Consider the following 125689-nt stretch of genomic DNA (forward strand, 5'->3'; position numbering starts at 1 on the left):
TAAGCAATCACTACGCATGGCTCCAAACTTGAAGGTGGAGGACACATGAACGAAAACGCAATTCATGGGGCTCCGAAAAAGGGTTGAGAATGGAGAATTGCACTAAGCAATCACTACGCATGGCTCCAAACTCGAAGGTGGAGGACACATGAACGAAAACGCAATTCATGGGGCTCCGAAAAAGGGTTGAGAATGGAGAATTGCACTAATCAATCACTACGCATGGCTCCAAACTCGACGGTGGAGGACACATGAACGAAAATGCAATTCATGGGGCTCCGAAAAGATTGAGAATGGAGAATTGCACTAAGCAATCACTACGCATGGCTCCAAACTCGAAGGTGGAGGACACTTGAACGAAAACGCAATTCATGGGGCTCCGAAAAAGGGTTGAGAATGGAGAATTGCACTAAGCAATCACTACGCATGGCTCCAAACTTGAAGGTGGAGGACACATGAACGAAAACGCAATTCATGGGGCTCCGAAAAAGGGTTGAGAATGGAGAATTGCACTAAGCAATCACTACGCATGGCTCCAAACTCGAAGGCGGAGGACACATGAACGAAAATGCAATTCATGGGGCTCCGAAAAGATTGAGAATGGAGAATTGCACTAAGCAATCACTACGCATGGCTCCAAACTCGAAGGTGGAGGACACATGAACGAAAACGCAATTCATTGGGCTCCGAAAAGATTGAGAATGGAGAATTGCACTAAGCAGTCACTACGCATGGCTCCATACTCGAAGGTGGAGGACACATGAATTAAAACGCAATTCATTGGGCTCCGAAAAGATTGAGAATGGAAAATTGCACTAAGCAATCACTACGCATGGCTCCAAACTCGAAGGTGGAGGACACATGAACGAAAACGCAATTCATGGGGCTCCCAAAAGACTGAGAATGGAGAATTGCACTAAGCAATCACTACGCATGGCTCCAAACTCGAAGGTGGAGGACACATGAACGAAAACACACTTCATGGGGCTACGAAAAAGGGTTGAGAATGGAGAATTGCACTAAGCAATCACTACGCATGGCTCCAAACTCGTAGGTGGAGGACACATCAACGAAAACGCTATTCGTGGGGCTCCGAAAAGATTGAGAATGGAGAATTGCACTAAGCAATCACTACGCATGGCTCCAAACTCGAAGGTGGAGGACACATGAACGAAAACGCAATTCATGGGGCTCCGAAAAAGGGTTGAGAATGGAGAATTGCACTAAGCAATCACTACGCATGGCTCCAAACTCGAAGATGGAGGACGCATGAACGAAAACGCAATTCACGGGGCTCCGAAATGATTGAGAATGGAAAATTGCACTAAGCAATCACTACGCATGGCTCCAAACTCAAAGATGGAGGAGACATGAACGAAAACGCAATTCATGGGGCTCCGAAAAAGGGTTGAGAATGGAGAATTGCACTAAGCAATCACTACGCATGGCACCAAACTTGAAGGTGGAGGACACATGAACGAAAACACAATTCATGGGGCTCCGAAAAAGGGTTGAGAATGGAGAATTGCACTAAGCAATCACTACGCATGGCTCCAAACTCGAAGGTGGAGGACACATGAACGAAAACGCAATTCATGGGGCTCCGAAAAGATTCAGAATGGAGAATTGCACTAAGCAATCACTACGCATGGCTCCAAACTCGAAGGTGGAGGACACATGAACAAAAACGCAATTCATGGGGCTCCGAAAAAGGGTTGAGAATGGAGAATTGCACTAAGCAATCACTACGCATGGCTCCAAACTCAAAGGGGGAGGACACATGAACGAAAACGCAATTCATGGGGCTCCGAAAAAGGGTTGAGAATGGAGAATTGCATAAGCAATCACTACGCATGGTTCCAAACTTGAAGGTGGAGGACACATGAACGAAAACGCAATTCATGGGGCTCCGAAAAAGGGTTGAGAATGGAGAATTGCACTAAGCAATCGCTACGCATGGCTCCAAACTCGAAGGCGGAGGCCACATGAACGAAAATGCAATTCATGGGGCTCTGAAAAGATTGAGAATGGAGAATTGCACTAAGCAATCACTACGTATGGCTCTAAACTCAAAGGTGGAGGACACATGAACGAAAACGCAATTCATGGGGCTCCGAAAAGATTCAGAATGGAGAAATCCCTAAGCAATCACTACGCATGGCTCCAAACTCGAAGGTGGAGGACACATGAACAAAAACGCAATTCATGGGGCTCCGAGAAAGGGTTGAGAATGGAGAATTTCACTAAGCAATCACTACGCATGGCACCAAACTCGAAGGTGGAGGACGCATGAACGAAAACGCAATTCACGGGGCTCCGAAAAGATTGAAAACGGAGAATTGCACTAAGCAATCACTACGCATGACTCCAAACTCGAAGGTGGAGGACACATGAACGATAACGCAATTCATGGGGCTCCGAAAATGGGTTGAGAATGGAGAATTGCACTAAGCAATCACTATGCATGGCACCAAACTCGAAGGTGGAAGACACATGCACGAAAACGCAATTCATTGGGCTCCGAAAAAGGGTTGAGAATGGAGAATTGCACTAAGCAATCACTACGCATGGCTCCAAACTCGAAGGTGGAGGACACATGAACGAAAATGCAATTCATGGGGCTCCGAAAAGATTGAGAATGGAGAATTGCACTAAGCAATCACTACGCATGGCTCCAAACTCGAAGGTGGAGGACACATGAACGAAAACGCAATTCATGGGGCTCCGAAAAGATTCAGAATGGAGAATTGCCCTAAGCAATCACTACGCATGGCTCCAAACTCGAAGGTGGAGGACACATGAACAAAAACGCAATTCATGGGGCTCCGAAAAAGGGTTGAGAATGGAGAATTGCACTAAGCAATCACTACGCATGGCTCCAAACTCGAAGGTGGAGGACACTTGATTGAAAACGCTATTCATGGGGCTCCGAAAAGATTCAGAATGGAGAATTGCACTAAGCAATCACTACGCATGGCTCCATACTCGAAGGTGGAGGACACATGAACGAAAACACAATTCGTGGGGCTCCGAAAAAGGGTTGAGAATGAAGAATTGCACTAAGCAATCACTACGCATGGCACCAAACTCGAAGGTGGAGGACACATGAAGGAAAACACAATTCATGGGGCTCCGAAAAAGGGTTGAGAATGGAGAATTGCACTAAGCAATCACTACGCATGGCTCCAAACTCAAAGGTGGAGGACACCTGATTGAAAACGCTATTCATGGGGCTCCGAAAAGATTCAGAATGGAGATGTGCACTAAGCAATCACTACGCATGGCTCCAAACTCGAAGGTGGAGGACACATGAACGAAAACACAATTCGTGGGGCTCCGAAAAAGGGTTGAGAATGGAGAATTGCACTAAGCAATCACTACGCTTGGCTCCAAACTCGAAGGTGGAGGACACATGAACGAAAACACAATTCATGGGGCTCAGAAAAAGGGTTGAGAATGGAGAATTGCACTAAGCAATCACTATGCATGGCTCCGAACTCGAAGGTGGAGGACACATGAACGAAAACGCAATTCATGGGGCTCCGAAAAAGGGTTGAGAATGGAGAATTGCACTAAGCAATCACTACGCATGGCACCAAACTCGAAGGTGGAGGACACATGAACGAAAACACAATTCATGGGGCTCCGAAAAAGGGTTGAGAATGGAGAATTGCACTAAGCAATCACTACGCATGGCTCCAAACTCGAAGGTGGAGGACACATGAACGAAAACGCAATTCATGGGGCTCCGAAAAGATTCACAATGGACAATTGCCCTAAGCAATCACTATGCATGGCTCCAAACTCGAAGGTGGAGGACACATGAACAAAAACGCAATTCATGGGGCTCCGAAAAAGGGTTGAGAATGGAGAATTGCACTAAGCAATCACTACGCATGGCTCCAAACTCAAAGGTGGAGGACACATGCACGAAAACGCAATTCATGGGGCTCCGAAAAAGGGTTGAGAATGGAGAATTGCACTAAGCAATCACTACGCATGTCTCCAAACTCGAAGGTTGAGGACACATGAACGAAAACGCAATTCATGGGGCTCCGAAAAGATTGAGAATGGAGAATTGCACTAAGCAATCACTACGCATGGCTCCAAACTCGAAGGTGGAGGACACATGAACGGAAACACAATTTATGGGGCTCCGAAAAAGGGTTGAGAATGGGGAATTGCACTAAGCAATCACTACGCATGGCTCCAAAGTCGAAGGTGGAGGACACATTAACGAAAACACAATTCATGGGGTTCCGAAAAAGGGTTGAGAATGGAGAATTGCACTAAGCAATCACAACACATGGCTCCAAACTTGAAGGTGGAGGACACATGAACGAAAACGCAATTCATGGGGCTCCGAAAAAGGGTTGAGAAGGGAGAATTGCACTAAGCAATCACTATGCATGGCTCCAAACTCGAAGGAGGAGGACACATGAACGAAAAAACAATTCATGGGGCTCCGAAAATGGGTTGAGAATGGAGAATTGCACTAAGCAATCACTACGCATGGCTCCAAACTCGAAGGTGGAGGACACATGAACGAAAACGCAATTCATGGGGTTCCGAAAAAGGGTTGAGAATGGAGAATTGCACTAAGCAATCACTACGCACGGCTCCAAACTCGAAGGTGGAGGACACATGAACGAAAACGAAATTCATGGGGCTCCAAAAAAGGGTTGAGAATGGAGAATTGCACTAAGCAATCACTACGCATGGCTCCAAACTCGAAGCTGGAGGACACATGAACGAAAACGCAATTCCTGGGGCTCCAAAAAAGGGTTGAGAATGGAGAATTGCACTAAGCAATCACTATGCATGGCACCAAACTCGAAGGTGGAGGACACATGAACGAAAACGCAATTCATGGGGCTCCGAAAAAGGGTTGAGAATGGAGAATTGCACTAAGCAATCACTACGCATGGCTCCAAACTCGAAAGTGGAGGACACATGAACGAAAACGCAATTCATGGGGTTCCGAAAAAGGGTTGAGAATGAAGAATTGCACTAAACAATCACTACGCATGGCTCCAAACTCGAAGGTGGAGGACACATGAACGAAAACGCAATTCGTGGGGCTCCGAAAAAGGGTTGAGAATGGAGAATTGCACTAAGCAATCACTACGCATGTCTCCAAACTCGAAGGTTGAGGACACATGAACGAAAACGCAATTCATGGGGCTCCGAAAAGATTGAGAATGGAGAATTGCACTAAGCAATCACTACGCATGGCTCCAATCGAAGGTGGAGGACACATGAACGGAAACACAATTTATGGGGCTCCGAAAAAGGGTTGAGAATGGGGAATTGCACTAAGCAATCACTATGCATGGCTCCAAACTCGAAGGAGGAGGACACATGAACGAAAACACAATTCATGGGGCTCCGAAAATGGGTTGATAATGGAGAATTGCACTAAGCAATCACTACGCATGGCTCCAAACTCGAAGGTGGAGGACACATGAACGAAAACGCAATTCATGGGGCTCCGAAAAAGGGTTGAGAATGGAGAATTGCACTAAGCAATCACTACGCATGGCTCCAAACTCGAAGGTGGAGGACACATGAACGAAAACGAAATTCATGGGACTCCCAAAAAGGGTTGAGAATGGAGAATTGCACTAAGCAATCACTACGCATGTCTCCAAACTCGAAGGTTGAGGACACATGAACGAAAACGCAATTCATGGGGCTCCGAAAAGATTGAGAATGGAGAATTGCACTAAGCAATCACTACGCATGGCTCCAAACTCGAAGGTGGAGGACACATGAACGGAAACACAATTTATGGGGCTCCGAAAAAGGGTTGAGAATGGGGAATTGCACTAAGCAATCACTACGCATGGCTCCAAACTCGAAGGTGGAGGACACATTAACGAAAACACAATTCATGGGGCTCCGAAAAAGGGTTGAGAATGGAGAATTGCACTAAGCAATCACAACACATGGCTCCAAACTCGAAGGTGGAGGACACATGAACGAAAACGCAATTCATGGGGTTCCGAAAAAGTGTTGAGAATGGAGAATTGCACTAAACAATCACTACGCATGGCTCCAAACTCGAAGGTGGAGGACACATGAACGAAAACGCAATTCGTGGGGCTCCGAAAAAGGGTTGAGAATGGAGAATTGCACTAAGCAATCACTACGCATGGCTCCAAACTCGAAGGTGGAGGACACATGAACGAAAACACAATTCATGGGGCTCCGAAAAAGGGTTGAGAATGGAGAATTGCACTAAGCAATCACAACACATGGCTCCAAACTCGAAGGTGGAGGACACATGAACGAAAACGCAATTCATGGGGCTCCGAAAAAGGGTTGAGAAGGGAGAATTGCACTAAGCAATCACTATGCATGGCTCCAAACTCGAAGGAGGAGGACACATGAACGAAAAAACAATTCATGGGGCTCCGAAAATGGGTTGAGAATGGAGAATTGCACTAAGCAATCACTACGCATGGCTCCAAACTCGAAGGTGGAGGACACATGAACGAAAACGCAATTCATGGGGCTCCGAAAAAGGGTTGAGAATGGAGAATTGCACTAAGCAATCACTACGCATGGCTCCAAACTCGAAGGTGGAGGACACATGAACGAAAACGCAATTCATGGGGTTCCGAAAAAGGGTTGAGAATGAAGAATTGCACTAAACAATCACTACGCATGGCTCCAAACTCGAAGGTGGAGGACACATGAACGAAAACGCAATTCGTGGGGCTCCGAAAAAGGGTTGAGAATGGAGAATTGCACTAAGCAATCACTACGCATGTCTCCAAACTCGAAGGTTGAGGACACATGAACGAAAACGCAATTCATGGGGCTCCGAAAAGATTGAGAATGGAGAATTGCACTAAGCAATCACTACGCATGGCTCCAAACTCGAAGGTGGAGGACACATGAACGGAAACACAATTTATGGTGCTCCGAAAAAGGGTTGAGAATGGGGAATTGCACTAAGCAATCACTACGCATGGCTCCAAACTCGAAGGTGGAGGACACATTAACGAAAACACAATTCATGGGGCTCCGAAAAAGGGTTGAGAATGGAGAATTGCACTAAGCAATCACAACACATGGCTCCAAACTCGAAGGTGGAGGACACATGAACGAAAACGCAATTCATGGGGCTCCGAAAAAGGGTTGAGAATGGAGAATTGCACTAAGCAATCACTATGCATGGCTCCAAACTCGAAGGAGGAGGACACATGAACGAAAAAACAATTCATGGGGCTCCGAAAATGGGTTGAGAATGGAGAATTGCACTAAGCAATCACTACGCATGGCTCCAAACTCGAAGGTGGAGGACACATGAACGAAAACGCAATTCATGGGGCTCCGAAAAAGGGTTGAGAATGGAGAATTGCACTAAGCAATCACTACGCATGGCTCCAAACTCGAAGGTGGAGGACACATGAACGAAAACGAAATTCATGGGGCTCCAAAAAAGGGTTGAGAATGGAGAATTGCACTAAGCAATCACTACGCATGGCTCCAAACTCGAAGGTGGAGGAGATATGAACGAAAACGCAATTCATGGGGCTCCGAAAAAGGGTTGAGAATGGAGAATTGCACTAAGCAATCACTACGCATGGCTCCAAACTCGAAGGTGGAGGACACATGAACGAAAACGCAATTCATGGGGTTCCGAAAAAGGGTTGAGAATGGAGAATTGCACTAAGCAATCACTACGCATGTCTCCAAACTCGAAGGTTGAGGACACATGAACGAAAACGCAATTCATGGGTCTCCGAAAAGATTGAGAATGGAGAATTGCACTAAGCAATCACCACGCATGGCTCCAAACTCGAAGGTGGAGGACACATGAACGGAAACACAATTTATGGGGCTCCGAAAAAGGGTTGAGAATGGGGAATTGCACTAAGCAATCACTACGCATGGCACCAAACTCGAAGGTGGAGGACACATGAACGAAAACGCAATTCATGGGGCTCCGAAAAAGGGTTGAGAATGGAGAATTGCACTAAGCAATCACTACGCATGGCTCCAAACTCGAAGGTGGAGGACACATGAACGAAAACGCAATTCATGGGGCTCCAAAAAAGGGTTGAGAATGGAGAATTGCACTAAGCAATCACTATGCATGGCACCAAACTCGAAGGTGGAGGACACATGAACGAAAACGCAATTCATGGGGCTCCGAAAAAGGGTTGAGAATGGAGAATTGCACTAAGCAATCACTACGCATGGCTCCAAACTCGTAGGTGGAGGACACATGAACGGAAACGCAATTCATGGGGCTCCGAAAAAGGGTTGAGAATGGGGAATTGCACTAAGCAATCACTACGCATGGCTCCAAACTCGAAGGTGGAGGACACATTAACGAAAACACAATTCATGGGTCTCCGAAAAAGGGTTGAGAATGGAGAATTGCACTAAGCAATCACAACGCATGGCTCCAAACTCGAAGGTGGAGGACACATGAACGAAAACGCAATTCATGGGGCTCTGAAAAAGGGTTGAGAATTGAGAATTGCACTAAGCAATCACTATGCATGGCTCCAAACTCGAAGGTGGAGGACACATGAACGAAAACGCAATTCATGGGGCTCCGAAATAGTGTTGAGAATGGAGAATTGCACTAAGCAATCACTACACATGGCTCCAAACTCGAAGGTGGAGGAGACATGAACGAAAACGCAATTCATGGGGCTCCAAAAAAGGGTTGAGAATGGAGAATTGCACTAAGCAATCACTACGCATGTCTCCAAACTCGAAGGTGGAGGACACATGAACGAAAACGGAATTCATGGGGCTCCAAAAAAGGGTTGAGAATGGAGAATTGCACTAAGCAATCACTACGCATGGCTCCAAACTCGAAGGTGGAGGAGACATGAACGAAAACGCAATTCATGGGGCTCCGAAAAAGGGTTGAGAATGGAGAATTGCACTAAGCAATCACTACGCATGGCTCCAAACTCGAAGGTGGAGGACACATGAACGAAAACGCAATTCATTGGGCTCCGGAAAAGGGTTGAGAATGAAGAATTGCACTAAGCAATCACAACACATGGCTCCAAACTCGAAGGTGGAGGTCACATGAACGGAAACACAATTTATGGGGCTCCGAAAAAGGGTTCAGAATGGGGAATTGCACTAAGCAATCACTACGCATGGCTCCAAACTCGAAGGTGGAGGACACATTAACGAAAACACAATTCATGGGGCTCCGGAAAAGGGTTGAGAATGGAGAATTGCACTAAGCAATCACAACACATGGCTCCAAACTCGAAGGTGGAGGACACATGAACGAAAACGCAATTCATGGGGCTCCCAAAAAGGGTTGAGAATGGAGAATTGCACTAAGCAATCACTATGCATGGCTCCAAACTCGAAGGAGGAGGACACATGAACGAAAACACAATTCATGGGGCTCCGAAAAAGGGTTGAGAATGGAGAATTGCACTAAGCAATCACTACGCATGGCTCCAAACTCGAAGGTGGAGGACACATGAACGGAAACGCAATTCATGGGGCTCCGAAAAAGGGTTGAGAATGGGGAATTGCACTAAGCAATCACTACGCATGGCTCCAAACTCGAAGGTGGATGACACATTAACGAAAACACAATTCATGGGGCTCCAAAAAAGGGTTGAGAATGGAGAATTGCACTAAGGAATCACAACGAATGGCTCCAAACTCGAAGGTGGAGGACACATGAACGAAAACACAATTCATGGGGCTCCGAAAAGATTGAGAATAGAGAATTGCACTAAGCAATCACTACGCATGGCTCCAAATTGAAGGTGGAGGAGACATGAACGAAAACGAAATTCATGGTGTTCCGAAAAAGGGTTGAGAATGGAGAATTGCACTAAGCAATCACTAAGCATGGCTCCAAACTCGAAGGTGGAGGACACATGAACGAAAACGCAATTTGTGGGGCTCCGAAAAAGGGTTGAGAATGGAGAATTGCACTAAGCAATCACTACGCATGGCTCCAAACTCGAAGGTGGAGGACACATGAACGAAAACGCAATTCATGGGGCTCCGGAAAAGGGTTGAGAATGGAGAATTGCACTAAGCAATCACAACACATGGCTCCAAACTCGAAGGTGGAGGACACATGAACGGAAACACAATTTATGGGGCTCTGAAAAAGGGTTGAGAATGGGGAATTGCACTAAGCAATCACTACGCATGGCTCCAAACTCGAAGGTGGAGGACACATGAACGGAAACGCAATTCATGGGGCTCCGAAAAAGGGTTGAGAATGGGGAATTGCACTAAGCAATCACTACGCATGGCTCCAAACTCGAAGGTGGATGACACATTAACGAAAACACAATTCATGGGGCTCCAAAAAAGGGTTGAGAATGGAGAATTGCACTAAGCAATCACTACGCATGGCTCCAAACTCGAAGGTGGAGGACACATGAACGAAAACGCAATTCATGGGGCTCCCAAAAAGGGTTGAGAATGGAGAATTGCACTAAGCAATCACTATGCATGGCTCCAAACTCGAAGGAGGAGGACACATGAACGAAAACACAATTCATGGGGCTCCGAAAAAGGGTTGAGAATGGAGAATTGCACTAAGCAATCACTACGCATGGCTCCAAACTCGAAGGTGGAGGACACATGAACGGAAACGCAATTCATGGGGCTCCGAAAAAGGGTTGAGAATGGGGAATTGCACTAAGCAATCACTACGCATGGCTCCAAACTCGAAGGTGGAGGACACATTAACGAAAACACAATTCATGGGTCTCCGAAAAAGGGTTGATAATGGAGAATTGCACTAAGCAATCACAACGCATGGCTCCAAACTCGAAGGTGGAGGACACATGAACGAAAACGCAATTCATGGGGCTCTGAAAAAGGGTTGAGAATTGAGAATTGCACTAAGCAATCACTATGCATGGCTCCAAACTCGAAGGTGGAGGACACATGAACGAAAACGCAATTCATGGGGCTCCGAAATAGTGTTGAGAATGGAGAATTGCACTAAGCAATCACTACGCATGGCTCTAAACTCGAAGGTGGAGGACACATGAACGAAAACACAATTCATGGGGCTCCGAAAAGATTCACAATGGACAATTGCCCTAAGCAATCACTACGCATGGCTCCAAACTCGAAGGTGGAGGACACATGAACGAAAACGCAATTCATGGGGCTCCGAAAAAGGGTTGAGAATGGAGAATTGCACTAAGCAATCACTACGCATGGCTCCAAACTCGAAGGTGGAGGACACATGAACGGAAACGCAATTCATGGGGCTCCGAAAAAGGGTTGAGAATGGGGAATTGCACTAAGCAATCACTACGCATGGCTCCAAACTCGAAGGTGGAGGACACATTAACGAAAACACAATTCATGGGGCTCCGAAAAAGGGTTGAGAATGGAGAATTGCACTAAGCAATCACTACGCATGGCTCCAAACTCGAAGGTGGAGGACACATGAACGAAAACGCAATTCATGGGGCTCCGGAAAAGGGTTGAGAATGGAGAATTGCACTAAGCAATCACAACACATGGCTCCAAACTCGAAGGTGGAGGACACATGAACGGAAACACAATTTATGGGGCTCCGAAAAAGGGTTGAGAATGGGGAATTGCACTAAGCAATCACTACGCATGGCTCCAAACTCGAAGGTGGAGGACACATGAACGGAAACGCAATTCATGGGGCTCCGAAAAAGGGTTGAGAATGGGGAATTGCACTAAGCAATCACTACGCATGGCTCCAAACTCGAAGGTGGATGACACATTAACGAAAACACAATTCATGGGGCTCCAAAAAAGGGTTGAGAATGGAGAATTGCACTAAGCAATCACTACGCATGGCTCCAAACTCGAAGGTGGAGGACACATGAACGAAAACGCAATTCATGGGGCTCCCAAAAAGGGTTGAGAATGGAGAATTGCACTAAGCAATCACTATGCATGGCTCCAAACTCGAAGGAGGAGGACACATGAACGAAAACACAATTCATGGGGCTCCGAAAAAGGGTTGAGAATGGAGAATTGCACTAAGCAATCACTACGCATGGCTCCAAACTCGAAGGTGGAGGACACATGAACGGAAACGCAATTCATGGGGCTCCGAAAAAGGGTTGAGAATGGGGAATTGCACTAAGCAATCACTACGCATGGCTCCAAACTCGAAGGTGGAGGACACATTAACGAAAACACAATTCATGGGTCTCCGAAAAAGGGTTGAGAATGGAGAATTGCACTAAGCAATCACAACGCATGGCTCCAAACTCGAAGGTGGAGGACACATGAACGAAAACGCAATTCATGGGGCTCTGAAAAAGGGTTGAGAATTGAGAATTGCACTAAGCAATCACTATGCATGGCTCCAAACTCGAAGGTGGAGGACACATGAACGAAAACGCAATTCATGGGGCTCCGAAATAGTGTTGAGAATGGAGAATTGCACTAAGCAATCACTACGCATGGCTCTAAACTCGAAGGTGGAGGACACATGAACGAAAACACAATTCATGGGGCTCCGAAAAGATTGAGAATGGAGAATTGCACTAAGCAATCACTACGCATGGCTCCAAACTCGAAGGTGGAGGACACATGAATGAAAACGCAATTCATGGGGCTTTGAAAAAGAGTTGAGAATGGAGAATTGCACTAAGCAATCACTACGCATGGCTCCAAACTCGAAGGTGGAGGACACATGAACGAAAATGCAATTCATGGGTCTCCGAAAAAGGGTTGGCAGGACCGAACGATCCACCGGGTCTTTCCACCTACAAAAGCAAACATGCTTTTTGCAAAGAAAAATACATCACTCGCGAGAGCACCATATCTTAGAGAAACAATATACTTGTGCTAAGGGTAATCTTCCTTGTAATAGAGAATGAAGGGTAGGATGTCAACTTTTAGCTTTTAAATGAACATGCAGAGGAAACATCGGGCTAAACTGAAAATAAATCACTCATAGTGTATAAAACTCACAAGGCAAGTGTTTTATCCTATTCCCAAACCATAACTGCAACATGACTCTATTTTGCACACGATTTCCTATCGAATCAAAGATTAAACGTATGATCACGAACCAATAGGATTTTCTCGAGGATAGTGTTTTTGGAGAGGAAGCTGGGTGTTTCGGTCTTTTCCTCTTTGTTTATGTGGGGTGGGATATTGCCAGTCGTGAATGATTTCGAGTGGCAATCTGGCTTGAAGAATTTCTGTCCTCTTTCTTTCATTTTCACTTCCCTTCGACCTTCGACTGGGAATCTTTCCTCTTCTTTTTTGTTCTTTTCTTTATTTTCATCTTTTTTTTTCTTTTTCTTTCTTTCCATTTCTTCCTTTTCTTTCTCTTCACTTCTCCTTTCCCGTCCCTTTCTTTGGGAAATCGGGTTTTAGCATTCTATTCGCTCTCCCTTGAGGAGATTCCACTGCCCTTTGCTTCGGGGAAGGAATGAGGATTCTTTTTTATAGGCCAAGATTCAAAAAGTCTAAGGTTGTGTTTCAATGGGGTCTTTTATCATGGGAACCCAATCTTGATATCTGGGGCAAAACAAATTTGGGTGTCAAGGTGTCGGTCTCGGGCCGAACTTCCATATTGTTCCATAAAGGCACGCGTGACAATGATGATTTGAAAACAACGTGCAAAATTAGTCATGGCTACAGCCAGGTGGGCACTCAAGCATCCTGCTTATGGCATTGTGATACTACGGTTGGGAATTTACCCAGACAGACCCAACGTTTCCAAGTTATGTTCTTTCATCAGTTCAATGAATTCATCCATCCTTATCTCGGTTCATTCCGGAAAATAAACTCTTAGCATCAGTCCCTTGTTTCCAAAAGATACGTTTGCTCTTTACGAATGATTTATACTTCCTAACTATAACATGTCGACCTTCGCGGTCTTTCTTTCTTTTTCCTTTTTGTTTCATTTTTATATATTCACAAAATTATACACCTATGGTCCTTTATGAGGAAAACCTTTCTTTGTACATCTATATTTTCATACATGACAAACTTTTTCTGTACACGCATTGGAACTCTCTCCCTTTACGTCACACGGTCAAACCCTATTTATATTCAAAGATCTTTTTCGTTTTTCTCCAACACACACCTATGGTTTATACAAAAGTTTCTTTATATACACTCGTTGTTCACACACACAAGAATTTCTCTACACGTATTTTTTTTATACAAAAAAAAAACTTTTATACACACCTTCTTTTTACACATATGTATAAATAAAAACCTTTTTCATTTCTTTATGAACATGACTTTTATTCACAATGCTTCTTTCTTTTTATTAGGATTTTTGGTTCATTTTACTTTTAGGACAACGTTCCTAAATGAAAATTCTACGCGATTCCGGAATTTCAACAGACACTATTGACAACAACGAAATAAATACTAACATAACAATTCAAACGACATGTATGCACAAAACAAAAGTCAATCAAAACGAAACAAACGTTAGTCCCTTAGTCAAACAAAAATAAGGTGATATATACCAAGAAAAATGGAAACAAAAAGAAATATGGACCAAGGAATCTCCCAATCATGTGGCCCTGCTTCCTCCTAAGAAATCAAGTAAATCGGCCATCTCCTCGTCCTCGCGGGCCTCATCTGCCTCGTCGGGAGCCTCTGCTGGTGCCTCTGCAGGTGCCTCTCCTGCCCGGGCCTCAGGCCAATCTCCAGGCCATGCGACCTCTGCCCTGAACTGGTCCAGAGTAGGGCACGGAAAAGAAGTAAAGCCCTGGCTCTGTAGGCCGAGGCTCATCTGATAAAGACAATCATGGGTCTGTTCATGTGCCCGGTGGTTGGCCGCCTGCTGGCAAACCAAATGCCGCAAATACTGCTCTGTATCAAACGATCCGGCTGGACCGGCCTGATGAGGTGGCGGTGCGTCTGCGGCCTGCGGAGCATCCCCCTGGGCTTGTCTTTGTGTGCAATACTTCTCAATAAAAGCTCGGGTGATGGGTGGCCGAATCACCTTGCTAGGTGCGACGGGGACGCCGAACGACTGGCAGAGTCCTGTGATCAAGGCAGGAAATCCCAGGGCCCCGTTGGACTTATCCGGGTCCAGAGGGTGCCTGGTAGGCGCCATACCTGCAAATATATAGATGGCATCAGCGATTAACTAAGCCACGTGAATGTTCATCCGCGTCAGGATGGCGTACACCAGCTGACACTTCGGCAGGGGGAGGTCGGAATTATGGTCGCTGGGCTGGATGTTGCTGAGCAGCAAAGTCATCAAGATCTGAGTCAGGGTGGTCATGTTGGTGCGCATGATCCGCACCGGTCTCCCGGCAGCAGTCCAGGCAAAATCTTGCCCCGGTATACATACCAACTGGGCGATGGCCTCCTCATCGAACCCATCGGACCAGTTCCTCCTCTGGCCATACTCGCACTCCTGACCCTCTTCCAGCACTAAAGGATATCCCAGGAGCTGGCCGATAGCATCTGCATCAAACGGGATCCATTGACCCCTTACCCAAGACCTCATATCTCGCACACCTTCCTCCGTAGGCCAAGCATTGGCATAAAATTCGAGGACTATGTCTGGATCAAACTTGGCCATGGGGGTAACCAGTGATGCCCACCGCCGGCGAACTATCTCCTCCTGGAAATTGGTATACTCATCATCCCTGAGCTAGACGCGTCACTCCCGAAGAAATGACCATCCCTTGATGGCCTCGAAGCGCTGCTGGTGTTCAGCGCTCCTAAAGCGGTGACTATCATACTCGGGAGCGTAACTAGTTCCTTCGGCCGCTTTATCCTTCCTGGATCTCTTTGAGGCAAGTTTCCTCGGGGCCATTTCCTGCGAGAACAAACATTTAGAAGTTAGTTTTACAAGATAACGCTTATCTTAACGCAAAAAGGTCGTGCTAATCCCTCTGATTTAGACCAAACTCATGTAATCCATTTATGCACACGTGTATGTGTAGAAAATATCCTATTACTCATGTCAACATGCAAGAACATCCAACATATTCTAACTACCATACACCTATATACATTTTGAAAAAGAAAACACACTTTCATGCTCAAAGTGTTGCGTCAAACTTTACGCCTAATTTATATCCTAAACATTTGCTATTTACAAACTACTTACATACATTTGAAGTACACCATACAAATTTTTACTGTTTCACTCATATTTATTTATATGCATATTGGAAAGCTAATTACATCCTGCACATATTTGCATTCAAAAAGGCATTCCACACTATCATACATTCATTTAGGAAGACAATCATTCACACTTTGGTAGGAATTTCATGCTCCTTATATTTACCTATGTATACACACTATTGCAAGGTGTTTTCCACACTACCTCTATATCAAACATGGGGCAGCCCAAATTCGAGCAAAAACTCTCACAAGCAAATCCTAATTTTCATGTTTTTTCTAATTCTAAAACAAAATTTTGGATTCCTAGCCACAAACATGTTTCCTTGCATTGAAGCTACAAGTTTGGGTTCCTAAGCTTGGAATTGCATTTGGGCACCTATTTTGAATCTCCTATGCTGTACCTACATATAAGAAACAGTCCCACTCTCCCAATTTTACAAAATCATATTCATACATCATTGGGGCATTTCACCGAGCACTTGGTGAGCGCATGTTTGGACATAAATTGCAAGAGGATGGGGACAATGTGGCATGCCCCATTGCTTTAGAATACAACATAGGCCTAAGGCCTTCTCATTCAAATCCTCAATTCAAGAAAACAAACATAAAAACAAACATAAAAACAAACCAAAACTGCCCCACAAATACAAGCACATTCTCACAAATTAGAGCACCAAAGGATGAAGAAAATATACCAATGGGAAGCTAAAAACATCAAGGATTGGATACTTACTTGTTGGAGTGAACAATAACACCAAAAATGAAAGCAAAAGGCAACCAAAAGTGGCTTGAGGGAGCATGAACCGCAAGCCTTCGTAAGTCCTCTCTTTTGAATGAGGGGGGGAAGTTTTTGGATGCAAAAACGTTCCCCTCCCTCGTTTTTATATTTTGAATGCAGGGGTTGCTCGCCCAAGCGAGCTAACCTGCCATTTTTTTTAGGGGAACATTAACCATGTCCCCTCCTTCCTCATGGGTTAGCGTTTTCCCACTTGAACCTACTTAAATTAGAATTAGGTGTCGATTATTTATTTAAAACAAACAATAGTAAAAGAAACTGCGAATGCAAAGGATACTGGGCTGCCTTGCAGCGACGTTCTCTGCTTGTTTAGCGCCGGGAAGGGGTGGCGCTTGGTCGGTCGCGATCCTATCCTCCATTCGCTTCCATCCCTAAGTACCTGCAAGTAAGAACCAAATGATATGCGACCAATCGTGACCAGTCATCGTCTTACCTTGGTCGATTTCTGCCATTGACTTGCCTTGACTTCTGACCGTGGCCTGAGACGATTCTGCTCCTTGCTATCACAAGATATGCATGTGCATGTGCATGTATGAATGTTTCTAATGCGATGATTTTATTTTAGTGAAGGCTGGTTAGATTCAATTTTAAATAAGCGTTTGGGGCACCCCATACACCGAGCGAAGAGGGCTCAAGCTATAACAAATCTAAAACACAAAGTTTGAAACCAAAGGGAGGACTAAAACCTCGCCTATCTTTTCTTCTTTTAAAGGAACAAGACAAATACAGAGGAAGGGAAACCCTGGAGGAAACCAAGAAGAACAAAAACTCAGAATTAAAAGAACATGCAACGGTCCTCTTGATCGCCCGAGACTTCAAGCGTAATATCATTTAACTACATCGGAGTTCACGGGCGAGGGCAACTCCTCGCCATCCATGTGGGTGAGTATCAGAGCACCCCCAGAAAAAGCTCTTTTCACCACGAAAGGTCCTTCATAATTCGGGGCCCACTTGCCTCGATTATCTTTAACAGCGTGGGACATCTTCTTCAGCACGAGGTCCCCCTCGTTGAACTTGCGCGGGCGTACCTCCTTGTCGAATGCGTTCTTTATCCTTCGTTGATACAAACGCCCATGGCTCATGGCGGCCAAACGCTTACCTTCAATAAGGTTAAGTTGGTTGTAGCGTGCTTGAGCCCATTCTGACTCTTCTAGGCCTGACTCCGCCATTATCCTCTGAGAAGGAACCTCTACCTCAAATGGGAGTACTGCCTCCATCCCATAAACCAAGGAATACGGCGTTGCCCCAGTAGAAGTTCGCACCGAGGTTCTATATCCGTGTAGGGCGAAAGGCAACATCTCATGCCAATCTTTGTATGACACTGTCATCTTTTGAACAATCTTCTTAATATTCTTATTCGCAGCCTCTACAACCCCATTCATCTTTGGCCGATAAGGGGTAGAGTTATGATGCTGGATCTTGAAGTCTTCACAAATCTCCTGCATCATCTTATTGTTCAGATTGGTGCCATTGTCAGTAATGATCTTCCTGGGGAGTCCGTATCGACAAATCAACTCCTTCTTTATGAATCTAACTACCACATTCCTTGTGACATTAGTATAAGAAGCTGCTTCGACCCATTTGGTGAAGTAATCTATTTCCACAAGAATGAAGCAGTGACCATTCGACGCTTTGGGTTCGATGGCCCCAATGACATCTATTCCCCACATAGAAAAAGGCCAAGGGGCAGACATAACATTCAGAGGATGTGGCGGAACATTGACATTGTCCGCGTATGCTTGACATTTATGACATTTCCTGACATGAGCGCAGCAACCGCCTTCCATGGTGAGCCAATAATAACCGGCCCTAAGGATTTTTCTGGCCATAGCATGCCCATTGGCATGTGTCCCAAAGGAACCCTCGTGGATCTCCTCAATCATGAAGTTCGCCTCTTTGGCATCTACGCATCGTAGGAGAGTCATGTCGTGGTTTCGTTTGTACAGGATGGTACCACTTACAAAGAAACCAGTAGCCAATCTCCTCAACGTCCTTTTGTCATTGTCAGAAATCCCTGGTGGGTATTTTTTGTTCTCGACATACCGTTTGATGTCGAAATACCACGGTTTCCTATCCCACTCTTCCTCTATTTCATAACAATATGTCGGCCTGCCTTGAGATTTGAATTCGATGTACGGCAGATCCCCGTGTGGGGCAAGTTGAAACATGGACGCCAGGGTGGCTAATGCATCAGCCATTTGATTCTCTTCCCGAGGTATGTGGAGGGGTTGCTGGGCCAAATAATCTGCTAAGGCACTTCTCTTTACCGCTTTTTGGGTGACGTAAACGATATCGAATTCAGATAATAGTACCTGCCACCTAGCGATTCGTCCCGTGAGGGCCGGTTTTTCAAAGATGTATTTCACGGGATCCATTTTGGAAATAAGCCACGTGGTATGGCTGAGCATGTACTGCCTAAGCCGATGTGATGCCCATACCAGAGCACAACACGTCCTTTCCAGCATTGAGTAATTCATCTCACACGTGGTAAACTTCTTGCTCAGATAGTAGATGGCTTGCTCCTTTTTCCCAGAATCATCATGCTGACCCAACACGCACCCCATAGACTCGTCCATCACGGTCATGTACAGGAAAAGAGGTCTTCCTGTTACAGGAGGCATGAGCACCGGGGGATTTGCGAGACTCTGTTTGATCTTCTCGAAGGCCTCTTGGCAGTCACTGTTCCACAAGACCGCCTGGTTCTTACGTAATAGCTTAAAAATGGGCTCACAGGTAGGGGTGAGTTGCGAGATAAATCTCGCGATATAATTCAACCTGCCCAAAAACCCCCGACCTGCTTCTCCGTGCGTGGTTCCGGCATTTCAAGGATGACCTTCACTTTCTCGGGATCTATCTCTATCCCTTTCTGACTTACGATAAATCCTAGCAACTTCCCCGAATTTACCCCGAAGGTGCATTTGGTTGGGTTTAGTTTTAATTGATATTTCCGTAACCTTCCAAACAGCTTACGCAGATTGACAAGGTGTTCGTCCTCAGTCCGAGACTTGGCAATCATGTCATCTACATAGACCTCTATTTCCTTATGCATCATATCGTGGAACAACGCCACCATGGCACGCTGATAGGTTGCCCCAGCATTTTTCAGCCCGAAGGCCATCACTTTATAGCAGAACGTCCCCCACAGGGTGACGAAAGTGGTCTTCTCTATATCTTCGGGTGCCATCTTTATTTGATTATACCCTGAGAAACCATCCATAAAAGAGAAAAGGGCGAATTTGGCTGTATTATCTACCAATATATCAATGTGTGGCAGGGGAAAATTGTCTTTAGGACTGACTCGGTTCAAGTCCCGGTAGTCTACACACATTCGAACCTTGCCGTCCTTTATCGGGACTGGGACAATGTTGGCCACCCACTCCGGGCACCACGCCACAGCTAAGAAACCTGCATCAAACTGCTTCCTTACTTCTTCTTTAATTTTTAAGGACATCTCGGGTTTCATTCTTCGTAACTTTTGCTTAACCGGGGAACACCCAGGATTCAAAGGCAACTTATGCTGCACAATGTCGGAATCCAGACCGGGCATGTCTTGATATGACCACGCAAAGACATCTTGATACTCTTGAAGAAGGGTTATCAAGCCTTGACGGATAGGCGCGGTCATACCGGTTCCTACCTTTACTTCTTTCTTTTCCTCCGTGGTCCCCAAGTTTACCAATTCGGTTTCTTCTTGGTGAGGCTTCATTTCACGTTCTTCCTGAGCGACCAATCTCTCCAACTCTGGTGACGGGACGTCCTCTTCCTCTTCCTCATTTATCGTTTGGCTTATATCTCGATCGAAATCGATTGTCAAACCCTCGTTGTTAGGATCCTCAAAGAATCGACCCTCATATCTATACCAAACAATACAAAAGAAACAAAAACATGCAAAATGATATGAGAAAAGGTGGTACTGCAAGAACAGATGAAATCTTGATGGCACGTTCCTCCTCCCCGACATACCGGGTTCATACCCTAATCCATATTTGTATGGATTTCCCTTGATATCGACCAAGTCGGCATTCCCGAGGCAGTCCTTGCCTAGACCCATTCTGGGCTCAAATCCGTTCCTGAGCATAACACGTGCCACCATTATGGCCGCGTTGGAGAGAGAAGGTAGTGACAGACTTGGTTCCATAGAGGCGCAGCTCACCACCTCAAAGGATTGGAAAGCCGTTTCCAATGATTCTTCCGCCGCTTCTACGTATGGTGCGGAGGAGGGGCAGCTCACTAACATATCCTCTTCACCCGACACTATCACTAAAAGTCCACCTACTGCGAACTTCAATTTCTGGTGAAGCGTTGAAGGGACCACTCCCAGGGCATGAATCCACGGTCTTCCCAAGAGGCAGCTATAGGCGGGATTTATATCCATTACTTGAAACACCACGTTGCAAGTGTGGGGGCCTATCTGAATGGGAATGTCGATTTCCCCCATCACTTCCCGCCGAGTACCATCAAAGGCTCACACCACCATCGAGCTCGGTTTTAAACGTGATGCACTAAAAGGAAGCTTTTCCAAAGTGGTCTTCGGCATTACATTCAAACTCGATCCATTGTCGATAAGTACCTTTGCGACAACGTGGTCCATACATCTCATCGACACATGAGAGCCTTGTTGTGTCCTCTTCCCTCAACGGGAATCTCTTCTTCCGCAAACGCGATATAATTGTTGGTGGTTATATGATTAACGATGCCTTCGAACCCCTCCACTGAGATATCATGTGCTACATGGGCATCGTTAAGGACCTTCATCAACAGCGCACGATGAGGCTCGGAGTTTATGAGTAGTTCAAGCAAAGAGATCCTTGCTGGAGTTTTATTCAGTTGCTCGACTACCTTAAACTCGCTTTGTTGGATGAGGCGGAGGAACTCATGGGCCTCTTCCAAAGTCACTGTTTTTCCTTGAAGTCCTTCTTTCTTTTTGGCCCCTCTTACCACTGGAGGATCGGCTTCTTTCGAGGGGGTGGCTATATCTGTGGGCTCTTGGACCATGGGCGCTTTCCCTTTAGAGGGCAATTCCACCGGGTGAGGGGAAGCGAACACCCGACCACTGCGGGTTACGCTACTGAGGCCGGTGATGTTGGTTACCTTAGCTGATAGGGAGTCAACTTCGGTTGTAATTCTTTCGCTGGACACGGGAGAGGTATACTTCCACGGAACGACCTTATTACTTTGATATGCAAATGGTGTTGGCTTGGGTGCTGTTCAGGGGTATATGGGTGTGGAGCCGGTCCCCTTCCTAGTAAAACATATCACTAGGGCCTTGGGGGTTAGAGGAACCTTCTTCTCTTCCGACTGCATGCAAATTTGTGGTTCTTCCCTCCCTCCTATGGACACTTCAAGCTGCCCGCAATCCATGAGCCGCTGAAGCAATTCTTCCACCACGGGACAGGTTTCCATGTCATGCGACTCCCCGAGGTGAAACAAACATTCATCCCTTTCATCTCCACCTAGGGAGACCATGCACGCCGCTTGCAGTGATTGATAGATGAAGCGTCTTGAAGTAGCCACCTCTCCTAACCTCTTTGTCCGTGATGGCCTGTCCTCTTCGACGGCGTTCACGCTAGCCCCTCCATGACTAGCTAGCGGGTTGGTTTTAACATTTGGGCCTTCCTCCTGAAACGCTAGCCAGCCGGCACTAATCAGGTGCTGCACTTTATACTTGAACGGGATGCAGGAGTCAATATTGTGTCCGGGAGCTCCACTATGGTACACATACTTGGCACCCGGGTCATACCACTTGGGGTAGGGTGGCTGGAAGACCTTCCCGGGTATGGCCACCACCAAGTGAATCTCCAATAATGAAGGCCATAACTCGGAGTATGCCATGGGAATAGGAGAGAAGTTATCTTTCGGGGGCGGGTGCTGTGCATATTTATAGCTCGCGCCCGGGGCTGTATTATTAACTGGCCGGGGAGCAGCTGGAGCTGTGCGTTGGGCCGGCGCTCTTTCTGCTGCGGGTGGTCCTTTTACTTGAGTCGGGAGGGAATTCCCGGCTCGGATTAAAAAATTTGGGGGATTGAGCTGGTGTGAGCTTTGGATATTTTGGGGTGCTTTCATCCACGTCGGGGCGGTGGTGACTGCGTGGGCGTCTCCTTCCTTTTTCCTCGTGCCCACTACTGGGGCTCTTCTGTTGTTGGGGGCCACATTGGAAGCATATTCAAACTTGCCTTTCCGTAGTCCAGATTCAATCCTTTCTCCGGTGAAGACGAGATCCGCAAAGTTAGCTGGCATGTAGCCTATCAGCTTTTCATAGTAGAACGTGGGTAACGTATCTACCATAATTGTGATCATCTCCCTTTCCGTCATGGGCGATATGACTTAAGCCGCGAGATCTCTCCATCTTTGGGCATATTCCTTAATGGACTCATGCTCTCGCTTAGTCATACTCTGAAGCTGGTTCCGATCGGGAGCCATGTCCGTATTGTATTGGTACTGCCTAATGAAGGCAGTTGCCAAGTCCTTCCATGATCGGATCTGGGAAGCTTCCAGATTGGTATACCATGCTATAGCTGCCCCGGCCAAGCTGTCTTGAAAGAAATGGACCAACAATTTTTCGTCCGCAGAATACGCCCCCATCTTTCGGCAATACATCAGAAGATGCCCCTTCGGACATGTCGTCCCTTTGTACTTATCAAAGTCCGGTACTTTGAACTTGGGAGGAATGACGATATTGGGCACGAGACATAAATCCGCTAAGTCCGAGAATGGGTAATTGCCAAGGCCCTCGACTGCTCTTAACCTCTCTTCAAGCGCCTCAATCTTTCCCTTATCTTCCGCGAAGGGAACAGATTCTTTTACGGGTATGGGTGAGGCCGGGATATGGCGGACTATGTTCGGTTGGGGTAGTTCATGTGGGGACGGATCTTTGAGGTGGAGCAGGGGGCCAAGATGGGTATCTCCTTCCTCATCGTCTTGCCCGGGATAGTCGTCATAAGGCGGGAGTTGCCCCTCAAAAGTAGGGGCTTGGCTTAAATCTTCCGGGGTGGCACGGGGAGTGAAGTCCGTGGCAAGCCATAAGGATAAGCTTGCGGACTATACCTTCGACCAAACACGGCCGTGTTTCTGTCTCGGCCCGGATTTAAAGCAGGTTGCAGCACCGGCTTCGCTTCCCTAACCGTACTGGAGACGGTTGTTGTGGCTTTGTCCTCTATGGTTTTCTGGAGTTTTAACATGACTTACGAGATGGAAGCCATTTGATCTTTTAAGGCCGATAGATTGGCCTTCATCTGTTCCTGCACACCCTCTTCATTATCCATTTTTCTGGATCGAGTGTTATAGGGGTGCCTTGGTGTTTTCTTAGTTATGATGAAATTCCTAAAGAAATAAACAACGGTGAGTATGCCACCAAAACATGAGTATGCAAATGGATGATTGGAGCACTTGGATCCACCCCAAGGTTTTTAGATAACGTAATGAGTCCAGAACTTCTCATTTTATAAAAAGAACAAAGCTTTCATCTAGCCAAGATTATACAAAAGGTGTTACAAGAGAACCTAACGATTCCTAATTATATGGGCCATCAAATCTATCATGTGTTGACAGTAATTGATTAGCCCATGTATCTCCTTGGGGGCCGTACACACTTCGGCCATGGCTTTCTCTTTGGCTAATAGACGCGGGAGGTCTTGACTTCCATTCAAGGTCAAGGCGAACCTATCCATCCACATAGTCGCTTCTTGATGCAATGCATCAATCACCCTCCCTCTTGCTTCTTTTTCGGCGTATACTTGTGCAAAATCTTCCACTAGCTTTTGTTCATGGGCCACAGACTGGTTCAACTCTTCCTTGTATTGCCCTATGATAGCTAACATGCTTTGCTCCGTAGCTTCCAAGTGTTGAGCCAAACTCCTTTTGGACCTCGCGCAAGCAACTAACTCTTCCTTTAAGATCAAGCCATGCACCCGTGACCGATCTCTCTCCTCTCTTCGGAGCTTGAGCTCATTGTTACTACCCCACAATGCTCCTCGGAATTTCTCTCGGCCATATTCCTCCTTGCGGGCCCTTTTGGTTTCTTGTTCAAGGGCTTTTGCAGTGGCCGCGTTTTCCTCTTGTAACTCGGTGCACTCCTTCCGGATGTGTGTAGCAGCTGATTTGAACTTCTCCTTGGCGAGTCTTGCCTTCCCTAGCTCTAATTTTAGAGCTTGGACTTCTTCATCTTCCTCCGGAGCTTCGAAGTTCTCCTCATCGATAACTTTCAATTTGGAGAGCCAATCTAACCCTTGCGCATGAATTCTTAGCCATCCATGATACCCTCCGATGACGCCATTTCGGATGCCCCTAAGCTCCTTGTCTTTCTTCAACGGACTCCTCCACGCCTTGTGGATTCTTTGTATAACCTTGGGACCTTGCGCGCCTAGATCCCTCACAAGGAAAGGCGAAAGACTTTCTTCGGTTGGCGCTCCCCTCATGAGATACCCTAGCTGTCTTATGGCGAGTACGGGATTATAATTAATACAACCCCCTAGTCCCTATCAGTGGAACATTAGGGTAGTCCCCACACGAGAAAATAACTCCTTCCTTGCCTTCCTTCCAACGAGGAAACCAATTGATCGCGCTGCCCCTTATCCCAGCCAAATGTTGGTCCCAATCGACTCCTCCTTTTTCGGTGCATGAGCGATAGCTTTGAAGCGGACACGGGTGTCTCGTGTCTTGTCGGAATAGGTGTGAAATCAACCACACACAGAGAGCAGGTAAACAACAGACAATCCGTGCACTGTTTTTCTCACACCTCCGGTCAAAGGTGTCAAACAAATCTACCAAGATAGCCACCACTGGACTTTCCTTGCTATGGTGATATGCGAGGAAAGCATCAATGGCGGCTAAGTCTACCAAACCGTCAACGTTTGGAAAGAGGACAACCCCAAAAATCAGCAAAGCTAAAATATCCGCAAACGGGCCCCACTTCTCTTGACTCGCCATATCCCTTGCTTTGCCTTCCAAGTATCTCCGTGGCAGGCCCACTATTCCATTGCGAGTTTGTTTCATGCGATCCAACTCTTTTGCTGAATCTCCAATCACAGCTGCAATCTTGCTCAAGGAAGGAAGAAAGCCGGAGAAAAGATACGGTTTTCTCCCCCCAAGAGGGCATCCTAGAGGGCATCCTAATATCTCCTCAAACTCTTCAATAGTTGGTACCATTTGGAAGTCCCCAAACGTGAAACACCTCAACGGCTGGTCATAGTATTGGGCGAGAGATACGACAGCTTCCGTAAATACCTCCGCTGTGGCCAAATCTAGAATCTTCCCGTACACTTTGCGGAAGGCTTGCCTTTGGAGAGGTCCCATCAATCGTCCCAATTCCTTGAGGCTAGTGACATCTAGACTTTTAACCTTGACTTGATAAAACCTTTTGCCGTTTTGATTTGTCCCCATCATTTACCTAAAAAAGGGGTGGATCAAGACTCCGACATGAATGATGCGATGCGTATGCATGAAACGGAAAGAAAACAACAAAAAGGGGTAATTCATACATACGAGACCGCAGAGACCCAATTTTAATGCTACGTTTTGGGCATGATGGTGCCTCAACGTAGCATTAAAAAGGTTACGTATTACTCTAAAGAAACCAAACATCACTAGCAAAAAACTATAAACTAGTGCTGTTTACCAAAAAATGCATGAGAACGAATGGGACGGAGCGTGTTTGCTCTTTGCCCCTATTTGGGAACCTATAGGACAATATCTAGGGGTCTCTAATAACTACTCCCCAACAATTCATAACTCACACGGCTGTTTTCTAGAGGTATCATCACTCAAGATAATAATATTGTGGTGGTATGGAATACCAGCGACAACACATTATAAAGAGAGAAAGCTCTAGACGAGGTTTCACTATTATCAAGCAAGTCAGAGACCTAGCATGATGATAGATTCACCTCCACTCCTTAAATTCCCATGAACCCGGGTATAGGGCCCCTTTTTTACTTAAACACGTGGGTGCTTAGAATGCAGTGTAAAGAATGCGAAATAGACAACAATTATTTACATTTTACACAGTTCAACAAATGCACACACGAAGTTTCACAAATCCACAATTCCTTAAAATAGGCCTAACTCACAAAAATGATCCCCAGTGGAGTCGCCAACTGTCGCAACGTGCCCTTTGCGGGCGAGCGAGGGCGAGGCTCACGGGTGCGCTTTCCAAAGGAGGAAAGGTGCGCGGAGTCGCCACCAACGTTTATTTGTGGAAAACGTCGGAAAAACCGAAGGAAACCGGTCAAAATGAAAATTCTAAGTTCGGGAGTTGTATTTACGTTTGAGGAAGGTATTAGCACCTCTCACGTTTGTCTCAAAGGACAACAACCTATTTTTTAGAATTGTGGAATTGTGTTATCTTAACTTTTATTTCTTTTTATTTTTTGAGGTCGACAAAAGCGGGGCTTTTGCTCCTACGTACCCTCCTTTGGAGAGGAAATCAGACCTACGTAGTTCTTTTTTATGCGTGAATCAAGTGATTGATTTTTTTACTTGAGGGGTGATCATTTTAAGGCGTTGGACCTTAAAAACGATCCTTTTTACTTAGTAAGAAACTGAAATGATAAACTTTCTAAAAACCTATTTTTGTGGACGAGCTTGACTAGGCGAGTTTGATTTTAGCCTTAGTTTCACTTTAGTTATTAGTCAATTCAATTAAGAATGAGAAATCTCAAAGAGAAAACGTCCGATTGATTCTTTCGCTTTACTTAACTAAAAGGTATTTTTTAATTATTATATTATTATTTTACCTCTTTTTTTATTTCCAACGTGGTTACGGCACGACCGAACGGTCGGAATTCATTTTAACCGAAATTAACGGATGATACAATTCAAACGATCGGTGGAAATTTATTTTATTTTTAGATTTAGCGAGAAATGACTTAAATAAATGGCTTAAGCACGTCAAAAGAGGGTATAAAAAGCAAATGAAAACGAGAATAAAAATACATGAAACACCATGTGGACCACCACGGGTACATAGAATGAATTGAAAAGCTCGGTTTGAGGTACTTACCCGTTGAAGACTGAAGAAAACGAAGAACGAACGATGAATCTTGAAGAACGGTCGAGAATCTTCGCGTAATTACTCACGGAAACGTCACGGAAACGTTACGGAAGCGCCTCGGCTGGGATTTTCTTCACGGAAACAATTTTCCTCAGCAATTTCGAGAGAGGGAGAAGTGCCAAGAAGGCTGAACCTTTTTCTTCTTCACTCCTTCCCCTATTTATAGCAAAATAGGGGAGGAGCTTGCCACCCAGCTCGCCCAGACGAGCAAGGTTGCTTCCTCCAGAAGCAACAGCCTTCTGGAGGAAGGATCTGGAAGGCCCAAGTGGGCCAGATTGCTATTTGTACCCCTTTTTTACTAAATGCACCCCCTTCTATTTTTTTGGTAATTCTTTTTTCGTAACGTTACGAAACTTTACGAATTTCGTAACGATACTTATTTTCCTTCCGCAAGGTTACGAATCCTTACGGAATATATACTTACTCTTTTTTACCTTTCGAAGAAGTTACGGAAACTCACAGATTACGCAAAAACACCTCTTTTCGATTTCCGCCACATCACGGAATTTCACGGATTGCGCTAGCCTGCTTCCTTTTGATTTCTGACACCTCTCGGGACTTCATTTATTGTGCAACAAAGGACGCCAAGTATCTCAAAGTGGCTAACCAAAGGTTGCATGTCAACAATTAATAATCCCCGGACGAAATTGTATCATCCGTTAATAGTACCCTTACCATTAACACTAAGATGAATGATGACTCATGTTGGTTCCTAAGCTGTGGTTTTTTCTTGTTGGGGGTTTGTAAAAGGTAAAATCTAGAGTTCAAAAGAACTCGAGATAAGTGTGATAAGTAAGAAGAAAGTATTATGTAATTGCAAGATAAACTAGGCATGACTAGTAAAGAAAATAAGCTATAAGAGTAAGCAAGAAATTAAAGAGAAAGAAATGTAAACTAGGGGGATCCTAAGAGTGTTTGGATGACCACATTTAAGGTTCCCAACAAAACACTCACTATCCTAAGGGAAAATTGCCTAAAATTATTACACATAAATGGAAGTTTGGTAACCTGTTGGAGGCTCCCAACACACTTCCAATGAAAGACTTTTTTGTTACAAAACTTGAAAGCAATGAAGGTAAGTAAATTGCCAATTACAAAATTACAAAATGGTCCTCAATTTTGGTGGTTGTTCACTCTTTGGTGATTGAATCAATTTGGAGTGCTTCTTATTCCAATAGCTCTTAAGGTGGTTGGCCCCTTGCTTCTTGACTCAAATTCTTCAAGGAATGACACCAATCCTCCTTTCCAATTCCCTATATGACAACTCACAAACAAAGAATCAAAGAGACAAGCAATAACCAAAGACCAAAAAAATGAAATGAAAGCTAAACCAATAGAGTTTTAACAAGAAAAATTTTTAAGGATCATTCAACAATTAAAGCAATGAAAAACACATAAAAGCAAACTAGGACTCAAAGAGAAACCTAGAATGGCTCTAGAGTAAAGTAGAAAAACTAAAAAAAACTCATGAAACCACTAGTTTTATAGCTAAGATTGGTATAAAATAGGCACCAATTATTGAACAAATTTTGAGCCAAACAACAAGCACACTTCCCTTTCACTTTTTTTTTCTGGACACTGATTTTCCTGCCAACGTGTATGATTTTTATTATTTTTCCATGTAAACAAATCACTTGGTTCTTTATTTTAAATTTTTTTCCAGATGTCGAGAAAATTCAGTAAAACTTTCAGCTCAAAATTAGTAGTTACCAATTCCTAGTAATGTTTACAAATTTGTATGTTCAAGTTGCCAGCACTAGCGATTCAACCTAGAAATGAAGAGAAGTGTTTATGTTGCTTAAGGCTTGGATAGTTACAATTTGTGTTTGCTTATGCTCAATTGTCTTGAATAAAAAAATTTTAGAGAGCTTAAGACTTATTTTGATTCATAAATCCAGCCACAACTGAGCACCACAACTCAACTACTTCATAGGCATCATGTAGGAAACTTAGAAAACAAAAAAATTTCAACAACAAGACTACTACTAGGAATTGATTTAAAACATGTTATGAACTAAATAACATGCATGAATTAGACTCAAAATTCAAAAGATAGGCTAAGAATGACAAGAATACATGAACAAATGTATCTAGAATTCAATCAACAAAATCAACATTCAACATAAACTTAGAACATAATATGACAATTATTATGACTAAACATGACTCTAAGACAACATGGATTAAGTGATTTACACTTAGATTTTTTTGTTTTTTTTTTCTAATCAATGTTTTGGTAGAAAATTTAGATCTAATGGTTCAGCAGAAGAAGATTATGACTGAAAAATGATAGAACCTAAAATCAACACAAAAACATGATTCAAGAGTAGATCTATAAAATTTGAACCACAGAAATGCAAAAACAAGTGTATCGGTTTATTTTTTCTAATCTACTCTAAACAACACCAAACCACAATACAATGGAGGATATACATGGAGATGAAGATGAAGAACAAGGAATTGAAGTGAATTGACCAAACAAAAAGATAGAGGAAGCAAAAGAACATCACCTAGATAAAGATGCTCTTGATACCACATGTTGTAGCTCCATGTGGAGCTTGTAGGCCTTGGATCTTCTTCGTCAATGGAGTCCTTTGCTTCTTGAAGATCAATGGCAGCGGAATGGAGAAGGAAGAAAGATGATTAGAGATGCCACTTCAAGGAGAAGATGAGTCAAGAACAAGCTCACCATCATAGGAAGCCATGGATAAGAGCTTGAAGGTAGGAAAAGATGAGTGGAGGGAGAAGGAGAGAAAGAGCACGAAATTTTATGCCTCAGATGAAGTCTGAAATTTGAAGTGTAATTCTTAAATGATCAAAGTTAAACAAAATGCACACACATGGCCTCTATTTATAGCCTAAGTGTCACAAAAAATTGGAAGGAAATTTGAATTTCTATTCAGATTTCACTTGAATTTGAAATTGAATTTGTGGAGCCAAAATTTCACTAATTATGATTAGTGCTAATTATGATTAGTGAATTTTAGCTATGGTTCAGCCCATTAATCCAAGATCAAGTCCAAGATTCTCCACTAAGTGTGCTTAGGTGTCATGAGGCATGAAAAGTATGAGGACATGCACAAAGTGTGACTATATGATGTGGCAATTGGGTGTAGCAAGCAAATGCTCACCTCCCCCTCTAAAATTTAATTGGATTGGGCCTCTACCAATTCAATTAAATTTATTTCCCAACACACACATCAAATTACAAAAACTAGTCTAGGTGCTCTAAAATACAAGGGCTGAAAAATCATACATTTCTAGGGTACTGTTAGTTGGTGAATACGACTAACTTTTGTATATAAAACATGTGTAAATTATATCAAACTCTTCTAATTTATGGTTATTTTGTAGTTTTATAAGTATTTTCTGTTTAGTATAGGTAATAAATACTTAGTACTTCCAGTTTGTGTGTTTAATAATCATTTTCTCTCAATTTCAGGTTAATTAGGCAAGCATTGAAAAGTGTTATTTTTCACCTTCTCACTAAGCCAATGGGTTGGCTTAGCGAGCATCCGCTAAGCGCACCACTCATGGGCTAAGCACGAGGAAGACTCTGGAAGAAGATGAGTTGTACAGGTTCGCTAAGCGCATCGCTTCATCTCACTAAGCACACCGCTTCAGTTTATCCGCTAAGAGAGAAAGGCACGCGCTAAGCCAAAATTCACTAATGTGAGCTAAGCGATCCATAATTGCGCTAAGCGCATGAGCACGAACAAGGCCACCTATTTGAGCCTGAAATCAGATTTTAGAGAGGGAGTTTGGACTGGGATTCAGAGCTTTGCATGTCTAGAGTGTCTAGAGAGAGAAAGGTCCAAGTTCTAGAGAGTTTTGAGAGATTTTGTTGTGTGAAGATCTGCAAAGACCAGAGCTTGAAGCAGGAGCTGGTTTGAGAGCTTGAGATGAGTTTGTGAGTGATTGTGAGATCCTAGAGGTGAAGGAGACATCCTCACCACTTGTATTTTTTTAATCTTTCATCTTGTTCTTCTCTTTGTTGTAAAGAAGGCTTCCTGGTATGGAAAGCTAAATCCTCTGTTGGATCTTCCCTGTAGGTACCTGATATAAATATATTTTTATCTATTTAATGATGTTTTGTGTGTTCTCCGTGCTATCTGCTTTTCATTCGAGTATGTCTTTACCTTGATCACGTAGATGCATGCTTTGTTAGGGTCATTCAACAATGGAAACTGGTCTAAATCTAAAGTCCTTGATAGTACAGGGCTAAGTAGTCATGATATCATGAGGAATCGGGGTTCAATAAGTTAGTTGTGTATGTGTGTCTCAATGCGGTCCTGGTTGAGTTTAGCCTTACAAAAGGAATCTACGGACGATGCTTGATCAGAATTAGGCTAAACAATCATGAGGAATCAGGGTTTAGTATCTCAGGAGACACCATAAGAACACATGAGCATTGTTAGATAGAGAATATCTTTTCAGCATCAGGCACCTATTAGGAAGACCAACGTGTTTCTACTTGTTTTTACACATCATTTCTCTCGCGTGATTTTCTTTCTTTTTGCACAGAAAGTTTATACACCTGTTCATATTCACACTTATCTTTATACACTAAACACTTATTTGCTGAAATAGCTTACCAAATAACACAAGTTCCTCGAGAGTTCGATACTCGATTCTTACCGTTTTATACTACTTGTGCAATCCAGTGCACTTGCTGGAAGCCGAACAAGTTTTTGGCACCGTTGCTGGGGAACTTGTTTTTATTTGGGAAGTTAGTTCATCTTTAGGTGTCTATTCTTTATTTGTTATTCTTTGATTATTTTTGTGAATATTTATTCTTAATTCCTATTTGTCTTTTCTTGTTAATCTGGATAACCATTGTTCTGTTAGTATTGTATATGCATAGATCTCCCACTGGCAATTTAGTTCCTCTGGACTTAGAAATTGAGACTACATTGCAAAGGAACAAAGTCGAGAGGAAAAGGAAACTTCTGCAAGACAGAACAGTTGCATCCATTCATGAGGAGGAGACTCATTTCTCTGACTTATTATCACCTGATTCACCATCATCAAGGGAATCCGCCACTCAATTACCTAAAGTCATTACCATGGTAGAAGAGAATGACCAGAGGATTACCCTTGAGGATTACTCAAGTAGTTCAGTACCACAATTGTTCACCAGCATTGCATGTCCTGAAGTGCAAGATAACAACATCAACTACCCACATTCCTTAATTCATTTAATACAGGGGAACTTATTCCAAGGATTACCTAATGAAGACCCCTATGCACAGTTGGCAACATTCATTGAAATATGCAACACTGTTAAGATTGCCGGTGTACCAAACGAAGCCATTAGCCTCAACCTTTTCTCATTATCATTGGCAGGAGAAGCCAAGAGGTGGCTCCACTTATTCAAGGGTAACAATCTGAAAACCTGGGAAGAAGTTGTTGAAAAGTTCCTAAAGAAATACTTCCCAGAGTCCAAGACTGTGGAAGGGAAAGTTGCAATCTCTTCATTTCATCAGTTTCCTGATGAATCTCTGAGTGAAGCATTGGAGAGGTTCAAAGGCTTGTTGAGAAGAAATCCCACTCATGGGTTTTCTGAGCCAATCCAATTGAATATGTTTATAGATGGGCTAAGACCACAAACCAAGCAACTCTTAGATGCTTCTGCAGGGGGAAAGATAAAACTGAAGACCCCAGAAGAAGCAACTGAGCTAATTGAGAAGATGTTAGCTAGTGATCATGCCATTCTACGAGATAGAACCCATCAACCCACGAAGAAAAGCTTGATAGAGCTATCATCACATGACACTTTATTGGCACAGAACAAGTTGCTTTCTAAGCAACTTGAGATTCTAACAGAAACACTCGGTAAGCTACCAACTAAGTTGCCTATGGGTCAACCTACGCATTCTTCTGTTTTGTAGGTTACAGGTTGTACCATCTGTGGTAAGGCTCATGAAACAGGCCAATGTATTCCCACTGAAGAAAACACTCAAGAAATTCATTATATGGGAAATCAACAGTGACATGGGTATACTCAAGGAGGATTTTCAAGCTTCCTACAAGGTCCCTATAATCAACAAGGACAGTGGAGGACACACCCTGGTAACCAGTTCAACAAAGACAAGAGTAGGCCTTCAAACAGGCCAATCCAACAAGGACCTAACATATTCCAGAGGACTACTAAGCTAGAGGATACCTTGACTCAGTTTATGCAGGTAGCAATGTCAAACCATAAAAGCACTGAGTCAGCACTGAAGAACCTTGAGGTCCAGGTGGGACAACTGGCCAAGCAGATAGCTGACAAGTCATCCAACAATTTTGTGGCAAATACATAACAGAATCCCAAGGAGGAATGCAAAGTTGTGATGACAAGTAAAAGGTTTGTGGAGGCTGAGGATGAGGATAGTGTTGTACATAAGAAGAAAACTGCTGACAAGAAAGGTACTGATTGCAAGAAAAATAAGGTGAGAGGTGAAAGTAATCAAGAAAAATAGGAACAAATAATGGTCAAGAATAAAGAATTGAAGGACCAAGAAAAAGAAAAAGAAGTAGAAAAAGAAATAGAAAATGAAAAAAATAAAAAAATAATAAGAATGCAAAGAAGAGTAGAAGTGAAAAAGCTGTGGATGAAGGTGTGGAAGTACCATATCCTGTGGTACCTTCCAAGAAGGAAAAAGATCGTCATCTGGCGAGATTTTTAGACATTTTCAGGAAACTGGAAATAACCATGCCCTTCGGTGAAGCTTTGCAGCATATGCCACTCTACTCTAAATTCTTGAAAGATATGTTAACAAGGAAGCATAAATATATTCATCAGAAAAACATCATAGTGGAAGGAAACTGCAGTGTTGTGATCCAAAAGATCCTTCCACCCAAGCATAAAGATCCTGGGAGTGTAACTATTCCTTGTTCAATTGGAGAAGTCAATGTGGGAAAAGCTCTTATTGACCTAGGAGCCAGTATCAATTTGATTCCACTCTTCATGTGCAGAAGATTGGGAGAGTTGGAAATAATGCCCACCTAAATGACTTTATAATTAGTTGACCGCTCCATTACCAGGCCATATGGAGTAATTGAAAATGTGTTGGTTAGAGTAAAACATTTTATCTTCCCGGCAGACTTTATGGTAATGGATATCTCTAAAGATACTGACATCCCTGTAATATTGGGAAGGCCATTCATGTTGACCGCAAGTTGCATAGTTGATATGGGAAAGAGAAAGCTGGAGCTAGGTTTTGAAGATCATAAGATTGATTTTGATTTGTTTGTTGAAGACAACCCTGCTCTAGAACACAATGTGTGCTTACAGGTAATGGAAGGAGGTCAAGAGGTTTTGAAAGTAAGAACCAAAACATAAGATCACCCAGTGAGGTAAAAGCGTCAAGCTAATGACGTTAAAGAAGAGCTTCCTGGGAGGCAACCCAGTTTTAATTTCTGCTATTTTTGTTTTTCATGCATATATCTTGTGGAACTTGTTTTTTAATTTGTACATAGGAGTATATCATCCTATCTTTGAATGTTTAAGATAAGGGTTTCAATTTGTTGAGAAAAGGACTAAAATATAACTTAGAAAACATTTTTCTGAAAAAAAGTCCTTTCGCTAAGCGCGAGCCTCACGCTATGCACATCTTTGGTCATGCGCTAAGTCGCGAGTCTCAAGCCCTTAACGCCCAACCCTTGCATCTGAGGTTGATTTTGTCCGCTAAGCTGGCCAAGGATGAGCTAAGCCAACTTCAATTTGATCTGAATTCGTCTAAGCTTCAACCTGATCACTAAGAGACAACTTATCCTTGGCTAAGCGTGACCTAATGTCGCCAAGCTAAATTCCTTACGGCCATAACTGAGGTCCATGAAGCTAAGTGCCAGTCATGGCAGCTAAGTTGAATTCGTTGCGGCAATGTGAGCGCTAAGTGAGTCCTTATCAACTAAGCACATGCTCCTCTGTACTTAAGATGCATCATTTTAGCTAAGCCAGCCAGAGCCTGGCTTAGAGAGAGTTGCAGCTTTTCAGATCTGCAAACCTCACTAAGCGGTCTTATCCTCGTGCTAAGCCAAGCCTTTGTGAAAAAAAAAAACTGATTTTGAATTTGAAACGTCAGCTAAGCGTGCGGGTCTGCTAAGCGAGCCTTATTGAGAAACGAAACGTCTCCCTGGCTCGCTTAGCGCAGCGTTCCGCTAAGCGAAAGTGTCGAAAACTGCTTAAGTGAGTGTAACAGCAGTTACACTCACACTTGCCAGATTTCGGAAACTCCTTCTCTACACTCTCTCTCCAAAAAATTTATGCATTTTGCATTTGTGCTTTCTCTTTGTGTTGTCTACTTCCAATCCTAAAGCATTAACAATCCAAGTAAGTTCCTTGATTCTTTTTCTCTTTTTCTTGTCTAAACTTTAGGGTAGAAGACTTCAACTGTAGTTTTAGATTTTTAGGGTTTTTATGTTTTGTTAAAATTAATTTAAGATTAGGACTATATACGCTTGTATACTGTATTGAGTATGATGCACACATTGCATGTCTGATATGCCTTTTAGAGGCTTGAAAAGTGCAAGAAAACGAACTGCGTTTTTTGCGTTTTCTGGAAAACGCGATGAACTCGCTATGCGAGCATGCTGCGCTAAGCGAGTTCATCAGTAATCATTGTGTATATAGGCGTTCTCTGAAGAACTAGCTAAGCGTGCCTACCGTGCTAAGCGAGTTCAAGTTTTGAGGATGAACATTCATCCTCTTGCTGAGATGCTTGTGGCTAAACGAGGCTGAATCGCTAAGCCCAGGTAACTTAGACAATTTTTTTTGTTGATAGCCACGTGCTAAGCCGAGCTTTCCTGGGCCAAGCGCGATTTGTTGCGGCATCCGCTGAGCTTAGCGATACTTAGTGGAATTTTTGAAGGGTTGATGTCGCTAAGCACAACCTTTAAGGAGATTAGCGCATATCCTTGCGGCAGATGTTCAGCTTAGCGGGCACTGTCCAACTAAGCCAATTCTGTAGAAGCTAAATTTCTACAACTTCCACTAAGTGGCTCCACATGTCGCTAAGCGGTAGTTTTTTTTTTTGCAAAGGCCAGCTAAGCAAACCATGGATCGCTAAGCGGCCAGTGTCTTTTTTAATTGTATTTTTCAGTTTTTGAAATTTGAATAACTTGAGTCATGATCAACTGTTTGATTCCTTTGTCTGCAGATGGCTTCCAGAAAGAGAAAGAGTATTGGTACAAGGCCCACAACTCAGTATGACAACAACATAGATCTAACTTTGGTGAAAGAGTTTTATGCTAACCTTTACAACTCCAAAGGACCTTCACCAAAGCAAGTCAGGGTCAAAGGCCACGTGGTGAAGATTAATGCAGACAACCTCAACACCTTTCTGGAGACACCTGTGGTACTTGCTGAGGTTGAAACCTTACCTGCATATTCCAGATACTGCAGGTTGCCCACTGATATTAGAGAAATTGAGGCTGCCTTATGTATCCCAGGTCGGGGGTTTGTTTTGAATGCTGAAGGCCACCCTGGGAAGATTCTCAGGAAAAATTTAACAACTCTTGTTCAGGTGTGGAGTGTTCTCTCGTACTCCAACCTGGCCCCTACTTCCCACACCTCGGACCTGACAGTAGATCAAGCTAAGCTGATCTTTGGCCTAGTCTCTCAAATGGACATGAATGTGGGAGCCCTCATCTCTGGTCAAATTACATCTATGGCTCAGTCAAACTCTTCTAGACTTGGGTTCCCTGCTCTTATCACCACTTTATGTAAGTCTAGAGGGGTTGCTTATAGCAGTCTGGTCTTCAAACGCCTGAGCTTGGTTATTAACTTGGCCTATATCAGGAAAATCAGTTGGAACCCTGATGATCTAATAGTTACTATCAGAGGGGCCAAGAGAGCGAGGACAAGGCCAGTTGAGGCCCCTTCCACAGCTCCTCCTCCAACACATACCCTAGCAGCTCCTCTGCCCCAGCTCCTGCAGATTTTTAGCGTCTTGAAGCCATGCTTCAAAGCATCCATCAGGGGCAAATTATTTTATTACAAAGTTTACAAATGGTGGCGCCTCCAAACTCTATTCCTTCAATAGAGCAGTTTAATGAGATGGTAGCCTGGCCCGGGACCTAACCTTCTCTTCATAGGGAAGATGAAGGTCCCACAGCCCAGGTACCTCAGCATATGGAGGATGAGTCATCTGAGACTACCACTCCAGAGCCCTTGGTCAGAAGGAAGAAGGCAAATCAAACACAAGAAGTTGCAACCACTTCTGAGCCTTCAGAACCAGTGGCAGATACAGCTTCACTTCAGCAGGCAGCAGACTCTTACACTCCTGAGGATCAGACTATGTCAGTCCTGTCTCTGAACACCTCTCCTACAGCTACCCCTGTGCTTCACTTAACAGACGAGGAGGATGTTCAGACACAGGATACTCAGGACTGATCACAGGATTTTTAAATTCCTGATGATAATTTTTTGTGCCATTTAGATTATTTTTATGATAATTATGGTTTTAGTACAATATTTCTTTTATGATTACATACACTGCTAGTTTTATTTATAGATAGTTGATTTGCTTATTCTGAAGCATTTTGAACGGTTGACTTGATTTTTATGACATGGCAGTGAAACACTTTTGTCTTTTTGTGAAAAATGGGTGTATGTCTTTATATTGAATTGAATGCATGATTGTGATGGAGTTTGTGTTCTTTTTCATAAGTTTGAGCAAGTGTGTATGTTAGACAAAGAAAGAACAAGAATGTGAACTTGCAATTAGAATTGTTAATCAGGAGACAAATTGATCAAGAAAGAAAAGCTTGAACCAAAACCGGTGAGAGTGTGAATTTAAACTGTGAGTGAACGACTAGCTGTGAGTAATAATCTTTGCATGAATCTCTGAATTTTGGAATGAAATATATAAATGAGAACATGATGAAGGCCATGATTTGTGTATACACAAGCCTTTTGACCAAACAGCTTACCTTGCAAAATAACTGTATCCTTTGCTCCTTTTATAAGTTGAATGATTTTGTCATAAATTGAACTCATGACTTAAATAATTATCTCCTGATACCTTGCTTAGATTCTAGGAGAGCATATGGTTCAAGAAAAAATTTACCCCAAATTTGGGGGAGTAAAGTCAATTAGAATGCAAAGAAAAAGGAAAAGCATCAGCACACACAACAAATAAGTTGTATGTTAAAAAAAAAAAGTGTGTTGATGTAACAAGGTCAAAAGCAAATGAAAGTGAAAAGCTAGTGAGCAAGCCAATTGTATTGAAAAGATCATTGGGATAAGTCTAGGATTTGTGATCTCTTAGAATCTAAACCTTTGAATCCTAGAAAAACCAATGAATTTTTGTAGCCAAGCCTCACTACAAGCCTGAGAAAGTCCTTCTAATTCTGTTTATACATTTCTGACTTTATGGCATGAGATGAAATTCAAAGATTGGACCTCTTGCTAGTTGTTATTAATGAATAGCTTAAACACTTGTGCTTGAGTGAAACAATAGCCGTGAGACTGTGGTTTAAGCTACTTTCCTTAATATTTGTCTTATGATTAGCTCCATCTAATTGTTCAGGTTACATTTTATTCTTCTCTTTGGATAACTGCATACCTTGTGAGAGACAAGTGATGAAGGCATTTTACTCCATTCTCTTATCATGCAATCAGTAACTTTTGTTGTATACACCTTTGTACATAGTCACTGCATGTTTTTGTCACTTGAGGACAAGTGAATTGTTCTCTTTTTGCTTGAGGACAAGCAAAACTGTAAATTTGGGGGAGTTGTTAATCGGTGAATACGACTAACTTTTATGTATAAAACTTGTGTAAATTGTATCAAACTCTTCCAATTTATGGTTATTTTGTAGTGTTATAAGTATTTTCTATTTAGTATAGGTAATAAATACTTAGTACTTCCAGTTTATGTGTTTAATAATCTTTTTCTCTCAATTTCAGGTTAATAAGGCAAGCTTTGAAAAGTGTTGTTTTTCACCTTCTCGCTAAGCCAACACATTGGCTTAGCAAGCATCCGCTAAGCGCACCACTCATGGGCTAAGCGCGAGGAAGACTCTGGAAGAAGATGAGTTGTATAGGTTCACTAAGCGCACCGCTTCATCTCACTAAGCGCGCCGCTTCAGTTCATCCGCTAAGCGAGAAAGGCACGCGCTAAGCCAAAATTCACTAATGTGCGTTACGCGGTCCATAATTGCGCTAAGCGCACGAGCACGAACAAGGCCACCTATTTAAGCCTGAAATCAGATTTTAGAGAGGGAGTTTGGACTGGGATTCAGAGCATTGCATGTCTAGAGTTTCTAGAGAGAGAAAGGTCCAAGTTCTAGAGTGTTTTGAGAGATTTTGCTGTGTGAAAATCTGCAGAGACCAGAGCTTGAAGCAGGAGCCGGTTTGAGAGCTTGAGATGAGTTTGTGAGTGATTGTGAGATCCTAGAGGTGAAGGAGACATCCTCACCACTTATATTTTTTCAATCTTTCATCTTGTTCTTCTCTTTGTTGTAAGGAAGGCTTCCTGGTATGGAAAGCTAAATCCTCTGTTGGATCTTCCCTGTAGGTATCTGATGTAAATATATTTTTTATCTATTTAATGATGTTTTGTGTGTTCTCCGTGCTATCTACTTTTCATTCCAGTATGTCTTTACCTTGATCACGTAGATGCATGCTTTGTTAAGGTCATTCAACAATGGAAACTGGTCTGACTCTAAAGTCCTTGATAGTACAGGGCTAAGTTGTCGTGCTATCACGAGGAATCGGGGTGCAATAAGTTAGTTGTGTATGTGTGTCTCAATGCGGTCCTAGTTAAGTTTTGTCTTACAAAAGAAATCTACGGACGATGCTTGATCAGAATTATGCTAAACAATCATGAGGAATCAGGGTTTAGTATCTCAGGAGACACCATAAGAACACATGAGCATTGTTAGATAGAGAATATCTTTTCAGCATCAGGCACCTATTAGGAAAACCAACGTGTTTCTACTTGTTTTTACACATCATTTCTGACGCATGATTTTCTTTCTTTTTGCACAGACATTTTATACACTTGTTGATATTCACACTTATCTTTACACACCAGACACTTATTTTCTGAAATAGCTTACCAAATAACACAAGTTCCCCTAGAGTTCGATACTCGGTTCTTACCGTTTTATACTACTTGTGCAATCCGGTGCACTTGCCGGAAGCCGAACAGGTACCCTACCTACATGATGGAGCCCTAAATACAATGTCCAAAAATAATGAAACCTTATTCTAATATGTACAAAGATAAGTGACCTCATACTTAGCTCATGGGCCCGAAATCTACCCTAAGGCTCATGAGAACCCTAGGGCCTTCTCTTGCATCTCTGGCCCAATCTTCTTGGAGTTTTCTATCTAATGCCCTTGGGGGGTAGGATTGCATCAGGCCTTCTCTTGCATCCCTGGCCCAATCTTCCTGGAGTCTCCTAGCCATGACTTAGGTGATAGGTCCCCTCCTTGGGAAGATTGCATCAGTGGTGGTGGTTGTGCTGGTGATCTTGACTTAAATTAAATCTTTTAGAGATTTTATTGTTAACTAAAATTGTAATTTGAATTGAAAATGTTTTAATCTTAACGTTTCATTTTAATCTAATGGTTGAGATTGACCATTCTCATTCTGATAAGATGATCATTCTTAATTGTTCTTATTTCAGAATATGATTGGGGATCCTTTAAGTAATTAAGCAAAATTCTCAATACAACTTTCCATTGCCTAGGAGAGTAAACCGTAATCTTCCTACAGTGGTACCTTTCTTATTTGGGATACCATACCCATTCACATTGCTTCCATACAAATTGAGATGGGATCTGAGCATATAAAAGATTTCTAGCTTTAAGATAAAATTTATTTGTCTCCATCCATGCCAAAAACTTAGAGGTGTTGTTTTTTGGCTTTTGAATAACATCTTCAATAGGAGCATCCTCACCATATATAACATATTGTTCATTTGGTAAATGAAAGGATAACCTTTCAATAGTAGGTTCTTTGTGATGAATGTCAAAACAAAAAATTATTCATGCTGCCTCACAGGATGACAAATACCTACAATTGTAATACATTTTGACCTCATCAACACATGTAGACTGTTGTGTACCCGCACTTTCATAAAATGTGACAGTTGTTCGATCATGCTTTTTGTTCACGTACTTGAACCATTCAACATTCAACATTTATATGGACATCTATTATATATATATATATATATATGGTCTTACTTCTACCATCTTCATTTTCCCACCCAAATTTGGAGTACAATTGTAAATTAATTATAAACTCTTGCTTTTCTATTTCTTATCGATAGTGAATGAGTAATTAGAATCTTAAACTCTTTTTAATCTTCCGTAAATGTGGAACTCTTCATTCTCATTTTTCATTAATTATAAATTGAAGATGGAAATATCAAGAGGCATTATTTTCCTATTTAAAGACAGAGGAGCTTTTGCTCTTTCATTATTACATTATTTGTCATTTCTTCGTATCAAGAAATAATCTTCAAGTTTATTGTTTTGTGATAATGATCAGATGTCCTTTCTAGTCTTAAGAGATGCATTTTGTGTCTTGAGGAATGGAAAAATGATAGCATAACAACTTATAAAATAAGCATCGGGCAACCTTATTTGCTATCCTGGTGGATGAAATATAGCATGAGGTATAAATTTATATTTCATCATATGGCTCTCGAGCCTAATGAAGTTGTTGTCATTGCTAAGGCACACACACATATGAAACTGATGATGTGTGTCATTATTTTTTATCTTTCAAGGAAACTATCATGCCAAGGAAGGCAAGATTGGATATTCTTTGGGTGCTTCCTCTAATGGAATGTTACAAGTTTAGCGCATGAAACTGCAAGGAATTTGGTAAGTAGAAAATTACCTCAAAATAAAAAGAGAAAAAAGTAATTGTATAGAAAAATCAATGCTTACTTAATTTTCTTTGTAATTTTTACTTTTTTTTTATAAATTTTCCTTTTATATTTAATTTTTCTCTGTTTGTGTTGATGTATGTATAATATTTGTCTTGAATTGAAAAACATCATGTGTGTTTTGTATAAAAATATTTGTATTCATTTAGTTCTCAAAAAAGTAACGTGTTGATTATTTTTCTTTAGTGAATTCTTGAATTTGTAGTTGGTGTCTACAATTGAAGGTTTTAAATACCTAACATAAATAATATTAAAGGTTTTAATACACTTTTTTATAGAAAAATTTACACTGTTAACGTTGCTTTCCTTTATAGTTTGTATTCATATAATAATTAGAGTCGTAAGGCTCATACTTTTTTATTGAATATAATGCTTTAAATTTCTATTTTATTTTAAAAAAATTACTAACTATCTGTATTAACAATGATTAGGATAAAAATTAATAAAACTGAGAATGTTTTTAATTAACTTTTTTTTCATATCCAGATTAAATTCGAGGATAATAATATTTCTAAGTAATAATATTTAATATTATCTCCCATAACCTTTGTTTTTGCTCTTAAAATTTCTAGGCTACTATGCAAGTCTTTAAAATGTTTTTTAATAAAATATTTTTTTATGTATAAAAGTTCATTCGTTTTACAAATGGCCAATTGTTTTTGTTAGACCAAAGCATCATGGTAACACCTAAAATTGTTAACCCATTTTGAAGACCAAATAACATTGATGATGACCTTCAATAACACACTATTATAGGAAATGAGAAATGAAATTATCAAAAAGAAGTGTTTCTTTATTAACTTCTTAAATTTATAATTGTTATTTTTTAAAGAATATAATTGCTATTTTTATATCCCAATCAAATTGTAATTTTCTGCCATTGCTTCTTACAAATTGGTTGATTCAAAAGTTTTTATTCTCATAGTAGGACTTTCTTCCTTTTACGATACAAGTAATGAGGAGAAGCTATTGTTTTATTAACCTTTCATTCATCTTCTTTTTATATTATTTAACCAGGTTTATTTTTAACTGGGGTTAAAGGCGGTCAAATTGCTTATTGATGATAGGTATGTATTAACTAGAAAAATTTAACGTTAAATAATTAAACTAAAATTTAGTAGGTTTAATTTTTTGCTAAAATATATTTTTTGCACTCATAAAATTACAAATGTTCAGATTTTGTCCTGTAAAAATTTTGGTTACAAAATTAAAATATGTTAAATTTTGACTTGAAACTAAGTTTAGATATGCATTTTTCAATTTGAGCCGGTTGAATTTTTTGAGGTTAATAACTGTCATTTGATATGTAACAATAAAAAACAAGTAACTAATGAAATTTACAATAATTTGCACCTTACACCTTGTTCAACCAACTTGATTATATTCTTTTTAAATTAAGTTTAACTAACTAAAAATTATTATAAATGTTTCCTTAAATTTTATTATTTTTTATAAACATCACTTCTTTAATATTAGGTTTGATTTTTTTTAGCTATTTTAAAAAAAAAATCGCTGTTTTTATTTTACTTTGAGTTAATATTTAATTTCTATATGTTAAGGTGTTTTATACGGTAACAAAGTAAATCTATTGAATAAATGAATCCATTTATGAATTCAAATAGCTTTTTAGAATAAATTTTTTGGGTTGTTTAACTGTTTAGAATAAATAGATATGATTATTAGTGATCAAGTGTAATGTTGTTTAATCTTATCCATCTATCTTAACTTAATTGAACACAACAAATTTTTAGTTCCAAAAAAGTATCATAAAATTTTTAATTTACAAAAATAATTATGGCTACAATTGGTTCCTTAATTATATTGTAAGGTTCAATTTGGTCACTCAATTATTAAAAGATTATTTGATCCCTCAATTCGAGTACTTTGTGTCGCGAGTCATCTTTCCTTCATGTGGGGTTTGGGTAGGTACTCGGTGCCCTAGCTGAATACCTATCTAGTATACTGGCCCCTAAGCCCTTTTTGGTCTAAGGAGACCCAGAAAGGTTTTACTTGTTAACATCTTTTGCACTACGGAGGTATCTATGATGACCATTTGTCTTATGAACAGTTATGCTTTCTCGAGGTCATTATGTAATGGCTATATCGTGGTCTACACCATGTCTCTTCAACTGCCAGCTTTGGTAACTGAAATGCGTTTTTCTTCTTCGTTATTGATCTAATTCAATCTGATGGTCGGGATTTAATTTTGAATTAAGCCCATTTGAGGCCCAACCCTATAAAAAAAAGGATCGTTGAATCATCATTGACCTTACACCTTTTCTAATATTCTTCTTTCTCGGCCGAGTAATGCCTTCAGTTTTATTCTTTTAGATATGTGTTGTACATTAGGAATAATGGCTTCGACAATGGGGTTGGTTGAGGATGTGTATGAGGTCCGCAACTTTGACAAGGATATATTGATGGTATCTACCAATTCCTCATCGTTGGGGTCAGCATATTTGGTCTTAGCTAGTGGCTTGTCTTCTGACGGGGGAGGATCCAACGGCTTTTTGGCATTTTTGGACTAGCTTCCTATGAAGGTTAGTGATACCATTGATGAAACGACGACGACTAATACTACTCTTCCGGTGGAGGTACCACAGCCTGGTCTTGCCCCTGCAAGAATTGGGTCAATCTCTTTAGAACCGATGGTTGAGTTGGTTTAGCCCAAGAAGAGACCCGTGTTGAAGGAGAAGATTCCCCTTCCTCCTATTACCCTTCTGGGCTATATGTTGGTGGAAGAGGAGGTAGGTGCCTTCTTCTCTTGTTACATCCATGAATCGGATATGACTAACCGTCTTAGCTGGTTGCCGATAAGTAATATCCCGAAACCAAAGCATTGTCTAGTTACCCTCAGTACTGTTTGGTTGGATGTCACCCCTCCTCCATAGTTCATTTTTATGAATAGGGAATGGATGAACAGGGATATCTTCTACATGTATGATTGGTTGTTTCACGATCTACATGTGAAGGACCCTTTTGATGACTTCACCATAGGCGTCCTCTAAATTTTGAACGTGGCACCTACCTAACTGATGCAATTAAACCCCCCAAGGACAGTGGATAAAAGACTCCAAGAAGATTGGGCCAGAGATGCAAGAGAAGGTCCTAGGGTTCTCATGAGCCTTAGGGTAGATTTCGGGTCCATGGGCTAAGTATGAGTCCACTTATCTTTGTACATATTAGATTAAGGTTTCATTATTTTTGGGCCTTGTATTTAGGGCTCCATATTGTAGGTAGGGTACCCTAGAAATGTAGGATTTTTCAACCCTTGTATTTTAGGGAACCTAGACTAGTTTTTGTATTATGGGTAATTTTGTAATTTCACATGCATTAAGTGAATATTTCATGTTTGTATTGGAAAATAAATTTAATTGAATTGGGAGAAGCCCAATCTAATTAAATTTTAGAGGGGAAGGTGAGCATTTGCTTGCTACACCCCATTGTCACATCATATAGTCACACTTTGTGCATGTCCTTCATGCTTTACAAGCCTCATGACACCTAAGCACACTTAGTGGAGAATCTTGGAGTTGACCTTGGATTTTTGGGCTCAACCATAGCTAAAATTCACTAATAAAAATTAGTGAAATTTTGGCTCCACAAATTCAATTTCAAATTCAAGTGAAATTTGAATAGAAATTCTAATTTCCCTCCAATTTTGTGTGACACTTAGGCTATAAATAGAAGCCATGTGTGTGCATTTTTTCAACTTTGATCATTTGAGAATTACAATTCAAAGTTTAGACCTCATTTGAGGCACAAAATTTCGTGCTCCTTCTCTCCCTCTCCCTCAACTCATCTTCTCCTACCTTCAAGCTCTTATCCATGGCTTCCTATGGTGGTGAGCTTCTTCTTGACTCATCTTCTCCTTGAAGTGTCATCTCCAATCATCTTTCTTCCTTCTCCATGCCACTGTCATTGATCTTCAAGTAGCAAAGGACTCCATTGATGAAGAAGATCCAAGGCCTACAAGCTCCACATGGTGCTACATCATGTGGTATCAGAGCATCTTCATATAGGTGATGTTCTTTTGCTTCCTCTATCTTTTTGTTCGGTCAATTCACTTTAATTTCTTGTTCTTCATCTTATTCTCCATGTATATCCTCCATTGTCTTGTGGTTTGGCTTTGTTTAGAGTAGATTCAAAAATATAAACCGATTAAATCTTAGATCTACACTTGTTTTTGCATTTTTATGGTTCAAATTTTATAGATCTACTCTTGAATCACGTTTTTGTGCTGATTTTAGGTTCTATCATTTTTCAGTCATAATATTCTTGTGTTGAACCTCTAGATCTAAATTTTCTTCCAAAATATTGATTAGAAAAAAGAACACAAAAATGTAAGTGTAGATCACTTAATCCCTGTTGTCTTAAAGTCATGTTTAGTCATAATAATTGTCACATTATATTCTAAGTTTGTGTTGAATTTTGATTTTGTTGATTGAATTCTAGATACATTTGTTCATGTATTGTTGTCATTCTTAGCCTATCTTTTGAATTTTGAGTCTAAGTCATGCATGTTATTTAGTTCATAACATGTTCTAAATCAATTCCTAGAAGTAGTCTTGTTGAACTTTGTTTTGTTTTCTAAGTTTCCTATATGATGCTGATGTGGACATCAAAGCCCAATCCCATGTGGAAGCAATACCTTCCAAGATTATTTTGATGATGCCAAAGAATCACGAGTTAAGCAAGTTCCAAAGAATCAGGAGTCAAAAAGCTTCAAGAATCAAGTTTCAAAGAATCAAGATTCAAGAATAATCAAGTTTCTAGATTCAATCAAGTTTCAAGAATCAAGATTCAAGAACAATCAAGATCAAGATTCAAGAATCAAGAGAAGACTCAATCAAGATAAGTACTAAAAAAGTTTTTCAAAACATTGAGTAGCACAAGAATTTTTCACAAAATCTTTTACCAAAGAGTTTTACTCTCTGGTAATCGATTACCAGAAGGTAGTAATCGATTACCAATATAGCCAACATTGTTTTCAAAAATGATTTACAAAGTTGTAATCAATTACCAATGTTTTAAAATGTTAGATTTCAAATTTCAAGAGTCACAACTAGTCATAAAATATTTTCAAATCATTTTACACTTGTGTAATCGATTACACAATACTTGTAATCGATTACCAGAGTTTCTAAACATTTTGATTTTCAAATTTAAACATGAAGAGTCCCATCTTTTGATGTGTAATCGATTGGTAATCGATTACCAGTGACTAATTTCGAAAAATAAATTACCAAAAGTCACAATTCTTAAAGTGACTTGTTTCTGAAGAGTTTTTCAAAAGTCACAACCTTTAAGTGACTAGTTTTCAAAAGAGTCATAACTTTTAAAGTGACTAGTTTTCAAAAAGAGTCACAACTTTTAAAAGGTGACTAGTTTTAAAGAAATTGCCAAGAGTCACAAACTTTAACTTGAGTCATCAAATGATTATAAATATGTGACCATGGCACGAATTTCAAAAACTGAAAAGACTGATTCCTTTCATGATTAACAGATTTCTTTCATAGAGTTTTTGTTCAATACTTTCTCTTCCAAGAAAAGTTCATTGTTAAAAAACTTGTGCTACTCTTCTTTTTCATTCACTTCTTTCTCTTGCCAAAAGATTCAAAGGACTAACCGCCTGAGAATTCTTTTGTTTCTTTCCTTCTTCCTCCTGACAAAAGATTTCAAAGGACAAACCACCTGAGATATCTTCTGTTTCTTACAAAAGATTTCAAAGGACTAACCGCCTGAGATATATTTTTCCCTTTCCCTTTATACAAAATATTTCAAAGGACTAACTGCCTGAGATATCTTTTGCATCTCCCTCACAGATAATTCAAGGGACTAACCGCCTAAGAATTCTTTGTCCTAACACATTGGAGGATACATCCTTTGTGGTACAAGTAGAGGGTACATCTACTTGGGTTGTTATACTAAGAACAAGAGAGGGTACATCTCTTGTGGATCAGTTCAAGTGGAGGGTACATCCACTTGGTTGTTCAAAGTGAACAAGGGAGGGTACATCCCTTGTGGATCTGTGGCTTGTAAAGGATTTTACAAGGTTGGAAGAAATCTCAAGATCCGTTGGTTGCTTGGGGACTAGATGTAGGCACGGGTTGTTGTCGAACTAGTATAAATCTTGTGTTTGTCTTTTTCTTCCCTACACTCTTTAATTTCCATTGTGTACTTTTAATTGTCGCTTTTACTTTTAGTTAAGTTATTGTTTCTGTTCTTTACTTTTTTAACTTAGTAGTAAAAGCCTAGTTGAATCTAGTAACATTAAGAAGGATAATTTTTAATTAGTCAAGACACATTAATAATTAATTCAACCCTCCCCCCTTCTTAATTATTTTGAGGTCACTTGATCCAACAGCCCATGACAACCACCAGATCCAGGCCCAAGACCAAATGGAAGCTCAGGACCCAATACAAGACATAGGAGGACCCATGACAGGAGCAAGAGCTAAAAAGGCCCAAAAAGTTGTGGAACATATGGTGACTATTCTGAGGGCAGTTCAAATGCAGGGAGAGGCCCAACACTTGGAGGCCCACAAGAGAGAGTTGCTAGTCTTATGTGTTGAATGCTTGGAATGAAAGCCCAATTTCATACTTTGGGATTTTACATTTCTCTTAATTTACATTTCCCTTATTTTTTTGAGAACTAATTTGTATAAAAGCTTTTGAAACTGAATGAAGAGGACAGTTGTTGTTTTGCCAAAAGTGTAAGCTATGTGTTTGCTAGGGTTCTCCCTTGAACCAACTGATCTTATCAGGAATTCACCCAATTCTTCTGGCGATCCTCTAGGCTTATCAAACCTCATTGTTTGTGGCGCCTTTTTGATTTTCTATCTTCCACGTTTTTGTTCGTGTTTGCACTTTTGGCATTCTTAAGTTTGCGCCTTCAGTTAGAATTTTATCAGGTTCGTTCTGCATGTATTATGAGTCTATTTTTAGTGTTTCTTGACCCTAAATTGCAGTTTAGAGTGTCATCTTTCTTCTCGTTTTGGAATCACTCAAATTCGAGTTCTGTAGATCGAGATTCGAACGAAATTAAAAACTCGTATGGGTTGTTGCTCCTGGTGCACGAATTCCATCCTAAAAGATCCGTTTTGAACCAAGAACGTGCTATTCCCATCATTTTGTACCAGAGCTCAGTTCTAGGGTTGGAATTGAGTTACCTTTTTCTCCATTCTCTTAATCAATTCTGGTCACACCTTAGGCCTGACACAACCCTAATTTATGTTTGCTAAAATTCGGATTGTGCAATTTGGTTGCTTGCTATCTTCAATTTCTTGTTCTATTCATACTCTGCTGCATACTTGTTCTTGGTGTTGATTTCTGTTGAGTGTTAAACATGAGCTTGTCTTGTGGGGAATGATAATCTAGGACTCAGTGGCTGCAACTTAAAAGTTTGATTGCAAGGTTACAAATTACATTACTAGAAGCAGTTTGTGTTATAAAAAAAAATTGCATAACTTGTGGTTGTTGTTTATTAAATTCAGTACAAAGAGTACAACAGCTGTAGTCATTAAATTTCCTTGCACCCCACTTGTTTGATAAAATTCCTAAGTGTCAAGTGTCTTCTCTAATCCTTGTTTTTCCATATATTTTGTTATTGTTTGTTGGTAGTGAAATTGTTCTTTGCTACTTCCCTTTCATTGGTGTTCAAAATTTTGTGTCAAGCCTTGTGATTGTTACTCTTGAAAGTGATTCTTGATCATAGATTGTTGATTCTTGTAAGAACCTTAAGTTAGAGAACCAGTGGAAAAAGGCTAGAGAGTACATTTGTTGAAAAGCCTAATTGTGTGAAACACTTTGGTGAGGTCTTCTTACTTCATATTCTGTTCATGGCTGAGAGAGAGGGACCTTCATCCCCTACTAGAGATCATAGGATGTTGTTAGATGCCTTAACTCAAAGGATGAACCAATTTTTGAGGGAGCATACAGAGGAAATTTATGAGAGGCTTGAGAGTTTAGAAAACCAAAATCTGAATAGGGAGAATGACCAACATGGAGATAGGGATAGACATGAAAGGCATGAAGGGAGAAGAAGGAGAGGGAATGAGGAAGAACTAAGAGGAAACTGAGAGGAGGGAGGAAGAGTTACCATTCCACCATTTAGGGGTAAAAGTGATCTTGAAGCCTATATTGAGTGGGAGTTGAAGGTAGAACAAATTTTCTCTTGTCACACCCTAACTGAAGAGAGGAAGATCAAGCTAGCTACCTTGGAATTCACTGACTATGCCTTCGTTTGGTGGGATCAATTCCAAATGGAGAGAAGGAGGTATATAGAGCCTATGTTGGAGACTTGGGAGGAGTTGAAAAGAGTGTTGAGAAGGAGGTATGTTCCATCTCACTACCATAGAGAGTTTCCCAATAAGATTCAAAGAATGACCCAAGGGAGTAAGAGTGTATATGAGTTCTACAAAGACCTTGAAATAGCCCTGATTCAAGCCAATGTTGAGGAGGATAGGGAGGAAATAATGGGCTGAATGGAGATATAAGGGATGTGGTGGAGCTGCAAAATTATGTAGAGATAGAGGATACAGTCCATCATGCTATGAAAATGGAGCAGCAATTAAAGAGAAAAAGTGTGAGGAAGAGTTCATCTAATTTTGATAACTTTAGGTGGAAGGAGGGGTTTAAGAAAGAGGGAACTTCATCTAATAGGACCCTAAGGGCTACACCACAGTCCACCCAAAATCGGGGAAAGGAAGTGGCCAACAATTCTCGGTCTAGAGACATAAAGTGCTTTAAGTGTTTAGGTAGAGGACACATAGCTTCTGAATGTCCCACTAAGAAAGTTATGATATTAAAAGATGATGGGGAAATCACAAGTGAGAGTTCTCCTTCTGAACCATCAAGTGAAGAAGAGAGAGCGTTAGAAGAGGAGATCCCTGAAGGAGACTTGTTCATTGTGAGGAGGATTTTAGGAGGGATAGCCAAGAAGAGTGAGGAAAGCCAAAGAGAAAACATATTCCATACTACGTGTCTTATCCAAGGGAGGGTGTGCTCTTTGATCATAGATGGAGGGAGTTGCACAAATGTGGTTAGTGCTAGGTTGGTGAAGAAAATGAACTTAGAGACTAAACCCCATCCTAGACCTTATAAGCTACAATGGCTTAGTGAGGAAGGTGAATTGAGGGTGGATAAGCAAGTGGAGATTCAGTTTTCTATTGGGAAGTATAAGGACAAAACTCTGTGTGATGTGGTTCCTATGGAAGCTAGCCATGTGCTTCTTGGGAGACCATGGCAGTTTGATCGGAAAGCTCACCATGATGGTCACAAAAATAAATACATTTTTTATCATGACAACCGCAAGGTTACCTTGGTTTCATTATCTCTAAAAGAGGTTTCTGATAATCAGAGTATCATGAGAGAGAAAAGAGAGCAAGAGAGAAAAGAAAATGAAAAAGAGAAAAAAGAAAGAAAGAAAGAGACCCATAAGATAAAGAAAAAGAGAAAAGAGAAAAAAGAAAAAGTGGAGAAAAGAAAGTGAGAAAGAATGGATTATTTGTGAAAAGTAGAGAGGTGAGAAGAGCTTTAATGGCAAGGAAGTCTATGTATATACTTTATAATAAGGAGATTGTTGTCCTTGATTCTGACCTCGAACCTCCTAGTGTTGTTAAATCTATTTTGCAGGAATTTCAGGATGTGTTTCCAGAGGAGATACCACAAGGACACCCACCATTAAGGGGTATTGAACACCAAATTCATTTGGTTGCAGGAGCTGTGTTGCCTAATAGGCCAGCATATAGGAGTAATCCTCAGGAGACCCAGGAGATCCAAAAGCAAGTCACTAATTTGATGACTAAAGTTTGGGTAGAGGAAAGCTTGAGCCCATGTGTTGTTCCTATCATATTGGTGCTGAAGAAGGAAGGAAGTTGGAGGATGTGCTCAGAATGTAGAGTTGTCAACAACATCACCATTAAGTATAGGCATCCCATTCCCAGGTTAGATGATCTTCTTGATGAATTGTATGGATCATGCTACTTCTCTAAGATAGATTTGAAAAGTGCATATAATCATATTAGGATTAGAGAAGGTGATGAATGGAAAACAGCTTTTAAAACCAAGTATGGCTTATATGAGTGGAAGGTAATGCCATTTGGTCTAACAAATGCCCCTAGTACTCTCATGAGGTTAATGAATCATGTTTTGAGAGAGTTCTTAGGAAAATTTGTGGTTGTGTACTTTGATGAAATTCTTGTGTATAGCAAAAATTTGGATGAGCATTTACAACATTTGAAATATGTTTTGCTTGTGCTTCAAAAACAAAGGTTGTATGCTAATTTGGAAAAGTGCACTTTTATAAAGATCATGATGTGTTCTTAGGATTTGTGGTTAACTCTAGGGGAGTGCATGTAGATAAAGAGAAAATAAAAGCAATCCAAGAGTGGCCAATTCCTAAGAATGTGAGTGAAGTGAGAAGTTTCCATGGCTTAGCTAGTTTCTATAGGAGGCTTGTGAAGGACTTTAGTACTATTGTTGCACCTCTTAATTAGCTAGTTAAGAAACATGCGGGATTTAAATGGGGAGAGGAACAAGAGAAAGCATTTTCTGTCCTGAAAGAGAAATTAACACATGCACCCATACTTGCTTTGCCTAACTTTGCTAAATCCTTTGAACTTGAATGCGATGCATCTGGGGTGGGAATAAGAGTTGTCTTAATGCAAGAGGGGCACCCAATTGCTTATTTTAGTGAGAAACTAAATGGGGCTGCCCTTAACTACCCCACATATGACAAGGAGTTGTATGCATTAGTTAGAGCTTTGCAAACATGGCAACATTATCTTCTGCCTAAAGAATTTGTAATTCATAGTGACCATGAATCTTTAAAGTATTTGAAAGGGCAGGGTAAGTTGAACAAGAGACATGCCAAGTGGGTGGAGTTTCTTGAGCAATTTTCGTATATGATCAAGCACAAGAGAGGTAAGTCCAATGTGGTTGTTGATGCTTTGTCATGCAGGTATGCTTTACTATCTACTCTTGAAGCTAAGTTTCTAGGTTTTGAGTGCCTTGAGGAATTATATGAACATGATGCTGATTTTTCACATATTTACCAAACATGTTCTCCTAATGCATCTAATGGGTTTTTAAACATTATGGTTATTTGGTTAAGGATAAAAGACTTTGTGTGCCTAAGAGTTCCATCAGGGAAGTTCTTGTTAAAGAAGCTCATGAGGGGGGGTTAATGGGGCATTTTGGAGTGCAAAAGACAAATGATACCTTGCATGAGCATTTTTACTGGCCTCACATGAAATCTGATGTGCATTCATTGTGTGATAAGTGTCTTGTTTGCAAAAAGGCTAAATCTAAAGTCAAGCCACATGGTTTGTATACTCCATTACCTATTCCTGAACATCCTTGGATTGATATTTCTATGGACTTTGTTTTAGGTTTGCCTCGGTCCAAGGGAGGAAAAGACTCAATTTTTGTGGTAGTTGATAGGTTTTCTAAGATGGCCCATTTTATACCTTGCAAGAAGGTGGATGATGCTTGCCATTTTGCTGATTTATTTTTCAAGGAAGTAGTAAGATTCATGGGTTACCCCGGAGCATTGTACGTGACTGTGACTCTAAATTTCTTAGCCATTTTTGGAGGACTTTGTGGGGGAAAATAAGTACTAAGCTATTGTTTTCAACTACATGCCATCCTCAAACTGATGGACAAATCAAGGTGGTCAACATAACTCTTTCTACTCTTCTTAGGGCTGTTATTAAGAAAAATATTAAGACTTGGGAAAAGTGTTTACCACAAGTGGAATTTGCTTATAATAGGGTTGTGCATAGTACTACTCAATTGTCACCTTTTGAAATTGTTTATGGTTTTAACCCTTTAACTCCTTTGGATTTGTTGCCTTTACCTAAAATTTCACAATTTAAAAATAAGTCTGGGCAGGTTAAAGTAGAATATGTCAAGAAGATGCATGAGAAAGTCAAGTCCCAAATTGAGAAAAAAATGGAAGGGTATGCAAAATATGCAAACAAAGGAAGGAAAAACGTAACATTTGAACCAGGTGATTGGGTTTGGGTACATTTCAAGAAAGAGTGGTTCCCTTCCCAAAGGAACTCCAAGCTCATGCCAAGAAGAGATGGTCCATTTCAAGTACTAGCCAAGATCAATTATAACGCCTACAAAATTGATTTGCCAGGAGAATGATGGAAGCTTGCTTGTAGAGCTTCTATGGAGGTTGGATCCTTGAGCTTCAATGAGGTCCTTCAATGGTGATTTTCCACCATGGAGATGCAATGGAAGACAAAGGAGAAGAGGTGAGAGGAGGCTCCATCCACTAGGGAATAAGCCATAGAAGAAGGAGTTTCGCCACCAAGAATGTGCCTTGGATAAGAAGCTTGGAGAGGATGCTTCAATTGAGGAAAAGAAAGAGATAGAGAAATAGAGAGGGGGAGCGTGAAATTGAAGAAAGAAAAGAGGGAGAAAAGTTGAACTTTGAAGGGTGTCTCATAAGTGATGCAATCCTAACCCGCAAGGGCATTGGACAGAAGACTCCAAGTAGATTGGGCCAGAGATCCAAGGGAAGGCCCTAGGGTTCTCATGAGCCTTAGGGTAGATTTCGAGCCCATGGGCTAAGTATGAGCCTGCTTATCTTTGTAAATATCAAAATAGGTTTTTTCTTCGTTTGGGCCTTGTATTTTGGTCATTCAAGTAGTATAGGGTTTTAGCCTTGTATTTCGAGGCATTTTGAGTAGTCTTTGTAGTAGGGACTTTTTTGTATTTTCATGTATTTTGTCATGAGGGTGAGCTTAGCTATTATAGGGGGTGTGTAGGTAAGCTCTAGCTTCTCATCTCAAGGAGGTGAGCTTAGCTATTAGAGAGGTGTGTGTAGCTAAGCTCTAGCTTCTTTAGGAATCTTCTTAAGGAAGCTTATCAAGGAGGTGAGCTTAGTCATGAGAGGGGTGTGTGTAGCTAAGCTCTAGCTTCTCAAGGAAGTTTTCTCAAAGAAGCTTCTCAAGGAAGTTTTCTCAAGAAAGCTTCTCAAGGAAGCTACCTAGTCTATAAATAGAAGCATATGTAACACTTGCCGTAACTTTGATGAAAGAGAGTCTTGTGAGACACAACTCAAAGTTCAACTTCTCTCCTTTTTTTTCTTCCTTCAATTTCATGCTCCCCCCTCTCTCTTTCTCTCCCTCTTTCTTTTCCTCCATTGAAGCATCCTCTCCAAGCTTCTTATCCAAGGCTCATCTTGGTGGTAAAGCTCCTTCTTCCATGGCTTATTCCCTAGTGGATGGTGCCTCCTCTCACCTTTTCTCCTTTGTCTTCTGCTGCATCTCCATGGTGGAAAATCACCATTAAAGGACCTCATTGAAGCTCAAAGATCCAGCCTCCATAGAAGCCCCTCAAGCAAGCTTCCATCAAGTGGTAATCAGAGCACAAGAGCTTCATGTAGGTGCTCCTTAAACCTCCATTAATTTTTTTGCTTTACCTTCTCTTCCATTGTTGTTTCTTCATTTTTCTCCATGTATCTCCTCACATGTCTTGTGATAAATGTTTTTAACATGATTCTTTAGAGTTTCCACCAATTAAACTTGCTATAGAAGCTAGATTTGATTTTCTATGGTTCAAATTTCTTGTTCTTGTTCTTGAACCATGAATTGTGTTGAGTTTAGGTTCCTTTGAGTTTTGTCTTGTTATTTTTTGTGGCTGAGACCTAAACCATAAAATTCTTACAAAAGTATTAAAGTAGAAGAAAACCTCAAAAATCTAGAGTGACTTGTTCACCTATTGTAGTTTTGTCATAGAAGTCATGTCTAGTCATGAAACTTGTCACATAAGATTTCTTATGTTGTGCTGAATTTTATTTTCTTGTTTCTTTGTCTAACTCATTTGTTCATGAGTATATGAAATTCTTTTAGCCTATTATTTAATTTGAGTCAAATCTTTCATGTTAATTAGTCCTTAACATGTTCATGCAAAATTCTTAGAGAGTCTTTGATTGTGAACCTTTTCTTGAACTTTTAGGTTTCCTTATGATTGTGTTTATTGTGAATTTGAGTTTTGGTGATTGAATTGCTGGCTGAAATGTTGATCCTAAGTGAATATTGAACTCCTAAAACTGTGGTAAACAATCCTAGTGAGTTCAACATACATAGGAAGGTTGAAAGTAAGCCCAAGGCAATCAATATACCACGCTTAAAAAAAATCGCTGGTGCTGGCAACTTGGACATACAAAATTGTAAAAATGACTGAGAATTGGTTACTTCGAATTTTGAGCTGACATTTTTACTGAATTTGCTAGACATATGGAAAAAAGTAATAAAAAAAGAACCAAGTGATTTGGATAAAATGAAAAAATACTAAAAATCACACAATTTGGCAGAAAAATCAGGATCCAGGAAAAAAAAGTGAAAGGGAAGTGTGCTTGTTGTTTTGGCTCAATATTTATTCTATAATTGGTGCCTATGTTATACCAATCTTAGTTCCAAAATTTCAATTGAAAATTACTGTGAAAACAAGTGTCAAAGTTAGAGGTTTGTTGAGTCTTTTTTTTATATAATTTTTTTTACTCTACTTTAGAGCCATTCTAAGTTTCTCTTTGAGTCCTAGCTTGCTTCTATGTCCTTTTCATTGCTTTAATTGTTGAGTAATCCTTGAAAAATTGTCTTGTTAAAACTCCATTGTTTTAGCTTTCATTTCATTTTTTTTTTGTCTTTGGTTATTGCTTGTCTTTTTGTTTCCTTGTTTGTGGGTTGCCATATAGGAAATTGGAAGGAGGATTAGTGCCATCCCTTGAAGAATTTGAGTCAAGAAGAAAGGGGTCAACCACCTTAAGAGCTATTGGACTAAGAAGCACTCCAAATTGAGTGAATCACCAAAGAGAGAACAACCACTAAAATTGAGGATCGTTTTGTAATTTTGTAATTTGCAATTTACTTATCTTCATTGTTTTCAAGTTTTGTAACAAAAAGGTCTTTCATTGGAAGTGTGTTGGGAGCCTCCAATAGGTTACCAAACTTCCATTTGTGTGTAATAATTTTAGGCAATTTTTCCTTAGGATAGTGAGTGTTTTGTTGGGAACCTTGAATGTGGTCATCCAAACACTCTTAGGATTCGCCTAGTTTACTTTCATAGCTTATTTCCTTTACCTTCCATTGTCAAACCGCCTAGATAGCTTTCCTTTTACCAATTAGTTTTTTACCTTATCTTTCACACATCTTTTAGTGTTTATTTTGGCTAGTTTCAACCATAGTTTCTTTTACCTTTTGTTTTCAAACCTCCAACAAGAAAGAACCACAACTTAGGAACCAACATGAGTCATCATTCATCTAGTGTTAATGGCGAGTGTACTAGTCATAAAGACCATTTATCTAGAATCTTAGATGAGTTGATTTCCCTCAAGTTATGGAAAGAAAAACAAGAGAGAAAAAAAAGGGAAAAAAAAGAGTGGAAGAAATAAGTCAAGATGAAAGAAAGAAAATAAGAGAGGAAGAAAGAAGAAAAATAATGAAAGAAATGAAAAGAGAAAAATATGCCTCCTATAGTAGTCATAACTCTTGCAAGAGCCTAAGTGAAGAACTTTGTGACTATTATGAAGGAAGGCATAGGTCACATCTTAGACCTCACACCCATAGAAGAGAAAAGGAAAGAAAGCCTCAGGAGGGTAACATTAACCTCCCATACTTCTATGGGAAGGACAATGTAGAGGCTAACTTAGTTTGGGAAATAAGGGTAGAGCAACAACTTAAAAAGAAGTCTACGTCAAAATCTTATGGCTCTCACTCTTATCCAAAGAAAGACCAAGGTCAAGGCATCTTAGGGGTGACCCCTTCTAAGACCAAAGATGATAAGGGGAAGACAATAGAAAAGCAAGCCCCTAAGGCTAGTATGCAAGAGAAAACTAGCTCTATAAAGTGCTTTAAATGTCTTGGAAGAGGACACATTACTGCTCAATGCGCCACCACAAAAATCATGATTATGAGGGGCCAAGACATTTATGGTAGCCAAGATAAGGCTACTAGTTCACCTTCCTCTAGTGAAAGTGTTGAAACAAAAGGGGAAGAATCTAGTGAAGAAATCTACCCCCAAGAAGAAGGACAACCATTAGTGGTTAAAGAGAAGTGTAAGGAGGTAAGTGTCTCCTCTAAGAGGTTAGCTAAGAAGGAAACTCATTTTACAATAAAGACAAACATTAAAGAAACTTTCCCTCTTAGACAACCTCCTCATTTTCTCCTTTGTAAAAAGACACTTGCTAGCATTGCCACACCTCTTGGGCTTGAGTTTATTCCTCAAGTAAAGAAGTTGTTGGATGAGGGTTTGGTTCTCAAGAGCTTAAATCCTTGTGCTTTGTTGGTGCCCAAAATAGGTACCATTAGGCACCAAGTCCCTAAAATAGGTGGTATGATGAATGTTTTGAGTGGTGCAACCCTCTTTTGTAAAATCACTCGTTCACCTAACATCTTTTGAGTGGTGCAACTCATAGTGTATAAAAACTCACACATGCAAGTGTTTTACCCTAATCCCAAACCATAACTACACCATGACTTTATTTTGCACACGATTTCCTATCGAGGGTAGTGTTTTTGGAGAGGAAACTGGGTGTTTCGGTCTTTTCCTCTTTGTTTAAGTGGGACGGGATATGGCCAGTCGAGAATGACTTTGAATGGCAATCCCAAAGGAAGAACCACCAAAAAATGGATTTTCCTTTGCTGGCAGTCATTTACCTTGCCGAAAATTTATCTGGTCTGAAAATCTTCTGTTCTCTTTCTTTCATTGATCGGGAATTACTCTGTCTTCCTCCGATCTTTTCCTTTTTTACTTTCTTCCGATCTTTGATCGAGAATCCTTCTTTTCCTTTCTTTTCATTTTTCCCTTTTCTTTCTTTTCAATTCTTCCTTTTCTTACTTTTCATTTCTCCCTCTTCATTTCTTTCTTTGGGAAACCAGGTTTTAGCATTCATTATTTGCTCTCCCTTGAGGAGATTCCGCTGTCCTTTGCTTCGGGGGAAAGGATGAGGATTCTTTTTATAGGCCAAGGTTCAAAGTAGTCTAAGTTCGTGTCTCAACGGGATCTTTTATCGTGGGAGCCCGATCTTGATATCTGGGGTACAACAAATTCGTGTGTCAAGGTATCGATCTCGGGTTGAACTTCCATATCATTTCCACAAGGCACGCGTAACAATGATGATTCGGAAACAACATGCAAAATTAGTCATGGCCATAGCCAAGTGGGCACTCAAGCATCCCGTTTATGGCATTGTGATACTACGATTGGGAATTTACACAAACAGACCCAACGTTTCCAAATTATGTTCTTTCATCAGTTCCATGAATCCATCCATTCTTATCTCGGTCATTCAGGAAAATAAACTCTTAGCGTCAGTCCCTTATTTCCAAAAGATATGTTTGCTCTCTACGAATGATTTATGTTTCCTAACCATAACATGCCAACCTTCGAGGTCTTTCTTTCTTTTTCCTTTTTGTTTCATTTTTATGTTCAGAAAAAACTATACATCCATTGCCATCTACGAGAAAAACTTTTCTTTGTACACCTACATTCCTATACATGACGAACTTTTTCTGTATACGCATTAGAACTCTTTCTCTTTACGTCAACACGGTCTATATACAAACCCTATTCATGTTCAAAGATTTCTTTTTTTCGTTTTTTCCAACACACACCCGCAGTTTATACAAAAGTTTCTTTATATACACTCGTCGCTCACACCTACAAGAATTTATTTTCACACATTATTTACACACACAAAATCCCTCTATAAACATTTCTCTTACATATAAAAACTCTTTTCTTTTCTTTGTACACATAGACACGACATTTGTTCACAACGATTCTTTCTTATTTTTGGCGTTATCACAATTTTGGTTCATTTTATTTTTTAGGACGACATTCCTAAATGAAAAACTCTACACGGTTCCGGAATTTCAACAAACACTATTGACAATCAACGAAGTAAGCACTAACATAACAGTTCAAATGACATGTATGCACAAAACAAGAGTCAATCAAAACGAAACAAACGTTAGTCCCTCAGTTATACAAAATAAAATGATACGTAATAGATAAAAGAGGAAACATAAAAAGAGAATATGGATCTAGGGATCTCCTGGTCATGTGGCTCCGCTCCCTCCCAAGAAATCAAGTAAATCTGTCATCTCCTCGTCCATGCGGGCCTCATCTACATCGCCGGGAGCCTCTGCGGGCGCCTCCCCTGCCTGGGCCTCAAGCCAATCTCTGGGCCATGCGACCTCTGCCCTGAACTGATCCGGAGTAGGGCATGGAAAAGAAGCAAAACCCTGGCCCTGCAGGCTGAGGCTGAGCTGGTAGAGACAGTCATGGGTCTGCACGTGCGCCCTGTGGTTGGCTGCCTGCTGGCGAACCAAATGTCGTAAATATCGCTCCGTGTCAAATGACCCAGCTGGATCAGCTTGATGAGGTGGCGGCGGTGCGTCTGGGGCCTGCGGGTCACCACCCTGCACCTGTCTAAGCGTGCAATACTTCTCTATGAAAGCCCAGGTGATCAGTGGTCGAATCACCTTACTAGGTGTGACAGGAACCCCGAACGACTGGCAGAGACCCGTGATCAATGCTGGAAAACTCAGGGCCCTGTTAGACTTATCTGGGTCTAGAGGGTGCCTGGTAGGTGGCATACCTGCAAATAAATAAATGGCATCAGCGATCAACTGAGCCACATGGACGCTCATCCGTGTCAGGATGGCATACACCAGCTGACACTTCGGCAGAGGGAGGTCAGAATTATGATCGTTGGGCAGGATGTTGCTGAGCAACAACGTCATCCATGTTTGGGTCAAGATAGTCATGTTGGTGCGCATGATCCGCACCCGTCTCCCGGCAGCGATCCGGGCAAAATCCTGACCTGGTATGCATAGCAGCTGAACAATGGCCTCCTCGTCAAATCCATCGGCCCGGTTCCTCCTCTGACCATATTCGCACTCCTGGCCCTCCTCCAATACTAGCGGGTATCCCAGGAACTGATTGAGGGCGTCTGCATCGAAAGGAATCCACTAGCCTTTTACCCATGACTGGAGGTCCCATACGCCCTCCTCTGTAGGCCAAGCATTGGCGTAAAACTCGAGAACTATATCTGGATCAAACTTGGCCATGAGAGTGACCAGCGACGTCAAACGCCGGCGAGCTATCTCCTCCTAGAAATCTATGTACTCGTCGTCCCTGAGCTGGACGCGTCTCTCTCGGTGGAAGGACCATCCCTTGATGGCTTCGAAATGCTGCTGGTGCTCAGCGCTCCTGAAACGATGGCTATCAAACTCAGGAGCGGCACTAGTCCCTGCGGCCGTGGCTTCCTTCCTAGATCTCTTCGAGGAAAGCTTCCTCAGAGCCATTTCCTGTGAAGACAGGCAGTTGGAAAGTTAGTCTACAAGAAAATGCTTATTTTAACACAAAAATGACATGCTAATCTTTCCGATTTAGAACGAACTCATGCACACATTTAATGTAACACATTTATGAATATGCGTATGTGTAAAATATCCTACTATTTATGTCAACATACAAGGACATTCAACACATTCTAGTTACCACACACATATATACATCTTTGAAAGGAATACACATTTTCGTGCTCAAGGCATTGTGTCAAAATTACACCTATTCACATCCTAAATATTTTGCTATCACAAACTACCTACACATATTTGAAGTACTTAACATACAAATTTTTGTTGTTTCACTCACATTTATTCATATGCACATTGGAAAGCTAATTACGTCATGCACATACTTGCATTTGAAAAGGAAATTCCATGCCATCATATATTCATTTAGGAAGCGTCCTCAGGCCATTTTTTGACATGGGTACATTTTCTAAAAGGCTCCTAATGCTACCTATCCTCAAATACGCATATGTTGAAAGGCATTTTTTTTGCTACTCATTCACACTTTGCAAGGCATTTTATGCCATATATTCACCTAGATACACCATTGAAAGGTGTTTTCCATGCTACCTATATTCACACACATATATACATACCATTGAAAGGTATTTTCCATGCTACCTAGATGCAAAGTATCCCTCATGGGGCAGCCAAATTCTAGTAAAACCCTCTCAAGCATGTCCTAATTTTCATGCCTTTCCACTTTCAAAAACCAAAATTTAGATTCTTAGACATAAGTCATGTTTCCTTGCATTGAAGCTAGGAGCTTGGGTTCCTAAGCTTAGAATTGTATTTGGGCACCCATTTCGAATCCTCTATGTTGTCCCTATGTATATAAAACAGTCCCACAATCCTAATCTTACAAAACCATATTCATATGTCATTGGGGCATTTCACCGAGCACTTGGTGGGCGCATGTCTAGGCATAAATAGCAAGAGAATAGGGGCAATGTGGCATGCCCCATTACTTCAGAATACAACATAGGCCTAAGGCCATCCCCTAAAACCCCTCAACTCAAACAAATCAAGCATGAAAACAACCCAAAACTGCCCCACAAATTTGAGCACATTCTCACAATTTAGAGCACCAAAAGATGAACAAAATGCACCAATGGAAAGCTAAAAAATTCAAGGATTAAATACTTACTTGTTGGAGTAAGTAGGAATAACAAAAATGAAAGCAAAATGCAACCAAAGGTGGCTTGGGGGAGCAAAAACCGCAAGTCTCGTGAGCTCTCTCTTTTTGAATGAGGGGGGGAAGTTTTTGGGTGCAGAAAACATTCCCCTCCCTCGTTTTTATAATTTGGTGCAGGGGTTGCTCGCCCAGGCGAGCTCAGCTCGCCCAGGCGAGCTAACCTACAATTTTTTTTTTAGGGGAAACATAACCATGGCCCCCTATAGGTTAGCATTCACCTACTCGAACCTACTTAAGTTAGATCAGGCATCCATTATTTATTTTAAACAAACGATAGTAATAATTACTGCGAATTTAAAGGATACTGGGCTGCTTTGCAGCGAAGTTTTTCGCTTGTCCAGCGCCGGGAAGGGACGACGATCTGTCGGTCGTGACCCTATCCTCCATTTGCATCCATCCCTAAGTACCTAAAAGTAGGAAACAACAATGCGTGGCAAATCGTGATCGGGTCGTCGTCTTACCTTGGTCGATTTTTGCTGTTAACTTTGTCTCGACTTCTGACTGTGGCCTAAGACGATTCTGCCCCTGTTATCACAAAATATGCATGTGTATGTGCATGCATGAATGTTTTCAATGCAATGATCTTTTTAGTGAAGACTGGTTAGGTTCAGTTTTAATTAAGCGTTTGGGGCACCCCATGAACTAAGCGAAAAAGGATCAGGTTATTACACACTAACACAAGGTTTAAAACCAAAGTGAAGACTGAAGCCTCAACCCATGTTCTCTTCTTTTAAGGAAATGTGACGAGATAATTACAGCGGATGGGAATCCCTGGAGGAAACAAAGAAGAACAAAAAACTCAGCAATAAAAGAAACATGCAACGGTTCCCTCAATTGCCCCAGACTTCAAGCGTAATATCGTTTAACGACATCGGAGTTCACGGGCGAGGGTAGTTCCTCGCCATCCATGTTGGTGAGTACCAGAGCACCCCCAGAAAAAGCTCTTTTCACAACAAGAGGCCCTTCATAATTTGGGGCCCACTTCCCTCGATTATCTTTAACAGCGTGGGATATCTTTTTCAGCACAAGGTCCCCCTCATTGAACTTGCGCGGGCGTACCTTCTTGTCGAACGCATTCTTTATCCTTTGTTGATACAGGCGCCCATGGCTCATGGCCGTCAAATGCTTACCTTCAATAAGGTTGAGTTGGTCGTAGCGTGTTTGAGCCCACTCTAACTCTTCTAGGCCTGATTCCGCTAGTATCTTCTGGGAAGGGACCTCTACCTCAAATGGGAGTACCGCTTCCATCCCATAAACCAAGGAATATGGCGTTGCCCCAGTAGAAGTTCGTACCGAGGTTTTATATCCGTGCAGGGCGAAAGGCAGCATCTCATGCCAATCTTTGTATGACACCGTCATCTTCTGAATAATCTTCTTAATATTTTTATTTGCAGCCTCTACAGCCCCATTCATCTTTGGCCGATAAGGGGTAGAGTTATGATGCTGGATCTTGAAATCCCCGCACATTTCCTGCATCATTTTGTTGTTCAGATTGGTGTCATTGTCAGTAATGATCTTTCTAGGAAGTCCGTATCGACAAATCAGTTCCCTCTTTATGAATCTAACCACCACACTCCTCGTGACATTGGTATAAGAAGCCGCTTCGACCCATTTGGTGAAGTAATCTATTGCCACAAGAATAAAGTGATGACCATTCGAAGCTTTGGGTTCGATGGCCCCAATGACATCTATCCCCCACATGGAAAAGGGCCAAGGGGCAGCCATAACATTCAGAGGATACGGCGGAACATTGACATTGTCCGCATATGCTTGACATTTATGACATTTCCTTACATGGGCGCAGCAATCGCTTTCCATAGTGAGCCAGTAATAACCGGCCCTAAGGATCTTCCTGGCCATAGCATGCCCATTGGCATGTGTCCCAAATGAACCCCTATGGATTTCCTCAATCATGTAGTTCGCCTCTTTGGCATCCACGCATCGTAGGAGGGTCATGTCATGGTTTCGTTTGTACAGGATGGTACCACTCACAAAGAAACCAGTAGCCAATCTCCTTAACATTCTTTTGTCATTGTCGGAAATCCCTGGTGGATATTCTTTGTTCTCAACATATTGTTTGATGTCGAAGTACCACAGTTTCCCATCTCGCTCTTCCTCTATCGCAGAATAATGTGCTGGCTTGCCCCGAGATCTGAATTCGATTTACGAAAGATCCCCGTGTGGGGCAAGTTGAAACATGGATGCCAGGGTAGCCAATGCATCGGCCATTTGGTTCTCTTCCCGAGGTATGTGGTGGAAAGAAATGTCGTCAAAGAATTCGGCTAACTTCAAGATGTGAGTTTGATAGAGTATCAACTTCGGATCCCTAGTTTCCGATTCCCCTCTCAACTAGCGTATTACCAAAGCCGAGTCTCCATACACTTTCAGTAGCTTTACATCAAAATCAATGGCCGCTTGAATCCCAAGGGCGCACGCTTCATATTTGGCCATATTGTTGGTACAATCGAAACCTAGCCTGGCCGTGAAAGGAATACACTGATCATCCAGGGATACAAGGACTGCCCCTACTCCATGGCCCAAAGCATTAGATGCCCCATCGAAGCAAACAATCCATTTGTCTATGTCCTCGTGCATCCGCTTCTCTTCGAGCAGGGCCATGATGTCTTCATCCGGGAACTCAGGGTGCATCGGCTGATAATCCTAGAGGGGTTGCTGGGCCAAATAATCTGCCAAGGCGCTTCCCTTTACCGCCTTTTGGGTGACGTACACAATATCGAATTCAGATAGTAGTACCTGCCACCTAGCGATTCGTCCCGTGAGGGCCGGTTTCTAAAGATGTATTTCACGGGATCCATTTTGGAAATAAGCCACATGGTATGACTGAGAATGTGCTGCCTAAGACGATGTGATGCCCATACCAGGGCGCAACACGTCCTTTCCAGCATTGAGTAATGTCGCAACCTACCCTTCGGCGGGAGGGCGACGCGTGACTCGCGGGATGCGTCTTCCACGAAAGGAATACGCGCGGAGTCGCCACCAACGTTTATTTGAGGAAAACGTCGGAAAAACCGGAAAAGACGCGATCTACGAACTTTTAAGTGAAAGGCTCGGGAGTTGTATTTACGCGCGGGGAAGGTATTAGCACCCCACACGTCCGTCACAAGGGACGGCAGCCTTTAATCGAATGTGCAAACATGACTTTGATTTTTACGTTCCCTTTTATGTCCTTATATCCTTTATACCCTTTTTATATTTTTTTCTCTTTTTTGTGGTCACAAGGGTGTTTCCCTTTGCTCCTATGTATTCCTCAATTGGGATGAGAAAATCAGACCTACGTAGTTCTTTTTTATCAAGTGATTCTTTTTTACTTAAAAGGTGATCATTTTAAGGCGTTGGACCTTGAAAATGATCCATTTTACTTAGTAAGAAATTGAAATTACAAACTTCAAAAACCTATTTTTTATGGACGAGCTTGACTAGGCGAGTTGATTTTAGCCTTAGTTTCACTTTAGTTATTAGTCAATTCGATTAAGAATGAGAAATCTCAAAGAGAAAACGTCCAATTGATTTTTCGCTTTATTTTACTAAAAGGTATTTTTTGATTATTATATTATTATTTTACCTCTTTTTGATTTCCAACGTGGTTACGGCACGACCGAACGGTCGGAATTCATTTTAACCGAAGTTAACGGATAATACAATTCAAACGATCGGTGGAAATTTATTTTATTTTTAGTTTAAGCGAGAAATGACTTAAATAAAATGGCTTAAGCACGTCAAAAGGGGGTATAAAAAGTAAATAAAACGAGAATAAAAATACACGAAACACAATGTGGACCACCACGGGTACATAGAATGAATCGAAGAGCTTGGTTCGAGGTACTTACCCGTTGAAGATCGAAGAACGATGAAGAACGAATGGAGAACGTCGAAGAACGGTCGAAACCTTCGCGAAATTCCTTACGAAAACGTTTCGGAAGCGCCTCGGCTTAGATTTTCTTCACGGAAACAATTTTTCCAAGCAAATTCGAAAGAGAGAGAAGTGCCTAAGGGGCTGAACCCTTTTTCACTTCACTTCTCCCCCTATTTATAGAAAATTGGGGGAGAAGCTTGCCACCTAGCTCGCCCAGGCGAGCAGGGTTGCTTCCTCCAGAAGCAACAGCCTTCTGGAGGAATCTTCTGGAGGGCCCAAGTGGGCCTGGTTGCTATTTGCACCCCCATTTTTACTAAGTACACCCCCTACTTTTTTTTTGTGATTCTTTTTTCATAAAGTTACGGAAACTTACGAATTTTGTAACGATACTTTTTTTCTTTCCGTAATGTTACGGAACCTTGTGGATTACATAATCATCCCCTTTTTGACTTACGGAATGTTACGGAACCTCACTAATTGTGCAACGATGCTTCCATTTGATTTCCGGTGTGTCACGGAACCTTACGGATTGTGCATCAATATTTTCTTTGGTTTTCCGGCACGTCCCGGAATTTCACAAATTGCCTAATGATGGGTGCCAAGCACCTTACAAGGACCAAACAAAAGTCGCATGTCATCAAGCAAAGGTCCCCAGACGAAATTAGGGTATGACAGTTGCCCCTCTTTACTTGTCTTTTATTGGAGATAAAAGGAAAGTAAAGATAAGACACTAATTTCATTCCTCTCGGTTGACGAGAGTCGCGGGTGACCATAAAATTTCCGCATGCAAATGACTCGTTGTTCCTAGGGGAACAAAAGGTGCAGAAGACTATGTCAGTCTCTACCTGCTATCAAGCGTTCTGTCTTACAGATAGCAAAAGAATGTTTATACGGATAACCACTCGGGTATTTCCGCCCGTCAGCGTGACTCAAAAGTCAGTATGACAGATCTTGTAAGTGCGGAAGATGATGTAAATCTCCGCGTGTCAACGGGCTTGTCGGTCGCGATTGACGAAGGGTGCAGAATGACCATAATTTGTCTCTGCGTACCATCGGACACAACTGTGTCTGAATGGCAAAGGGGTGCGGAATGACCATAATTTTTCTCCGCATGTCATCGGGCCCGCCGCCTCTGGATGACAAAAGGGTGCAGAATGACCATAATTTGTCTCTGCGTGCCATCGGACACGACTGTGTCTGAATGGCAAAGGGGTGCGGAATGACCATAATTTGTCTCCGAATGTCATCGGGCCCGCCGCCTCCGGATGACAAAAGGGTGCAGAATGACCATAATTTGTCTCTGCGTGCCATCGGACACGACTGTGTCTGAATGACAAAGGGGTGCGGAATGACCATAATTTGTCTCCGCATGTCATCGGGCCCGTCGCCTCTGGATGACAAAAGGGTGCAGAATGACCATAATTTGTCTCTGCGTGCCATCGGACACGACTGTGTCTGAATGGCAAAAGGGTGTGAAATGACCATAATTTGTCTCCGCATGTCATCGGGCCCGCCGCTTCTGGATGACAAAAGGGTTCAGAATGACCATAATTTGTCTCTGCGTGCCATCGGACACGACTGTGTGTGAATGGCAAAGGGGTGCGGAATGATCATAATTTGTCTCCGCATGTCATCGGGCCCGCCGCCTCCGGATGACAAAAGGGTGCAGAATGACCATAATTTGTCTCTGCGTGCCATCGGACACGACTGTGTCTGAATGGCAAAGGGGTGCGGAATGACCATAATTTGTCTCCGCATGTCATTGGGCTCGCCGCCTCCGGATGACAAAAGGGTGCAGAATGACCATAATTTGTCTCTGCGTGCCATCGGACACGACTGTGTCTGAATGGCAAAGGGGTGCGAAATGACCATAATTTGTCTCCGTATGTCATCGGGCCCGCCGCCTCTGGATGACAAAAGGGCGCAGAATGACCATAATTTGTCTCTGCGTGCTATCAGACTTTTCGTCTTACAGATAGCAAAAAGGTTTATACGGATAGCCACTCGGGTATCTCCGCATGTCACGTGACTCCAATGTCAGCATGACAGAACTTGTGAAAGTGGCCGACAAAAGCGAGGCTCTTGCTCCTACGTATCCTCCAATGAGGAACTCAGACCTACGTAGTTCTAGATAACTTGTGAGACTTGAAAAGTCTCTATCGGAAGATGCTGACATCTCTGGAAAGGGCGCAGATGACCACATTGGCCTCTGCTCGTCAATCACACTTGGGGTCACTGAATGACGAGGTGCAGATAACCATAAGGTGTCTCCACAGGCTACCAGCTCTTAGGTCATGGTAACAGAAAGCGGTGTGGTCGACAAAAGCGAGCCTTTTGCTCCTACGTATCCTCCAATGAGGAACTCAGACCTACGTAGTTCTTGATAACTTGTGAGACTAGAAATAGTCTCAATGTTTTCTTCGCTAAAATGGGAACGTGCTTTAGTAAAGAGATAAAACTTCCAACTAATCAGATCAACATATGCTTTTCGGACAAAAAACAATGTGTCTATCGGGGAAGGAGAATCTGCTGATGAAATTTTCTCATAACCACAAATGAGATTCTGGATGTTTAGCATTTCGTTTCTAAATGACCATTTAGAGGAAACACTGGGTTCGACAAAAATAGAAGAAAATTACTCAAAGTGTATCAATCTCGCACAGGTAAGTGTTTCATCCTAATTCCGAACCATAGATATGTCATGATTTGACTTTGCAAATTATTTCCTATCAAATAAAAAATTACATGCGTTGATCATGGATCAATAGGGCTTCCCTTGGGAATGGGTTCTTTTGGTGGGTTTTTCGGCTTTTGTGTGTTTTTGGCCTTTTCCTTTTCTGTTTTGGTTTTGCGCGAGGCGAACAAGTCACCGACGCACAGGATTTTGGTTGGTAATCAAAGGGAGAAGACCACTTTAGGTCATGGTTTCCTTTTCTTTCTTTTGTTCATTTGGTGACAATTCTGTATTGTACAGATATTGTCCGGTCAAAAGACCTTTCTGCACATTTCTTCTGGTTTCTTTGACCAGGAGCTTTCTTTCCTTCTTCTTCTTCCTTTTTTTACTTTCTCCCATTCTTTGATTGTGAATTTTCTTTCTTTTCTTTTCGCTTTCTCCCACTCTTTGATTGGGAATTTTCCTTTCTTTTCTTTTTGCTTTCTCTTTGATTGGAAATTTTCCTTCTTTTCCTCTTTTTTTTTCGAGGGTAAGGATTGACATTCTCACCCTGGGTCAAGGTTTATGGTGAGTTAGGATTTTGGCTCAAGGCTTGTAGAATGGCTAGATATGATACATGTCAGGGTTTGGTTTGGTTCAAGGATAAAAAGGGATGCCCCACATTATTTCCATGACACAAATGCAAAGATGATGATTTGGAAATTATATGCAAAACTGGTCATGCATGCACCTATGCGGACACTCAAGTGTCAAATTTTTATGGTCATGTGATGCTAGGGCTCAGGATTCATTTCCTCTATTTTAAATCAACCCAATGTTTCCAAAATATGTTCTTTTATCAATTTGTGCATTCATCCTAGTCCATTTTGGGTACTCGGGAAAATTTCACAGCATTCACCCTTCAGGTGTATACACATTTTTTTTCCAAAAACTAGCTATGATCAGCGAATTTTTCTTTAAAGAAAAGTTGGAAGTCATCTCTTTTCACAAGCATGTTGGTTTTTCAGCTAGACAACTTATTTTTCTTTTTTTTTTTCTTCCTTTTTTTTATCATTATCATTTGTTTATTTCTTTTTCTTGTTTGTTTTTTTTTTGTTTTTTTTTTCATGAGGTATTTTGCTACCTAAACATGTGTATATTTTTGTGAGGTATTTTTGCTATATACACGCATATCCAAGGTATCTTGCTACCTAAACATACATATATATGTTTTGTAAGGTATTTTTGCTATATACATGCATATCCAAGGTATCTTTCTACCTAAACATACATATATATATTTTGTGAAGTATTTTTTGTTTACATACATGCATATCTAAGGTATCTTTCTACCTAAACATACATATATATATTTTGTGAAGTGTTTTTTTTGTTTACATACATGCATATCTAAGGTATTTTCACTACCTAAACATACATATATATATTTTGTGAAGTGTTTTTTTTGTTTACATACATGCATATCTAAGGTATTTTCACTACCTAAACATACATATATATATTTTGTGAGGTATGACTACCTTCCGAGCTTGCGCTTGTTTTATTTAAATTCCCAGGATCATGAGCAACTAGGTGCGTCCTACTATAAAAAGTGATCAAATAACAAGCATAGATTCAAAAGGTACTAGGTTGCCTCCTAGTAGCGCTTCTTTAACGTCTTGAGCTGGACGCCTTATGACTTGTCGGTCACTGACCTAGTACTTTGCTTACCTTTGGCTTTGGACTTGGTCGCCTATTGGCCGGCCATGTGGTGTAGGCAATACTCAAACCTTTTTGTGGATGAGCAAAGGTGAACTCTAGAGGTGATGGCGGTGCGTCTGTTGCCCGCTGCCGGCCATCCCCAGGCTGCTGTGGTGTTTCGCCCTGTGCCTGCCTGGAGACGCAGTACTTCTTGATGAAAGCTCGATTAGTAGGGGGCCTGATGCCCTTGCTGGAGGTGACAGGTACTCCGTAGAACTGACAGAGACCCGTAATTAGAGCTTGACAACTCCAAGACCCTGTTGGACTTCTTCGGGTCCACTGGGTGTCTTGCAGACGCGATCCCTGCAAACAATAGATGAAATCAGAAATCAGTTAAGCGATGTGCATGCTTACCTATGATGACATGACCTTGCCGGGGAGGTACGGGCACCCTGTAGGACTGATAGAGGCCCGTAACCAGAGCTGGAAACCCCAGGGCCCTGCTGGACTTTTCCGGGTCCACTGGGTGTCTTGTGGGTGCGATCCCTGCAAATAGTAGATGGCATTTGAAATTAGTTGGAAATAATGCATACCTACCTATGTCGGGACGGCACAAACCAACTGATACTTCTGTAGGGGGAGATCGGCATTACAATCACTGGGCAGAATGTTGCTAAGTAACAACGTCATTTATATTTGTGTAAGAGTGGTCATGTTGGTGCGCATGATCCACACTCGTCTCTTTGCAGCGGCCCGGGTGAAATCTTGCCCCGGTATGCATAGTAGCTGCGTGATAGCCTCCCTCTCTGGTTGTGCTTGCACAGTTGGTCGCCCTCCAATATTAGGGGGTGGCCCAGGAACCGTTAAAAGGAAACTACTAGTCCCTTAATCGGGAGTGCAAGTCTCGGTTAAGCATTTAAGGATAGAGGACCTTAAATTCTCTTAAGGTGCGGATGTGGAGCACACTGAAAATAAGGACACGTAGCCCTCTAGAGGTGAGGGCGTGCAGCCCTCTGTTGGCGAGGACGTGTAGTCCTCTAAAGGTGAGGGCGTGTAGCCCTACGAAGGTGAGGACATGCAGTCCTCTGATGGCGAGGGCGTGTAGCCCTCTGAAGGTGAGGACATGCAGTCCTCTGATGGCGAGGGCGTGTAGCCCTCTGAAGGTGAGGACGTGTGGTCTTCTGAAGGTGAGGGCGTGTAGCCCTACGAAGGTGAGGACATGCAGTCCTCTGATGGCGAGGACATGTAGTCCTCTGGAGGTGAGGGTACTAGTACCCAAGGGTTCACCCTTATGAGAAAGCAAGAGATCGACTCATCGAGAGGGTCGGTCATCCCAAATCCACACGACTGGATATTAGATGTAGGAAATCTATGCAGTAAACATGATTTTTTAGGGATGCAGATGCATGCAACTTTTGTCTTGAAATGCGGTAAATGCAGACTTCATATGAAACAATGCAATGTAATGGAAAGTTTGTACAACGTTCATGACATTATTTCCCTATTTTGTGATTTTGATTTTGATTTAATTTTTTGGAAAACACAGATTGACTGTCCTTTTAAAAGAGGTGATAGTCCATGCAACCTTATCCTATCTTTTGCAAATCTCTCCGAGAACTCCCTCAGAGTGTGTGTTCTGTTTGATTTAGTCATTTGACCATTTTGGAGTGACGGCAATGGAGTCGTTTGATGTTTAATCAATCCATTGAAATTCCAGGGTTTGTCCCCTTTTTTTTTGTTGAAAACATCGATGGGTGAGAACTTTTGATCTGCCCCTATGTTCACTTAAGGCTCATGCACGATGCCCCTCATTGCCCCTGTGTAAGGCTTTGAGGTACCAATTGTTATCTTTCGTCATGACCTTGTAGCTGGGAACCTATTGGGTGAAAACTTCTAATCTGCCCCTAGGTTCGCTTGAGGTTTTTGCATGGTGCCTTTCGTTGCCCCAGTGTAGGGCTTAGAGGTACCAATTGTTGTCTTCTTTTCACAACCTCGTAGTGAGGAAGAATGAAAGAAGCAGTTGATTTTTGCAAAAAGAATTTTCCAAGGACGAGAAATAGCTGAAGAATTTTTTTCAATTGATGGATTAAGTCAAATGACTCCTATGCAGAAGCAAGATGTCTTGATGATGCCAAAGGATCAAGTGCTTCTAAGTTTATTCATGATATGAACCCTCATGGCACAAGGGCTGACTTAGGATCGTCTAGGATTAAACCTTGATGGAAAATGCGGAAATTGATTAAGGAAAGGATGGAAAATAAGGTGGTTAATTTCGTGGGTCTTAATAAGGTGGTTTCTGGCATAAAATGGATGAATGGGATGGTAAAACGTAGGTTAAGTGGTGGTTGGACAGAAATATAGAAATGGCAATAACGGAAGCTACGGAGCTCCAAATGAGGTGTTTCCAAAACGAGGTGAAAGGTCTCGTTTTGAAATTCAATTTAGGCTCAAGAATCACTTAATTTGAGTGTGTAAAATGGGAGTTATGATCACGAGATAATTTTGGGCAGAGGTGGATTTTCTGGAATTGTGGTTTGAAAGAACAAGGGTGGAGATGATAGGAAGGAAAGAATCACTCTTTCCAGCGAGGGCAACACACAAAGGTTGTGAAAGTCCTTTGATACAGCCAGGGTGTTCTTGAATCACTCAAGAATTTAGGAGAATCACTCTCACTAAGATAAAAGAGATAAACTCTAATTTTCTGAATAAAACTCAACTTGTGTTTATTGATAAAATGGTTCAGCTTATATAGAAGCTTTACAGCAGATTTTAGTAATGACCCACTAACCTAGAATTAAAATAATTTAATGCCATTAACCTAGGGAATTAAAAAAAACTTAATGGCTGAGTGTAACTGAAATTGTGGCAACCAAAAGTCACCCCCAACAGCCAACTTCAGCCACCATTTGGTCTCCCAAAAGGCTGATGCCTAGGTTGCCAATTGGGCCCTTATTACAACTTGAACTAAACCTAACTAAAGCCCTTTTAGTTGATTAACCCAAAACATATTTTGGTCAGCCAACTTTACAAGGATTGGGCCATTATTTAGACAAACTAAACACTCTAAAATTGAGACAAAGTGGTGTCATTCAGTCCTCCTCCATTTGGGCCATGATACAACTCACAACCTTGGACTTTTCTCCTTGAAACTTAGGCTTGTATTCAAATAGTATGGACAGCACTTGTTGAAGAGCTTCCTTGGCTTTCCTTTCTCTAGCCCTTGTCATAGGTCCTCCAAGTCCTTCAAGTGGATCCTTGCCCTTGCTCTTGGTCATGTCCTCATCATTCTCTCCCTCCTGAGAAGGATTTGTCCTCAAATCGGATTCTCCATCTGCATCAAAAAGAGATAAATCAGACACATTGAAGGTGGAACTAACATTATACTCACCGGGCAGCTCAACTTTGTAAGCATTGTCATTGATTCTTTCAAGCACTTGAAATGGTCCATCTCCCCTTGGTTGAAGCTTTGATTTCCTTTGTTCCGGAAACCTTTCTTTTCTCATATGCACCCAAACCCAATCTCCGGGTTCGAAGACAACCTTCTTTCTTCCTTTGTTGGCTTGTTTAGCATAGCTTTTATTTTTCCTCTCAATTTGATCTTTGACTCTCCCATGAAGCTTCTTCACATAGTCCGCCTTTGCTTGACCTTCTTTATGCTTAAAAACAGAAACATTAGGCATAGGCAAAAGATCAAGAGGAGTTAGTGGGTTAAAACCATAAACAACTTCAAAATCATCAAAAGTGTTAGTGGTCAAAATCTGATTTTTGCAAAACAAGATATATAGTGACTGTTTAGCACGAAACAACCTCTTGACCTCACTTTTTGTGGCTAAATAGCTCTCCCTCACTTCAAGTGTTTCACTCTTCTTTTGTTCACTCTTTTTCCTCTCAAGTGTTTCCCTCTTTTTCTCACTCTCAAGTGTTTTGCTCACTTTTTCTTTTTCTTTTTTCTCTTGAAGAAGTTTTTCTCTCATTTTCTTTTGATCCTCACACACTTCTTGTGGACTCAATGGCTTGAGCACAATCTTTTTGTCTTGGTGCATGAAAGAGATCTTGTTGGTGTAACCGTCATGATTGGCTCTTTTATCAAATTGCCATGGTCTCCCCAAAAGTAAGTGACTGGCCTCCATAGGAACAACATCACAAAGTACCTTATCATTGTATTTCCCAATGGAAACGTCCACTTCCACTTGCTGCCTCACTTGCACCTCCCCATCCTTACTAAGCCATTGAAGTTTGTATGGCCTAGGATGTGGTTTAGTAGCTAAATTTAGCTTTGACACTAATCTAGCACTAGCCACATTGGTGCAACTACCTCCATCAATGATCACCATGCACACCTTGCCATTGATTAAACATCTAGTGTGAAAGATGCTTTCTCTTTGGCTCTCCTCCTCATGCTTCAATTGACCACCAAGTAACTGCCTAATCATCAACAAATCTCCCTCCGGAGTCTCCTCTTCCTCTACGTACTCACTCTCCTCTTCTTCTTCAACATCGGATTCACTTATATATTCTCCATCTCTAAGAACCATGGACCTTTTGTTAGGGCACTCATAAGCATAGTGTCCTAGGCCTTGGCACTTGAAACACTTCACATCTCTACTCCTTTTAGAGGGTTCCTCTTGGGACTTTGAGCGAGTTTTTGATGGGATAGGTGTGGAACTACTAGAAGTAGCAGCCCCATCTTTCTTACCTTTGTCTTTCCAACTAGAAGAACCAAAGTTGGTAAAACTCCTCTTAGCCACTCCCTTCCTTTTTAATTGTTGCTCCACTTGGATTGCTTTGTGAAGCAAATCATCCATTTCAACAAACTCCTGCAGCTCAACAATATCACGGATATCATTAGTCAAACCATTAAGAAATCGAGCCATAGTTACCTCCTCATCTTCTTCAATATTTGCTTGAATCATGAGCACATCCATTTCCTTGAAATACTCCTCAACCCCCTTGTTGCCTTGGGTTAGTTTTTGGAGCTTGAATTTCAAGTCCCTTGAGTAACTAGCCGGCACATACCGCTTCCTCATGATCTTTTTCATCTCCGTCCATGTATCAACCATTGGCTCTTCATTTCTTGCTCTCTCCTTTTGTAGCTTGTTCCACCACACAAGAGCATAGTCGGAAAACTCCGTGGCGGCAAGCTTCACCTTCTGGTCCTCCTCATAGTTGTTGCATGAGAAAACATGCTCTATTTTCATCTCCCACTCCAAGTAGGCCTCCGGATCATTCTTTCCTTTAAATGGAGGAATGTTGAGTTTAATACCATCAATTCGGTTTTGTCTAGGAACACCATCATTCCCTCTTCTCCTCCTTTCTTCTTCATTATGATCTCTATTCTCCATTTGATCCAACCTCTCATGGAGCGCATCATCTCGTTGTTTCATTAACCTCTCCAAATGTTGCATCAAAGCTTGCATTTGGAATTGCGAAAGCCCCACTCCATCATTAGGATTAGTACCTGACATCTCAAACAAACAAATCAAACGTAACAAGACAATTATAGTTGTTGTCTGAATACCTCACCCACTCAAGTGTATCACACAATTATGGCTTTTCTCTAATGAAACACTCTTGCCTTTTACCACTCTAATTCCCCTTGAGTTCTTAGGCAATTCAAGAGATTATGGCCACAACAAAGAACAATTCACCAATATGTGTAAGGTAAGGCTAGAGAGACAAGGAAAAGGTTAACCAAGAAAAAGGCTAACAATGTTTTTAGGCACAAATGAAGGAAATAAAATTCAGAATTTAGGAATTCAAGTAACAATCCTTCATGCAACCAATATATTACCTTAAAGAGATTTTTTTTAAAGTTCTTCAAGCATGAACCATTCAGCCCAATTTTTTTTTTTTTTTTAATTTTGCTTATACGAAATTCTGCTTCTTTTTTTTTTTATAACAAAGAGATCAAAAGGCTTAACTTTTGCAATGGTTCAGCCTAAAAAATATATATATGAATAAGAAGGTAATATAAATGGCAAAGAGAATAAAGAAGGATGTTACCCAATATTTCCAGCAAAGGAAGTGTTGATCCTAGAACCGGAGCTCTGATTACCAAATGATATGAACCCTCATGGCACAAGGGCTGACTTAGGATCGTCTAGGATTAAACCTTGATGGAAAATGCGGAAATTGATTAAGGAAAGGATGGAAAATAAGGTGGTTAATTTCGTGGGTCTTAATAAGGTGGTTTCTGGCATAAAATGGATGAATGGGATGGTAAAACGTAGGTTAAGTGGTGGCTGGACAGAAATATAGAAATGGCAATAACGGAAGCTACAGAGCTCCAAATGAGGTGTTTCCAAAACGAGGTGAAAGGTCTCGTTTTGAAATTCAATTTAGGCTCAAGAATCACTTAATTTGAGTGTGTAAAATGGGAGTTATGATCACGAGATAATTTTGGGCAGAGGTGGATTTTCTGGAATTGTGGTTTGAAAGAACAAGGGTGGAGATGATAGGAAGGAAAGAATCACTCTTTCCAGCGAGGGCAACACACAAAGGTTGTGAAAGTCCTTTGATACAGCCAGGGTGTTCTTGAATCACTCAAGAATTTAGGAGAATCACTCTCACTAAGATAAAAGAGATAAACTCTAATTTTCTAAATAAAACTCAACTTGTGTTTATTGATAAAATGGTTCAGCTTATATAGAAGCTTTACAACAGATTTTAGTAATGACCCACTAACCTAGAATTAAAATAATTTAATACCATTAACCTAGGGAATTAAAAAAAACTTAATGGCTGAGTGTAACTGAAATTGTGGCAACCAAAAGTCACCCCCAACAGCCAACTTCAGCCACCATTTGGTCTCCCAAAAGGCTGATGCCTAGGTTGCCAATTGGGCCCTTATTACAACTTGAACTAAACCTAACTAAAGCCCTTTTAGTTGATTAACCCAAAACATATTTTGGTCAGCCAACTTTACAAGGATTGGGCCATTATTTAGACAAACTAAACACTCTAAAATTGAGACAAAGTGGTGTCATTCAGTCCTCCTCCATTTGGGCCATGATACAACTCACAACCTTGGACTTTTCTCCTTGAAACTTGGGCTTGTATTCAAATAGTATGGACAGCACTTGTTGAAGAGCTTCCTTGGCTTTCCTTTCTCTAGCCCTTGTCATAGGTCCTCCAAGTCCTTCAAGTGGATCCTTGCCCTTGCTCTTGGTCATGTCCTCATCAATTCAAGACAAGAATCCAAGAAAATCAAGATATATGATCAAGTTGATCTCTAGAATCTTTAGGAAGAAGTTTCCAAATTGAAAACAAACAAAAGGTTTGACCAAAGAATTCTATCATTTCAAATTGAGATTTTCTCTCTGGTAATCGATTACCAGCAGCTGAAAATGTTTATTCAAATTTTTAAAACCTGTAATCGTTTACACAAGTCTTGTAATCGATTACCAGAGAGGATTTTCGGAAAATAATTTCCAAGAGTCACATCTATTCAAATGGTTTATGAATGGGCATCAAAGGTGGCTTGGAAGCACGAATTTAAAGAGAGTTTTCATTGCCCACAAAGTTTATCCTCTCAAAAGATTAAGAGTTTTTCTGAACTGAAATGTCTTATCCTCTCAAAAAGATTCCTTGGTCAACCACTTGCATATTCAATAAGGAATTTTGATTGATCTTCATTGTACAATCTATCTCTTTTAAGAAAGATTTCTTCTTCTTATTTCTGAAAAGGGATTAAGAGATCGTGGGTCTCTTGTTGTAGAGGATTCCTGAACACAAGGGAAGGGTTGTCCCTGTGTGGTTCAGACTTTGTAAAAGGAGTTTTACAAAGAGAGTGGAAAATCTTAAGTGGGTTGCTTGAGGACTGGACGTAGGCGCGGGAAGTGGCCGAACCAGTATAAATCAAGTTTGCCTTCCTCTCTTCCTTTAAACTTCTTTTATTTATTGCTATTTATCTTTTGCTTTAAAGAAGTTTATTTTGAATTGTCTTTTGAGTAATTCATGTTAAGGGTGCATTGTTAATCCAAAAAGAAAGAGTGATAGTTCAATTGGGGAATAGTCTTTGCATCTTAACTCAACCCCCCCTTTCTTAAGATAACTGAGGCCATTTGTCCAACATCCTATTCTTGACAACTCGCTTTCCGGAATGATAAAATGAGGTCACATGAACGTCTATATTTTTACTTGAAAACACAGTCAACCAAATGCCCCCTCTTCTTTTTTTTTTTTTTTACTTTACTCGTTGTTTTACGACACCCCCACCAACGTGCAAGATGAGTAATCTCTGATTGAACGGTCTTGGAAGTCAACACTCAGGAGCGCAGGTTGCTTGAGCAAACAGACCAATGGCTTACACTCACATTCCGGTGGAAGTTGAATAAGCAAAGATGTGTTTGTGAGAGGATGTCCATTTTATCCATATCATTTAGCATTGTAACTGTGGTTTATGGCATAAACTTGGAAATCCTGATGAGTCATAACAACAGCTTCCAGAATTGCCCCATGTATGGTGTTGCTTGTCAATGTTAGGATTCAACAAGCGATTCTCCTCAAATTTCAGCCAGCCCGTATCAATTAGACTTCACACTTTATGCTTCGGGGTCATACAATGCTCAATGGAATGCCCCGGGGCTCCTCCATGATAAGCACACGTTGCGTTCGAGTCGTATCCTCAGAAAAATGGAGGTTGAGGTTATGGCTACCATTGAATTATTGAGTGGATATGGGATCAAGTTTAGCATATGACAACGGAATTTGGGGTGAACCCTACAGGCTTTTTGCTGCAAAATTCCTTTTTGTTGGTGTTTTTTGGTTTGTGCTAAAGGTGGTCTTCGTCATTGGAAGTGCGGTAGACAGGCTTTGTGGTTGATTTAGGGATGGCCTTTGTGGATAACTGGGCGGTGGGTAAGGAGGAGGTTTGTTATTGGCTGAGTAATGACATTGTTGGGTTGGTGGGAAACTTGGCCATATAGGAATGGCAGTCACAGCATGGGTTTCTCCCTCTTTCTCACCCTCTTCATTTGCCCCAGTTTTCTCATTCGTCCAAGCAGGATGACTAAATTTGCCTTTTTTTAGACCCACATCGATCCTTTCACTGGCAAAGACCAAATCCTCAAAGCTTTGAAGGTGTGTAGCCCACCATTTTCCATAGTAGAATACTGGTAATGTGTCTACTATCATTGTCATCGTTTTTTTGTCATTGAGGTGCCACTTTGAGCTGCCAGGTTCTCCACCTTTGGGCGTATTCTTTGAAAGATTTGTGCCCCCTTTTTGCACATGTTCTGTAGTTGCATCCTATCCGAAGACATTATACTAACACTGCCTAACGAAGGCAACCACTAGGTCCTTCCAAGAATGGACTCGGGAAGGTTCCAAGTTAGTGTACCAGGTAACAGCTACCCAGTAAGACTTTCTTGGAAGGAATGTATCAGTAATTCCTTATCTTTTGCGCATGCCCCCATCTTCCGATAATACATCTTTAGATGGTTCTTGGGGCAAGTAGTCCCCTTGTACTTGTCAAAGTCCAACACCTTGAACTTGGGAGGGGTGATGATATTGGGTTCTGGGAACAACTCTTTTAGGTTAGCAAAGGCATAATCTTCACCTCTTTTAGGAACAACTCTTTTAGGTTTTTACTTGTTGTGGAATACAAGAGGTGTAGCTGGGGGTGATACTGAGGGCCTTCCGAAGTGTTTTCAAGGGGTATACCACCAACTGCTTGCCCTTCAGTGGCATATCCGAGCCAAGGCTCGAAGTCGGCTAGATAGTGGTGGGGAATTTCATGTGTCTCTTCCACGGTTTAAGAGACATGTGCATGATCAATTTGGGGTTGCTGGCTCTCAATGGGTATAGGAGTGGAGTTATTGACATTCTTATTGGGAGTGTACGCCACATTGGGTGGCGTATAGTTGAGAGGCAAGCCATATGGCAGGAAGGCGTGCTTGTTTTGAATTTGCACATCATGGGGTCATCCGTACTTCCCAAATCTTTGCCTACCATATTTGAGGTTGGATGATTCATTTGCTTGAGGCCAGATGGGAGCATCGGGTTCACCTTAGCGACAGCGCTAGTAGCGGCAACTGTAACCGCATTGGCTTCCATTATCTTCTTCATGCTCATCATGGCCTCCATCATTGTGGCCATTTTCTCTTTCATGGCCTCCATGTCGGCCTTCATCTTCTCTTGCACCTCCTCTGCTTCACCCATTACTCTAGCTCTAGCACGAGTTCGGTAAGGGCGCCGTAAAGCGTGTCCTTTTCTTTTTTATAACAATGATTAAGTTCATTTTATTTTATTTTATTTTATTTTTCAAGGAAAGAATGCAATGAGCAATGCAACCAATGAAAAGCATGGATGTATGCGAATGACGTACAGTTGAAGTATTGCGAATTTTTACGCAGGATATGGGGTTGAATCAATTTAGATTTTCAACATGGTCCATGACATCTTTGTCAAGGTGAAACTGGAAGTAACAAGGACATCAACAATCCTAAATATGTTTGGCAGTAGACGAAGCAGTGATGTGACTCGATTCATCTTTTGCCCCAATTTTGCAAGACGGTTACTTATATATTTCAACTTGACTTGATGAACCTTTTTGTAAAAGCATGAGCTTGGTTCAACCCTATAATCCAAGGAATGGCAATTCTGATCGCCAATACTTCAACAACATCTCATGAATGACTCGGGCATACTTTAAGCTTATGCATGGAAAATGTAATTATGAAATTGAGATGCCCGAAGAAACATCATTTCCTAGTTAACCATGCATTAGGTACCATGTTCAATTATTTTGTTTTGTTGTTGTGTGTGTTTTTTTTTTTTTTTTAGAAATGGGTTTATGATCCCAACATGGTTGGCTCATGGTGCCTAACACATGCAACTAAGAATGTAGTGTGAAGTTTCACGCTTCCCCTTTTTTGTTTTTGTTTTGTAGAGGAAAGAAAATGGTATGCAATTTTGCAGATCAAAAAGTTTGTTGAACGCATATGCATGATGATGCCATGACTCATGCAAAATGTGAGGCTGGAATATGATAACGGACAAATGCAAGAACGATATGTTCATTATGATGTTATGAAGAGATGCTTATGCGATGCATGATATGAATGCATTTTACGGACACGAGAGCCTGGAAAATTATCTCTTCTTACTTGCGCATTTGGGGGCGCAGTGCCCCATGTGTACAATTAAGAAGGTGATATGGACCTTCCGGCTTCCCGTGACAAAGGACGAGACCAACATACAATGCATGCTAGAGATAAAATGCGGGAGTGACTTGATTCGCACTGATTTTTGGAGTAAAAACGTGGGATAAACTCATTTTATTCAAAAAGTTATAACTAGTCAAGATCTGAGTGACAATACAAACTTCCTAGCTGTTTCTAATCATATGGTCCATTAAGTCTATCATATGCTGACAATAGCTGAGAAGTCCATGGATCTCCTTGGGGGCGGAGTAGGTGTCCGCCATTGCTTTGGCCTTGGCTAGCAATCGGGGAAGTTCTTGACTCCTGTTCAAAGTAAGAGCAAATCGGTCCATCCTCATTGTTGCCTCTTGGTGCAATGAATCAATTACCCTTTCCCTTGCTTCCCTTTCTGCTGATATCTTGGCGTACTCATCCTCTAGCCTTTGCTCGTGAATCGCCGCTAGATTTAGCTTCTCTTTGCACTCATCGATGATGGCCCACATATTCCCTTCAATCTCACTTTAACTGTTGGGACAAATTTCTTTTCGACCTAAGGCAAGCCTTTAGCTCGTCCTTCCAGATCATGCCTTTGACCCGTGATGATTCCTTTCACCTCTTCGGAGTTTGAGCTCACTATTGCTGCCCTATAAAGCCCCTCAAAACTTTGTTTTGGTCGTGTTCTTCCTTTCGGGCCTTCTTGGTTTCTCGTTCCAAGGCTTCAGCGGTGGCCATATTGACGTCCCTTAGTTCATCATACTCTCTTCAGACTTTGATGGCTATGGACTTGAACTTCTCTTTGACTACCCGGGCTCTTTCAAGCTCTGCCTTTAGGGCTTGTACCTCATCACTTTCTTCCGAAGCTTTAACCTCATCGTCTCTCACAGTCTTTAGATTTGGGAGCCAATCCAATCCTTGTGTTCGGACTCTCAGCCACTTATGATAGCCGCCGATGATCCCATTACTGCTTCCCCTAAGCTCTTTGTCCTTTCTTCATGCCGCATCCCATGCCTTGCGAACTCCTTAGAGTACCCTCACGTTGTGGTCACTGAAACCCCGTGCGATGAAAGGCGTGATGCTTTCGTCTGATGGCACTCCTCTCATGGGGTAGCCAAGCTGTCTTATGGCGAGGACCGGATTATAATTAATACAACCCCTTGTTCCCATCAAGGGAACATTTGGACATCCTTCGCATGAAGATAGAATCCTGATTCTTCCTTCCTTCTAGCGAGGGAACCAATTAACAGACGCCCCTCCATGCTAGCCAAGAGTTGGTCCCAATTCGCCTTTCCTTTTTCGACGCACGAGCGGTGACCTTGTAGCAGATAGACGGGCCTACCTTCTTGGAGAAAAAGGTGTGAAACCAGCCACACATAGAGAGCCAGTGCACAACAAACAATTCTTGCGCCGCTCTTTTCATATCCCCGGTCGAACGTGTCATACATGGCCAAAACGGCGACGACCGGGCTTTCCTTGCCATAATGAAAGGCGAGGAAAGCGTTAATCACTGCTAGGTCCACTAACCCTTCCATATTCGGAAAGAGGACAACTCCAAAGATCAAAAGCGCCAAGATGTCAATAAAAGAAAGCCCATTCGCCTTGATTTTCCAAGGCTTTTGCCCTTTCCTCCAAACACTTCCTTGGTACTCCGACTACTCCATTTCTGTTTTGCTTTACACGGTCCAACTCTTGTGCTGAGATTTTCACTACCTTGGCAACTCTTGTCGTGGAGGGATAGAACCCAGAGAAAAGATATGGCTTCCTTCCTCCCAGTGGGCATCCCAGGATTTCTTCAAACTCTTTCATAGTCGGCACTAGCTGGAAGTCCTCAAATATGAAGCACCTTGGGGGCTGGTCATAATACTGGGAAAGGGATGCAATCGGTTCCATGGAGACTTCTACCCTAGCTAGGTCCCAAATCTTACCATAGGCTTTGCGGAAGGCTTGCCGTTGAAGTTGACCCATTAATTGCCCCAACTCTCGTAAACTAGTGACCTCTAAGCTCTTGATTTTGACTTGATAGAACCTCTTTTTAAGCGAAGGCTTTTGACTTGATCCTATGTTTTACTAAAGTGAAATAAAATCTAGTGCGAATCAAAACTCTGACATCTATCATGGGTGGAATGGATGAATGCATGAAGAAATGCATATGACACAGATGCAATTTACGAATACGGGAGCCCGAGAAACTGTCTCCTTCTTAGATACAACGTCTAGGGGTAGCAAAGTGTCCCAACGTATGTATTTAAAACGGTGACACGGACCCTTCGTTGGTTTGTTTACAGAGGGGATCAAGACAGAACCCATGTGCGATGCATATGCGAAAGGCACAACACGGGAATGTACATAGTATGACAATACTCATTGAATATAAGCAAAAGGGTATATGACACTTATGCATGGCAGTGTGAAAAATGGCACGCAGCGTATTTGCTCTGTGCCCCTATTTAAGGGACCTATAAGGGAGAGAGCTAACTAGGCTTCTAGTGATAACCCCCAAGGTAGTCATATCTCTCTTGATGGTTTCTAGAGGTATCATCCCCTTCGAAGAACATACAGCAGCAGTAGGGACTACTAGCAACAATATGTTTCCAAAGAGAAAAACTCTAGATGAGGGTTCACTGTAATCAAGCAAGTCGGAGACCTAGCATGATCACAGATTCACCTCCACTCCTTATGTTCCCATGAACCCGGATATAGGGCCCTTTTTCAACTCACAGTGTGTGCAAATAGTGTTGGTGTTTGTGTGCATCAAATGAATAAATATTTACCTCATGCATACATTTTAAAACGCACTAAAAGCAACAAAGAGTTTATATTCACAAGAACATAAAAAATAAAGGGAAACCAACAAAGGAGAAAGTCATGATAAAACATTGCACAAGATTAAACGGCCTAACTCTCTAAAAATAGTCCCCAGTGGAGTCGCCAACTGTCACAACCTACCCTTCGGCGGGAGGGCGACGCGTGACTCGCGGGATGCGTGTTCCACGAAAGGAATACGCGCGGAGTCGCCACCAACGTTTATTTGAGGAAAACGTCGGAAAAACCGGAAAAGACGCGATCTACGAACTTTTAAGTGAAAGGCTCGGGAGTTGTATTTACGCGCGGGGAAGGTATTAGCACCCCACACGTCCGTCACAAGGGACGGCAGCCTTTAATTGAATGTGCAAACATGACTTTGATTTTTACGTTCCCTTTTATGTCCTTATATCCTTTATACCCTTTTTATATTTTTTTCTCTTTTTTGTGGTCGACAAGGGTGTTTCCCTTTGCTCCTACGTATTCCTCAATTGGGATGAGAAAATCAGACCTACGTAGTTCTTTTTTATCAAGTGATTCTTTTTTACTTAAAAGTTGATCATTTTAAGGCGTTGGACCTTGAAAATGATCCATTTTACTTAGTAAGAAATTGAAATGACAAACTTCAAAAACCTATTTTTTATGGACGAGCTTGACTAGGCGAGTTGATTTTAGCCTTAGTTTCACTTTAGTTATTAGTCAATTCGATTAAGAATGAGAAATCCCAAAGAGAAAACGTCCAATTGATTTTTCGCTTTATTTTACTAAAAGGTATTTTTTTATTATTATATTATTATTTTACCTCTTTTTGATTTCCAACGTGGTTACGGCACGACCGAACGGTCGGAATTCATTTTAACCGAAGTTAACGGATAATACAATTCAAACGATCGGTGGAAATTTATTTTATTTTTAGTTTAAGCGAGAAATGACATAAATAAAATGGCTTAAGCACGTCAAAAGGGGGTATAAAAAGTAAATAAAACGAGAATAAAAATACACGAAACACAATGTGGACCACCACGGGTACATAGAATGAATCGAAGAGCTTGGTTCGAGGTACTTACCCGTTGAAGATCGAAGAACGCTGAAGAACGAATGAAGAACGTCGAAGAACGGTCGAAACCTTCGTGAAATTCCTTACGGAAACGTTTCGGAAGCGCCTCGGCTTAGATTTTCTTCACGGAAACAATTTTTCCAAGCAAATTCGAAAGAGAGAGAAGTGCCTAAGGGGCTGAACCCTTTTTCACTTCACTTCTCCCCCTATTTATAGAAAACTGGGGGAGAAGCTTGCCACCCAGCTCGCCCAGGCGAGCAGGGTTGCTTCCTCCAGAAGCAACAGCCTTCTGGAGGAATCTTCTGGAGGGCCCAAGTGGGCCTGGTTGCTATTTGCACCCCTATTTTTACTAAGTACACCCCCCTGCTTTTTTTTTGTGATTCTTTTTTCGTAAAGTTACGGAAACTTACGAATTTCGTAACGATACTTGTTTTCTTTCCGTAATGTTACGGAACCTTGTGGATTACATAATCATCCCCTTTTTGACTTACGGAATGTTACGGAACCTCACTAATTGTGCAACGATGCTTCCATTTGATTTCCGGTGTGTCACGGAACCTTACGGATTGTGCATCAATATTTTCTTTGGTTTTCCGGCACGTCCCGGAATTTCACAAATTGCCTAATGATGGGTGCCAAGCACCTTACAAGGACCAAACAAAAGTCGCATGTTATCAAGCAAAGGTCCCCGGACGAAATTAGGGTATGACAAGTAATTCATCTCATATGCGGTAAACTTCTTGCTTAGGTAGTAAATGGCTTGTTCCTTTTTCCCAGAGTCATCGTGCTGACCCAACACAAACCCCATAGACTCATCTAACACAGTCATGTACAGGAAAAGAGGTCTTCCTGTTACAGGTGGCATGAGCACCGAGGGGTTTGCGAGGCTCTGTTTGATCTTCTCGAAGGCCTCTTGGCAGTCGCTGTTCCACAGGACCGCCTGGTTCTTACGTAATAGCTTGAAGATGGGCTCACATGTAGGGGTGAGTTGCGAGATAAATCTCGCGATGTAATTCAACCTGCCCAAGAAACCTCGAACCTGCTTCTCCGTGCACGGCTCTGGCATTTCAAGAATGGCCTTCACTTTCTCGGGATCTATCTCTATCCCTTTCTGGCTCACGATAAATCCCAGCAACTTCCCCGATTTTACCCCGAAGGTGCACTTGGTTGGGTTTAGTTTCAGTTGGTATTTCCGCAGCCTTCCAAATAGCTTACGCAGATTGACGAGGTGTTCGCCCTCAGTTCGAGATTTGGCCATCATATCATCTACATAGACCTCTATCTCTTTATGCATCATGTCATGGAACAACGCTACCATGGCACGCTGATAGGTTGCCCCAGCATTTTTCAGCCCGAAGGCCATCACTTTGTAGCAGAACATTCCCCATAGGGTGACAAAAGTAGTCTTCTCCACATCTTCGGGTGCCATCTTTATCTAATTATACCCTGAGAAACCATCCATAAAAGAGAAAAGGGCGAACTTGGTTGTATTATCTACCAGTATATCAATGTGTGGCAGGGGAAAATTGTCTTTAGGACTGGCTCGGTTTAAGTCCCGATAGTCTATGCACATTCGCACTTTGCCGTCCTTTTTTGGGACCGGGACAATGTTGGCCACCCACTCCGAGTATCGAGCTACAGCTAAGAAACCTGCATCGAGCTGCTTTCTCACTTCTTCTTTGATTTTTAAAGACATTTCGGGTCTCATCCTTCGTAGCTTTTGCTTAACCGGGGAAGACCCAGGATTCAATGGCAACTTATGCTGCACAATGTCGGAGTCCAGACCCGGCATGTCTTGATATGACCATGCAAAGACGTCTTGATATTCTTCAAGAAGGGTTATCAAGCCTTGGCGGATAGGTGCGGTCATACCGGTTCCTACTTTTACTTCTTTATTTCCCTCTCCGGTCCCTAAGTTTACCAGTTTGGTTTCCTCTTGGTGAGGCTTCATTTCGCATTCTTCCTGAGCGATCAACCTCTCCAACTATGGTGAAAGGACGTCCTCTTCCTCTTCTTCGTTTATCGTTTGGCTCACATCTCGGTCAAAATCGATTGTCAAACCCTCGTTGTTAGGATCCTCAAAGAATCGACCCTCATATCTATACCAATCAAGACAAAAGAAACAAAAACATGCAAAATGATATGAGAAAAGGTGGAACTGCAAGAACAGATGAAACAAGATCTCTTTGTTTATTTAATAAGGTAGGTTTCACAAAACAAAAGAGAAAGGAATCTATAGCCTCTAATTACATTGAATCAGCGGTATAGACCTCTGACTGGCTTATCACGCGCCAGTTCCCCACTTGGGAATCGAGATGGCATGGCCGCACGAAATTTGGCGGGTCTTGTGGGAACTCCTCTCCTATTGCTGCCATCTCTTCCTCGAACATTATTCTGACACTGGTGAAACACTGGCTAACATGGCCTGGCCATGCCCTATCTGCCCGGAGTCTTGATGACGCATTCCTCCTTCCCGGCATCCCGGGTTCATACCCCAACCCATATTTGTACGGGTTTCCCCTAATGTCGACCACATCGGCATTCCCGAGGCCGTCCTTGCCCATACCCATTCCGGGCTCATAATCATGCATAAGCATAACCCATGCCACCATTAAGGCCGCATTAGAGAGAGAAGGTAGCAACGGACTCGTTTCCACAGAGGCACAACTCACCACCTCGAAGGATTGGAAAGTTGTTTCCAATGATTCTTCCGCTGCTTCTACATATGGTGCAGAGGAGGGGCAGCTCACCAACATATCCTCTTCGCCTGACACTATCACCAAAAGTCCACCAACCGCGAACTTCAACTTCTGGTGAAGCGTTGAAGGGACCACTCCTAGCGCATGAATCCAGGGTCTACCCAAGAGGCAGCTGTAGGCGGGATTTATGTCCATCACTTGAAAAACCACATTGCAAGTGTGGGGGCCTATCTGAATGGGGATGTCGATTTCCCCTATCACTTCTCGCTGACTACCGTCAAAGGCTCGTACCATCATCGAACTTGGTTTTAGACATGATGCACTAAAAGGAATCTTCTCCAAGGTGGTCTTTGGCATCACATTTAAACTTGAACCATTGTCGATGAGTACCTTAGCGACGACATGGTCCATACATCTGACAGACACATGTAGAGCCTTGTTATGTCCTCTCCCCTCAACGGGAATCTCTTCTTCCGCAAACACGATATAGTTATTGGTGGTTATATGATTAACAATGCCTTCAAAACCTTCAACTGAGATGTCATGTGCTACGTGGGCTTCGTTGAGGACCTTTATCAATAGCGCACGATGAGGCTCGGAGTTTATGAGCAGTTCAAGCAAAGAGATCCTTGCCGGAGTTTTATTCAGTTGCTTAACTACTTTAAACTCGCTTTGTTGGATGAGACGAAGGAACTCATGAGCCTCTTCCAAAGTCACCGTCTTTCCTTGAAGACCTTCTTTCTTTTCAGCTCCTTTTACCACCAGAGGATCCACTTCTTTTGAGGGGGTGGCTACGTTTGTGGGCTCTTGGATCATGGGCGCTTTCCCCTTGGAGGGCAATTCTGCCGAGTGAGGGGGAGTGAACACCCGGCCACTACGGCTTACGCCACTGAAGCCGGTGATGTTGGTCACCTTGGCTGACAAGGAGTCAACTTCGGTTGCAACTCTTTCTCCAAAAGCGGGAGGGGTATACTTCCACGGAATGACCTTATTGCTTTGATATGCAAACGGCGTTGGCTTGGGCGCTGTCAGAGGGTACATGGGCCTGGAGCCGGTCCCTTTCCTAGTGAAACATATTACTAAGGCTTTGGGGGTTGGGGGAACCTTCTTTTCTTCCGACTGCATGCAAATCTGTGGTTCTTCCCTACCTCCTTTGGACACTTTGAACTACCCCCAGTCCATGAGCCGTTGAAGCAATTCTTCCACCACGGGACAGGTTTCCATGTCGTGTGATTCCCCGAGATGAAACAAACATTCGTCCCTTTCGTCTCCGCCACAAGAGACCATGCATGCCGCTTGCAGCGACTGGTAGATGAACCGTCTAGATGTAGCCACATCTTCTAATCTCTTTGCCCCTGACGGCCCATCCTTTTCGATGGCGTTTACGCTAGCCCCTCCATGACTGGCCAGTGGATTGGTTTTAACGTTGGGACCCTCCTCTTGGAATGATAGCCAGCCGGCATTAATTAGGTGTTGCACCTTATATTTGAACGGCAGGCAGGAGTCAATGTTGTGTCTGGGGGCGCCACTATGGTATGCACACTTGGCATCCGAGTTGTACCACTTGGGGTATGGTGGCTGGAAGACCTTCCCGGGTATGGCCACCACCAAATGATTTTCCAATAATGAAGGCCACAACTCGGAGTATGCCATGGGAATAGGAGAGAAATCATCTCTCGGGGGAGGGCGCCGTGCATTATTATAGCTCGCGCCAGGAGTTGTATTATTGGTTGGCCGGGGAGTGGCTGGAGCTGTGTGTTGGGCAGGCATTCTCTCAGTTGCAGGAGGTCCTTTCACTTGAGTTGGGAGGGAACTCCCGGTTCGGATTGAAAAGTTCGGGGGGTTGTGTTGGTATGAGTTTTGGACATTTTGGGGCGCTTTCATCCATGTTGGGGCGGTGGTGATCGCGTGGGTATCTCCTTCTTTTTTCCTCGTGCCCACCACTGGGGCTCTTCTGCTGTTGTTGGGGGCAACGTTGGAGGCATATTCAAACTTGCCTTTTCTCAATCCAGACTCAATTCTTTCTCCGGCGAAGACGAGGTCTACAAAGTTAGCTGGCATGTATCCTATCAGCTTCTCATAGTAGAACATAGGCAACGTATCTACCATAATTGTGATCATCTCCCTCTCAGTCATGGACGGGACGACTTGGGCTGCGAGGTCTCTCCACCTTTGGGCATTTTCTTTAATGGACTCATGTTCTCGCTTGGTCATGCTCTGAAGCTGATTCCGATCAGGAGCCATATCCGTGTTGTATTGGTACTGCCTAATGAAGGCAGTTGCCAAGTCTTTCCATGACCGGATCTGAGAAGCTTCCAGATTAGTATACCATGCCACCACTGCTCCGACTAAGCTGTCTTGAAAGAAATGCATCAATAGCTTTTCATCTGTAGAATATGCCCCCATTCTTCGGCAATACATCCGAAGGTGACTTTTTGGACATGTCGTCCCTTTGTATTTATCAAAATCTGGTACTTTAAACTTGGGAGGGATGACGATGTCAGGTACCAGACACAAATCCGCTAAATCCAAGAACGGGTAGTTGTCAAGACCTTCTACTGCTCTCAGCCTCTCTTCAAGTAAATCAATCTTTCCCTTATCTTTTGCAAAGGGAACGGATTCTTTAACGGGTACGGGTGGAGACGGGACATGGTGGACTATGTTTGGTTGGGGCAATTCATGGGGGGCCGAATCCTTGAGGGGAAGTAGAGGGCCTAGATGGGCCTCTCCTTCATCATCTTCTTGCAGAGGATAGTCGGCATAAGGAGGGAGTTGCCCCTCGAAGGTAAGGGCTTGGCTCAGATCGTCTGGAGCGGTACGGGGGGCGAAGTCTGGAGGCAAACCATAAGGGTAGGCTTGAGGACTATTCCTCCGACCGATGACCGTCGTGTTTCTATCTCGGCCCAAGTTTATTGCGGGTTGTAGCACCGGTTCCGCTTCCCTAGTTATATTGGGGTCGGCCGCCGTGGCATTATCTTCTATAGTTTTCTGAAGCTTTAGCATGGCCTCTGTGATAGAAGCCATTTGATCCTTTAAGGCCGATAGGTCAGCCTTCATCTGTTCTTGCACTCCCTCTTCATTATCCATTTTTCTGGATTGAGTGTTATAGGGGTGCCATTGCGCTTTCTTAGTTATGGTGAGTTCCCTAAAGAAACAAACAATGGTGAGTATGCCACCAAAACATGAATATGCTAATGAATGATCAGAGCACTTGAATCCACCTCAAGGCCTTTTTTAGATAACGTGATGAGTTTCAGAACTTGTCGTTTTATAAAAAAGAACAAAGCTTTTATCTTGCCAAGATCATACAAAAGTGTTACAATAGAACCTAACGGTTTCTAATTATATGGGCCATCAAATCTATCATGTGTTGACAATAATTGATTAGCCTGTGAATTTCCTCAGGGGCTGAACACACTTCAGCGATGGCCTTTGCTTTGGCTAGTAGTCGCAGGAGGTCTTGACTTCCATTTAAGGTCAAGGCAAACCTATCCATCCACATGGTCGCTTCTTGATGCAATGCATCAATCACCCTCCCTCTTGCTTCCTTCTCGGCGTACGCTTGTGCGAAGTCCTCTACTAGTTTTTGTTCGTGGGTCAACGAATGGTTTAACTCTTCCTTGTATTGCCCTATGATAGCTAGCATGCTTTGCTCCGTGGCTTCCAAGTGTTGAGCCAAACTCCTCTCGGATCTAGAGCAAGCAGCTAACTCTTCCTTTAAGATCATGCCATGCACCCGTGACTGGTCCCTTTCCTCTCTCCAGAGCTTGAGCTCATTATTGCTGGCCCACAAAGCTCCTCGGAATTTATCTCGGCCATGTTCCTCCTTGCGGGCCCTTTTGGTTTCTTGTTCAAGGGCTCTTGCAGTAGCTGCGTTTTCCTCTCATAACTCGGTGCACTCTTTCCGGATGTTTGTAGCGGCTGACTTGAATTTTTATTTGGCGAGTCTTGCCTTCCCTAGCTCTAATTTTAGAGCTTGGACTTCTTCATCCTCTTCCGGAGCTTCGACGTTCTCCTCATTGATAACTTTCAACTTGGAGAGCCAATCTAACCCTCGCGTATGAACCCTTAGCCATTCATGATAACCACCGATGATGCCATTACAGATGCCCCAAAGTTCTTCATCTTTCCTCAACGGACTTCTCCACGCCTTGTGGACTCTTTGTACAACCTTGAGACTTTGTGCGCCGAAATCTCTCACAAGGAAAGGCGAGAGGATTTCTTCCGTTAGCGCTCCCCTCATGGGGTACCCTAGCTGTCTTATGGCAAGTGCGGGATTATAATTAATACAACCCCTCGTCCCTATTAACGGAACGTTAGGGTAGTCCCCACATGAGAAAAGAACTCCCTCCTTTCCTTCCCTCCATCAAGGAAACCAATTGATTGTGCTGCCTCCTATCCCAGCCAAGTGTTGGTCCCAATCGACTCTTCTCTTTTCGACGCACGAGCGATAACTTTGAAGCGGACACGGGTGTCTTGTGTCTTGTTGGAATAGGTGCGAAATCAACCATACACAAAGAGCGGGTAAACAGTAGACGATCCGTGCGCTGTTCTTCTCGCACCTTCGGTCAAATGTATCAAATAAGTCTGCCAAGATAGCCACCACTGGGCTCTCCTTGCTATGGTGATATGCAAGGAAAGCATCAATTGCGGTTAGGTCCACCAAACCGTCCACGTTCGGAAAGAGGACAACCCCAAAGATCAGCAAAGCTAGTATATCCGCAAATAGGACCCACTTTTTCTTGACTTGCCATATCCCTTGCCTTGCCTTCCAAGTATTTCCGCGGTAGGCCCACAATGCCGTTTCGAGTTTGCTTCATACGATCCAACTCTCTCGCCGAATCTCCGACCACAGCTGCAATCTTGCTCAAGGAAGGAAGAAACCCGGAGAAAAGATACGGTTTTCTTCCCCCAAGAGGGCATCCTAATATCTCCTCAAATTCTTCAACAGTCAGTACCATTTGGAAGTCCCCAAATGTGAAGCATCTCAATGGCTAGTCATAGTATTGGGCGAGGGATACAACAGCTTCCGCAAATACCTTCGCTGCGGTCAAATCTAAAATCTTTCGGTACACTTTGCGGAAGGCTTGCCTTTGGAGAGGTCCCATCAATCGTCCCAACTCCTTAAGGCTGGTGACATCTAGAGCCTTAATCTTGACTTGATAAAATCTTTTTCTGTTTTGATTTTTCCCCATCATTTACCTAAAAAAAGGGTGGATCAAGACTCTGATATGAATGATGCAATGCGCATGCATGAAAACGGAAAGAAAACTAAACAAGGGGTAATTTACATATACGAGACCAAAAAAGATCCATCTTTTTAATACTACGTTCTAGGCATTATGGCGCCTCAACGTATGTATTAAAAAGTGACGTATTACTCTAGAGAAACAAAACATCACTAGCAAAACTATATTTTATGTGCTATTCGCAAAGAAATGCATGAGAACAAATGGCACAGAGCGTGTTTGCTCTATGCCCTTATTTGGGAATCTATAGGATAATATCTAGGGGTCTCTAATAACTACTCCCAACGATTCATAACTCACATGGCTGTTTTCTAGAGGTATCATCACTCAAGATAATAATATTGTGGCAGTATGGAATACCAGCGACAACATATTATAAAGAGAGAAAGCTCTAGACAAGGTTTCACTATTATCAAGCAAGTCGAAGACCTAGCATGATCATAGATTCACCTCCACTCCTTAGATTCCCATGAACCCGGGTATAGGGCCCCTTTTTTTTTTACTCAAACCCGTGGGTGCTTAGAATGCAGTGTAAAAATGTGGAAAAGATAGCAGTTATTACATTTTACACAGTTCAACAAATGCACACACAAAGTTTCACAATTCCACAATTCCTTAAAATAGGCCTAACTCACAAAAAATAGTCCCCAGTCGAATCGCCAACTGTCGCAACATGCCCTTTTGCGGGCGAGCGAGGCGAGGCTCACGGGTGCATTTTCCAAAGGAGAAAAATGCGCGGAGTCGCCACCAACGTTTTTTTGTGGAAAATGTCGGAAAAACTGAAGGAAACCGGTCATAAAGGATATTCTAAGTTCGGGAGTTGTATTTACGTTTGAGGAAGGTATTAGCACCTCTCACGTTTGTCTCAAAGGACAACAGCCTTATTTTTAGAATTGTGGAAATTGTGTTACCTTAACTTTTATTTCTTTTTATTTTCGAGGTCGACAAAAGTGGGACTCTTGCTCCTATGTACCCTCCATCGAAGAGGAAATCAGACCTACGTCGTTCTTTTTAAGGGTGAATCAAGCGATTCTTTTTACTTGGAAGGTGATCATTTTAAGGTGTTGGACCTTAAAAATGATCCATTTACTTGGTAAGAAAAAAACTGAGATATTGAACTTTCAAATCTTTTTAGTGATTTTTTGTGGACGAGCTTGACTTTGCGGGTTGATTTTAGCCTTAGTTTCACTTTAGTTATTAGTCAATTCAATTAAGAAAGATAAATCCCAAAGAGAAACGTCCGATTGATTTTTCCGCTTTATTTTACTAAAAGGTATTTTTTATTATTATATTATTATTTTACCTCTTTTTTAATTTCCAACGTGGTTACGGCACGACCGAACGGTCAGATTTTATTTTAACAGAAATTAACGGATATTACAAATCAAATGATCGGTGGAAATTTATTTTATTTTTTGATTAAGCGAGAAATGGCTTAAATAAATGATTTAAGCATGTCAAAAGGGGGTAGGGAAAGTAAATGAAACGAGAATAAAAGTACACAAAACAAATGGGGACCACCAGGGGTACATAGAATGAATTGAAAAGCTCGATTTGGGATACTTACCGGTTGAAGATCGAAGAACAATGAACAACGAACGATGAATGACGAAGAACGATTGAAAATCTTCGCGTAATTACCCACGGAAACGTTACGGAAGCGCCTCGGCTTGGATTTTCTTCATAGAAACAATTTTCCTCAGCAATTTCAAGTGAATACGAAGTGCCAAGAAGGCTGAAACCTTTTCTTCTACACTCCTCCCCCTATTTTATAGCAAAATAGGGGAGGAGCTTGCCACCCAGCTCGCCCAGGCAAGCCAGGTTACTTCCTCTAGAAGCAACCGCCTTCTGGAGGAAGAATCTGGAAGGCCCAAGTGGGCCTGGTTGCTATTTGCACCCCCTTTTTTACTAAATACACCCCCTTTTACATTTTTTGGTGATTCTTTTTCCGTAACGTTACGAAACTTTACGAATTTCGTAATGATACTTATTTTCTTTCTGTAAGGTTACGGAACCTTACGGATCATGTAATTACTCTTTTTTAGCTTTCGAAAAAGTTACGGAAACTCATGGATCACGTAACAATACTTCCTTTTGATTTCCGTCACGTTACGGAATTTCACGGATTGCGTAACAACGCTTCCTTTTGATTTCTGACACGTCTCGGGACTTCACATATTGTGCAACAAAGGGTGCCAAGTACTTTGAAGCGGTCAATTAAAGGTTGCATGCCATCAAGCAATAGTCCCCGGATGAAATTAGGGTATGACACCTAATACAAGACATAGGAGGACCCATGACAAGAGCAAGAGCTAAAAAGGCCCTAAAAGTTATGGAACATATGGTGACTATTCTGAAGGTAGTTCAAATGTAGGGAGAGGCCCAACACTTGGAGGCCCACAAGGGAGAGTTGTTAGTCCTATGTGTTGAATGCTTGGAATGAAAGCCCAATTTCATACTTTGGGATTTTACATTTCTCTTATTTTACATTTCCCTTATTTTGTTGAGAACTAATTTGTATAAAAGCTTTTGGAACTGAATGAAGAGAACAGTTGTTGTTTTGCCAAAAGTGTGAGCTGTGTGTCTGCTAGGGTTTCTCCTTTGAACCAACTGATCTTATCAGGAATTCACCCAATTCTTGTGGCGCCTCTTTGATTTTCTATCTTCCATGTTTCTGTTTGTATCTGCACTTTTGGCATTCTTTAGTTTGTGCCTTCAGTCCGAATTTTCTTAGGTTCATTATGCACGTTCTACAAGTCTATTTTTAGTGTTTCTTGACCCTAAATTGTAGTTCAGAGTGTCATCTTTCTTCTCGTTTTGGAATCACTCAAATTCAAGTTCTGTAGACTGAGATTCAAAGGAAATTAAAAACTCGTCTGGGTTATTGCTCCTGGTGCGTGAATTCCATCCTAGAAGATCCATTTTGAACTAAGCACGTGTTATTTCCATCAAATGCCTATGAAGAAATTGAGTTGTGGTGCTGAGTTGTGACTGGATTTGTGAATCAAAATAAATCTTAAGCTCTCTTTAATTTTGTTACTTAAGACATTTGAGCATAATCAAACGCAAATTGTGATTATCCAAGCCTTAAGTAACATAAACACTACTCATGATTTCAAGGTTGAAATCACCGATGCTGGCAGCTTGAACATACAAACTTGTAACAACTACTGGGCATTTTTCACTGCGAATTTTGAGCTGAAAGTTTTACTAAATTTTCTAGACATCTGGAAAAAAATTATAAAAAAAGAACCAAGTGATTTGGATAAAAGGAAAAAATACGAAAAATCATACAAGTTGGCAGGAAAATTAGTATCCATGAAAAAAAGTGAAAGGGAAGTGTGCTTGTTTTTTTGGCTTGAAATTTGTTCTATAATTTATGCATATTTTATACCAATCTATCATAGTTCTAAAATTTCAATTGAAAATTAGTTTGAAAACAAGTTCCAAAACTAGAGGTTTCTTGAGCTATTGGATTAAGAAGCACTCCAAATTAAGTGAATCACAAAAGAGAGAACAACCACCAAAATTGAGGACCATTTTGTAATTTTGTAATTAGCAATTTACTTACCTTCATTGCTTTCAAGTTTTGTAACAAAAAGGCCTTTCATTGGAAGTGTGTTGGGAGCCTCCAATAGGATACCAAAATTCCATTTGTGTGTAATAATTTTAGGCAATTTTTCCCTTTGGATAGTGAGTGTTTTGTTGGGAACCTTAAATATGGTCATCCAAACACTCTTATGATTCACCTAGTTTACATTTCTTGCACTTTAATTTCTTGCTTACTTTCATAGCTTATTTTCTTTACTAGTCATGCCTAGTTTATCTTGTAATTACATAATCTTTCTTCTTGCTTATCACACTTATCTTGAGTTCTTTTTTAACCCTAGCTTTTACCTTTTACAAACCCCCAACAAGAAAAGAACCACAACTTAGGAACCAACATGAGTCATCATTCATCTAGTGTGAATGGTGAGGGTACTAGTCATAAGGATCCTCTATCTAGAATCTTAGATGAGTTGAGTTCCCTCAAGTTATGGAAAGAAAAACTAGAAAGAAAAGAAAAGGGAAAAGAGAGGGTAGAAATAAATCAAGATGAGAGAGAACAAATATGAGGGGAAGAAAGAAGAAATATAATGAAAGAAATGAAAAGAGAAAAACATGTCTCCTATAGTAGTATTGACTCTTGCAAGAGTTTAAGTGAAGAACTTAGCAACTATTATAGAGGGTGCCATAGTTCACATACTAAACATGATTCCTAAAGAAAAGAAAAGGATAGAAGGCCTCAAGAGGTTAACATTAGCCTCCCATATTTCCATAGAAAAGATAATGTTGAGGCCTACTTAGATTGGGAAATGAAGGTTAAACAACTCTTTGTTTGCCATCATATTAGCGAAGAGAGAAAAATTCCATTGGCTACCCTTAGCTTTCAAGGGTATGCCTTCTATTGGTGGACTTTCCTTGTTAGGGAATGAAGGATGCACGGGGATCCTCCGGTAGAGTATTGGAATGATCTTAAGAGTGCCCTTAGGAAGAGGCACATTCCCTCCTACTATGAAAGGGAGCTTATGTACAAGCTCCAAAGGCTTAGACAAGGGCTCCATAATGTAGGTAGGGTACCCTAGGAATGTAGGATTTTTCAGCCCTTGTATTTTAGGGCACCTATACTAGTTTTTGTATTAGGGGTAGTTTTGTAATTTCATATGCATTGAGTGAATATTTGATATGTGTGTTGGAAAATAAATTTAATTGAATTGGGAGAAACTCAATCCAATTAAATTTTAGAGAGGGAGGTGAGCATTTGCTTGCTACACCCCATTGCCACATCATATAGTCACACTTTGTGCTTGTCCTTCATGTTTTACATGTCTCATGACACCTAAGCACACTTAGTGGAGAATCTTGGACTTGGTCTTGGATTAGTAGGCTTAACCATAGCTAAAATTCACTAATCATAATTAGTGAAATTTTGGCTCCACAAATTCAATTTCAAATTCAAGTAAAATTTGAATAGAAATTCAAAATTTCCCCCAATTTTTGTATGACACTTAGGCTATAAATAGTCCGGCCATGTGTGTGCATTTTTTCAACTTTTATCATTTGAGAATTACACTTCAAAGTTCAAACCTCATTTGAGGCACAAAATTTGCTGCTCCTTCTCTCCCTCTCCCTCCACTCATCTTCTCCTACCTTCAAGCTCTTATCCATGGCTTCCTATGGTGGTGAGCTTCTTCTTGACTCATCTTCTCCTTGAAGTGGCGTCTCCAGTCATCTTTCTACCATCTCCATTCCGCTGCCATTGATTTTCAAGAAGCAACGGACTCCATTGTTGAAGAAGATCCAAGGCCTACAAGCTCCACATGGAGCTACATCACTAACTTCATCTAAATGGGTGGTCAGCCATACAAGTTTTCTGGACCCTTTGCTTGTATAGTTATGTGAACCCGACATCGGGGTTGTTCCTTCATTATTTTTGTTGTTCCCTTCAAGATAAGGCTTGCTGAGTGTCCTTCGTTTAGATCCTGAAGTGTCTCTCTTTCGTACTTTAACTTCTTACAAGAACATCAAGAACAGGTACTTTAAGGTGGCAATAAGGTTGATTACTGAAAGGTATTTCTTTTTGGACTCGACTAGGAAACCCTTGTCCACTTCTACTGGCAACAATATCCTCACCGCTATGACAAGTATCTGAAAGAGCTTATTAACGAGGAAGAACGTTGAGACCATGAATTCCTCAAGATACTCACTCGGTGACTCCCTGCTCGGCCTCTAGTATCTCTTCTTAAACCTCCAAATCTTGTTTTGGATCCTGAGGGTTAATTGTTTTTCTTTTAAGTGTTTGTCAATTCCTTGCTCCAACTTGTTGATTTACAACTTGCAATATTTTTGCAAGAGTTATGGCTTAGGTTGGTGTTAATATGAATGTTTTCCGCCTCGCTCATTGGAACCACCCCAATGGTTGACAACTTCATTCCTACCCCTCCCCTAAACCAAACACCTAATTCACGAGATGCTCCAGCTGATGTTTTTCCTTTAGCTGGGAAAAAGCCAAAGGGAATAAGAACTATTAAGTCAAAAGTTAAATTAATTTGAGATGAATCAGGACTCCTAATTATTTTGATAAGATGAAAATAAATAAAAATGGTAAAAGCATCGTCTAATGCTTCATCTGATCATAGTCTGTTATTGTGCGTCTGATGTTCCAAACAATAGCAAGCTTAAACAATAAGCTGATAAGGCTTATAGGAGAAGCATTTAAGAAGATCATTTATTTCTCTATGTCTAAGATTTTATTTGCATAGCCAAACTCTTAGGATCTAACAAAGTCCTATGAAGAATACATGAAATTCAAGATTTTAAAGTGTTGATCATCATCAAAAGATGAGCACTATGTTGTGCAGACCTACTTTGATGAATGTAAAATGACTTTCTGCTGAAGTACTCGACACACCAACCCATGAGAGTGGACTCTACGCATGAAGAAGGAACGTTCATTTAATGCAACAACAACTTACATCAGATGAAGATCAAGTGAAGAATCCAACCATTGAGCAACAATGGAAACTTGAAGATGAAGGCTATAAATACCAGAAGCTTTGAAAAACAAGACATGAATCTTACGCGTTATTATCCTTTCATTATTTTTGTAAAAATATTTTTGTTTATTGTTGTAAAGTTTAAAAGCTCTCAAAACACCTTGGACACATTGAGAGAAAAGACTAAAAAGTTGATTGTATAACCATTTGTAAGATGTTCATAGCTTAGTCAGTGAGCAACCTCAATCAACAAATCCTTTGATTTGTTTAAAGCCATTAGTGGCTTGGTAGGACAAAGAATATTGGGTTTTTGTCAAGTTTGGTGTAGAGCTTGACTGTGTACGAGCCAGACGTGACAGTGAACAATATTTGTAACTTGTGTGAATTTAGTGGAACATGGTGTTTTTGCCAAGAACTAGATTTAGTCTCAGTGGTAGAGACAAACCAGTATAAAACATCTTGTGTCTGACCTTTAAAGTTCTATACTAACCGAAGGGTGTGAATCTATTTTTAATTTGTGTTTTCTAAAATTGTGTTTACATTGTCTGGTAAGTTTTTAGAAAAATCCTCTATTTTTTTCTACAAAGTGTTATCAGACGAAATATTTGTTTTTGTTTAAAAAGGTTTTAAAGATTTCTAAAAACACAATTCAACCCCCCTTCTTGTGATATTTGTCTTTACAGTTTGGTATTAGAGTTCGGCCTCTAAGGGTTGAACACCTAGTAGTGTCTAGAGGAAACAATCCAAATGGCATATAACAACGACCAATTCATTGCTGAAGGATCAACTCTCACAAGGCCATTAGGCTTAACTAGAAAGGACTATCTCTACTAGAAGGACAAAATGGAGATGTACATCAAGTCCACTCAATACAAAATTTGGCTCATATCACAAATGGGGATATTCCTATTCCCAGACTAGAAGCTGAATAGGCAAATGCTGATCTAGCTAATATGGAGCTTAACATAAGCCAAATACATTCTAACATGTGCCTTATCCAAAAATGAGTGTAACAAGATTTGCAGACTAAAAACTACAAAAGAAATATAGGACTCATTAGGCATAAACAATGAAAGCACAAAAGGTGTCAGATTAAGAAAAGCTGCAACTTTGGCCAAAAACTATGAAAGCTTTGCCATTAAAGAAGGAGAGTCTTGGATGACATGTTTTGAAGACTTCAAGTTCTTATAAACAATCTGGAAGCTCTTGGACAATCATATTCCAAGGCTTAGATAAATTTGAAGGTGTTGGACAACTTTCCCAAGGTATGGGAGCCAAAGACCACAGCCATTCAAGAAGCAAAAGACCTAAAGAATCTTGTTTAGGATGGCCTACTTGGCATTCTTAGAGTTCATGAGGTCCACCTTAAAAACAAAGATCATCTACAAATGAAGAATTTTGTTGCTCTTAAATCTGAAGAAGTAAACCTCTGAAGTGAAGAAAAAAAGAGCATATCCAAAACTCTCAAAGTTTTGATGCCCAAATCTGATGGATCAAGCAACTATGATGGAACCACAGATGATGAAGTAGCTCTCATGTCCAAAAAGTTCAAACAGATGATGAAAAAGAAAGGAAAGTGGATATTGCCATTGGTGTCATTGGTGTCGATGCTTCTTTGCACTTTTCCATGTTAAATTTCTTAATCAGTTCTGCACAGTACTTTGTTTGGCATAGGAAGGTTCCATGCTTCATTTGTGTAACTTGAAGTACAAGGAAGAAACTCAATCAATTCTTTCATCATATAAATCTCAAACTCTTCCTGCATAGAACTAGAAAATTCCTTGCACAAAGCTTCATTAGTAGCCCCAAAAACTATGTCATCAACATAAATTTGCACAAGCAACAACTCATTGTTTGATCTCTTGATAAACAATGTTTTGTCTGTAGAAGCAAGCTTCATGATGATGAATCAAGTTGATTCAAGTAGTTTTGATGATGACAAAGATGATGACAAAAAGCTCAAGAGAATAATTTCAAGATTGAGTCAACAAGTTCAAGATCAAAATTAATTTCAAGTTTCATGAAAAGAAATCAAGAAGATTCAAGATTCAAGAGAAGTTTGATTTCAAGATTCAAGAAAAGATGAATTCAAGATTCAAGAGAAGAAATCAAGAAGACTTCACAAGGGAAGTATTGAAAAGATTTTTCAAAAACAAATATAGCACAATTTTGTTTTTCAAAAGAGTTTTTCTCAAAATTTTCTAAGTTACCAGAGTTTTTACTCTCTGGTAATCGATTACCAGTTTCCTATAATCGATTACCAGTGGCAAAGTTTGATTTCAAAAGTTTTTAACTGAATTTGCAACGTTCCAATTGATTTTTAAATGGTGTAATCGATTACAATATATTGGTAATCGATTACCAGTGTATCTGAATGTTCAAATTCAAATTCAATTGTGAAGAGTCACATCTTTTCACAAAATGCTTTGTGTAATCGATTACATGGTTTTGGTAATCGATTACCAGTGACAAGTTTTGAATAAAAATCAAGAGATGTAACTTTTCCAATGGTTTTCAGGTTTTTCTCAAGGTTATAACTCTTCCAATGGTTTTTCTTGACCAGACATGAAGAGTCTATAAAAGCAAGACCTTGACTTGCATTTCAATAACTTTTCATATATTCTTTTACAACCTTTGAATCTCTTTGAACATCTTTTTGAACTTCTTCTTCTTCTTCTTCCTTTGCCAAAAGCTTTATGATTTTTCTGGTTTCCAAACTTTATTCTTTCATAGAAAACAAAAGTGTGTTATATCTTTTCATTCTCTTCTCCCTTTGCCAAAAAGAATTCGCCAAGGACTAATCGCATGAATTCTTTTTGTGTCTCCCTTCTCCCTTTTCCAAAAGAACGAAGGACTAACCGCTTGAATTCTTTTGTGTCTCCCTTCTCCCTTTTCAAAGAATTCAAAACGACACAGTCTGATAATTCTTTTGATTCTTCCCTTTCCCTTAAACAAAAGATTTCAAAGGACTAACCGCCTAAGATATCTTTTGCTTCCCCTTCACAAAGTTTCAAAGGACTAACCGCCTGAGAACTTTGTCTTAACACATTGAAGGGTACATCCTTTGTGGTACAAGTAGAGGGTACATCTACTTGGGTTGTTGTAACTGAGAACAAGAGAGGGTACATCTCTTGTGGATCAATTCAAGTGGAGGGTACATCCACTTGGTTGTTCAAAGAGAACATGGGAGGGTACATCCCTTATGGATCTTTGCTTGTAACGGTTTTTACAAGGTTGAAAAGAAATCTCAAGGACCGCAGGTCGCTTGGGGACTGGATGTAGGCACGGGTTATTGCCGAACCAGTATAAATTCTTGTGTTTGTCTTCTTCTTCCCTACACTTTTAATTTCCGCTGTGCACTTTAATTATCGCTTTTACTTTTGGTTAAGTTTCTATTTTCCATTCTTTACTTTCTTAACTTTGTAGTAAAAGCCTAATTGAATCTAGTAACATTAAGAAGGATAAGTTTTTTTTTTAATTAGTAAAGGTTCATTAATAATTAATTCAACCCTCCTTCTTAATTATTCCGAGGCCACTTGATCCAACATTGTCAACTTGGCCTCTAATAAAAGATTGCCCAATTAAGAAATTCCTCAATCTTTCATACCAATATTTTGGTGCTTGTTTTAAACCATATAGTGCCTCTTTAAACTTGTAAAAATGATTAGGATGTTCAAAGTCCACAAAACTTGGAGGCTGCTCCACATATATCTCTTCTTCAATGTATCATTGAGAAAAACACTTTTCACATCCATTTGATATAACTTGAAATTCATTATACAAGCAAAAGTAAGGAACAACCTAATAGCTTCCAACCTTGCAAACGGAGCATAGGTCTCATCATAGTCAATGCCTTCCACTTAGTTATATACTTTAGCAACCAATTTGGCCTTGTTCCTAACTATAATTCCTGATTCATCGAGCTTGTTTTAAAAAACCCATTTGGTTCCGATTGGCTTGTGAAAGACAAGTTTAGGGACTAAATCCTACACTTCATTCCTTTTAAACTGATTTAATTCATCATGCATAGCCAAGAACCAATGTTCATCATGCAATGCTTCATCTATGTTTCTAGGTTCAATTTGAAAAACAAAAGTCATGTTATTGCATAAAATTCTAAGTCGAGCAAATGGATACTCCCTTAAATATTTAACCTATGATGTTATCCAAGGAAATATCTCTTTGAGTTCTCCATTCTTTTGGGAGGTCTTTAGGAGGTGTGGCAATGATTTCCTTGCTTTGTTCAAGATCCTTAACCTTGGATTCATCTTCAAGTGCAGTGTGCTTATCCTAAAAACTTGAATCTTTATCTTCCAAAGCATTTTTTTATCGAGGTTGTACCCGAATCAAATAAACATTAAAAATGCAATATCTAGGAAGTGATCCTAGGTCGTCTCCCAACGAGCAATGGTCAACCAAACGTTCATAACAGATAGTAATAAAACAGTAACGAATTGGGGAGGTTGTTTGTTTTTGTAATTTAAACAGCGAGCAACTTTGAATTAGAAAATAACAGAATTAAAACATGTTGTTTCCCCTTGATTCACAAGCAAGTCTCTTATCCTAGGTTTTGAGAATTTATCATTAATCAGTTCAACCACTTAATCCAACCCTAAATTAAATTACTAAGCAAAATTTAACATTAGAATGTCATTATGTGATTAAGCAACACATACACCAATTAATCATGAACGTAAATTAAGCACAGAGACAATTAATCAAGCATTAAGCATGCATGGATTAATAGCAACAAATACAGAGTAAATGGTGAAAAGGAAAAACTGATCAAAATTCAATAGTAATAATAAAACCTCAAAGAGAGTTGTGCTTGATCCTCAAGAGAAAACAACGTTGGAGACTTAGCCTTCCATTAATCAATAGAAAACGAAATTGCAGATTGAAGCAGAAAACAAATTTTATTGCTACGTGAATAGTATGCATGAACAGTAAAAACCGAAATTGCAAAACCTAAAATTATTCTCCTCTCCAAAACGTAAAACTCCTAAAACTAAAACCTTGGTGCTGTTATATAGGTTCTCAGCCCCAAAGCTTACAAATTTGTTTTAAGTCTAAGCCTATAAATAAAATAAAATCTGGACAAGATAAGATAAGATTTGATAAAATAAAATCTAGATGAAATAAAATCTAGATAAGATAAGATAAGATTGGATGAAATAATATCTAGATGAGATAAAATCTGGATAAAATAAGATTTGATAAAATAAAATTGTCTGCTCTCTTCAAGTCCAAGCCCAATTCCGGATTCAAGCCCAATTGCTTATAATTCTCCTGAAATTAAATTAAAAACACAAAATTAGTCCAATAGGCCCAAATCATAAAACTGCATAATTAATTTGACAATTAAGACTAATCAGTAATTAAAATGGTGACAAAAAGGGTTAAGAAATAGGAGAAAATAATGACACATCAATTTTCTTGAACAAGAGAGTTAGATTCATGACAGACAACATGTACAGATTCTTCCACACACAATGTTCTCCTATTAAACACTTTATATGTCTTGCTTTGTAATGAATAACCAAGAAAGATTGCCTCATTAGCTTTTGCATCAAATTTTCCTAGATATTCCTTTCCATTATTTAAAACAAAACATTTACATCCAAAAAACCTTAAGTGAGAGATATTTGGTTTCCTTCCTTTGTAAAGCTCATAAGGAGTTTTCTTTAAAATAGGTCTTATTAGAAGTCTATTAAGAGTAACAAATAGTACCCACAACATCAGCCCAAAAATATTTGATAGATTTGTTTCATTTAGAAGAGTTCTAGCTACTTCTTCAAGAGATTTGCTTTTCCCCTCCATAACACCATTTTGTTGAGGTGTTCTTGCAGCTGAAAAATTGTAGTGAGTTCAATTTTCTTCACAAAACTTTTCAAAACACTCATTTTGAAATTCACCTCCATGATCACTTCTAATTGAAACAATATTAAGGCCTTTCTCATTTTTAATAACCTTGGAAAGTTTGCGAAAAGAATCGAAGGCATCATTTTTGGTTCTCAAGAACAAAGTTCAAGTGTACTTAGAATAATCATCAACAATTACTAGGCCATTGTAGTTGCCACCTAAACTCATGGTTCTTGATGGTCCAAATAAATCCATGAGAAGTAGTAGTTCAAGGGGTTCTATAGTATAAATGACATTTTTACTTTGAAAAGAATTTTTAACTTGTTATTGCTTTTAACATGCTTTACACAATATATTTTTCTCAAACCTGAGTTTTGGAAAACCTATTACTAAGTCCTTTTTAACTAGATGATTGAGATTATGCATGTTTACATGTTTAACCCTACGGTGCCATAGCCAAGAATCATCAATCTTACTTACCAAACAACTAAGCTCATGAAATGATGCATGTTGAATATTAAGCATATAAATATTACCTATTCTTTTACCTATGTGAAAAACCTCACTAGTTTTTGTTTCACAAATAAGACAACAATTCTTGTTGAATTCAATTTTGAAGCCTTTGTCACATAGTTGACTTATGCTCAAAAGGTTGTGGTTAAGTTCATCAACATGCAATACATTTTTTATTTGAGTCTTGTGCTGATTTCCAATATTTTTTTATCACATAATTCTTCCCTTATTGTTGTCTCCAAAAGTGACATATCCATATTCCTTTAACACAAGGTTAGTAAGCCTGGACTTGTCACCGGTCATGGGCCTAGACTAGCCACTATCCAAGTACCATAGTCAATTTCTTGCTTTTAGGCGCACCTACAAGACAAAATCAATTAGAGAGAGGTGGTACTCAATTGAGGTTGGGTCCAATGGGGTTCATTTCCACAGATAATTCATTAGGAATCCAAACACATTTACCTCTAGGAACATCAAATCTCCTAACATAGAATTTATAGGATGTGTGCCTTATTTTCATGCAATAATGACAAATCATTGCATTAGGTTTAGGATGCACTGTGTTTTACTTTTTGGAGACTTTGTTTGGTTTCACCTTTTTGGAGGATGCAAACTTGGTTTTCTTGGAAAAGTCAGTTTGTTTGTTATACCCCAAACCTGTATTATCGGTAATATGCTTTTGCATACTGAGTAAGTGACTATGATTACTTTTTTCCTTTATTCATTTTTCTCAAAAGATCTTTAAGATAAGAAAGCTCAATTTGCAACTTCATATGTTCTTCATAGTGATCCTTTTTAAACTTTTCAAACTCATTTTGCATAGATTTGTAATCATCCATGTTAAGAGAAGTAGAAGCATAAACACAACCAGTGGCTTTATAACTTGAAACAAGTTTCTCATTTTCTTGCCTCAATTTATCAAGCTCACTTTGTGTTGAAGCCAGTTTAGTGATATGCCATTTTAGATCGCTTCTCAACTTATTGTTTGAAACAACAAGCTTTTGCGCTTCCTCATGCATTTCATTAAAGGCTTCCAAAACTTCCTCAAATTTATAATTTACCTCAGTTTCTTCAATGGTTGATGAGTCATCCTTTGAATCCGTCATTAAGCATAGATTTGCAACTTCTTCTTCACTATAATAGTCAGAGGATGCTAACACATTGTCTTCCCAAGTTATGTAGGCCTTTTTGGTTTTCTATCCTTTTTCCCCTTTCTTTTTAGCAGGTTGTTTTCTAAGGTAGATAGGACAATCCGACTTGATGTGGCCTTGCTTCCTTCATTCAAAGGTGTTGTTGTTTTTCACCTTCTTTGAAGGTTTAGAGAATTTTTTGTCTTTGGACCTTTTTAGGAATTTGCCAAACTTCTTGACCATTAAATTTAAATTCTCTGTATCTTCATCATCACTAAAGCTTTCTTTGTGATCTCACTTTAAGGAACTAGCTTTGAGAGCAATCCTTTTCCTTTTCTTTTTTGTATCTTCTACGTTAGATTTTTCAATCAACTCATGTTCATACGCAAGCAATTTTTTGAAGAGAGCTTCCATCGACATAGATGCCAAGTCCTTGGATTCCTTGATCATTGTGATATTTGGTTCCCAAGTTCTTGTAAGATAGTTGAGGATCTTGATGTTTAGCTCATCATCTTCAAACATTTTTTCGAGACCAAGCAAGTGATTAACTATATGGATGAATCTTGTTTGAAGTTCTGAAATGGTTTCACCATTCTTCATTCGGAAAGCTTCATGTTTGGACACAAGAGTGTACTTTCTTGCTTTTCTTACATCAGCAGTGCCTTCATGAGTGACTTCAAGCATTTTCCATATTTCCTTTGCACTTTTACACCTTGCAGTATGTTGGATTTCCCCTGCAGTTTCTTTTTGGTCCACTTTTTCTTTATGCAAATATGTTCAAGGGAAATCCGGTTTGCTGGAAAACGCATTGGATCGTCAAGTATTTAAAATTAAAACAGATGAATCCGAGTATTGAACACAGGAAACTAGTCTTAGACAGGGTTAAATTCAGAAATAAGGCATTGTTGAAAGAAACATTGATAATTGATGATTTAGAACAGAATTAAACTAAGTCTAGGCTAAAAACAGTAAAAATGCAAGTAAGATTGATTGACAGTAGTAGGTAAAGATGTTGGGTCTTTCTAACAAACCAGCTGATGTATATAAAGATGTTTCTCTAATCAATCATGCTTTTGTGTTCTATGTTGTAGCCTAAATTACTAAACCTCGATCCCTAGTTAGACTGAATCAATCCATGCTTCGTCCTCAGATCCCTCTTGTTGGACTAGGCTTAATTTAGATAGCCCTCCTAGGTTTAACTAACTTAAACTAAGTTTCGTCCTCAGATTCCTCTTGTTGGACTAGACTTAGCTTAAATAGCTTACGAAAGTTTAAACTAATTTAGCCTAAGCTTTGTCCTCAGATCCCTCTTGTTGGACTAGACTTAGACCAAACAGCATTATTGTAACAGCATATTTAAAACCAAAACTTAATCCACAAATCCCTCATTTAAGACTAAGTTTCAATTCTGCTTCATTCAAGTTCTAAGGCAATAATACATTTCCCAATGCTAAAGTCACCTAACCAGGCACAGAAATGGTTGATCAGACCAAGAGCATACAGAATTTAAACTCTGAAAGAAGCATTGAACACACGAAACATAATCAATTAGATATTAAAGTATTTTCATCAACTGTTCTTTAGAAATCCCCAACAAGGGTGTTTAGCCAGCCATTACAGAAAAACCCCTAACAATAATGAGATTACAAAACCTAGGTATCTCTGCAAAAGCAGCTCCTCTTGCTGCCTCCAGAGATCCATTCTCGAAATAGGCACTGTGGTGTGCTCTGGAATTCTGTGCCAATCATCTGCTTCAGGGTGTACCCTAATTCTGCACAAGACAGGCTTTAAATAGGCTCTGAATCTGCAACATTGCGCTTAGCGCCACCCTTGCGCTTAGCGCGAGTAAGTGGATTTGAGCTTAGCGCCAGTCCTGCGCTGAGCTTGGCTGAAGACAACTATTGCGCTTAACGCTCGGCCTTGATATTGATGCTTTGCCAGATTCTTCTGTCGCGCTAAGCGCGCTGAAACTGCGCTCGCGCATAGCCCAACTTATGAGCTAAGCTCAACTGTCACTTTTAGCACTTCATGACTTACCCTCTTTTTCACCTGAAATTGCATAGATTTCATCATTAAATCCAATGGAACTATTCTAGAGACAGCTTTAACAATAAAACAAGATTCATTTACAAAATCACTACAAAATAACCATAAATTGGGGAACTATACAAGTTTTTGAAAATGTTTTCTATACAAAAGTTAGTCGTATAAGACGACTAACACAATATGAAAGAATTTATCAGAAGATAAACCAGAAGTTAAAATGATTATAGTTTTTTTATCATCTTGCACTTTTCTTGTTTCATCATATTTCATCTCATCCCATTCTTTAGGAACCAATTCACCATTGACTTCTTTAGTCGGTATAAATGGTCCTTTAACAATAGTATTCCATATATCGGGATCAATTGATTGAATAAAGATTTCCATTCTCTTCTGCCAAAACAAAAAAATGCGCTGCCTTAAACAATGGCGGTCGATTGAGAGAAACACTCTTTTTGAAAGTGATTTGTTTAGAGCCCATGTTTGAGAAACTGTGATCTTGAGCAACTTTCAAGCATACCTTTGATACCAATTGAAAAAGAAGATAGGACCCACCAAACCAAGAGGGAGGTGAATTGGTTTTGAGATCAAATCGAAAGAAAAAATAGAGTTTTAAAAACTTTTGCTTCACAAGGATCGTATCACATGTAGAAGCAAAGCTTCATGGTGAATCAAAGGTGATTCAAAGGTGTTTTGATGATAACAATGATGATAACAAAAGATGATGACAAAGGTGATGACAAAAAGCTCAAAGATCAATCAAAGAACAACTCAAGTGACTCAAAGATCAATCAAAGAACAACTCAAGTAAATCAAAGATCAATCAAGAACAATTCAAGAGTTCAAGATAAGAATCAAGAAGAATTCAAGACTCGAGAAGAAAGTCTAGAGATAGGAATCAAGATTCAAGGTTCAAGATCTCAAGATTCAAGATAAAGATTCAAGAATGAAGAGAAGACTCAATCAAGATAAGTATTAAAAAGTTTTTCAAAACTTTGAATAGCACATGAGTTTTTGGCAAAACCTTTTACCAAAGAGTTATTACTCTCTGGTAATCGATTACCAGATTGTTGTAATCGATTACCAGTAGCAAAATTGTTTTAAAAAAAATTCAAATTAAATTTACAACGTTCCAATTATTTTCAAAAAGCTGTAATCGATTACAATGTTTTGGTAATCGATTATCAGTGCCTTTGAACGTTGAAATTCAAATTCAAATGTGAAGAGTCACATCCTTTCACACAAAAGCTTTGTGTAATCGATTACACTAATTTGGTAATCGATTACCAGTGTTTGTTTCTGAATAAATCAAAAGATGTAACTCTTCAAAAAGGTTTTGACTTTTTCAAATTGGTTTTAAGTTTTTTCTAAAAGTTATAACTCTAATAAAAGGTCTTCTTGGCCAGACATGAGGAGTCTATAAAAGCAAGGCTTTGATTTGCTTTTCAACATACTTTTCACATTCATTTGATCAATCCTTTACAAGCTTTGAATCTCTTTGAACTTCTTCTTCTTCTTTGTACCAAAAGCTTTCTGAAGTTTTCTGGTTTTCTAAACCTTGAAAACTTGTGTTATTCATCTTTTCATTATCTTCTCCTTTTGCGAAAAAGAATTCGCCAAGGACTAACCGCCTGAATTCTTTTTGTGTCTCTCTTCTCCCTTTTCCAAAAGAACAAAGGACTAACCGCCTGAATTCTTTTGTGTCTCCCTTCTCCCTTGTCAAAGAATTCAATAAGACACAGTCTGAGAATTCTTTTGATTCTTCCCATTCCCTAATAAAAAAGTGTTCAAAGGACTAACCGCCTAAGAATTCTTTTGTATCCCCATTCACAAAGTATCAAAGGTGTAACAGCCTGAGATCTTTGTCTTAACACATTGGAGGGTACATCCTTTGTAGTACAAGTAGAGGGTACATCTACTTGGGTTTGACTGAGAACAAGAGAGGGTACATCTCTTGTGGATCAGTTCTAGTGGAGGGTACATCCACTAGGTTCAAAGAGAACAAGGGAGGGTACATCCCTTGTGGATCTTTCCTTGTAAAAGGATTTTTACAAGGTTGAAAGAAATCTCAAGGACCGCAGGTCGCTTGGGGACTGGATGTAGGCACGGGTTGTTGCCAAACCAGTATAAAAACTCATGTGTGTTTGTTTCTTTCTTCCCTACTTTTTTACTTTCCGCTGTGCATTTAATTTCCGCTTTTACTTTCTGTTAAGTTTCTCTTCTACTCCTCATTCTCTTAACAATTTAGTAAAAGCCTTAGAAGAGTAATTTTTAATTAGTAAAGGTTTAGAAATAATTAATTCAACCCCCTTTCTTAATTATTTTGAGGCCACTCGATCCAACATCACAAACTTTCTAGTAAAACCAATATTGAATCAATCACCTGAACACAATATCATTTTGTTAAAGTATATTAATTTGAAAAACTTTAAACACAACAAATTGATAAATAATGCAATAGAGAGATATGAGAGTTAAGAGAAGATAGACAACAAGATTTATATTGGTTCATTCTCTATTTCTAAAGAAGCTACTCCAATTGTCTAATTCAACCTGAATTAGATTTTCACTATGCAATGTGAGTTTTACAAGCAATCACAAGAAATTTAAAATTCTACCTAGAAAATGAAACTTAGGCACCCAACCCTAGGGTCCTTTGTGAATCTAACCCTATGAGAAACCTACCCTTAGCTTCAAACTAGAAACATCTATTCTAGCATGTAGTAAAAACTCATGCACATGCAGCACACATATGTAAAAACCATATGAAGCAGGGTTAAGGAAAGATACAACCTTTACATTCAAATGCAATAACAAAAGACTTGATTAAATGGACCTCTCTTGATCTCCAATGTGTTTACAACTCACTTTTTCCTTTGAAAGCTTCAAGAAATGAAAACTGAAGTCTTGAGTTGTAAAAGCTCATTCAAAAATGTATTTTTTAAGTGCTTGAAAGTGAGAGCACAAGGTGGGTATATATAGAGAAAAATATTATAACTACATGTAATTGATTAAATTAACAAAGTAATCGATTATCTTGAGAGATTAATCAATTAGATTCTCATTTTAATCGATTAGAGTGTTCTTACCCAAACCTAGAAAGCATTCAAGAACAATATAATCGATTACAATATCCTTGTAATCAATTAAACTAGAGACCCAAGAAAACAGACATGGTCTCAAAAAGAATTATATAATCAATTACAGATGTAGGTTAATCGATTAAACCAAAATGAAGATCTCCCTGCAAGCTTCTCAAAAGACTTGGGTAATCAATTACAAATGGAGGTAATCGATTAAACAGAGAGTTATGCACTGAAGATGTTTCTTACCTAAGAAACTATCTTCCTACTTCTATATGATGATGCATGATGTTCACATAGATGATTGAGACTACAAAGCAACAATCAATACAAACTCCCTCAATAAGAAGTTGGGCATGTAAAAGTCAAAACTCTTCATAGCTTGTTTTTCATGTTGCTCCCCCTATCTCTAACAATACCGAGGATAACTTGTCCTTATTGATGACATTCTGGAGGATGGGGAGCCGATTTTGGAGCATTTGACAACTCCTCCTAGGGATTTTCATGCCGGAGATGTTGGAGATAAGGATGAGGATGAGGAGGACCTTGGTGGTCAAGATGGGGATGTGGAATCATAAGTTTGTATTTTTAGGTTATTTTGTGTAAGGTCGCTTGGTCTTTTGTTGTTTTATTATTGCCATGATCGGCTTTAACTTCTACTTGTATGGCTTCAACCTTTTTTATTTGAACGTTAATGAATGTCTATTTTATGTCTTCACACTTTTGTTTCACAAATGATCTTATCATAGTTGTGACATCTTGGAAATTTCCACCCGGAATTTTGTAAACGATGCATTTAGAATAATTATATATATAAGTATTATTCAGTGTATATATATATATATATATATATATATACACTCCTGGTAGGAGTAGGTATAATGGGGAAAGATACGCGGGTTAGACTAATTAACGAAGAGAAATCCATAAATGGAATGTTATAGATAAATTCTCAATTAATTAGTCTAAAAATTATCGTTTTGCGTGCAACTTAAAATTTAACAAAACCAACCTTCTGAACCACGCTCGGGGTTTCATTCTGAGCGTTTTGATGTATATTGCTTACTTTCGAAAACGGGCCCCACAGGTGCAGAGAAAGGCGAGGGACTGGAACCAGAGAAATGACACGCAAACCGAGGCAGGATTTTAGCATTTCAAAAGGTCAGATTTTTTCTCTTCTTGTGGCTGAGTATGAGTCATATCAAGAGCAAAAGTGGGCCCTTTTTGTTCCACTCAAAATGGGACAAGTGGCAAGTGCTTTAGAAAATAAAATAATAGGAAAAGGAAATCATTCTTTCTTACAAAAAGCCATGTTCTCTCTCCTCACTCAGCCAAAAAAAATTCAGAAGTTTTTCCCTCATTCTCACGTTTCTTTTCTTCTCCCCTTCTCATCCACCATTGAAGCCTCCATTAAAGCTCCAAACTTTGCTCACCATTTCTACTCCAAATTGCAAAAGGAAGCCATATTTAGAGTCGTGAAGCGCACCTCTACGTTGTGGGACTTCAAATTTCAGGTTTGGGTAGACTTCTTCTCACATGATTTTCGTGGGTATTGGGTTTTTGGGAGATATGATGGGTAGTTCTACTAAGTTTATGCATTATGGTAGTTATTTGTGAAGGAATTTGTTGAAAGCATGCTAAACTTGTCATGTTGATGTGAGCCAAAATTACCCATTCTATTTTAGGGTTTTATGATGATGCTTTGTAATGTTTGTGTGCTGAAATTGCTGATGGAAAACTGGTAGAGATGAAGGGGACAGTTAACTTAGGGTTAAATGTGAGAATGACAATGTTGTAGGTAGAAAAGTGTGAGATTTTGAGGGTTAGAGAAGCTAAATTTGGGGTTAGTGTAAATGGGAGTCTAAAGTGAGTTAATCCTAGTTTAAAATGTCATTTAGGACTTGTGGGAAAGCTTGGGCTGAGCAAATGAGGAAAATGAGTGACCAAAGTGAAAGCAAGAGCCATTTCTAGGGTAAATTGGGTGTTGAGGGGTCAAATTTTGATTCGGTGGAGTTTTCGTCGTAAAACAAGTTTGAGCAAGTTTAGATTAATGTTATAGACTTGTTTGAGATGAGATTTTGCTCCAAAATTACCCCATTCTCATTTTCACTTTTTCAAACCTTGAAAATCCACTAAATTAAGGGGTTTTAGACACCTAGATTTTGAATTGCTTTGTTTTGAAGCTTGTCTTTGGTTTAGATATGATTTATACATGATTTAGGACTTGTAGGATCCAATTTGAGAAAAATTGGATGAAGGCAAGACGGATTTCGAAAATCTGCACTATTATGCAGAAAATTGATGTTGAAATGTGCAGCAGAATTTTGTGCTTGTGCAGAAAATGCTTATGCATTGCTGGTTATGGGAAAGGTAGTACATATTGGGTTCTGGACGTTTTTAGCAGATCCCAACGGTCAACATGTAGACTTATGTACTAGAGACCTCCAGTAAAATTTTCGAGTCGATCCAACGGTTAACAAATTGGAACAAAGAGAATGTTACTAGGGTATTTAAGTAGGGAAAGCTGTGGTGTTGGGATGTGTTTTGGGAAGAGTTTTTTGCCTCTGCCTTGTTTTCTTGGTTTAGGATAGTTCATGATGTTTGGATATTGAATTGCTTGGATGTTGTGGAAGCTTGGAGGGGTTGATGGGGACCCGGTGCTGAGAGGAACGAGGATAAGGGCTACGTGGGGGTACGTGAGCTCAGTTGAAGGTGGGCAACTGGGGATGGTGGTTTCATGTTTGATTTGTGAATGTGGGAGAGTTGATTTGCACCATCGCTCGATCATCACCTAGTACCACATATGATGGGTACCCTATAATCCTACAAGCTTGAAGTGAGAAAGTGTGGAAGAGTCAGTCTTCCTACTTTTATTCGTTGACCACAGAGTGGTACCTGGAGATATGTCACGGGGGTCAGGAGACCTTGGGGATGTCAGGTGGGGTGCTATTGCCCAAAACCAAGCTTGAACAATCCCGACCCAACCCGGACATAGTCAGTCAGTGAGAACCTGTGACGTACCTAAACAGGCGAGCTCCTGGTAGTCAACCAATAAAAGAACAAAGACCACAAAGCAAGGAGGCTTGTGTGGTGGCAGGCCAACTATGGATCTTGAATGATATCTCGAATATGGCCTCTGGTAATCGATTACTAAGGGTGTGTAATCGATTACAAGGCTTAGAAATGAAGACAGGAAGTTAAGATGGCCTCTGGTAATCGATTACTAGCGGTGTGTAATCGATTACAAGGCTTAAAAATGGAGACAGGAAGTTGAGATGGCCTCTGGTAATTGGTTACCAAGGGGTGTAATCGATTACCAGGCTTAGAAATGGAGATAGGATGTTGAGGTGGCTTCTGGTAATCGATTACCAATGTTGTGTAATCGATTACACAGAGTAACAGGCCACTGGTAATCAATTACCAGTTATGTGTAATTGATTACACTGTGTATATTGCAGGTTTCCATGTTCTGAAGCGTTGTAACTCGAGTTTGGCCTCTGGTAATCGATTACCAATGCTGTGTAATCGATTACCAGAGAAACCCTTGAGGCATACCTTTTAACTACATGTAGCGGTTATGGGACGCATTATGTTGTTACCCGTAGTTAGATTTCTCGTGAAAGAGTCTACCCCCTTTCTTTTATTTCTTGTAGATCGCGATGGCAGCGCAATTAATCCATGACCGAGTGGAGATGGAGTGCCTAGAGGGAGTTTGGGAGACCCTCGAAGGCAATGTGAGGTGCCGATTCTGTGGCACGATTCGACTCACAACTACTTCATTGGTACATCCAGAGGAACCCGCACGCACGCTTCAGCGAACTGTGGAGTGGATACTACCTACACCTAATCCATATCGACTAGTGGAGCCAGTCCAAGTGATAGAGGTGTTGTCATCTGAAGAAGACCCTGAGGAGGACCCAGAGGAGTTACCTCCCGAGCCTGTTGTGGATGCTCTTGACTTTCCAGAGGGTGATGAGGACCCACTACCTGATGTGGATTCTCCAGAGGACGTCATGTCAGCATCTAAGGCAGACTCTACGGAGGAGAGCGGCCCTAGAGGGATAGTGACTAGTGGAGACTCTTCATCATAGCAGACGGCTCCTTAGACTAGGTTTATATACTTTTGGGGGGTGGGTGTATCTAGTACAGACTATTAGGTTTACTCTTTTGATTTTTGGACGGGTAGACCTATTGTATAGGAATTTTGATGATTGTATATATGTGGCTGAAGCCACCGCAGTGGATACCTTTGCTCTGGATGTCACTATGTATTTTGCAAACTCCCATATTTTGGACAGTTTTAGATGACGAATGTAATTATGTTTAATCTTGTTATTTGAAAAGAAAGTGTTAACAAACTTTATTTGAAAGAGAGTTCACCGACCACATTTTATTTTATTATTTTTACGTGACGACCTAAAGTAATGGCTGGCATACTTTTCTTTTTGAAAGAGCAAAATAGTTTAGAGGTTATGAGTGATCAGAAAGAAATGACTCTGAATAGAGTTGTGAACAGGCCATTCAGGACTCTATAGTGATAATTTTCCTTCTGAACTTAATTACTGTGAAAAAGAGAGAGAAATGAAAAAGAAAAAGAAAAAAAAATTTCCCATGGTTTTTGCTATTTAAATCATTACTATTAAACCAGTCATTATTTAGAGACACCACAATTGGTGGTATCAGAGCAAAAGTTTGATTCTAGTAAACCTGTTCATGGTCTTACTGTGTATCTCCGAAACTTGGAAGTAGGTTTCGAGGAGTGACGTTAAGTCACAAATTGTGTGTATTTCTACTTTCTTGTCTTGAGCAGGAATGTGTTATTGATTCAGTAGAATTGTTGTGTGTATATATATATATGTATAGAGAGAAGGATATTGTTGTAACTGTCATAGCCTGTGCGGTACACTCTCTCAGTAGAATTTCTTGGATACTAATAGCTTCCCTACAGGTTAGGTATGGCAAGACGTGGTAGGGATCAGAACCGTGATGTCCTAGACCGCATCACAGTTGTGCTGGAAACTCTAGTGCAGGAACGTGATGTGGAACCGGCAGAGTATCGAGGACTCATGGCTTTCCGTAAGAACCACCCGCCGAAGTTCAATGGGGACTATGATCCAGAAGGTGCTAGGTTGTGGTTAGCTGAGACTGAGAAGATTTTCGAGGCGATGGGTTGCCTCGAGGAGCATAAGGTCCCTTATTCGACATTCATGCTCCAAGGAGAAGCTGAGAATTGGTGGAAGTTCATGAAGCCTACATTTGCTGCACCTGGAGGCGTGATTCCTTGGAATGCCTTCAAGGACAAATTCCTAGAAAATTATTTTCCACGAGATCTCAGGAAGCGAAAGGCGAGGGAATTTCTGGATTTGAAGCAGGGAAACATGTCCGTTGGGGAATACACGGCCAAATTTAATGAACTTCTACAGTATTGGCCTCAATACCAAGTGGCTCGGAACGAAGAAGACTTATGTGCTCAGTTTGAGAATGGGCTTCGATTGGAGATTCAACAGGCAGTTAGCTATATGCAGATCACGGATTTCAATCAACTAGTGACAAAGTGCAGAATATTTGAGGACAAGATGAAGGAGAGGCAAGCTAGAGGCTTTGGAGGACCACAGAGAAGCCATCCTTTTAGAGGAAACAGTAGTAAGAGGATGAAGCCATATTCTGGCAACAAGGGGAAACAACCTATGGCTACGTCCAACATGAGCCAGTCAAGGGGGACCGGGGTACAGTGTTTTCAGTGTGGAGGACCGCATCTTAGGAGGAATTGCCCACAACTCCAGCAGACACAGGAGAACCGTTGTTATGTTTGTGGCAAGGTAGGCCATTATGCACGAGAATGTAGGGTGACTGGGAGACCGACGGTAACTGCCAATTCCAACACCGTCAATCGTGGACCCACTAATTCCACAAGGAGCGGTAATGTTAGCAACAACAACAACCCTAGTGGTGGAAGACCAAAGGTACCCTCCCGGGTATTTGCTATGAATGGATCAGAAGCTGCTGCCTCCAACGATTTGATACAGGGTAAGTGTTTGATTGCTGATAAACTACTAGATGTACTCTATGATTCGGGTGCCATGCATTCGTTCATATCTCATGCATGTGTGGAGAGGTTGGGGTTATGTGCGACGGAGTTACCATATGATATGGTGGTGTCTACTCCGACTAACGAGCATGTAACCAGTGTGTTTGAAGTGTCCTATAATTGTTGAGGGTCGATCTTTTATAGCGGATTTGATTTGCCTACCTTTATCTCATCTAGATGTGATCTTGGGGATGGATTGGTTATCTACTAACCATATCTTTCTAGACTGCAAAGAGAAGATGCTAGTATTTGGTGGAAATGTAGTTACAAATGAACCATTGAAAGAGAATGCGGTCAGCGATGGAGCAAAGGATGTTCGAACTTACATGGTGTTTTTCTCCATGAATGTGGAAGAGGTCGCTGAAGTTAGCAGTATATCGGTGGTGTCAGAATTTCCAGAAGTTTTTTCTGATGACATTTGTGAATTACCACCTGAGAGAGAAGTGGAATTCATTATTGACTTGGTGCCTAGGGCGAATCCAGTGTCGATTGCACCCTATAGGATGTCTCCAGTAGAACTAGCAGAGGTGAAGGCACAAGTGCAGGATCTTTTAAGCAAACAATTTGTTCGCCCAAGCGCATCACCATGGGGAGCGCCGGTCTTATTGGTTAAAAAGAAGGATGGAAGTATGAGGATGTGTGTAGACTACCGGCAGCTAAACAAGGTCACTATCAAGAACAAATATCCTTTACCAAGGATAGATGATTTGATTGATCAATTGAGGGGAGCGACGGTATTTTCGAAGATAGATTTGCGATCGGGGTATCATCAAATCCGAGTTAAGGAGGAAGATATCCCAAAGACTGCGTTTCGGACTCGGTATGGGCATTATGAGTATTTAGTCATGCCATTTGGAGTGACTAATGCTCCGGCTATCTTCATGGACTATATGAATCGTATATTCCATGATTACTTAGATCAGTTCATGGTTGTGTTCATTGATGATATCCTAGTGTATTCAAGGAATAAGGAGGAGCATGAGAAGCACTTGAGAATTGTGTTGCATATCCTGAGGGATAGGAAATTGTTCGCCAAATTGTCGAAATGTGAATTTTGGTTAGAAAAAGTGCAGTTCTTAGGGCACGTGATTTCTAAAGACGGGGTTGCAGTGGATCCGATTAAAGTGGAGTCGGTTATGGAGTGGCAACAACCGACAACTCCAACAGAAGTTCGAAGTTTCTTGGGGTTGGCTGGCTATTATAGAAAATTCATTGAGGGATTTTCTAAATTGGCACTGCCCATAACTAAATTGACTCATAAGAATGAGAAGTTTGTCTGGAATGAGAAATGTGATCAAAGCTTCCAAGAGTTGAAGAGGCGTTTGACAACAGCTCCAGTGTTAATTTTGCCCGACCCTAAGAGACCATTTGAAGTGTATTGCGATGCAAGCGGGCAAGGCTTGGGGTGTGTGTTAATGCAGGAGGGAAGAGTAGTGGCTTATGCTTCACGCCAATTGAGTCCTCATGAAGTTAACTATCCGACCCATGATTTGGAACTAGCAGTTGTGGTCTTTGCCTTAAATATTTGGAGGCACTATTTATACGGTACTCGTTTTGAAGTTTTTAGTGATCACAAGAGCCTCAAATACTTGTTCGATCAGAAGGAACTCAATATGAGGCAACGAAGATGGATGGAGTTCCTCAAGGATTATGATTTTGGTCTTTCCTACCATCCAGGAAAGGCTAATGTAGTAGCCGACGCACTAAGCTGGAAGTCCTTACATGTTGCGACTATGATGAGTTTGGAGCAGAGATTGATAGAGAAATTTCGAGATTTGAATCTAGCAATCGAGATGCGACCTAAGAGCTTATTTGTAGGAGCATTGCAGATCACCAATGAATTCATAGATCATATACGTGAGGCTCAAGAGGATGACCCGTTTCTGCAAGGCAAAGTGTTAGATGCAATGGGAGATAAGGATGTGGAGTTTAAGAAGGACACAACCGGGTTAATTAGATTCAAGGGGAGGATATGCGTACCATCTTTAGATGATTTGAAAGTTAAGATCTTGGAAGAAGCACATAAAAGTCGTCTTAGTTTCCATCCAGGAATGACTAAGATGTACTAAGATTTGAAGAGAAGTTTTTGGTGGCATGGCACGAAGAAAGATGTAGCTGAATATGTAGCAAGATGTTTGACATGTCAAAAGGCTAAGGCTGAGCACCAGCGACCATCAGGAGAATTAAAGCCACTAGAAATTCCGGAATGGAAATGGGAGAGCATATCCATGGACTTTGTATCTAGTTTACCCAAGACTAGTCATGGACATGATGCTGTGTGGGTCATAGTAGATCGACTCACCAAGTCTGCTCATTTTATTCCAGTGAATATGAAGTATAAAATGGAGAAGTTAGTAGAGTTGTATATCAAAGAAGTAGTAAGGTTGCATGGAATACCTTCCAGTATTGTATCAGATAGGGATCCGAGGTTTACCTCGCGATTTTGGACAAGTCTACATGAAGCATTGGGGACAAAGCTGAAGCTCAGTTCAACTTATCATCCTCAAACAGATGGTCAGACTGAACGAACCATTCAGACTCTAGAAGATCTACTCCGGGTGTGAATTATAGAGCAACAAGGCAGTTGGATGGAATGTTTGCCATTGATTGAATTGACTTACAACAACAGCTACCAAGCCAGTATTGGTATGGCTCCTTTTGAAGCTCTATATGGACGGAAGTGCAAAACTCCTCTTTGTTGGTACGATGATGGAGAAGCAGTACTTCTTGGACCTGAAATCCTATAACAAATTACCGAACAAGTGAAATTGATTCGAGAGAAAATAAAAGCATCTCAGGATAGGCAGAAGAGCTATTATGACAGAAGGAGGAAGCCATTAGATTTTCAGGAAGGAGAACATGTGTTTTTGAAGGTTTCTTCTGTAACCGGAGTCGGAAGAGCTCTCAAATCTAGGAAGTTGACGCCCAAGTATCTAGGTCCGTATCAGATTTTGAAGAAGGTGGGGCCTGTAGCCTATCAAATCGCTTTACCCCCGAGCTTATCGAATTTGCATCCTGTGTTTCATGTCTCTCAACTGAGACGGTACAACCCGGATCCATCACATGTACTTGCAATGGACGAGGTACAGGTGAAGGATAACCTCACCTATAAAGCACAACCTCAGAAGATTACTGATCGAAGAATGAAGTCGTTGAGAGGAAAGGAGATCGCGTTGGTGAAAGTGCAGTGGGGACCCGACGAGGGTGATTCAACCTGGGAGTTAGAGGATAGGGTGAGAGAATTGTACCCAAGTTTGTTCATAGAGTAGTTAATTTCGGGGACGAAATTCCTTAAAGGGTGGGAGTAATGTGACATCCTGGAAATTTCCACCCGGAATTTTGTAAACGATGCATTTTGAATAATTATATATATAAGTATTATTCAGTGTATATATATATATACTCCTGGTAGGAGTAGGTATATTGGGGGAAAGATACGCGGGTTAGACTAATTAAAGAAGAGAAATCCATAACTGGACAGTTATAGATAAATTCTCAATTAATTAGTCTAAAAATTATCATTTTGCGTGCAACTTAAAATTTAACAAAACCAACCTCTGAACCATGCTCGGGGTTTCATTTTGAGCGTTTTGATATATATATTGCTTACTTTCGAAAACGGGCCCCGACGGGTGCAGAGAAACGCGAGGGACTGGAACCAGAGAAGTGACACGCAAACCGAGGCATGATTTTAGCATTTCAAAAGGTCAGATTTTTTCTCTTCTTGTGGCTGAGTATGAGTCACATCAAGAGCAAAAGTGGGTCCTTTTTGTTCCACTCAAAATGGGACAAGTGGCAAGTGCTTTAGAAAATAAAATAATAGGAAAAGGAAATCATTCTTTCTTATAAAAAGCCACGTTCTCTCTCCTCACTCAACCAAAAAAAAATTCATAAGCTTTTCCCTCATTCTCACGTTGCTTTTCTTCTCCCCTTCTCATCCACCATTGAAGCCTCCATTAAAGCTCCAAACTTTGCTCACCATTTCTACTCCAAATTGCAAAAGGAAGCCATTTTCAGAGTCGTGAAGCTCACCTCTACGTTGTGGGACTTCAAATTTCAGGTTTGGGTAGACTTCTTCTCACATGATTTTCGTGGGTATTGGGTTTTTGGGAGATATGATGGGTAGTTCTACTAAGTTTATGCATCATGGTAGTTATTTGTGAAGGAATTTGTAGAAAGCATGCTAAACTTGTCATGTTGATGTGAGCCAAAATTACCCATTCTGTTTTAGGGTTTTATGATGATGCTTTGTAATGTTTGTGTGTTGAAATTGCTGATGGAAAACTGGTAGAGATGAAGGGGAAAGTTAACTTAGGGTTAAATGTGAGAATGACAATGTTGTAGGTAGAAAAGTGTGAGATTTTGAGGGTTAGAGAAGCTAAATTTGGGGTTAGTGTAAATGGGAGTCTAAAGTGAGTTAATCCTAGTTTAAAATGTCATTTAGGACTTGTGGGAAAGCTTGGGCTGAGCAAATGAGGAAAATGAGTGACCAAAGTGAAAGCAAGAGCCATTTCTAGGGTAAATTGGGTGTTGAGGGGTCAAATTTTGATTCGGTGAAGTTTTCGTCGTAAAACTAGTTTGAGCAAGTTTAGATTAATGTTATAGACTTGTTTGAGATGAGAGTTTGCTCCAAAATTACCCCATTTTCATTTTCACTTTTCAAACCTTGAAAATCCACTAAATTGAGGGGTTTTAGACACCTAGATTTTGAATTGCTTTGGTTTGAAGCTTGTCTTTGGTTTAGATATGATTTATGCATGATTTAGGACTTGTAGGATCCAATTTGAGCAAAATTGGATGAAGGCAAGAGTGATTTCGAAAATCTGCACTATTATGCAGAAAATTGCTGTTGAAATGTGCAGCAGAATTTTGTGCTTGTGTAGAAAATGCGCATTGCTGGTTATGGGAAAGGTAGTACATATTGGGTTCTGGACGTTTTTTAGCAGATCTCAACGGTCAAAATGTAGACTTATGTACTAGGGACCTCCAGTAAAATTTTCGAGTCGATCCAACGGTTAACGAATCAGAACGAAGAAAATGTTACTGGGGTATTTGAGTAGGGAAAGTTGTGGTGTTGGGATGTGTTTTGGGCAGAGTTTTCTGCCTCTGCCTTGTTTTCTTGGATTAGGATAGTTCATGATGTTTGGATATTGAATTTCTTGGATGTTGTGGAAGCTTGGAGGGGTTGATGGGGACCCAGTGCTGAGAGGAACGAGGATAAGGGCTATGTGGGGGTACGTCAACTTAGTTGAAGGTTGGCAACTGGGGATGGTGGGTTCATGTTTGATGTGTGAATGTGGGAGAGTTGATTTGCACCATCGCCCGATCGCCACCTAGTACCACATATGATGGGTACCCCATAATCCTGCAAGCTTGAAGTGAGAAAGTGTGGAAGAGTCAGTCTTCCTACTTTTACTCGTTGACCACAGAGTGGTACCTGGAGATATGTCGCGGGGGTCAGGAGACCTTGGGGACGTCAGGTGGGATGCTATTGCCCAAAACCAAGCTTGACCAATCCCGACCCAACCCGGGCATAGTCAGTTAGTGAGAACATGTGACGTACCTAAACAGGCGAGCTCTTGTCAGTCAACCATTAGAAGAACAAAGACCACAAAGCAAGGAGGCTTGTGTGGTGGCTGGTCAGCTATGGATCTTGAGTGATATCTGGAATATGGCCTCTGGTAATCGATTACCAAGGGTGTGTAAATAATTACAAGGCTTAGAAATGAAGACAGGAAGTTAAGATGGCCTCTGGTAATCGATTATCAAGGGTGCATAATCGATTACAAGGCTTAAAAATGGAGACAGGAAGTTGAGATGGCCTTTGGTAATCGGTTACCAAGGGGTGTAATCGATTACC

At 40.8% G+C, this 125689-nt stretch overlaps 1 protein-coding gene across 1 annotated transcript; it reads left to right on the forward strand.

Annotated features, from left to right (window-relative positions):
- The first annotated feature begins 51384 nt into the window (after positions 1 to 51384).
- Positions 51385 to 117832, forward strand: LOC114398642. The gene is made up of 4 exons (XM_028360820.1): positions 51385 to 52170; positions 52461 to 52916; positions 53324 to 53750; positions 117612 to 117832. Exons 1-4 carry the CDS (start codon positions 51385 to 51387, stop codon positions 117830 to 117832), a joined length of 1890 nt encoding a protein of 629 aa, XP_028216621.1.
- Positions 117833 to 125689: the final 7857 nt, after the last annotated feature.

The sequence above is a fragment of the Glycine soja genome, chromosome 19, assembly GCF_004193775.1.
Source record: "Glycine soja cultivar W05 chromosome 19, ASM419377v2, whole genome shotgun sequence".
NCBI lineage: Eukaryota > Viridiplantae > Streptophyta > Magnoliopsida > Fabales > Fabaceae > Glycine > Glycine soja.

Excerpts from the sequence above, each read along its gene's own strand:
- LOC114398642 (XM_028360820.1), top strand. The coding sequence starts at position 51,385 with ATGGAGCAGCAATTAAAGAGAAAAAGTGTGAGGAAGAGTTCATCTAAT. Across the intron at positions 52,171-52,460 it reads TTTCATTATCTCTAAAAGAG|GAATTTCAGGATGTGTTTCC; the intron begins GTTTCTGATAAT and ends TCTATTTTGCAG. Across the intron at positions 53,751-117,611 it reads TATGATCAAGCACAAGAGAG|TCCAAGTGATAGAGGTGTTG; the intron begins GTAAGTCCAATG and ends TAGTGGAGCCAG.